Here is a 143,864-nt window from a genome sequence, read left to right as displayed (position 1 = left end):
ATACATGTTTTTCATAGATTCACATACATATTAATATGCTAGAGCAGGGGTCAGCAACCCTTTACTATCAAAAAAAAGAAATCTGTCTGGAGCCGCAAAACATTTGATCATTGTGATGAAGGTAACACAGTTTATAGTCTAAGTATATAGTATATAAGTCTAATGCAGTGAGGGCCAAAGAGACAATGTACTACGGAGTATTAGGGCAACGTTGAGGGAAAAAACATCTGAGAGTTATAGAATAAAGCCATAACATTATGAGAATAAAGTCAGAACTTAACGAGAAAAAAAGTTGTAATATTCCGAGAAAAAAAGCGAAAGATATGCAGGTTGCTGACTTCGCTCTAGAGTAATGCCATGTATAGTGAATATGTAGGCTAACAATGCTTTCCTCTATGGTAATATATGTTATTCTAATAAAAGTGAAACACCACCAAACTTTCTCACCCAGCCGGTACTCCAGGCTGACAACAACAGTGTGGGTGAAGTTAGTGATGAAGCGTCCGTCGTACAGCGGCTTGGAGGCAGAGCCGGCTATGAAATCTCCTCCGTGAATCCACACCATGACGGGCAGCGGGCTCCCCAGTGGGGAGATGAAGTTCACATCCAGAGGTACAAAGATGTTGAGGTAGAGACAGTCCTCACTGACCTGTTTGGAAGAAATAATCATTCAGTTTTATTTAGTTCTAGGTTGCTATTCTGGCAAGCTACAACGAGGCAGGTTGATATGTGATATTATGATATCCAGAGCATTAATGTAGCAGCAAACAACTGTTGTCTATGTAAAGATATAGAGGAGTAATGTCTACCTGAGTAGAGAATGAAGTCACTCTGTGTGTGTTGTAATCAGAGCGTCTCCGTGCTTTGTTGACATCGTCGGGCATCGTTAGTGCATGTGAGCGTGCTCCACTGGCTAGCTCACGGACGCCGCTCTGCACTGCTCTCATACGGCGGTTACACTGATAACACCGTCGCGAAAGCGTAGCACCCACCCTCCGGTTCCGCCCTCCTCAGGTTAACACTGTTAGCTCCGTCAGCACTGTGGCTAGATGTTGAGTGCCGTGTGGAGGCAATAGATTATGCTTTGAATTTCACATTGAGTGCTCCAGGGATATTTTTGTAGGTCAACCAGGAAGTTAGCATCGCCCTGGTTCCCTCGACCTAAAGCCAACGGGATTTTACAGCTGACATGGTAGATATTCTACAGGCTGAATGGAGCATTTTTAGATTCAAAATATTTAATTTGACTACTTTTAAGCCAGCAAAGAATAAATAAAAGTTTCAGTATTTCCTTCACAATTGGTTCAGATTTTAGAGATGTTTTTGGTGTTTCAGGAGAACTTGGACTCAGTATTTCTAAAATCTAAAATGCAGGGAGAGACGGCTCTGTGCATGTGACATGAGTCGCTCAATGTGGAAGCAAACCAGAAGGAGAGAAACAGTATCGTGGCATAAACTGACTGGATGGGCAACATTTCATTGGAATGAATTTGGGCGCCATCTTGGAGCCCAGAATGCAGTTCTTGTAATACTTCCATGGCTCAGCTCAAATAACTGGTGGCTTTCCAGCTCCATCCACCATCAACTATGCGTCTGCAGTATCTTTGACTTTGAGAAAAAGTTAAATCCCCCAAACTTTAATCTGTCTTCAGAGCACTAGGACCCTTCACTGTTAATGATGGTGATCTATTAAGTGAAACTTGGTCACTGTATGCCAAAATACCAGACATGCTATTACATCCTGAAGTGAAATATTATACAAAAACATGCAAATAAGTGACAAGTTGTGTTGTTCCTTACTCTCCGAGGACACTCAGTGACGGGTCCGCTGCAGACCTGCATGCATGACGCCCTGGGGAAGGAGGCGTCGTAAAGCCCCGGCCGAGGACTCACGGGTCTGGGGGGCTTCCAGCGGTAAGCCCCGACGGGAGGGTCTGCGTACGGTACCCCGTAGAATATATAGGCCTTGTCCACCGTAATCCCCTTGATGCGGCCGTCTTTGGTTAACACCACGGGTCCGGGAGCATCCCGATCGACCGGTTTGACTTTGGTCTGCTCTGTGATGGAGAGGACCTCGGGGCGTCCCGGCTCCTTCGGGGAGTTTAACTCAAAGTCTCTCTTGATGATGAACTGCTCGTCTCCCCCCGGCGGCCCGGGGTAGATACTTCTCAGGAAGCTGACAAGGTCGATGTCATCATCATTTTTCGTCGCCTCTCCAGAGGCCAGCGCTAAACTTAGTGTGCACAGCAGCAGCAAACAGTGCCGGCTCTCCATATTGCGTTAGAATACTCTTATACTTTCCCCCAAGACTCCCTGCTGCTCAGATCATGATTTGACTTGAATATGATCCGGCTGAGGTAGGAAAGTCGCAGCACCCGCAATCCTGAAACTCTCCACAGACTGTGCATACATGTGACTCCAATTTAGCTTTAAGACTTATCAGACAAAAGTGTCTCTGTCCGATCGCTGAGTGGCGTCCAGTAGACCCTGAAAAGCTGGTGATGCAGGACCACTAATAGAAGACAAGTCGTCCCTCCTTTGCTTAATGTAATCACAGAGTCACACGGGATAATACAGCAGGCTCCATGAAGGAATACGTGTTGTTACAGTTCTTATATTCACGTTGATCAGTTACTGATGTTCAATTGAAACATCTATTTGTGAACTTCTAAATTGCAGATGGTGGACTGCATCAGGGTGCACAACGCCACCTACAGGCCTTCTGCACCACAACATGCAGTAGTGATTCTTTATTTCAGGGGTCAGCAACCTTTACTATCAAAAGAGCCATTTTATGCAAAAATAAAAAAAAGAAATTTGTCTGGAGCCGCAAAACATGTGATCAATGTGATGAAGGTAACACAGTTTATAGTCTAAGTATATAGTATATAAGTCTAATGCAGTGAGGGCCAAAGAGACAATGTACTACGGAGTATTAGGGCCACATTGAGGGAAAAAACATCGGAGATTTACAGAATAAAGTCGTAATATTACGAGAATAAAGTCAGAATATTACGAGAAAAAAAGAAACTAACAAGTAAAATTACTACTTTATAATAATGACTTTTTTTCTTGTAAAGTTATGACTTTATTCTCGTAATATTACAACTTTTTTTCTCGTAAAGTTGTGACTTTACTCTCATAATATTGCGACTTTTTCCTCGTTAAGTTATGACCTTATTCTCGTAATATTATGACTTTTTTACTCGTAAAGTTGCGACTTTTTTTTCTCGTAATATTACGACTTTATTCTGTAAATCTCAGATGTTTTTTCCCTCAATGTGGTCCTAATACTCCGTCGTACATTGTCTCTTTGTCCCTCACTGCATTAGACTTATATCCTATATACTTAGACTATAAACTGTGTTACCTTCATCACAATGATCAAATGTTTTGCGGCTCCAGACAGATTTTTTGGTTGTTTTTTTTGCCTAAAATGTCTGTTTTGATAGTAAAGGTTAATGACCCCTGACCTAGAGGCTAAAATATAAGATGCAAAGGATTCCCATCTCCTCAGGAAGCTGGTGAATCCGAGCAGGTGCTTGAACGCAGCACACACCTGTGCCTCATTAGGAGTCACCTGCTCAGCCCAGACTCTAATAAACACAACATGCGTTCCTCTGCTGGAATTACTAAGAAAATGTAAGAAAAACTAGTATTGACAGTCGGTTTAACATCACTTCTCTCTCTGGAATTAATCAACTTTTATATTTTCAGGAACTCTTTAAAGTTTTCGTTGCTGGTTTTCATGCTGGTGCCTCATATTATATCATTTGGTGAGTAGCATTCTGTATATATCACTGAGTTAAGATGAACTTTTGTGACATTTGGAGATATTCTAGTTGATTTTTCCTGCAGGACTTTGCGATGATATTTCCTTCTCAATATGCTGGATGAGCCAGGACGATGCTCTGGACAGGTAAACACTAGAAAACACACAGTATTTAACACAATGCTTATTTTTTAGCCTGATCAAGTGCAAGTTCTCTGCTGTTTGAAGAGCACTTCACGCCAAACTACATTTACAAGAAACACAATTTTGTGTTTCTCAGCTAATTGACAAATCTGGACATGTGGTAAAACATTACTCAGGATATTTTATGACTCATGTGTTCCTGGTAAATTCGGCACACATTATTTCAATGTAATTTGAATCTTTGAATGCTGTATTATGCATCAATAAATTGTTGCAGCAATGTTTGGGTTAATCCCATTTGTTACACAGATTTGGTGCTAAATTTAACCATTTTTTTGCAACTCAAGAATTGATAATAATGATCAATAATCCCTCCAAAATACCACATTGAGACACCAAGACCTTGAGGAACACCTTAGAAAAAGCCATGCTGTGATTTGGGATCAAAAACGTTTGACATTTGGAGATTTCTGCAAGAATTGTTTTGGTTTAAAGACTCTTTTAGATGTGTCTATGTGGTGATAAGCAGGATAATGTTAGACAGGTTTTTAAATAGGATTTGGAATAATATGGATGAAAATGGGAGTTTACCAAGGCCTCATTATCTTCCATCCTTTCAGGCACAATGGAAACATATGGCTCAACGATACAGCACTAAAATCCATCAGGAAGGTGGGTAAAGTTACCTCCCTGACGGTGTCCCCGGGTGTTGAAAACAAGCTGACACTTCAGTACGGAGGCTCTGTTCAGGCATGGACTTTCAGAATCACCCCAAGTAAGCATCTTTTAACCTTTTCTTTCAATGTTTTTACTCTCTAAAAATCCATAAATGTTTAATGAAATGTGTTTATCTAAGATACGAAGTTCACTAAAATCAGAGGCCGGCAGAAACCCAGAGAGCAACCGGCGAATGCCACTAAGGTACTTCTGATATAACATGTCATCAAACTACATTAATATACAGATGGATGGTCATGGTAGTACATCTCACAACTACTTTGATGGTCCCTCGTTCTTCCTTCAGGGCTTCCTGGACTCGATGAGTCCCACTGCGGTGTTTGCATGTGAAAACGGCACATTATTCTTCCACCAGGATGAAAACTTCTTCCTTGCAATTGGTGAGATTATCTGTTTGTGTTTATTAAGTATGTTCTTGTTTTTAATGTTGACCTGCCCTCAGTTTTTTGAAGGGGATAATTTGGTTCAGGTTTGGGCTTTGGGTTAACGTTGATCGCCCTAGACTCATACTCATCATGCACATAACCTCCCGTGACATGTCTTTTTTATACTTTGGTTCGCTGATTACTCCTGTTTCTAACCTTTATATTTAATAATGCTTTAAATGACTATTTCTCTGTATGACTGAAACTCCATTCCTGCTCCTCCCAGGCCACACTATGCGTCTCCCTGTCAAGCTCGAGTCCAGGACTTTCTCCACGTTGCTGGTATCCTGGGTGGAGAACCGCCCAGCAGTCAACAACAGCTCCACGGTGACCCTGTACCACACCGACCAGGGCTCCTTTAACGCTCTCAGCGTGGACTCTACCAACAGCAACCACTACAGCTTCGCAGCTCTGGAGGCCTGCAGCTCCTACGTGCCCTGTGTGGAGACCGAAGGCACTCGCTCCTTCACCTGCCTCTCTGCTATCACCGGTATGGACATCCACATCACATGGATTACAAAAACCCAAACATATTTCTCACTTACAATGAGACAACGAATGCAATCGCCGGTTTAAAACACTTTGTTTATCCCTTCTCCACCAGACCCAGACCTTCCCGAAGACTTTAAGGTGACGTCGTGGAACAGCAGCAGCATATCGTTGGCCTGGGACTGCCCCGAGAAGTTCTCCTCCTTCCTCCTCACCGCCTTCTACCTCAACGGCACAGACCACATCACGGAAAAGGTGCTCTTTTGGCACAAGGACAACTCTGTGTTCACCCTGTCTGACCTGGAGCCCTGCGTCAGGGTTAAGTTTGGCCTGCAGACGGTTTGCCAGGCGGGGATGGAGTCCCGCTACAGCAAGATGGTCCTGAACGATGGAAACTCTGGTGAGTCCGGCACGAGTTGACGAACTGATTAATAGTTCTAGACCTTTAGAAGAGACTATCGTGGTTAACATAATCCCCTCTCCGCTCCTCAGCTCACTCCAGCATCGAGGCGTTGCGTCAGACGTCCTTCGGCCCCGACAACTACACCGTGAGCTGGGAGGTGAGGAACACCTCGTCCATCTCCGTGTTCAGAGTCTACCATGAGGGGGCGCTGCAGGGCACCACGCTCATCACCAACTTCACCGTGGGGGGGGTGCTGCCGTGCCATCAGCACCGGGCCAAGGTGGAGGCGCTGTGTGGAGACGGCGTGCTCATGAGCGCCAAGACGGTCACAGCCAACACGGGTAACGTAGAAACGGATGAGAAACTAATTTTAGAAGACATGCTTGAAGTCACAACCATTAAGGTCAAACTATTGAACATGTGCAATCACATAAATACCTTGGGACTATCATTGATGCTACACTGAACTACTAGTAGCTCACGAGCTACTTGTTGGAGACCCCTGAATTATACACAGTATCTGTTTTATGTATGTCGTGATGCTGTGTGTTTCCAGGACCTCACGGCGTGTCCGAGCTCAGATACCGCTCCAACGACTCCACCGCAATGTGGATCCCACGCGACACCCACCAGCCGTCTGTGGCCTTCTTATACGAGCTGTCTCTGGAGAACGGCACCACCATCCGGAGCAGCCGCGTCGACGACACGGAGCTGCATCTCTCGGGGCTGGAGGAAGGGAAGACCTACGTCCTCGACGTGTGGGAGGAATGCGGCGGGCGGTGGGAGTCGGAACATTCTCACTTGTGTTTTGAGGGAACCAATTCATCCTTAGACCACCTTCTGAGGGCTGCTGGACCCGCTCTGGACCTAGGTCAGTCTGAGCTACCATTAGTCTGTTGGAGTTTGATCTGATTATGATATACTTTCATGATAAACCCACTGAGTTTCTATTTTCGTGGATTCTGTAGATCTGCAGTTGGATGTGTCCAACATGACTCTCACTATGGTCGTGCCCTGGTCGCTGCCTGAGGAGCTACAGGACGACGCGTCAGAACCCAGAGCTAAGATGGGCAAGATTTTCAAAGATAAGGTGGGAGAAGATGCATGGTTTACGTCAGTGATCACGTACTGCACATCCAGTGATTCTGCAGGATTTGTTGTGCTACAAAATGATCTTAAATATTTGAATTAGATGTCTCCCTTTTATTTTATTCCAAAAATCCAGTACTCATACGGCTACTTTTATTAAATTGACTCCAGAGAAACTACACTCGTGCAGTTCTTTATTTATACTGTTTTATACTTCTTCATAAATGCTTAAAGTTTCTTTTTCAGCAAGATAAAAATCTTTTCAGATACATTTCAGCCAGGCATACAGTATGTTCTTCTATTCAAGTTTGCCGTCCTTGTCCTTGAAGCATCATATGTTTATGTGCGTCCTTCAGCTGCAGGAGCTGCTGAAAGACTTCGACCTGCCGGTCCGCGTTGAGCTGGAAACCTTTGAGCCTGCAGCAGAGCCAGACAAAACCGAGGTTCTGTTTATGTCTTTTGATGCGTCCGCCGCTGAAGAAGACGTGCCTTTACCTGTCGAGGACCTGCTGGATTACATCGAGTCCCTGAATACGAGCAACATGATGGTTTCAGATGGGGTTGTTCACTGGGTCGGTAGGTCACGGAGGAAAAACCAGCTCAACTTGTTCAATAGTCTGTTCATAGAATTCAGATTAATACTCTTCTGTTGTATCTTATTTTCTTTGACTGTTTGTTTGTCAGGTCCAGATCTGTGTGCTTCCTCCAGGCGAACTCCGTGTCCTCTTCATTCTCTGTGCCTCAACACTCTGGGCTCCTACACCTGTGTGTGCCAACACGGACACTACGATGTGAGCTCAGTCATGAAGCGTCCTGCGGGTTCACGTCCTGTCTGCAATGGTAAACTTAGTTACATATCTCATCCAATGAAACACATTTTAACAGTCTATATTGACGGATTATGTTAAACTGCTTCCACTGTGGCTTTTGCATTCAGTTACGACGGCTGCAAACATTACTACTTCTGTATTAGAGTGTGCAACCAGTGTGATTCTTTGACTCTGAGCCTTGTTTTGAAACAGAAAAAGGCCTTTTCAGCCGGTGTCTGGATAAAGTGCTGATTGGTGGAATAGCAAAACCCTACCTGACCTCTCACATCGGAGGAAAGGTTGACGTGCGGCTGAACGACGGCCGATGCACGGTGGAGGAGAGCGGCGTGTTCTACTACTTCCGCACATCACGAAAAGCCTCTGAATGTGGAACTGAGAGGCGGGTGAGTGACTGATAAGTAATAAAAAGACATTGCATTACAAAGTCCAATCCCAATTTATTTATAAAGCATATTTAAAACAGGACATTAAAATAATAAAAACGTTGAGACCAATAGGAAAGGAAAAAAAGGATTAAAATAGTCGACTCTCATGCCGAGCCAAAAGCCAATGAATAAAAGTGTGTTTTGAGGTTTGATTTAAAATCAGGCAGTGTGGGGGACAGTCGAACATGTGGAGGCAGAGCGTTCCAGAGATTTGGAGCTGCAACTGAAAAGGCTCGGTCACCCCTGAGCTTCAACCTAGACCTCGGGACAGTCGGAAGCAACTGCTCAGTGGATCTGAGTGTCCTTGATAAAAGATGTGGGTTTAAAAGGTCTGATAGATAAGTTGGAGCTCGCCCATTTAACGATTTATATGTTAATATTAAAATCAAGCCAGTGAAGAGAAGCCAGAATCGGGGAGATGTGCTCACGTTTATGTGTACCAGTTAAAAGAAGAGCTGCTTTCAAAGAGGCTCGGCTAACACCAACGTAAAGTGCATTACAATAATCAAGACGTGTGGTGATAAAAGCATGCATTACCTTTTCAAAATCATTAAAAGATAAAAAGGACTTCATCAGAGTGATGGACAGATTGTGTGCTGCAGGGAGGCGCTTACCACTTGAAGTAATGAGAACATAAATACTGATAAAATATGTACCAACAGCAAAATGCTTGTAACTATAGAGCAATCCAGCCAAGGAAGCTCTGTATGTGTGTGTCCTTCACATATCTTGAAAACCGTTCATCCGATCGACACTTGGCGGGTGTATTGTATTGTGTATTATCGGTATCTGAACTGAAAAAGTCGGATCGGTGCATCCCTAGTCACATTCTTATGGGAAAGGAACCTTCATATCTGCATTTACAAGTGTTTGCAAAATAATTACAAATCCATACCGCCATAATAATTGGCATCTTCTTAATACTTACGCCAATTACCCATGGTATGAATACAATAACCCTCACCATTAGAACTGTAATACAAACATAATCACAACCAATTAAGATGTGTCACCTGTAGTCTCGATGCTGTGTTTTTGAAATTCAGTATGAAGAACTATTATTATCTATAGTCTATTCTACCCTTTTGAAGTGTGACGTATGAGTTTACCAAAACTAAGTGTGCGTGTGTGATTTTCCAGGTGAATAAAACTCACATGGAATTCCAAAACACTCTGACCGTGACCTTGACGAGGGAGGAAACCATCAGCAGGCGGGATCTAAACGTCGTCTGGAAGTGTGTCTACCCGCGGCATTATGTTCGCAACGCTCACGTCGGTGTGGATATGCTGTGGTGAGACCAACATCTTCATATTTTGTCTCTGTGTCTGAATTAAAAAAAAGATAGCATTGTTAATAAGTGATCTTTGGTTGCAGGCTCTCCTCCGTCTCCCTGGTGGAGTTCAACTCGTCACTGCAGCTGGGCCTGACCATGAGCCTGTACACCGACGGGTCCTACACCGACAGCTACAGGGAGATCATCGCCCTGGAGTCGACGGACACCCTGTACCTCCAGGTGGCCCTGCAGACCAACAACTCTTTTGCTTCAGACGTGCTCCTGCAGGTGGAGTCCTGCTGGGCCACCGAGAGCGCCGACCCACAGGACTCGGTCCGGGGTGTTCTTCTACAGGATGGGTAGGTGAACATGTCACTCATCAGTTCAGTGCGTTGACAGTTTTTCTTTTTAATCTCTTGATGCAGCTGCATATTAACATCAGTAATTGTTGCTTTTGTTAATGTGTGTTCACTGAGCTTTATCAGATTCAGTATTACTTGTAGCAAACTTTCCCCCGTAAGTAAAATGTTTACGTTGCTTTATTGATAATGTATATTTGAACTGCTTGAGTTGCAGTGGGTGATAACGGTCCTGAATGTTATCCTCTCTCGTCCCCAGCTGTGCTGTTGACGACACGTTCCACTGGCTCTCTGTTAACGGCCTGGCACAGAACAGCAGGTTTTCCGTCCAGATGTTCACCATGCCCCAGCAGTTGCCCATCTACATCCACTGCCTGGCCAACATATGTGGACCTGAGGAAGACTGTACGAAGGTAAACTGAAGACTTGAGATAGACCTGCTGATGTTTAACACCAGTTATCTGTTGACATATTTTCAGCTCTTCCAGGTTACTGGTCTATTCTAGCTACTGTTCTAATGGCCACCGCACCAGTGTGGCATACAACCGCAAGGCAGCAATTCTAGTTACTAATGGATTTAGTGCCATGATGCTGTCGGCACATGTTGCTGATATAGGCTACTTTTTAATTAGCCAGAACGATTCATAATGACAAAATGCCGACCCAACTCTGTCAAATAAATGTAGAGGAGTGAAAATCACCAACTGAGCCTAATTTTGTAATAGAGTTGCACCAGCCGGCAGCGCAGCAAGAGGTCAGTGAGTCGGACGGGCAGAGAGGGAACACGAGCTGCCGTCGTGTCGGCTGGACCGCTGGTGGTCAACGAGAGGGGGACGTCAGGAGTCCCACCGTCTCACTGTGAGTTCACTGATTATTGTATTTTTTAGGCGAGCTAGATTTTTTTTTTTGCACAATTGAAATTATTGAAGTAATGTATACTGATAACAGCTCATGCAGTTTTGTTAGATTTTTTTTAATTTTTATCATTATTGTAAGTCTAACGTAAAGTTCAGTGTGAAGTCTAAATACAGAGTTGATTAAATGACTTGTGTCCATCTCTTTGCAGGGGCAGAGCCGGTGACAATGATCTCCATCGTGGCCGGATCTATTGGCTTTCTGGGAGTAACCATACTCTCAGTGAGTGCAACCAAAGCAATCATGACTTATTTTGAGCAACTACGGCTGCAATAAAATGTTTGGAACACCATCTGTGAGTGTGTTGTGTTGATCATGAAGACAGTTCACTGTAATGATGCAGAGCAATATTTATAACAAGACAGATGTGACAGAAATGAAACCTATCGTAATTCTTATGAAACTTTTTACACATTTCACACTATTTTTCATATAAAATCACTTTCAAAGTGGATGCAGAGGGAGGACTACACATGAAACGAGGAAGGTGAAACTTGAAAAATGGGTACCCACGAGTCTCCCCTTTACAGACATGCCCACTTTATGATAATCACATGCAGTTTTTTGAATGCAATTCACCTATTCTAAAATTTGATGTGTTTGAATATTTCTGCATACTGGGGTCCCTAAACAGTCTCTGAATTACATGAATTGGGTATCAGTGTAAAGCTGAGACTCTTGTGGATCCAATGAGCCCAACTGTATTCATGTGTGATGATGTTAGTTCCCATAGGAGACATTTCATTGTAGTGAGACCATTTTTTAAAACTTCATCTCACTGTATAAAATGACCTGTGGTAATGTAAAAAAAAAAAATGTAAAAAGAAAATGTATAAAGAAATAATAAATAATTTTGGGTAAATAAATAAGGGGTGAAATGCAAAGGGAAAATTGTGCATAAATAAATTAATAAATGCATAAATACATAACTAAATACATATGTTTAGAAATAAATATAAAATAAAGAAAATTCAAAATAAATAAATACATTTCAAATTTCATTCAAAATAAATAAATGAATAAATAAAAGGAAAAAATAAATAAGGGAATTACGATACGATACAACTTCATTGTCAGTTTACACTGAAATTAATTTTGCATTCATAGGCAGCACAGTTTGAGAAAAAGTACACATACAATAGACATACTGTTACCATAGAGACAGACAGACAAGTAGGACGCATCAGACAAAAACACAAAATGCAAAGATAAATAAAGAAGGAAATTAAAACAAATATCAATTTGTCACATTTTATCAATTAATTAATGGCTACATTTATTTTTAATTTTACAAAAACTGTTACATTTAATGACATCTTATTTATCGAGCCATTTATTAATTTTTATTTTTATTTATTTATTTATTTTTATATTATTTTTTTTATTTTGGCAGGTTCTGTCCTCGATAGAGGTTCACAAGGCAGGAGATGTTTGTTCCTCTTCCTGAGGAGAACAGGAGTGATGATGGAGAAGAGGCTGCAGGAGTCAGCTGTCTCCAGAAGACGGAAGTGACGCAACACTTCAGCCTGCAAGAAAACCGGAAGTTAAAACTTCTCCCAACAACAATGGCGGCCTCCAGGACGGGAGGCGTGAGTGAAGCTCAAACCGGGAAAAAACACAAAAACACCAAAAACCAGGGTGAGTTATGAACTCTACCGGGTAGAACAGTATTATCCGACAACCAGCGACCAGTTCACTGAGAAGAAGAACCGAGTTTAGCTCTTTATTCAGCCTGTTTACATGAGAGAGAGAGAAGCACGCTGCAGCTAGCTGCGAGATAGCAGAGGAGCTGTTTAATGGAAACACTGTTTAATGAGAGAGAGAGAGATAGTTAGTTACTAACTAAGTTAGTTAGTTAGTAAGTTATTTACTAACTATCTAACTAAGTTAGATACCTAGTTAAGTAGTTAGTTAGATAGTTACTAACAAGCTATCTAACTAACTAACTTAGTAAGTTAGATAGATAGATAGTTAGGTAGAGGGATAGTTAGTTGGATAGATAGATAGATAGTTAGTTAGATAGATAGATAGATAGTTAGTTAGATAGATAGATAGATAGTTAGTTAGATAGATAGATAGATAGTTAGTTAGGTAGAGGGATAGTTAGTTGGATAGATAGATAGATAGTTAGTTGGATAGATAGATAGATAGTTAGTTGGATAGATAGATAGATAGTTAATTAGATAGATAGATAAATAGTTAGTTAGATAGATAGATAGTAAGTTAGGTAGAGGGATAGTTAGTTGGATAGATAGATAGATAAATAGATAGTTGGTTAGTAATTTAGGTAGATAGATAGATAGTAACGTTATTGATCCCGAGGGAAATTCAAATTTCCAGCATCACAGTTCGATAGTGCAAAACATGTTAGTAAAAAGGCAGTAAAGAAGTTAGTAGTGCAAAGTACAAAAAACAAATATACCAGATATAAAAATACATGAGATGAAGAAAACTGTTAAAACTGAATAAGGGTTACAGCTGCAGGGTAACAGCTGTGATACAGGACTATTAAAAAAGAGAATATAGTGCAGAACAGACTGTTAAAAATGAGTATAGTGCATTATTATCTGTCCTGCAGACTGGAAATACAGTTTCCTCCATGTTAATGTCCCTCACTTTGTTACAGACGAGATGGTATTTGAGTTGTCTGGTTAAAAAAACGTGTTGGTTCTGATGTCTGTGTCACGCAGTGGATGAATCTGAACTCCTGACTGTCCCTGATGGATGGAAAGAGGCAGCGTTCTCCAAAGAAGACAACCCCCGCGGTCTGCTGGAGGAGAGCAGCTTCGCCACCCTCTTCCCCAAATACAGAGAAGCCTACCTGAAAGAGTGCTGGCCGCTCGTGGAGAAGGCCTTAGGAGACGCGGTGAGTTCACAGAGTCAGCTCAAGCTTTTAACTGAGACACGTGCTGAAAACAGACCACAATGTTTCTGAATCACTTTTATTAGACCCAATACGTTTGCATGCACAAGGAATTTCATAGGTTACATATTGAATCTAACTGTTTAGTTTTGGTTCAAGCACCTGGTGGTGTTCCCGTATTGTTGTGTAACACGGATGTTTGTTCTTCTCAGCACGTCAAAGCCACTCTGGACCTGATAGAGGGAAGCATCACAGTTTGCACCACGAAGAAAACGTTTGACCCGTACGCCATCGTGCGAGCCAGAGATCTCATCAAGCTGCTGGCCAGGAGCGTCCCATTCGAACAGGTGATGATGATCACAGGACGCTGCTGTCACGTAGGGTTGTAGAGTTTTAAGCCCCGTTTCCACCGTGGGAACTTTCCCCCCGGAACTAAGAATCTTTTGAGGAACTCATTACGTTTCAACTGCAAGGACCAGCGTCTATATTAAGTTCCGGGGACATTTTACGGGGCCTTGTTACCCCCCGAAAACGCCCTGGTCGGTTGGGTAGTACTTTCGGGGTGGATGCAGGGATGACAGCATTAGACACAAACACAAGAGTGGTGCTGAGTTCTGATTATAAGGTTGTTTTGCCTCGCTTTTCACACTGTTTTTTTGCTTCCAGGCTGTGCGGATATTACAGGATGACATGGCGTGTGACATCATCAAAATCGGGACCCTGGTGAGGAACAGAGAGCGGTTTGTCAAGCGAAGACAGCGGCTGATTGGCCCCAAGGGCTCCACCCTAAAAGTGAGTCCCACACTAAATCATCCAGCACATCTCATACCTGCTGGCAAGTAGCACTTATCTCAGAGATACTTTCTTTTCACTTGTTGGTGATTGTTAAAGCTGCAGTGGGTAGAAATGGAGCAAATATGATTTAAAAGAAGTTATTTTTATAAAGCGGTCGCTATATCCTGACAGTAGTGCATGAGACAAAATAATCTGAAAAAAATCCTGTGCCTCTGTGTCCTCCGGTGCTCCTAACGGCATCTGCAAGGTTTCACAGAGCCAGTCGCAATGGTGCATTTTGGGATAAATGCCACTAGGTGGCAGCATTGCTTCTAATCCGCCACAATACCTCAGTGTTTGTATCGTTGCTACTGTTAATAGATCATTTTAAGTCATGAGATAAATGCTTTCCTGTTCCTCTTCTCCAGGCATTAGAGCTGTTGACCAACTGCTATGTGATGGTGCAGGGCAACACGGTGTCGGCCCTGGGGCCCTACAACGGCCTGAAGGAGGTAAGGACTTCAGAGCTGTTGTCACTGTCCTCTCACCTTTCAGCCAATCACATGCCCCCTGTCTCTTAAGCAAGCTCAACTGCTACCAGAAGTACCCAGTGCCCATTAGCAAGAGCATGACTTTAAATGACCTATATGATAGAAGATTTTGGCCATATCCCCCAGCCGTAAAAAAAATTGCATTTTAAAACAGAAATGTCTTTAATGAAACAAAACATAATAATTCAGTCATTAAATGATGAAATAACAACAAAGAGTTGAGTTTTTATATATATTTTTTCAGCTATTTCTCAAGTAAACTCTCAATCTATTATTTTATTTGAAAAAAGATCTAATTATCAATTTAAAAATAACATTTTAATGAACAGAGGTTGTATATTTTTTTTTAAATATCTCTCTTTCTGTTGTTAAGGTACGCAAAGTGGTGATGGACACGTTGAAGAACATCCACCCCATCTACAACATCAAGGTACGTTGAAACTGCTGACAGAAACCTGGCTGACCTGGTTAGGCTTCTTACTGCCAGGCCACAGCTCAGGGAGCATTAGTACTGGATAGATAGAAATATTTGGACAGGCTGCAGTCATGCCCGATGAAGATGTTTCCATCCTTGTTCTTGATCTCCTGATTGAAATAAATCTCTCTGGGTTTGTACGCCAAGACTGGCTCAACCTGGAGCTGAGGGCATGAAAGAGCCACAGACGCTCCGCAGCTCTCAGTCTGATCATATACTACCTATTTAAACTTGTCTTAATATAACAACACTGAGGGGCCATCCGTCGTGTCTGACTTGTTTGATACAAGCAACAGACACACTTGTGTGGATCCGTCTTCTTCATAACTGACGGAGGTTGTTGTTTCCAGACCTGTGCTCCTTCTATTATGACTTGTCAGAGATGGAGTAACAATTCATTGCATCCATGAAATGTTTCTAAACATCTTCACTGGAAGAAGAGCTGAAAAACATCAAAATATATGTTTAATAAGTCAAGTTTTCATAAGATAAGGTCATTAGCATTGCCAACTTTTCCACAGTAAAGGCATGCCTTCAAATTAAAACAGTTTTTATTAGGGCTGTCAATCGTTTAAAATATTTAATTGTGATTAATCACATGATTGTCCATAGTTAATCACAAATAAATCGCACATTTTTATCTGTTCAAAATGTACCGTAAAGGGAGATTTGTCAAGTATTTTATACTCTTATCAACATGGGAGTGGACAAATATGCTGCTTTATGCAAATGTATGTATATATTTATTATTGTAAATCAATGAACACAAAACAATGACAGATATTGATCCAGAAACCCTCACAGGTACTGCATTTAGCATAAAACAATATGCTCCAATCATAACATGGCAAACTGCAGCCCAACAGGCAACAACAGCTGTCAGTGTGTCAGTGTGCTGACTTGACTATGACTTGCCCCAAACTGCATGTGATTATCATAAAGTGGGCATGTCTGTAAAGGGGAGACTCGTGGGTACCCATAGAACCCATTTACATTCACACATCTGGAGGTCAGAGGTCAAGGGACCCCTTTAAAAATGGCCATGCCAGTTTTTCCTCGCCAACATTTAACGTGAGTTTGGAGCGTTATTTAACCTCCTTCACGACAAGCTAGTATGACATGGTTGTTGGTTCATTAGGTTTTCTAGTTTCATATGATGCCAGTGTCTTCATGCTAGCTTTAAAACTGAGCCCGCTACAACCTAAAAATGTCAAGTTGCGTTAATGCTTTATCACGTAAACTTTGACAGTGATGTGTTACTATGAACAGGAGCTTTGAAGAAATTGGCGTCCTGCTGTGACAACGCACTGATCAATACTGATAACTGAGGCAATAATATGCATTGGCATTATCGCTGCACCACAGCTGCATGAACGATACATTTATACACTAACAATGGTACTAAAACTACATTTGAGTTCAGACAGGGCATATGGCGTCACAGAAATATCACATTTTTGTTACTTTCACTCCACCCACCCCAAACATCCCATTCTCCCCCACCCCAAATTCTTCCGACGTCCGGTACCAGACATTGATGATCAAACAGGAGCTGTCCAAAGACCCCGACCTGCGGGCGCAGAGCTGGGAACGCTTCCTGCCCAAGTTCCGCTCCAAGAACCTGACCAAGCGCAGGGAGCCCAAGAAGAAGAGCACGAAGAAGGAGTACACGCCGTTCCCTCCGGCACAGCCAGACAGCACGGTCAGACGCTTGCTTTCAAACCCATTCATTTTAACATAACTGTCTCTGTCTCGTTTTTAGAGAGCACGGTAACATTAGCTTAGTCGCTTCAAGAGCTAAAGATAACATGAACAGTGTTCTCTATTATAAGAAGCTATTTTAAACCTTAAATATAAACTAACAACAAAGAGAGGAATGTTTTTCCTTTGATTGAACCGTGTTATTGAGACTAATTTCCATATTGAGACTTATATATTTAGACTATTTATTTTATCGTTGATTTTAACTTTGTGGATCATCTTTGCAGGTTGACATAGAGCTCGCCACGGGAGAGTTCTTCCTGCGTGAAAGCGTGAAAAAGAGGAAGAAGATGGCAGAGATCAAGGTGAGCGGATTCATCTCCTGCTGGGCTGCAGTGCTTGTTCACATGTGGGATGTAACAGTCATGGTATCCGGCTCAGACCACCTCTGAATGTGGTCCGGGCTATCGGATCTCAATGCGTCTTGAGTGCGTAACTTAGAGCTGTCCACTTGTGATCCGATCACTCAGGACGCATATTAATACCAGGTCTTGTTACAGTCAGGATGCATGTTAATACCAGGTCTTGTTACAGTCAGGATGCATGTTAATACCAGGTCTTGTTACAGTCAGGATGCATGTTGATACTAGGTCTTGTTACAGTCAGGATGCATGTTGATACTAGGTCTTGTTACAGTCAGGATGCATGTTAATACCAGGTCTTGTTACAGTCAGGATGCATGTTAATACTAGGTCTTGTTACAGTCAGGATGCATGTTAATACCAGGTCTTGTTACAGTCAGGATGCATGTTAATACCAGGTCTTGTTACAGTCAGGATGCATGTTAATACTAGGTCTTGTTACAGTCAGGATGCATGTTAATACCAGGTCTTGTTACAGTCAGGATGCATGTTAATACCAGGTCTTGTTACAGTCAGGATGCATGTTAATACTAGGTCTTGTTACAGTCAGGATGCATGTTAATACCAGGTCTTGTTACAGTCAGGATGCATGTTAATACCAGGTCTTGTTACAGTTTCACTGAAGAGCAGCTTGATTATCATAATTGAATTGAATGCAGAGTCTCTGACATGCTGCAGAAACTCACCCTGAACTGGTAGGAAGAGGAAGAGGAAGAATTGCATGATCATCTGAGAACTGACTTACTATTGCGTGACCTTGTTCCCCTTTCTCAGGTGAAACAAGCGGAAGCGCTGACCAAGAAGCAAGAAGAGCGGAACAAAGCTTTCATTCCTCCTAAAGAGAAGCCTTTAATGAAGAAAACCAGCAACGGTAGAAATAAGGGAACAAATCTTTTAACCTGAGAACAAAAGCAAATAACTGAACCTGTCTGTGTATCAATAGTCCGGCTAACCTCCACCCCTCCTCTGTTCACCTTGTTTCTCTCACAGCTCCTACGGAAGGCAAACTGGACATCGAAGCCATTAAGGAGAAAGTGAAAAAAGCCAAAACCAAGAAACTGGGGGCTCCACCGGTGAGCCCAGCTCCACCCCCCACCGCCACCAGCAGCACCGGAGGCAGAAAGAAAAAGAGCAAAACAAAAAGCAGAGGCTAACCACAGACTTCCACCATCGAAGATGTGATGTGTACCATGTGAGATGGTATTTGTTGGACAGATTAAGGACACAAGAAGATGGGACGTCAGACATACAGTGTGTGCTTGGATCAAAATGAATTCCATCGCAAATACTTTTATGAGGATTTCCTGTTGATATTACCTAGAATAATCTTCTATCTGGAGACCAAGACATGAACAGACCACCAGTTAGTGATGTCATACATGTTCCTCTTGTCTTCTCCCTAACTGTTGACCAGATTTTGTACGGTCAGTGTTTATAGGTTTTCAAAATATGTTGTTCTCCTTCCTTGGGGCCGATGTGTGTTCAGGAGGAGGCCGACTCAATCGGATGGAAATGTCAAATTAAATGGAGATTTTTAACAACCTGGATCTCGTATCTGTAGGTTTGACTTCATTCCTTTCGATCACGAAAAAGAAGCTCATTGTAAAAATACAATGCGACCCTTTCAGTCCCGGTACCGATCCGATGCCAGTGTTTAGTATATCAGCTGTATCCCTCACTGTGTGGAAGGGACTGGGATCATTCCATCAGGCTGGACTTAAAGATTGTTTTCCTAACTTTGTAAAACAAAATGTAACAAATAAATACATAGATACTAATTTAGTGAATTGTTATCTATTATTAAAATAGTAAATCGTACAGCAACAACTTAACAGGAATTACATTTCAGGTGTAAAGGGGGTCAGCGTATCAAGCTGTAAACACAACACTGACACATTATTGCCTTATCAAGTTGATATGTTGGCTAACAGCTGCCTGATTACTCATCCAGATGGAGAGCAAATCATTTGGAGTCTTGTTTGTGTTCACCACCAAGTCCAATATTCACTCTTGTTCTAGCTCTTTTTTTTGGTCTCCACCAACTCCTGATGGAGATGTCTGGCTCTATAGCTGCTAAACTGAGTTCACCAGCCAGTTGCTGTCTGCTTTTTGGTGCTGCACAGGTAGGTAGTTCAGGTACTGCATTTAGCATAGAACAATATGCTCAGATCATAACATGGCAAACTGCAGCCCAACAGGCAACAACAGCTGTCAGTGTGTCAGTGTGCTGACTTGACTGGTGTAAATCTGCGGCTAGCGGTTCACTACAAAAGAAGCGGTCGTGTGTAGAAAGTAACCCACAAGTTGCAAAGAGTCTGAAAACTCTCACTAGACTTGTTGCCCGACGACCTGTCCTAACCTCAACTATTCGAGGTCACAACCATCTCCGGAGAGTGTCGCAACTTGTGGGTTACCTTCTAGACACGACCCAAAGAAGCTGGTGTGTAAAAAGCATGCACTTACATGTATTGTATGTATGTACGTTTAATTAAATTTGCACCTTCATCTTAGCACTAGCTGAATTAGTCCATGTCCTTCAGGTCACCGCAGGTGGTCTATTCATAGCAGAAGACATCGGGATAAAAGTGGTGGACTGCATACGCTGTGATGAAGGTGAAGACGAGGGCAATGGGCCGGACAGCCAGAATAGTCACATAGCTGTAGCCGCTGGTAGCCGTGGCAGAGTTGTGACTTGGAGCAGGGTCCCAGTCTGGGGTCCAGTTGTAACCTAGAAACACGGATGGAATGTGTTACGTACTTCTTTACTAACATGTTTGAACCAGAAGTACTTTTTAAAGGGGATATATCGGCGCATTTCCAGGTTAAGACTTGTATTTTGGGTTTCTACTAGAACACGTTTACAGGCTTTAAAGGTCCCATATTGTAAAAAAAAAAACAGTATGAAAACGGTAATAAAGGAGTATCGTGACATCCCTAGTCTGGGTGTGTATTTTAAAACCCGTCTGGATTGCATCTCTCTGCTTCAAACCGTATTTTCCCGGATTGTGTGCCGTCACTTACTTTTCGGTGAATCTCGTTCTTGGCTTCCTGCAAAGACATTAAGACAGAAAAGGTTAAAATGCCGACTTCTCTTGAGCAGATACATTGATATATCTTTTAGATTTATTTCTCAGGTTTTTGTGAAGCGGCTTGTTAAAGTCAGTATCGGTAAGCGTTGCTTATAACACGGCGAAGCTCTTGTGTTCTTCCTTAAATTAGTGGTTACACAACCGGTCTTGAAATGTTTGAACTGAGATAATCTCAGAGGTCACAAAAAGCCAAGAGTGCTGCAGTAATGAGTCCTAAAACCTGGAAGTGTAAGTATCATAAACGTTTGTTTGCCACAGAGTTTATTTTCTGCAATAATCCAAAACCCAATGGAACAATCCCGTTGTGTTTTTGTCGAGGGAATGTGACGTGCTATTCTAACTTCCTGGTTGGCCTACAAGAATACGTCATCTCTGCACAACTCTATTCAAAATCAGGATATGGAGATTTATTTTTTAACCAAAAAGTGGACCAAATACTCACGGCAGAGTTTCTCCTCACAGGTGTCTTTACATCCAGAGCAGCCTGCTCCTTGATTATTATACGGTCGCCTTCTGTTCACATTACCCCTGCACAAAGAACCATCATCAAGTTAAATCACTGTCAACAAATCACCATGAAAAGACCCAAATCAACAATGCATTCAACAAGCTCTCAGCCCCGAGCCCATTGGTTCCTACTGAAGACATGAATGTTTAAAAATGGCCCACAAATATATACTTTTTTAGTCCAGGGTGCCCATTAGTTAATTAGTTAACGGTCCCATATTGTTAAAAAGTGAGATTTTCATGTCTTTTATATTACAAAGCAGGTTTAAGTGCTTTAATAAATACTGTTAAACTATCAAAACGCTCAATATACGGAGAAATACACACAGCTCGTATTCAGAAACTGCGCGTTTGAAACAAGCCGTTAGGATTTCTGTCCATTTGTGATGTCTCAAAAATACAATATTTAGACCATTACACGGTTTTAAACGTAAACATACTAAATGAGTCCCAGTTTATTTCCTGTTGCAGTGTATGTGAATGACATCAGCTGACAGGAAGTAAACATGGACCCAAACTGTTGCCTAGCAACGCAATTCCGTTGCAATGCACTAAAACGGAGCGTTTCAGACAGAGGGTGAATACAGGTATATTCAGGCAGACAGTATGAGGAAAATAAAAGCGTTTTTTTTTAACATTACAGCATGTAAACATGTTCTAGTAGAAACACAAAGTACAAGTATGAACCTGAAAATGAGCACGATATGGGACCTTTAATGCCCATTATTTCCATTACTTATTGCTTTACTGTACTGAACCTTGCTTTAGTGGTTGCTCTGTCATTTTCACATGAAACCAGGGCTGAAACCCCTAACCTAACCACATCCTCAAACACCAGCAGAGAAATGCTAATGAGGAGGCCGTGTGAAAGATGTCACCAAAGGAAAATACAAATTTTAAAATCTTGACAGGACAGGTGACCATTTTTGTAAACTATTATCCAACATTTTTAACCGTTTTTAACCCCCGCTTAAATATAAACAGTTTTATAAGTCACAAACTCTGAAGTCTGTATTGGTAGACGTGTTCAACTTACGCTGTAGCATAGTTGCATACAAAAATGACACCCTCTTTAGAAGCAAAGTTTGTCTTTTTGACACCGTTTGGGCACAGCTGGACGGCACAACCGACCTTGTAGCTGCTCGCCCACACGACCTGGAAGCAACGAAAGGGTTAAATTGTGCAATGCAGACCAAATATAAAAACTTCACGAGCAGTTCCTCTTTCATTTTTGGCCCCTGACCTCTTTTAAACATTTCAACACAAGCAGAAAAAAAGAGCACAAGTTATCAGTATGTTTCAAAGAAAAGTGCGCACTCACCTGAGTGTAGTGGCCACAGACTTTTGTGCAGGTGTTGTCGTTGAAGTCGTAATGTTGTTCTTCTTCATCCACCCAACTTTTCATGGCCCGTGCCACATTGAAATACGATGGTGGGTAGGCTGCCCATATGTTCTCTCCTACAGAGGAGAAGGTAGGGTGCATGCGGCGGACAACTCCGCTGTAGATGTTGTGTTCAAACACACAGTGCCTTGCCCACGCTCTTGCAGTAATGGCCAAGCCCTCATCCCATGTCTGAGTGAACAGAGATAAAGATTATGAAGCAGCTGTCCTTTTGTAATGACCCACCTTTTTAAACTTAAGCTCTTAAAGGGTTGTCTCCTTCCCAACTTCCTCCTCGTGGTATTTGTCCAGGTTTTTAAAGTTTCTCCGATACAATGGAGATGAATGGAAGTCATGCTCAGTTTACTTGAGCATTACATTAATCAGAGTTTTAAATCCTTACCCATTGGATGAACACATTGCGGTTGTCGGTGAGGTCGCTTTACTGCTGAACTTCTGTCATTTTTTTATGATCATGAGAAAAGATAGTGAGAAATCAAAATGCCTACCATGTACAGCATATCACTCGCAGGCGGATCGACAGCCGACCTCGCCCTGTTGTGTTCCCTCACACATTCTTCAATGAACTTCCCATCAGTGATCTCTGGCAGCAAGTCCGAACACAACCCTGAATCCAGGATAATCCAGGCCCACAGTAACATCTGCACCGCGCTCATCATGCTGCAGAGAATAAAAAAACGCCACCCGAGAAGGCACTGCAGCTGCAGTTTGAGAAATACACCGTGAAACTGGAACAGGAAATTAACTCACTCAAGAGAAACCGGATGTATGGGCTGCCCGTGTTTTTGAGAAGCATTTATAACTGTCATTTTTCACAACAATGATGTTGCTATAGTGATCGGAGTGTGATGTCAGAACCTCAACAACTGTTCCTTGCAGTCAGTTGCTTTCAGGTGTGCGTCTGTGTCCATTTAAGGCAAACTGGAAGTGGAAATCAAGCTTGTGCACGTTCACAGTTTCACTATGATGGACAGTATATTGCTGTCTTTTCATCATTTGCTATTTATTTATTTGCAGCTGTAAGTTGCTTCTTTTTTTTTTGCATTGCATTGTGGGACATTAGTGCACAACAGCGTACTCAGAATCAAGCATTTTTTTTGTAGTCAGCATCCTGACTGCACAAACTTAAAGCTTCAGTAGGCAGAATATTTTTGGCATCATTGGGCAAAAAAATCCATGATAACCTTTCAGCATATTGTAATTCAAGTGTTCTGAGAAACTTCTGCTCCTCCTCATGGCTCTGTTTTCAGGCTTTAGAACATCTAGCACGTGACGGGAGACTTTGACCAATCACAGGTCATTTCAGAGAGAAAGAGCGTTCCTATTGGCTGTTCATTCAACGGAGTCAGCTGTCAATCACTCGCAAACTCTGATCAAACGGTCAAACTAGGCAGCGCTGATCAAAGATGAATCAATATTCTGTTACTTTAATGCCTATTTCTCTCCTCAAATGTTTCCAGAAACATCTTGTAGTGTACTGTTTAGCTGTAAAATGAGAAAGTTTTCTCTGGCTGGTGGGCGGTGCTTGGTATTTCTTCAACTGATCTCAACATGACGGCAAGGTCACAAACTCTCGTTTATATAGTGACCATTTATAATCATATTTGGTCCAACCTGCCTACTGCTTGGAATTGGTGTGTAGTATTGTCGTGGTATATTGCGAGTAGTTTTTGTCGCATTCCGTATTCTAACCAAACGCGAGTCTGTCGAAATAACACAGGTTTCTTCAGTCCAGTCGCACAACACAACACAAACTGGCTTCAATCCAACTCTGAAACTACTAGAGCAGCTTCCCCATACAGTATATTCTAGTGTTCTCTCACGCCACCTAGCAGCTGTAACATTTAACAGCATGCAAGTTTAAGTCCTGAAACTACACACACTTCAGCAGTGATTCCCTTACTGCCTTACAAAAAAGAAGTTTATTCAAGTGAGCTATTAGTATACTTCTTCTTAAAATAAGAGATTATGAGTGTGTTCCAATCCACGTGCTTCCTGAAGTACACTTCAATGTAGTGCACTATGTGCAATCTGTACTTACTTGAGTAGTGTGTAAATTTCAACGGGGTAGAATCGTCTCAAATCGAATACTCTGTGGCGAAAAGAATTAAAGCAGAGTGGAAATTACGTTTCCAACGTGGTCGTCTACGATGTGTCCTCCTGTTGGCTGAAAATGCACCGGTATGTTTACGTATTGTTTTATTCTGTTATCTACGTATGTTTGAATAGTGGTCGTGGCTCCGCCCCTTCCGCTACGTAACCAAGATGGCGACAATTGAGTGTGGAAAGTGTCCAGCGGTCCACACTCAACGATCTGACCGTTTTGAGTACAACATCCGGGTACTTTGAGTGCACTGCATTTTGCCGTACTTCCCAGTGTGAACACACTTATGCACTCAAAATAGTAAGCTTTCAGTTCCCTTTTTATGTACTTAAGTATACTTGGCTTATACTGACTAGTATAGTCAAAAGTCTAAGTGTGTTTGGCTTATAGGCCTACTTCTACTTAATCTTCTGATCAATATATACTTAAGAAAAGTATATTTAAGTATTCTTGCATTATAATTAGACAAGGTCTTCTCATCTTTAACTAAACTATTTACCTCACAAGTTGAATAAATATTGAAAGAAATCCACCAAAGAATTTATTGTTTATTTTTGCAAATCCACTCCAATCAGTTCATTTAACAGAAAATAGAAAGAAAAATATGTTTTAGAACCTCAGCTTGAACAATATAGAATTTATTTGGAAATCTAAAACAAATAGTGTAGAATATCTTGATAACTGTCTTTTTGAAAGTGACCAGCAGATGTCCTCAGTCACATTGTAAACGAACACACTGAACCTTTCCCTCCTGTTACCTACAGCTTTGCATTTACATTATTATCTTATTATTCAGTATTTGCATATTTAGGTTATTGCACAGTGACGTACAGTGACGTTAAAATTCCCTCTTTATATTGATGCTCATACAAACAATACGACTGTGTTCTTGCTCTTATATACTGTATATGATTAACTGAAATACAAACACAAGCCATTGTAGGAAAGCTTCCCTGCTCTTTTCTGTGAGCATCCTCGTACACATTAGTGCAAGAAACTCTTTCATATAAATCCACTTAGATCAATTACAGTCAGTTGTGCATCAGACAAAGCAGGATTCATTTCCAGCATTAGTGCTGCGGTAACTGGTCATTAGAGAGAATCATCAATCTTCCTTTATGGCTGAGTAAAACCCTCCTCACCGACTGCTACGCAAAGTAGGCAACTTGAAACCTGCTGGAATATCTTTTTCTGATGTTTTGGTGCAGTCACACTGCAACAAATAATCCTTTTCAACTCAATGCTTAAAGGGACTGTTTGTAACTTTCAGAAATGCTTGTTAACAGCGACACCGGCCGTTAAGTCAACTAAAGTCACGTCCTGTTGCTCGCGCTTGTGCTCGCTCTACATAGACATGAACGAGCATCGCTCAAAACAGTGAGGCGACACACGTCAGCTAAAACCACAATATCACTCTATATTTCAGCTGCTTGGCAGTAATGTTAGCTGATCAGACCAAGGTCTCTCCATGAATTACTGCTGATCCTAGTGTTGGCAGTGAGACACCGGCACCCGGTCGGTAACGAGACGACAACGTCTCTCTCTGCGGAGCCCCGTCACTTCACAAGACACAGGAAACCTCTGTTGGTCTGGAGGAGCTGCAGCAGTTATTTCTGCACAAACGTCCACTGTACATTCACTAGATATTCTCAGAGCTAAACTAACTCTTCTGCAGTGTGGAGTGAGCGCGCGTTCACGTCTAGAGGTGGAGCGAGTACGTTAGAATGCGCGCAGTGTCTGAGTGAAGGCAAGCAAGCAGAGGAGAGACAGCGGCCACACGTGAGCGCACATATGCGAGCGCGCATGTGTCCCGACCCGGTACATTTATACGCTTAAAAAGTTACAAACAGTCCCTTTAAAGGGACTGTTTGTAACTTTTTACACGTATAAATTAATCCGGGTCGGTGTCCCATGCGCGCTCGCATATGTGCGCTCACGTGTGGCTACGCTGTTCAGACTCAGACTCCAACACAAACTACAGTGAAGTAACCAAAACCTCTTGGTTGTATCTAGTGAAGTCCGTCTGTTTAACAGTGTTGGCCGCGGTCGGAGGACGCGGAGGAGACCGTAGCTTTGGTCCATGTTATGATTTGAGCATATTGTTTTGTGCTAAATGCAGTACCTGTGAAGGTTTCTGGACAATATCTGTCTTTGTTTTGTGTCCTTAATTAATTTCCAATAATAAATATATACATACATTTGCATAAAGCAGCATATTTACCCACTCCCATGTTGATAAGAGCATTAAATACTTGACAAATCTCCCTTTAAGGAACATTTTGAACAGATAAAAAATGAATTTGCGATAATGGAGATTAAATATTTAAATCGATTGACAGCCCTACAAATTATGTTGCTTTTTCGCAGCGTAATTCGTGTTGATTTCCAATAATAAATATATAAATACATTTGCATAAAGCAGCATATTCGCCCACTCCCATGTTGTAAATCTAACATTAACAAATATTAGTGATCTTCATAAACCGATAATCCATATTCATGACACTACGCAGCGCCACTCTTGTGGTGGGTCAGGCTCCTGGATGGAGGTCTCCTGCTGCAGGAACTGGTCCCAGTCTGGCCCGCGAGCTGGTAGCTCCGTCTGGAAGTGGTTCCAGAACCTGTAGAGTCCAACATGACAGATTAAAGTTCAGAACATTTACTATAAGTGGGCGTCGCAATGAATCAAAGCAACAGTAAACATATTGGCTTCATCCGAAATCTCATACTTTTGTGTGAATAAACAGTAGTATGTATCTATTTGGACGCACTGAGCTGTGATTTACGCTGTCACCTCCTGAGAGCCTTCTTGTTGGTTGGCATGGTAACCCGTGCCAGCATCATGTGCCCAAAACGACGTATTGTGAGAATCATAATCTGAGTTAATTTAAAATATATATAACGCCTATAGCAAAGTGACATCTTATACTTAAATTGAAGTGTTAATGATGTTACAGAACTGTCCGTCAACATCCGTTATGAACGTTGTCGTCACTACCGCATTGCATTGTGGGATATTTTACCGCCGTAGTGTCCAGCGATGCATACTGTAATATTTCACACTTTATAATAACCGTCATTAATAAATGGTATATAAATAAATTGATAGTTAATTTAACATTATTTAATGGTTATTTTACTGTTACAATTAAATGATAATTAATGTTTACCAATTATTAGCAATGCTATAATTTATTATTTTAACAGTTTATTATTGCACACTTTTATATACTATTTTAAGTATTTGTTAATTATTACGAAATAATTTGTAAACCTTTAAGAAATTGTTTGTAAAACATCTATAAACATTATTTGGATGTTTATTATAAAGTTGCAACTGATGATTATAATACCTTGTTAAACGCATCTTTAATTATTTATTTAATTATTATAAACATTAATTATTTATATAGTTAATACTTTGTCAATGGTTAATAATTGGTTTCTGGTCCATCTATCTATGTAACATTTATAGATGTTTTACAAATTTAACAGTTTCTTAAAGCTTTACAAATCATTTGGTAATCACTAGCAAATACTTAATATAGTATATAAAATGTAATAATGTGTGCAACAATTAACTGTTAATAAATACTTTACTAATGTAATCAGAATATAATTGTTATTGTCTATGGTACAATATCTAATTTATAAACTAATTATTTCATATTACATAAACTACTGATAAAATAACATTGATTATAGCATACTAATACTTTGTAAACATTATCATTTTATTGTTTGTTAACATAAAATAACAATAAACTAAAGTTTAATTATACTGAACTTTGATGTTTTTTTTCTATACGAGATAAAGTGTGCGTACTTGTGATGGTAGATATCCGGGTCTCGGCTTATGCGGTTCTGGAAGCCGATGTACAGATCATCCCAGAGACGACCGTGCAGCACCACGTACCTCATCACCCCAATCCTGTTTTTAACCTTTAAAGGAGGGAACCAAAGAAACATCAGAGTTACTGCTCCGTCAAAGCAACACGCCTCTCATCCAACTCTTTGAAAAATAGCGATTTACACATAACGGTGATGCTGATAGACTCGTCTCACATAGCCAGACACGGTGCTGGAGAAAGTTCTGTCTGCTCTGTCTTGTTTGTATTTCTTTAAACCGATCACAAGTCCAGGATGCAGCGACGGTGCTCTTGGGTAGGAGAGTGCCTCATGAAATACTTAGCTAATGGTAGGCTCATACCCACAGACTACATCCGGTGAGTCAGACGACTGATACACAGAGATTTGGAGAAGTGGATCCTCTGAACAATTTTAACTTCTGTGATCTAGATCACCAAAACATGTTGACAACCACCTGAAACAAACCAGCGCCCACACTTTACTGGTGGTTTCCTGTGTCTGGTTTCCAGATAGATAGATAGATAGATAGATAGATAGATAGATAGATAGATAGATAGATAGATAGATAGATAGATAGATAGATGGATGGATAGGTGGAAGATGGATGGATAGATAGAGGATGGATAGATGATGGATAAATGGATAGATAGATGGATGGATGGATTGATTGATGGGTAGATAGATAGATTGATAGATGATGGATAGATGGATAGAGGATTGATAGATGATGGATAGATGGATAGATAATGATGGATGGATGAATAGATGGGAGATGGATGGATGGATATATGATGAATATATGATAGATAGATAGATAGATAGATAGATAGATAGATAGATAGATGATGGATAAATGGAAAGATGGATGGATGGATGATAGATGATGGATGGATGGATATATGATGGATAGAGGATTGGTAGATGATGGATAAATGGATTGATGGATGGATGGATGATAGATGATGGATGGATGGATATATGATGGATAGAGGATTGGTAGATGATGGATAAATGGATTGATAGATGGATGGATGGATGGATGGATTGATTGATGGGTAGATAGATAGATAGATAGATGATGAATAGATGGGAGATGGATGGATGGATATATGATAGATAGATAGATAGATAGATAGATGGATGGATGGATAGATGATGGATAAATGGATGGATGGATAAATGATGGATAGATGATGGAAAATGCTTGGATGGATAGATAGATGATGGACGGTTAGATGGATGGATGAATGGATGGATAGATGTACTTTATTGATCCCAATTACAGCAGCAAATACATAATAAATATACATCATCAACACTAGAAGAGAGAGAGATACATCCATCAATAGAATACACATTATAAAGAATATACTAAAATACACCATAAATATACGACTTAAATGCAGCGTGACGTCGGGTTACGTTTCTCCAAAAGTTGATTCCGTTTCAGCTTTTCGCTGCAGGTCGCTGCGTTTCTTTTTCCCGGCATCCCCTGTGCTCCCAACCGCCGCAGCCTAAACGCACTACCCACATTCAAACCAATGGGAGGACTGGTTTCAGTGTGTATGCAGCCTTAAGATGCTCAGTCTGCTCTGACATTGTCAGCCATCAGTTTGTTTGTACTCATGTAAACTGTGTTGTGTGTTTCTTACTGGATCCATCGTCCATTTTTAAGGGAAATGGAAACAGATAACACGTTGATTATAAGATCTTCTACCTCTCTTGTTCCTTTAGTGTCTTCTAATAGATGCTTTTTAGGTAGTAAAGTTGTGTGTCTCACCTCCACGTAGGAGTGCTCTCTGTCAGGTCTCTTCTCGGGGAACGACAGATCCAAAAAGTCCACCAAGTAGTCGTAGCCGTCAGTGAGGGGTTCAAAGTTGTCATCTGTCTCAATCACCTTGAATATAGTACATGTTGGGACTTCATCAAACAGACATCCACTTTGAACAAGCAATATAAAGAAGATTCAGTTCATAATGAGCTCACTGCCCACAGACCGGGGCTTCTGAAAGAAATCGGCAAAGGAGGACAAATCAGAGCTGGAAGGAAAGACAAGAGATGATGAGGAGGAAACCGAGCAGAGCGCTGGCTTTTAAAATCTCAACGTTGCACAATATGACCTCCACATGTCCTTTCATGGCCTTGCTAGCTCTGATGGAAAGAAATATCTCCGAACCGTGAGTTTTGTGAACCGTTCCACCCCTACAGATGATGCATATCTTTAGCCAAGAACATTGTAAGGAAGCTGTTTTTAAACCTTTCAAAGCTACTTAGTTCTCTCCAACTTAAACTACTAAACTACAAAAAAAAACTATGCTTGAATATCTATCGTACCCAGAGGTCAATTGTGCACCTTGATGTATGAACAGAGAAGGCAGCAGGAATTAGAGGGGTGACAGGAAATGAGAGGAGAGAGGTAAGATGACATGCAAAGGCCACTGGCTGGAATTGAACCGGGGATGTTTGAACCGTTCTTCCACGCCACGATTCTCAAGTAGAACAAAGCACCAGAACAAAGTTTGTGCCACCCAAAGGTCAGACCACATTAACATGCTCCATTGCTCAGAAAAGTCTACGCAAAAGAACAGCCAGAAGTGTCCGAGATAGGTGTTTCAAAAAGAACACAGAGGATCTTGTTTGTCAAGTATATATTTACCCGCACTACTAGGTTGTAGTTTTGAAAGCCTGCCCAGGTGTAGTAAAACCTGGTCCAGCTCGGACGTTTAAATATCTCACAGCTGATGGCGCTGTTCAGTTCATCCACATACAAGTCGAACTCCCAACTGTCCTTGTAGATTTTAGCACTGGCTGGGGGATTGGTGATGGCCTCACTATGTTTGGCAGTGCAGTAAAGGAAATATTCACATATAAGGTGAAACTTGTAAAACTTATTGGTCGTCATATTAGCAGTTTAAAGGATAATTTCAATGTATTACCATTTGGATGTTTTTTCTTTTGTAGTTTGGCCACCATTCCTATTGGTAATAATAACATCACACTCACCATGTTAATAGGGAATGGGAATCGCGGAGCATTTGGGGGCGTGCCGCCATTTTTGGAGGGTAGTGTATTGTATCTTTGGAGGCCGATCGACATAATATACGTGTATACGACATTAAGATCTACAAGCCAACTACACAATCATCCGGACAAAGATAAGCTAGTTAATGTTGTGCTAACGGAATACTAACAACACGTCCATTAATACTACATATTTAATCTGCCGGTATCTTGCAAAATGAAACCCATAACATCAACCTACCTTTGTGTCTGACTGTATATACTACAATTCAGCTTTTGAATCTATTCACTGTGCACTGTTTTGCATTATCTTTTGCAGTAAACAGTCAGCGGATGATACTCTTTTACCCTTTATCCTCCAAAAGCTTCTAGCTGGCAAATGTTGATTTAGCTTGTTGAAAAGACAACCATTGCTGGCAGGTTTTATCAGCTGTAGCTAGCTAGCTAATTAATGCTAATGCAGTTGGTTTGAAAACGCGTTCTCCGACTGACTCATTTAAAAACATGTAGGCTCTTAAATATACAATTAATGGCTACATATGTAATATTGAACTAAAAGACTGAGGCTAAACCTAAATTTCCCAAGACCAAGTCAGCATCCTGGCAACAGGGCTTTTCCTAATGTAACCTGTAACCCCACAAAGTAATGTAACGTTAGCCAACAGAGTGCTCCAGGGATGACGTATTTTTGTCAGCCAACCAGGAAGTTGGCATCACCCTGGTTCCCTTGACAAAACGCCAATGGGATTTTTCCATTGCGTTTTGGATTATGGGATTATGGGATTATGGGATATTTACTGACATATTTTATATGTGTTGTTCTTGTGTTAACCACAGACCTTATTTCAGGCATCTAACTATAAACCCATTCAAAAAACCCATCGACTTCCAGACGAGGGAACAGGAAGTGCTAAAACGCTAACTCATTTCTGGGTTTTAGGACTCATTAATATTAATATTGAAGGTTGCACGATTCCAAATTGTACCAGCTTCGACACTGCACATCTTTGGGTTTCCAGCAATACACCCGCCAAGTGTGAAGTAGATCGGATGAACGGTTCTCGAGATATGCGTAGGACATACAAGTAAATAACCCTATGCTGGCATTACTATTGTAGGTAGTAAGATAGTTAGCTGGACATGCTAACATTTGCAGCTTATGATTGAGCAGCAAAACACAGTTTAATCCACTCTTTACACTTTTGCTGAAACATCCATCACAGATTACATGCCGGACTTCTTGGATCAACCTTTCCTGTGCAATAAGAGACGGTTACTGACATTTCAGATGTGCTCACTTTTAGTTTTACCACTACATAAAGTGGTTTAGATCGTCTGATCATCTGACTGCTCGTGTTTCTTCGTTGTGGCAATGCCAACGTGTTCCCACATCTCAACCGATGTGAACAGAACGTTGTCATACCCAGTAGAAATGATGGCCAAAACTAAAGACATGTATGTTTAAAGTTTTATGATTTATCTAGTGGTAATGTAATCACTCAAACAGTCTTTTCTTTTCTCATGTGAGATAAAACACACACACACACACACACACACACACACACACACAGAGCTTGAGGTGTTGTCAACCTGTTAGTGGGGTCTTTCAGAGCAAGGCCAAGGTCCAGCACAGCGCCCGGCTTGGGCGTCCATGTCTTGATGTCCGGTGCGACCTTATTGATGAGCGCATTGAGGTCCTCTGCACTGTTCTTAACATTTGTATCCCTTATGTATCTAGACACACAGTAGAGACACTTTTACCGTACAAGGACTCATGTTTGTGCATGTTATCACGATTCAGCAGTGTATTCATATTATAGTTTATTTTCCAAGAGAAGTCTGATATAGAGTTAAACATAGCAGCTGCATCAACTGTGACGTCATGGAAAATATTAAGGTCCATTCAAAGCCCAATTCTCTTTCGCTGAAATTTATTTATCGTCCACTGATATTGCACAGATCCTGGCCAACCCCTATGTACTACCTGTCTGATGGATGAGCCTCCACAAAATAGCCAGCGAACGGGCAGTAGATCGCAGGCTGCAGGGACTTCACCAGCTGAGCTTTGTAGTTCAGCAGCTTCTTCCTTTCGTTCTTGATGAACCCCGCCTTCCAGGAATCTGGGCACAGACAAAAACACTGTCATCTGCTTTAATAAATGCTGTTATGCAGACAGTGTGGTACATAATAGACATACTGTGCCATTGCTAAACCGCACCTATATTTGGCAGGACTCTTTTTTCTTTGAAGTCAGTTCAGTTCAGCGTCATTCTACAAACATAGTTCTCACATGCATGTGGCTGGCGGCCAACGGCAGCGCTGTAAAGATCAATTGAGGGCGTATAAATCTTTGGATGTCTATAGTTAACTATCCTTCAGTAAAGTCAGTCAAAAAGAGGGTCGTACAATATCGGCGAAGCGTTTCAGAGACGGAGAGAAAGGGAAGCTAATCTCTGAAACGTTTCTCCAATATTGTAGCTCGCTAGAGCCTCGAGTCAGTTTGTCATCTCAGATGTCAGCAATATCTCAATTCTGGCACCCAACAACACAGCAAGATTACATTTTAGATGAGTGACTTTAGCTTCCAGTGTTTGCTTTGTCTTGCCTCCAGCTAACCCTGTGACGTCATCATGACGTCGACACAAAAAAGGGTCTATAGTGTGGCGTGCAGTATGAGATGAAATTCCCAACCACTGAAGTGAGCCTCACCGCTGTATTTCCCACCACAGAAGGTCATGGGGAATCCAGATGCACCCCCAGCGAAGTCACTCATCATTAAGTCCACGTTGTGCGGTAGCCTGCCCCCATTTGGCCTGGTGCAGTCCACATTGTTCAGGATCATGTGACCTGCAATCGACAAACACATTTTAACAAACCGATCGTATGAATATGTTTTAGTCTGCAACTGGTATTTAAAAGTATTCACCTTTATAGTCAACAATGATGCAGGTGTCCATTTCGGGATGCACTCCATCCATCAGGATCATGAATCTCAGGTCTTTGTCAATCTGAGGGAGACCAAGGGTCGGGGTTGTGACTAATGACAGTATTGTGTAGTTTCATTTCTAGTTCATTACACATTTTATGAAAGGGTGTTCTGTTTATCGCCCTTTGAGCGGACGTGAGCAGCAGAGAGTTACATTTTGCCAGACACCAAAAGGAACAACGTTGATGTTCGTCAACTTGACTTGGCTTTGCTCCAAATACCTGTTGCATCAAGACAGAGAGAGGGACATGTGGATAAATGTGGCATAAACAATCTGTTTCTAATATAATAGATGTAATGGATTAAACTGAGCTCCATCGCTTTACTAACCAAAAGACAGGTCTCGATGTGTCCCCGACGTAAATGGGGACATCTGGCCTTCTCTCTGACAAAGCTTTCAGTGTGGGGTAACTAGAAAAGAAACAGGACAGGTCAGATCCCAGGACAGTACATGTTCTTTTACAAACTGTCTAAATGTTGACGCCTTTTTAAGTTCATTTTAAGTTAAAACTATAAGTGAATGAAATTCCCTGACAAAACACCAAAAGGCAGCAAACCCCCAGCTGCTCTGGTCGCTTCTTATGAGGCAGCCCCCTCTCCATACGTTAAAGCAGGGGTTCTCAAACGTTTTGGGGCCAAGGACCCCTTAAAGGACCCCCTCATAATCGTAACACCGATAAAGCATAATGCTTACAACCATTTGTACCGCCATTGGAACTATTTGTATTCTAAAACTTTTCAACTTTCACTTTTTTTTTGCCCTGATATTCCGGGTGCTTGGTAATCAGATGTCGCTTTAGCTTGGCCAGCTTCACAGCTTCATTCACCAGCGTCTGAAGACACATGACGCATTTTAGTGTCCCGTTGATGTCGCTCGATATAACTGTCGTCATATTTTCTCAATTTAGCTAGTTTGGGCTTAGAGTCACTTGACGATGTGGATTGACTCAAATATTTCTCCCTGCTCGCCAGGCTAGAGTGCTGCAACACGGCGGCGCTCTTGCCATGAAAGGTGAAACAAAGCGTCTTTTTTCTTTTAAAGGGACTGTTTGTAACTTTTTAAGCGTATAAATGTACCGGGTCGGGACACATGCGCGCTCGCATATGCGCGCTCGCGTGTGGCCGGAGCCTTTGCTCCTCTGCCTGCCTGCCTTCACTCAGAGCGGGCGCGCGTTCACTCGCTCCACCTCTGCACGTGAATGCGCGCTCACTCCACGCTGCAGAAGAGTTAGTTTAGCTCTGAGAATATCTAGTGAATGCTTCAGCATCCAGTGATAGCAGCACCTTCGCTGTTTGAGAGGTCATTTTACCTAAACGTTAGACACAAGTTCAATTTTAAGTGGAGAAAAGAAAGTTTTAGCAGAGAAAAGTTGCTGCTGTACTTCGAGGATACTGAGGATCCTCATGTTGGGAACAGTAAAATGTTACCGTCAATCATATTTTTGTCCGTTTCTGAACACCACAATCCTGACTAAGTCTTGAAATTTGATACGTTGATTAATAAATTGGCTTAAAAGCTGACTATCTATTGAGACTGAGAAAAATAAACTGTTCTTCATACACCGCAGGCCGAGTATATAAAATATTGTGAAACAATAAACTGTTAAAATAACATGTCATTACTGATAATTAGTAAACATTATTAATCATAATTTCTTTGTTTGTTAATAGTACAGAAATAACTATTATCTCAATTTCAATAAACTATCAATTTACCATTTATAAATGATGCTTATTATAAAATGTTACCCAAAGTCTTCAGGTCATAAATCTCCAAACTAGGTTAGAGCGAATTAAATATTAATTATGTTTAATTATTATTATTCAATCCTGGTGCTCCGGTTTCCAGTTCAAGGCGTTGCTCCGGCTCCGGTTTCCTCCCACAGTTACGGGATGCAGGTGTACGTGATCACTTGAGATAATTACTCTATGTGTGAATAGGAGAGTGCCACTCCTAATGCTCAACGTACAGCCAACAAGCCAGATGGAGTGCCAGGTTTCGTTGGAATATATAAGCTAATATACAAGCTAAGCCCTGGATGTCTGTTATGTGTTTATTAACTGACCCCCCTGGCCTCCTGTCATTTTACAAAGCAAGCTGAGTATCCCTGCTCTCAAGGAAAGTTATTATCAAATGTGTTTAAAAAAAAACACTCGGTCAATCATTTGCATCAGAGAGAGGGAGAAGAGAACTACTGGGAACCATTAACCGAAAAAATTGAAAATATTAAAATTCTCAATGTCAGTTAAAGGGACTGTTTGTAACCTTTTAAGTGTATAAATGTACCGGGTCGGGACACATGCGCGCTCGCATATGCGCGTTCGCGTGTGGCCGCTGCCTCTCCTCCTCTGCCTGCTCGCCTTCACTCAGCCAGCGTGCGCGTTCTCGCTCAGCTCGCTCCACCTCTAGACGTGAACGCGCGCTCACTCCACACTGCAGAAGAGTTAGTTTAGCTCTGAGGATATCTAGTGAATGTACAGTGGAAGTTTGTGCAGAAATAACTGCTGCAGCTCCTCCAGACCAACAGAGGTTTCCCGTGTCTTGTGAAGTGACGGGGCTCCGCAGAGAGAAACGTTATCGTCTCATTACCGACTGGGTGCCGGTGTCTCCCCTGTTCCCTCCGGCCGCGGGCGGAGACGACAAGGTTACTTGCTGCGGAGCCCCGCTGCTGAAGCCTGCGCTGAAGCAGGAAAAGCCAACACTAGGATCAGCATTGATTCATGGAGAGACCTTCGTCTGGTCAGCTAACATTACTGCCAAGCAGCTGAAATATAGAGATATTGTGCTTTTAGCTGACGTGTGTCGCCTCACTGTTTTGAGCGATGCTCGTCCATGTCTATGTAGAGCGAGCAAGCTCGAGCCCGACGCTGACTTAAGTGTTCATTCGAGTGGAAATCCTTTTAGTAAACCAGCTTAACTTGGTTGACTGATTCATTTCCACTTTAAGGGTGACAACAGTACCTATATTTAACAACACTGACGGGGTTTACCTGAGGTGGTCAGAGTGCATATGGCTGATGTAGATGAGATCTGCTGCACACAGTCTGTCCAGGGAGTCCGCTGGAGGCTCATGGAGAAGCCACCAGCCTCTGGCAAACGCAGGACCCTTCAACCACGGGTCAAACATGAACCGCCTCTGTCCGAGCTGCAGCTCCATGCAGGCGTGGGTCAAGTACGTCACCTGGGTGGGAAGTTAACAATTCTGTTGTGTCACAATGGACAGATCTGACAAACTGTGATAAGAGAGTAAAAAGTAAAAAGTAGACAGCGAGATACATACTTTCACTTCTCCTTCCTGGAGCTCCACAGGCTCTCGAGGGTCAGCCAGCCAGGGGTCCATGGGGTTCAACTCGACCAGCTGAAGACCCCCATCATCCAAAATCTCTACTTCTGTATGTGACATAACATAACATATGTGTTCAGCTGGATTTGCAGAACTCAGATAGATAGATAGATAAATACTTTGTTGATCCCGAAGGAAATTTAGGCATCCAGTAGCTTAAACACATCCCAACACCAATACACCTTAAAAAGAGATCAAAATCTTTTGATGATCTGTTATTTCACTCATTCACTTTTATTAAGTATCCAGTTAAAGTCAGAGAGAGAAGGAGGGTTTGTCTTTTATACCTCTTACATAATTTATCCTCATTTCCATTCAGTCACATGAGGCTGATAATTCCTGAGCGTCGGGTTTGATATGAGTTATTACATTTCACTTTTCCCTGAAACATTCAGCCTAATACATAACTTCTACTGTCAGAATATCAATAACTACAGACGCTAATAATGAATAAATAATATAAAGGTATTGATCCAGTAGAGATGGTTCCTGGTCCTCTAAGCAGGACTCAGTCCACAGTAGAAATACAGCTGTTATTCATGTGCAGGTGTTTGTTAAACAGGTAACAGACTACAGAGAGGAAACACTGCTGCTCTGATAACAGCTGTTAAAGCAGACTGACAGCTGATCCAGATGTGATCAGCTGCTGATGTCGCTTCACGTGACGCTTCAGAGGAAACGACGTCTCATGTCTCTAAAAACATGTTTCCTCGTTTCCTCTCTCCTCGAGTCTTTTCCTCGCCTCCTCCGCTCGCATCTCCCGTGGGCGGGACTAAGACGCGAGGAGAGGAGTCGAGGAGAGGAGTCAAGGAGAGGAGTCGAGGAGAGGAGTCAAGCCGTACAAAAGAACAAATGGGAAAGACCCAGTGTATTCGGCCGATGAGTCCCGCACACACACACACACACACACACACACACACACACACACACACACATAACATACCGCCGGCCTCTGATCTCAGGAGCTGCAGCATCAACGGGGAATTACTCTCAAGTCAGTGAGTTAAACTTTCTAGTAGTTACAGTTAAATCATGTTACTGATGTTAACCACTTATTTTCTTACTTACTCCTCTCTTTGTCCTCTTTGGGTAACAAGGATGCAATGAATGAATTTAGTCCGTACCAACATGCTGCGTCTCTCATGACAGCAGCATCTCCAGCAGCTCCTCCTGCTTTAGGAGCAGCTAACAGGGCCGGTTCTAACCTTTTTGGGGGCCCTATGCAAAATCTTGTTTTTCGACCAAATGCTATTTTTTTTCACAGCAATATAAAATATATAATAAAAAGGGAATTATTATTATACATATCATATTTAAATATTCACAATTAAAAATTATGTTTTTATGCAAATAACCACTACAGATGGCAATAACAAACTACAGTTAATGGAAAAAAGTTAATTTCAATTTAAAGACCCTGCTCACGCGCATCACACACTGCAGGGCGCCAAAGTTTCGCTGTTCACCAAAATGAAGCGGCCTATCGTTGATTATTTAAAAAAAAACATGAGGAGAGAAAGGAGGAAGCTGGTGGTGAGGGAGAGTCTAAAAGGGGGGTGCCGACTCAGACTCCACCGATGATGAATGTGCAACAGGCACAGGTAGACTGTCTGACAGACAGGTGGAGAAAAAGAAGTACCACTTTCAGCCACAATGGCTAACACAGTACCCGTGGTTACGGTACGAGGGAAACACTGTGCTGTGTGTTTATTGTAGGCAATGTGGTCCGTCTGTTGCAGGCAACTCTAAACTTGTTGGTTCAAATATTTTGCAAATATCAAGTTTCGAGGCGTTGTCAATGTTTCACTGGGGTATGTAAATTAAGACAACTATTTATTAGCATGCAAGGTCATTGATTAATACCAAGCTGTAACCCAAAAAAAAGGGTGCGACCAAATCATGTGCTTGTGCGACCAACTGAGAAAGTTGATAGCACCAGTGCTACCAGTGGAAAAGTTAGTCTAGAGCCCTGGCATGTAAGGCGTTAAGCGTGCAGTAAGTACGCCTTTCTTGATTTCCTCCACGTTTGGGTAGTCAGCAGTAGCTGGTAGTGTGACAGTATGGTGCATAAAGAGGTAGTTATAAAGAGGTGGTTATAAAGAAGTAGTTATAAAGAGGTAGTGATATAGAGGTGGTTATAAAGAGGTAGTTATAAAGAGGTAGTTATAAAGAGGTAGGGATAAAGAAGTAGTTATAAAGAGGTAGTGATATAGAGGTGGTTATAAAGAGGTAGTTATAAAGAGAAGACGGTTAAAAACATGAACGTGTGCACACAAAAGAACAACAGTGTGTTGACTACACAACAGTACAGTAGTGATTACAGTACACGGTACAGAACTTACCGAGCTCGTCCTGCAAGAAGCTGTCTGGTGGATTCACATATTTCATTGTCGATACGTTTAACTTCCAGTTGTGTTTAGTGCATTTAACGGTCCTGTGGGAACAGAGCAGCCTGTCAGCTCTACCGACAAGTTCTATGAACACAGCATAATCCCTGCTGTAAATAAATAAATAAATAAATATCTCATTAAATGTAGACAAAAAAATAATTTAAATTAAATTAATTGATCAACTTGTAACGTAAATTGATATTTCTGTTTTAATTTGCTTCTTTATTGATGTATCTTTGTATTAATTCCCTTATTTGTTTACTCTTCTGTTTATTTTTCCCTTTATATTTATTTATCTATTAATTTGTTTTAATTTATTTTTGCATTTGTAAGAAAAGAATACAGAAATAAAAAAGTTTGGGGAAATAAATAAGGGGTGAAATGCAAAGGGAAAATCATGCAGAAATACATAAATAAATACACACATTTAAAAAAAATTATTAAAATAAATTAAAAAGCAAAAATAAATAAATTAAAATGAATGCAAAAATAAATAAATACATTTAAAAATTAACTAAAATAAAGACATAAATAATAATAATAAATAATAATGATTAACAGAAGAGTAAATAAATAAGGGAGTTCATTCAAAGATAAATAAATAAAGAAGCCAATTAAAACAGAAATATGAATTTATGTCATATTTGATCAATTAATTGATGGCTATATTTATTTTTAATATTAGTTTTGCTACATTTAATGAAATATTTATTTATTTATCAAGTCATTTTTTTTTTTTTAATTTTAATTTTTAAATTTTTTTAATTTATTTATGATTGTGGCAGGTTCCACCCTCCGTAGTGCTTCTGCAAGAATGATCTCACCTGCCATCCAGGTCTTCGATGTCTTTGATGAACAACCCTCCTTGGTGTTTGCATTGGTTCTTGCACGCTTTGAGGCCGTCGTCGTTCTTGTATATGATGAAACATTTACCGTCCTCCGGGCGTTTCTTGAAATTGACTCCCTCTTTGAGTGAGCTGACGGCTTCAGCATCCAGTGATAGCAGCACCTTCGCTGTTTGAGAGGTCATTTTACCTAAACGTTAGACACAAGTTAAATTTTAAGTGGAGAAAAGAACATTTTAGCAGAGAAAAGTTGCTGCTGTACTTCGAGGATACTGAGGATCCTCATGTTGGGAACAGTAAAATGTTACCGTCAATCATATTTTTGTCCGTTTCTGAACACCACAATCCTGACTAAGTCTTGAAATTTGATACGTTGATTGATAAATTGGCTTAAAAGCTGACTATCTATTGAGACTGAGAAAATAAACTGTTCTTCATACACCGCAGGCCGAGTATATAAAATATTGTGCGACAATAAACTGTTAAAATAACATGTCATTACTAATAATTAGTAAACATTATTAATCATAATTTCTTTGTTTGTTAATAGTACAGAAATAACTATTATCTCAATTTCAATAAACTATCAATTTACCATTTATAAATGATGCTTATTATAAAATGTTACCCAAAGTCTTCAGGTCATAAATCTCCAAACTAGGTTAGAGCGAATTAAATATTAATTATGTTTAATTATTATTATTCAATCCTGGTGCTCCGGTTTCCAGTTCAATGCGTTGCTTCAGTCTCCTCCCACAGCTACAGGATGCAGTTGTTACTTGAGCTAATTACTGTATGTCTGTAGGTGTGAATAGGAGAGTGCCACTCCTAATGCTCAAAGTACAGCCAACAGGCCAGATGGAGTGCCAGGTGGCCTCGCCCGATCTGTTTTGAATTCACAACAAAAATAAACTGGGATTTTAATTTTTTTTTTGTCAACTATTGGCTCTTGCCCCCCAAACCAACACATATCTGTGTGGGTAGGTAATGGATCTCTTGAATGATACCCCTGTTTGCCTGATCCAGGGTTTGTTTAATCCTGACCTTTGCATGACTTCTCCTAGATTGTAACGGTGATCAGTTTCTTTCCTGTCAGCAGACAGTGTACACAATGTTAAGGGCAAAGTCTCTCCCGCTCACAAAAAGCATTCAGAGGAAGCTTTGTAGTGTTATGTATTGTAAGATATTGCAAGGACACCTGCTCTATTGTAAGATAAGACAAGATAAGATGAGATGATCCTTTATTGGTCCCACAGATGGGGAATTTACAACTGCATTTTTAGTGGCATAAAAGTGTGATTACATTGTGGTTTAAGTAAATGTATTATCTTCAAGGTTTAAGGATTAACCAACCAGAATTGAATATTCAACACAGCTGTGTAATAAGTCTATATAAAAGGGGAATTCACACAATTAAAAGCTAACTAAGTAGTTTTTGTCACGTAATTTCCATACTTAAGTTACACCACTGTCTGTTGGAACAGACATTAAGTACATTGAAGTACATTGAAGTACATTATCAGCACAATAACTTGGCTGGATACGTTGCCGATTCAGATTTGATTCACATAATTAAATTGAAAGCTCCACCTGGAACAAACATTAAGTACATTTAAGTACATTATCAGCACAATAACTTAAATGTACATTAATGTTTGTTGGAACAGACATGAATGTATTAGACTTGGGTGTGTGACGCAACTATGTCATTAGAAAAAGGAACAGTATATTGCTGAGGACCAAAGGAAGTGCAGTGATGAGTGTGAAGTTGTTTGTAGGAGCAGTTCTCGAGAAAGCTGCGAGCAGCAACACCATACACCCATGAGCAACACATAAAAGGTCACCATTTTTGACGGCTGTCGTCAGGAAATGTGATCCCACTGAACCTGTCTTTTACTTTTAGAGATTTGTGAATATATCTTTAAATTAAAAATATTAAAATAGCCTACATTTATGTTTTTTTTAGCAATTTATTTTTGTGTGATTTTTAAAAATAAATATATATTAATAAATAAAGTAAAAATAAACAGAATAGAAAATAAATAAGAAAATTAATCATTTGTTTTATAATTTATTTCATAAATAAATAAAGAAGCACATTGAAACAGAAATATAAATTTATGTCACATTTTATCAATAATTAGTGGCTATTTTTTAATATTTTTGCTGCAGTTCATGACATTTATTTATTTATTGATCAAGTCATTTATTTCAAATTATAATATATATAATATAATAATAAATATTTCATTTAATTAAAATAGACTGCCTCCACCACTAGTTACTATATATTGATATTAATTTTAAATGTATGTATTTATTTATGTAATTAGGCATTTATTTATTTATGCACGATTTTCCCTTTGCATTTCACCCCTTATAAAAATACATATATAAAAAATAAATAAATAAAAGGTAAAATTAAACAGAAGAGAAAATAAATAAGAAAATTATTCATTTGTTTTATAATTTATTTCATGAATAAATAAAAATCAATACATTTATGTCACATTTTATAAATTAATTAATAGCTACATTTATTATTATTATTTTTTTAAACAGTTTATTTCTGAATTTTGTTAATTTAATACTTATGATAATATTAAAATAGCCTACATTTATGTTTTTTTTTAAAGAATTAATTTTTGTGTGATTTCTGTCACATATTTGCCTAATTTATTATACAGGCACAGTGGTGACCTCATGTGTTGCTGGCTCTCTAAACAGAGATGTAGGGTCTATCTGAAGCCTGCAGAGGGCAGTCAGGCTGGTTCCTTGGTGTGTTACTACCAGGGATGACGTCAAACGAGTAGTCCTGGAAGTTTGTGCAGGTAGCATTCAAAATAAAAGCCCCAAACTCTTCACTGGTAAAAAATGTTTTGTTTAAAATAGGTTCTGTATCTACTCACCACACCTGCTAAAAGTTAAGATTAATTGATGATGTAATAAAGTTGAGAATGTGTAATTTTATTAAACTGTTGGGTTATAGGTTGAATAACAACAGCAGCATATAAGCAGGCAAATTAGGTACTTTAAAGGTCTCATATTATGCTCATTTCCAGGTTCATAGATGTATTTTGATGTTGCACTAGAACATGTTTACATGCTGCAATGTTCAAAAAAACCTTTATTCTTCTCATAGTGTCTCTCTCAGCCTGCATTTAGCCTCTGTCTGTGAGATCCTGATTTACAGCCTGTCTCCTCCCACTCTGCTCTGATTGGTCAGCGTTTCTGTCAATCAAACGTGTTGCCATTAATTCATTGATCAAATGTGACATAAATTGATAAATTCTGTTTTAATTTGCTTCTTTATTTATTTATCTTTGTATTTATTTACTCTTCTATTACATTGTCCCTTTTATTTATCTATGTATATACTTTCATTAATTTTTAGATTTATGTATTTATTTTTGCATTTATTTATCATTTGTTTTCATTTGTTTTTTTTATTGATTTCATATTGATAATTATTTTTAAATGTATGCATTTATTTATTAATGCACGATTTTCCCTTTGCATTCCAACCCTTATAAAAAAATAAATAAATGGTAAAATTAAACAGAAGAGAAAATAAATAAGAAAATTGATCATTTGTTTTATAATTTATTTCATAAATAAATAAAGAACAGAAATATCAAATTATGTCACATTTTATCAATCAATTAATGGCTACATTTATTTTTTATATTTTTTACTACAGTTAATGACATTTATTTATTTATCAAGTAATTTATTTCAAATTATAATATAATACAAAATATAATATAAATCAAAATAAATACAATAAAATATTTCTAAATATTTATTTAATTAAAATAGACTGCCTCCACCACTTGTTATTTCCTTGTTATATATAAGAGTTTAAAAAAAATCCATTCACATGCAGTTTCTTTAGTTGACGCTTTTATTGTGAAAACACCCCTCCCGGATATCCTGTTAGTGTTATTGCAGCGGATCATACAGCAGCTGTTTAGACCAGAAGAGAAGATCTGGTTCAGTCTCAGATATCAACCAGCTTCACTCAGTTCTACTGCAGGTTGACAGCTCAGCGTCTCCTGTCTGTCTCCGTCTCTCAGCGGGCTGTCGGTGCTGCTGCCTGGGTGTTCTGTCGGTTAAAGAGAGGTTGTAGTGATGGTGCTGTCCATGGCTCAGCAGGTCGCTCTGGCGTTCACGGCGGTTCTCTTCACCTTCGTCGTTCTGCCCCGGATGTTCGGAGTGGGAGGAGGAACCGGAGCGAAGGAGACCCGGTTCGACCCCCGCTACTCCCGGAAGGGTGAGAGGACACACAGCTGTCTGTCTGTCTGTCTGTCTGTCTGCAGAGGGACAGACAGGAGGACAGACAGCTGAAGGAACGGCTCCATGACAGAAGACTACAGACAGAAGGTTACAGACAGACAGACAACAGACAGCTGTCTTTTGTCTGTCTGTCTGTAACCTTCTGTCTGTAGTCTTCTGTCATGACCATAAACTGTCTGTAGTCTTCTGTCTGTAGTCTTCTGTCTGTAGTCTTCTGTCTGTAGTCTTCTGTCTGTAGTCTTCTGTCTAGACCATAAATTGAGTCTGTAGTCTTCTGTCTTCCGTCTGTAGTCTTCTGTCTGTACCATAAACTGAGTCTGTAGTCTTCTGTTCTGACTATAAACTGTGTCTGTAGTCTTCTGTCTTCTGTCTGTAGTCTTCTGTCTATAGTATTCCGTCTGTAGTCTTCTGTCTTCCGTCTGTAGTCTTCTGTCTGTAGTCTTCTGTCTGGACCATAAACTGTGTCTGTAGTCTTCTGTCTTCTGTCTGTAGTCTTCTGTCTATAGTATTCCGTCTGTAGTCTTCTGTCTTCCGTCTGTAGTCTTCTGTCTGTAGTCTTCTGTCTGGACCATAAACTGTGTCTGTAGTCTTCTGTCCTGACTATAAACTGTGTCTGTAGTCTTCTGTCTTCCGTCTGTAGTCTTCTGTCTTCCGTCTGTAGTCTTCTGTCTGGACCATAAACTGTCTGTAGTCGTCTGTCTGTAGTCTTTTTGTCTGTAGTATTCCGTCTAGTCTTCTGTCCTGACCATAAACTGTAGTCTTCTGTTTGTAGTCTGTAGTCTTCTGTCTGTAGTCTTCTGTCTGGACCATAAACTGTCTGTAGTCTTCTGTCTGTAGTCTTCTGTCTGTAATCTTCCATCTGTAGTCTTCTGTCTTCTGTCTGTAGTCTTCTGTCTGGACCATAAACTGTGTCTGTAGTCTTCTGTTCTGACTATAAACTGTGTCTGTAGTCTTCTGTCTATAGTATTCCGTCTGTAGTCTTCTGTCTTCCGTCTGTAGTCTTCTGTCTGTAGTCTTCTGTCTGTAGTCTTCTGTCTGGACCATAAACTGTGTCTGTAGTCTTCTGTCCTGACTATAAACTGTGTCTGTAGTCTTCTGTCTTCCGTCTGTAGTCTTCTGTCTTCCGTCTGTAGTCTTCTGTCTGGACCATAAACTGTCTGTAGTCGTCTGTCTGTAGTCTTCTTTTTGTCTGTAGTATTCCGTCTAGTCTTCTGTCCTGACCATAAACTGTAGTCTTCTGTTTGTAGTCTGTAGTCTTCTGTCTTCCGTCTGTAGTCTTCTGTCTGTAGTCTTCTGTCTGGACCATAAACTGTGTCTGTAGTCTTCTGTCCTGACTATAAACTGTGTCTGTAGTCTTCTGTCTTCCGCCTGTAGTCTTCTGTCTATAGTATTCCGTCTGTAGTCTTCTGTCTTCCGTCTGTAGTCTTCTGTCTGTAGTCTTCTGTCTGGACCATAAACTGTGTCTGTAGTCTTCTGTCCTGACTATAAACTGTGTCTGTAGTCTTCTGTCTTCCGCCTGTAGTCTTCTGTCTATAGTATTCCGTCTGTAGTCTTCTGTCTGTATTCTTCTGTCCTGACTATAAACTGTGTCTGTAGTCTTCTGTCCTGACTATAAACTGTGTCTGTAGTCTTCTGTCCTGCAGCGCTCGAGGCATGACAGAAGACTACAGACAGTATATTATATATTATAAATCCCCAAATAGTCCATGAAATGAGGAATAACCCCACAACATTATTCATTATTCATATTCAGCATTAATTGTTAGTTATTCTCAGACAGATATCAGTGTTTGTTGTGTGTAGAGTAGAGCGTCAGCGGCACGTCCTCTATGTAACTCAGGTCAGATTTATTCAAACCTCCGTTTAGTAAAGCACATTTCCTGACTTCCTGCAGTAACCCTGGTTTCATTGGTAACTCTGTTTTATGAAACACTTCTCAGTCAGACTGAATTTTTCACAGCAGCGTCTCCATCTGTCCCCGTCTGTCCTCCTCACGTTGTGTTTGCAGCAGCAGCTCCGGGTCCCGGCGCGGTCAGAGGTCAGCCCATCAACGTGAACGCACCCGGCTCACCTCAGACCCCCGAGAACTTGCAGCAGATGAAGAAGCTGATGGAGCAAGAGCTGAAGAGTGACAAGTACAAGACCAACAGCAACAAGGGCTACGTCTTCACGCTGATGCCTCTCTACGCCATCGGAGTGGGAGTGTTTGCCGCCTACAAGTTTTTGAAGGTAAGTTAAAAAATGCAACAAACAAATGACATCGAGATCATTCACAACTTTGAAAGGCTAAAATCTGCATCACTCTTTTCAACTCTCAGATCAAGTCTGCAGACGACCAGGCACAGAAGGACAAGTTTGCAAAAGGGGCCAAAAAATCAGTGGAGGCAGGTGTGTGTTGCATGCATTGTTTGCATATGTGTGTTTTCTTTGGTCAAACATGTATTTGGTTACCATGAGTAACTCAGATATGGGGTTTCTATTCTCTCTTGTGTGTGTGTGTGTGTGTGTGTGTGTGTGTGTGTGTGTGTGTTTGCAGAGAACCAGTTGAACGAGCTGGAACAAAGGCTAGCGCAGACAGAGAGGATGCTCAACTCCATCCTCACGCAGCTGGACCCGCTCACCAACTGGTGAGTGATGATCAGCTGTGTTCAGACCAAGAGTGAAGCGAATTTTCACCTTGCTTTACGCGCGCCAGTATCATTTCTGTTCATTCACGCTAGACGCACCAGAGAGGGAGAAAGAGCTTGTCTCCATAGATACAACAACTTTTCTATCCATCATTTCCGCCATCAACCACGGAAGAAGTAACCACCGTTGCTGCTTTGTGCATAATGTCCCAGATGTGTCGGAAAACCAAACGCTGTCGTGTGTTGGTTTCATAACGTCACCCGGCGACGTTCTTTATTCTCATACATTGCCATTGCACTGACTATATCTAGCAAGCCACACGTCGCTACTGCGGTATGAACCCAAAATAAACATGCACTACTGTCAGGATATAGTGACCGTTTTTTGCTCCAACCTGCCTACCCCAGCTTTAAAGGGCAGTGTTTTACTCCGTGCTCGGAGTAGCTCCTCTGAGGTTAATGTGTTCTTATTTTCTCCTCAGTGTGAAGTCAGTGGCCCAGGAGCAGAAGAACGAGATCATGTCTCAGCTCCAGACCATCCGCTACCTGATGAAGAAGAGAGGTATGGACTGTCCACCCCTCAACATCAACGGTGGGTTCATCAACTGACTTTGACTGTTTTTCTCGGGAATTTAAGAATTACGACTCGGTGCATTTTTTCCAATAAAGACCCCAAAACAGCAAACAAACAGCAAGATACTGAAAATGCAACCACGCTTCATGCTGCAGTCACAACCTGCAAATTGTGTTGGTGTGACATCAGCTTTGCGTGTTTCGTTGTGATAAACCACGATTTGAAATTCAAATTGAGCAGCCACATTGAGACACATCTCTAAAATAAAAAAGAGTTTTGCATCTGATTTTCCACTCATGAATGTGGTCAAAGTCTAATTTGCAAAAAGATCAGAACACAACCTCGCTGGGGGCTTGCCGTCCGTCATCTACTGTAGGTAATACACTGACTATGGAGAAGTACTTCATACAACCCCACTTCAAAACACCCAAACTATCTATACTAGTTAGTGTCCGTCTGTTCTTTGAGACTGGGACTGTGTCTAAATACCAGCTTTTAGTAGAGAATTTACTCACATAGTTTTGTTATTGATAATCAATAGAATATGTTATCGCTTGTCTTTCAGAGGCATCCTGCGAGCGTAACCTGGACGACCTCATCGAGTCGCTCGGAGCCAACGACACCTCGACAGTGGAAGCTTCTCTGGTGGACAAGCAGACCTCTCCGGTGACGGCAGAGCCTTCGGAAAAAGTCTATCAAAAGCTCGTGGAAGATGAAGCTGCGACGGAAGGTGAAGAGATGAAGGAGCTCGTACCGGAGGAATCGGACGGGGAAGCAGAGGAAGAGGAGGAGGACGACGACGATAAGGAGGAGGAGGATGAGGAGGAGGAGGCGGAGGAAGAAGGATCGGAGGACTGTGAGCTCATGCCTTCACTTGAGGACCCCTATGAGACAAACATTGAGGAGGTTGGAGCGGAGCAGCTTGCGTTTGGGCTCAGGAGACGCAACAGGCCCGACTGAACTCACTGCAGGACTTCTGCACTGTACAGAAACGTGACAGATTAATATTAATATTTATTACCTGAAAGGCTTTCATTCCAAAAGGCTGTCTTCATCAAAAACATATATTGCATTCATATAAAAAAAAAAACTCATAAGGAAAGCTCTCTAACAGCAAACACATAGGGCTCTATTTTCCTGTTGCAATCACGAGGACCAGCACAAACATGAACACAGGTGCATCTGCTATTATTGCTCATATAGATGCAGTGGTGATTATTCATCCTCTCACTCAGTCACATTACTTGTCTCATACCTTTTTAACAGTTGTGCTAATCACATTAGTGCATGGGAAAAAAATAACTCACCAAGCAGCAAATACGGGGCATTATTACACGGCTTTGTTGAATACTCAACTCTGATTGGTCAATCATGGCGTTCTACGGTCTGTTATTTCTTTATAGCAGACCGTTGCTATGTATAACAGACCGTTGCTATGGGTGCAGTTCTGATGTCAGACTCTGGCGGACCATTTTTGTGCCAAATTATTGATTTCCTCAGTAAGAAGCCATGATAATAATACAATAATGTACAGCTAGCGGGGTCATTGTTGTGAAATAAAACCCTTCAGGCCTTGTCGGGGTTTATTTCACAACAATGAATCGCTGTACATTATCCCTAACTTACGATCTGCAGCCAAAGTTAGATGATCTGCCTTTTTAAAGTTAAATTTGCATTCGTGGTGACATACAACAACTGAGTACTACACTAAGTAAACAAAACATGCCACTTGTCTTTGTGCTGACATGACAATAGAGCCCATAATGTCCTTTTCTTTCCTGTTGTCACTCATTTTTTTATAACACTAATCATCACCTTTTTGAACTTGCCTGTTTGGAATGAAATTTATTTCTCTACATATTTTGTTACTAGCGCTGTCGTCGTTTTTTAGGTTTGCACCTGCTTGAATGCCAAACATTTAAAGTGTATAATCTACATGAAAGGAGGTCGTGGTCGATGTTTTTTGCCTTGACCGTTATATTACTCATGTTGCTCAACTTGTCAAACACACATGTAGCTAATATCAAATCATGACTGCACTTCCATTCAAGTGCTGCAGTTCAGGGACGGCTGTGTCTCTCTAGGACACTTCAATGGAACAGAACCATTGTTATTAATATTATTAGTTCCACTTGTTTGTTTCCTGCAATGAAAAAGGTCTTTTAATGTGATTATTCCACTATGATAAATGCCACAGGACATGATCCTGGAAGTCTTTAAAGACCCAGCTTCTCTGTCTGTTAGTCTGGAGAATGTGTGCTGCCTCCCTCTACCCGTATCGGCTATGAGAATATTAATGATTTCATGGCAAAATCCATAGAAGTCTTACCATAAACAATACTACTTTACTATTTTATTATTATATATTAATACATTTTGTTTTATCATGAAGGGATTGACACTAATGCTGGTGGATGTGTATGGAGGACGGAACCTGCCAAAAATAAATTGATAAATAAATGTCATTAAATTTAGCAAAAATAATATAAAAAATAAATTTAGCTATTAATTAATTAATTGATAAAATGTAACAAATTGATATTTCTGTTTTAATTTGCTTGTTTATTTAATTTTCTTTTTGTATTATCTTTCCCTTATTTATTTATTATTCAATTTAATTTTCCCTTATGTTTTTATGTATTTATTTTTAAATTAATTTTTGCATTCCTTTTTATTTTTGCATTTATGTTTTATTTTTAAATTTATATGTTTACTTATGTATTTAAGCATTTGTTTATTTCTGCACAATTTTCCTTTTGCATTTCACCCCTTATTTATTTCCCCAAAACTTATTTATTTATGTATTCTTTTCTTTATACATTTCTTTATACATAAATGAATAAGTTTGCGGAAATAAATAATGGGTGAAATGCATAGGGGAAATCTTGCATAAATAAATACATAAATATATAAATAAATACATACATTTCAAAATAAATATAAAAAAATAAATATAAAATAATTAAAAAATAAATGCGTAAATAAAAAATTAAGAAATACATTAATAAATAAAAATTAGATGAAGATAATTAATTAATAGATTAAAAAATAAATACATAAATAAAAGGGAAAATTAAACAAGAGTAAACATATAACGGAATTAATACAACATAAATTTTATCAATTAATTAATGGCTGCATTTATTTTTAATATTATTTTTGCTATATTTAATGACTGGATGATTATTTTTCCTCCATAGATGTGATGAACCTACTTAGACTGCAGAATATTCTAGTATACATTGTGGAAGTGTGAACTCGGGCTTGATAGCATGCTGTCTATACATCAAAACATAAATGCATGTTTGTTTGTTTTTATCATGTTTTGTCTGTACATTGTGGCTGCATGGTGTTTTAATTTATTTATTCCAGAGGAAAATGACAATCATTTAATGTTCCTACTGTTCCACTGTTATATTACTTTGTTTATGTTTGTTGGATGCCAATATCGCAGAAAGGAATCAGTTATCACTCTGCCTTATTTTCCAATATTCTTTTAAATTGTGATTTGAGAGGTCACTGTGGCTGTCAGGTTGTTTCCATGCTGTCTGTTGTTGGGTAACATACATCCAGCTACTATCAGGGTGCTTCTCTGAATATACAAATACAATGAACACATCTAGGTCCTGATTTTTTTTTTAAATGAAAAGAACTCTTGTTGTAATTTAAGTCAGTTAATACCTAACTGAATTATACATGAATTATGGCAACATAGCACCAGATTATTCATTAATCTCAGTATGTATGATCATTTTCTTCACCATATGTATCTCTCTGTTACAGATTAGGACTGCATATTTTGCCAAAATGTTGACGTAACATTTGCTAAATGTTTGGTAACAAATTACATTAAAATAGGAATAATCATATTTGCCAAAAAGAGATATCCCTGTAGTATAGCAGTTATTGTGTCATAATAATAATAAGTCAAAGTATGAATTCTTATTGTGAAGCCCACAGATCATTGCCTTATATTCAACCTGCAGGATGTTTTCATATTTTCACTGAATTCTGACATTTCATTTAGTTTATTTACATTGAATTCTTTGCCACATATATTTGCCTTAATTTATTTGTAAATGTTTTGCATCAGTCCTTCCCTCTTATGCATAGTTACATGTGTGTGTTGAGTGTTGTGTTAGGGGTTGAGTGAGGGGTTGTGTTAGGGGTTGAGTGAGGGGTTGAGTGAGGGGTTGTGTGAGGGGTTGAGTGTTGTGTTAGGGGTTGTGTTAGGGGTTGAGTGAGGGGTTGAGTGAGGGGTTGTGTGAGGGGATGAGTGAGGGGTTGAGTGAGGGGATGAGTGAGGGGTTGAGTGAGGGGTTGTGTTAGGGGTTGTGTTAGGGGTTGAGTGAGGGGATGAGTGAGGGGTTGAGTGAGGGGTTGTGTGAGGGGTTGAGTGAGGGGTTGTGTGAGGGGTTGAGTGAGGGGTTGTGTTAGGGGTTGAGTGAGGGGTTGAGTGAGGGGATGAGTGAGGGGTTGAGTGAGGGGTTGTGTGAGGGGTTGAGTGAGGGGATGAGTGAGGGGTTGAGTGAGGGGTTGTGTTAGGGGTTGAGTGTTGTGTTAGGGGTTGTGTTAGGGGTTGAGTGAGGGGTTGAGTGAGGGGTTGTGTGAGGGGATGAGTGAGGGGTTGAGTGAGGGGATGAGTGAGGGGTTGAGTGAGGGGTTGTGTTAGGGGTTGTGTTAGGGGTTGAGTGAGGGGATGAGTGAGGGGTTGAGTGAGGGGTTGTGTGAGGGGTTGAGTGAGGGGTTGTGTGAGGGGTTGAGTGAGGGGTTGTGTTAGGGGTTGAGTGAGGGGTTGAGTGAGGGGATGAGTGAGAGGTTGAGTGAGGGGTTGTGTGAGGGGTTGAGTGAGGGGATGAGTGAGGGGTTGAGTGAGGGGTTGTGTTAGGGGTTGAGTGAGGGGTTGTGTGAGGGGTTGAGTGAGGGGTTGAGTGAGGGGATGAGTGAGGGGTTGAGTGAGGGGTTGTGTGAGGGGTTGAGTGAGGGGATGAGTGAGGGGTTGAGTGAGGGGTTGTGTTAGGGGTTGAGTGAGGGGTTGAGTGAGGGGTTGTGTTAGGGGTTGAGTGAGGGGATGAGTGAGGGGTTGAGTGAGGGGTTGAGTGAGGGGATGAGTGAGGGGTTGTGTTAGGGGTTGAGTGAGGGGTTGAGTGAGGGGTTGTGTGAGGGGTTGAGTGAGGGGATGAGTGAGGGGATGAGTGAGGGGTTGTGTGAGGGGTTGAGTGAGGGGTTGTGTGAGGGGTTGAGTGAGGGGAGATCAGCTGGCCTTAGAAGAAAATAAAACAACAAAGAAAGTGATTCTGTTTGGTCTGGACTTCTGAACGGATGGCAGATATTTAAACTCCAATGTGGATTTTATTTCTGACCACCTGACAACAGTAAGTCTAATATATTATAAATCATTTTAACTCTGTTTCACTCTCCAACTCCTGAAGTTTAGCTAGCTAACGTTAGCTGCTAGCTAAATGCTAACTAAGCTAAGCTAAGCTAGTTGCTAACTAAGCTAAGCTAGTTGCTAACTAAGCTAAGCTAGCTAGTTGCTAACTAAGCTAAGCTAGTTGCTAACTAAGCTAAGCTAGCTAGTTGCTAACTAAGCTAAGCTAAGCTAGTTGCTAACTAAGCTAAGCTAGCTAGTTGCTAACTAAGCTAAGCTAGCTAGTTGCTAACTGTAACAGTCGGTGTTAAAGGTTATTTTTTCTTAAAATAACCGCCAAAAACGAGGCTATGAGAACTGAGTGAACCAAAAGTGTAAAATAGTGACCTGACAGATGCTAACACGTTAGCTACATAGAGCTAACAGCAGCTTTCAGTGCCTCGATAGCTAAACGTGTAAGCTAACTAAGTTATGTTATGTTTTGATTGCAAACACCTGAGCAAGAGGCCAATAAACTCTCAGGTGACAGGTGCACAATGTGGTCACTAGATGGCTCTACAGGATGTCAAGAAGGCAGAGAAAATAATGAAAATAAAATAAGTAAATATACAGATAAGACAGAACATTTTGTACATTTAAAGTTAAATGCATGAATCTGGTGCACTTTGAAAGCAAAATTAAGAGACTCGATCTTGTGACCTTGTAAACTATTTAGTGCTCTAGCAGTGATGGGCTGTTACTGCTACTCAACTTAAATAATGAGGTACTTGTACTTTACTTGAGTATTTCTATTTTATGTAACCTTATAGCCTTCTTCTACTCCACCACAGCTCAGAGGGAAATGTTCAACTTTTCACTTCAATTATTTATTTTACAATATTAGTAACTAGCTATGTGCAGATTCAGATTCTTAATACTAAAATCAACTAATAAACTGTGGTGTGTGGTACTATTATTAAGTAGTATATTATTATTAAGCATATAAAGTAGTTAAAATGAGCACCTTTACCAGCTGCAATGTTAAAGTGATGAACACAATGCATCAATAATTATAATACAATAATATACCATAATATATATTATTGTGAAATGGGCCATTCTGCATAATGAGTAGGCTACTTTTACTTTTGGTACTTTTAGTATATTTTGATGCAAATACTTTTGTACTTCAGTAACATTTTGAATGTAGGACATTTACTTGTAGCACAGTATTTTTACACTGTGGTATTACTTTTAATTAAGTTTACGTTAAAATCTCTTCAGCTTGTGTTAACCACAGACCTTATTTCAGGTATCTAACTAAATCTCTTTAAAAAAAAACATTAAAAAAAACTCATTGGCTTCCAGATGAGGGAACAGGAAGTGCTAAAATACTAACTAATTTCTGTTTTTTAGGACTCAATCCTGTAGCTCTCTATTATACCTGTGTTTCTCCTGCTAAGACAAGACAATATCTGCTGTGAAAAAGAGCTGTAGGCACAGTGACTTCAGTCTGACGCGAATGACGGGAGATGTAATCCAGTTTAAAAGCATTTACTGAAAAAAAGTTGTGCTCTTGTGCCTTTCGCAGCTCTCTGTACGACTCTACTGCACAAAATGTCACTCACTATATTAAGGAGAGCATCAATCATCAATATTCAATATACATGCATTTGACTTTTAACCTTTTTATACAGTATGTCAGCTACAAGGACTATAAACTATGCATTTTGGATGTTTTTTAACTTATAATCGCACATTGTGGCTCTTACAAGGTCTACGATAAAAGTTGTAACACCTTCATGTGTTCAACAGGGATAGTGGGGAACATGCCAGTCAAGCTACTACCTGAGAAGACTTCTAATCAGGTATGACACTAAAGGCAAAATAAGGGAAACATCTGTGAGGGTGTGGTGTTGGTGCGTTTGGCCTTTAAAATGAGATTGTATGTTTGTGATGCTGTTTTCTGTAGCTGCAGTCCTCCATACTGGCCAGGTTTATGTTCTCTGATTCTATTTTAAATATTCTTTATGAATCACTGTCACCATTTTTCCATCTGGATACTGTCACACCTCTTATTTGCATCTGCAGATTCCCGGTCGGCGTCAGTGTGTGATCCCTGCACTGGATTCAAACTGAGGAAGGTGTTGATGCTCCCTTTGTATCCTGCAGATGGCACCACAGGTACACAGTTAAAGCAAAGGCAGCAAGGTAAGAGAGGTCCAACACTGCACTGGGTAGGTCATATCGTTTATATATGATATATCAACTTATGAATTCTCAGTTTTCATTTATTATTTAGATATTAAATAAATAAAAAAAATTTAAAAACATTAAAATGGAGCGCAATAAACATGGAACTGAGTTACAAGCTCCCCTCCCTATTAATTCTAACAAAATGTAAATATTTTTGAGAACTTCTCCAAAGTATCCTGGTTGCAATAAACCACCCCCTCTAATCATAACTTATAATTAGACATACATAGTTTATTAATGACTTTCCCTCATGCAGCGGAAGAAAAAGATCTGGGATTCATCGCAAATTAGCTCGGCTCTCTCAATTAAGAAAGCAACATTTAATCAGCTCAATTGTCTTCCACTGGGACTTCTGCCTAATTCCATCCAAGGGCCTGTGGTTAGCAGGATAATGTGTTTTTTATTGTACTCCATGGTTGGGACTGGAGCTAAAAGTGTTTGCAGCGTGGCAGCAAAAAAAACCCACGTAATTCCCTCCACCACTCCCTTCAGGGCTACACTGGACTTCTAATCACTCCAAAAAACATTCTCAAGGCTGTTAAAGTGTTTAGAAAGTGTTTTTATGTGTGAGGACGGAAATGTTTAAAGTGTGCTCAGCAGTGTTTTCTATGTTTATTGACACAGTTTACGTTCTCTTTGATCAATCTGATGACTTGGCTGTAATTGTTAACTGCAGTAATTGCTCATGTGATGGACTTATACCATATTTTATTCCCCCAAGCGCTCTTGGGTTATCTTGCCTCAATCAGGGCGATGCAAATTTAAACGTTGGGGAATAAATCAGGGTAAATTGGAGTAGAGTTGTCTGACTTGTTCAGCCTGCTTTCATAGAAAATGTCTCTCTTTTATTGTCTATTTTTTATAAGACATGTGTGAAAAATGTGTCAGACTATATGGACCCTATATGTTTCTTTGTGGTACTCTTATCTCAGTTTTTGACCACTAGTAGCGCTATGGGGTGATGTTTTTGCAAGCGTCAATGCTTGAAATGTGTGCCAGTACTCTCTCATTCTCATGTTGGCGTGTGTGTCAGCCGGTATCAGCAATCTCTAGCGACTTATTCTTATTTATTTCTTATTTATTTAAACATGTTATACTGTGTCAGTCATAATCAACTGTTGTTTTATTGCTATATAGGTGTTCACCCACATAGGTATTTATATATATTTATTATACTTTGTGGCAATAACGAATGCCATGAAACGTCAGAGTGCACTAGCAAAGGCAGGGAAGAGGACAGCTATCCAGCAAACATACTTCGCATACTTTTTCTTTTTACTTCTAGTACATACTGTTGCTGCCCTTACAAAGCACGTAGTGTTGCATGCAGTATGCATACAATTGGGACATACTAATTTGCATTCCGTTTGAACTGGGACGTCGTAATTTTCCCTGTCCCCAAAGCTGTAGTAATGTACTGTTGATTAGCACTTGTGTCTTATTTGTGTCTCATTAAATCAGTCGTACACACAGTACTGTCCAACTTCTATCTGTGGACATGTTGCTGCAGTGTTGGTATGCGCAAAATACCGGAGTTATCAACTGGTATTGCTTACAATGGCTAACCTGGCTGGAGCAAACTCAGTTAAGTTTTCCGACTTGTTTTACTGGAACACGATCAACTCGGGTGTGACGTCATTCCTACCGCCGACTTCCGATTTCCAAGGTAAATAGAACACCGTATAAAAGTCAGTATGTCTCGACCTCTTTCTTTGCTTTTTTCTGTCTCTTGTGAGTCTCCCAACTTTATAGAAGTGCAACACTAAAACACTGGAGTACCCTTTTAAACAAATGAGTAGTTATGTGATGTCAAATTGATCATAACAGGAAGTGATCAGTCTGTTTTTCTTTACTTATTTTTCGGATAAATGTCAGTATTCCTTAAAGGTAAAGTCGGCACACTGAGCCTTTGTATGGTGCCACGTTGCCTCCCTGTTACTGTTATAGAAATAAGATCTCAACATGTAAGCATTTCATTTTTTTTGTCTTTATTTGAAGGGGCATTTCAAATAGCAAAGTTTTTTATTTTCGGTTTCAGACAGTGAAGTGTCCTTTCGGTCCCTGGATGTCTTCCCTGTCAGCAGGATTGTGTTGTCAGACCTCGGGGAGGGAGGCAGAGGTATTGTGCTTCATCAGATATAAACCCAGCAGACAGTCTGGGCAGGACTGAAAGGGCAGAAAACTCTCCCTGCCCTCGTCTCTCTGACACGGTCACTGCTCTGTAGCTCGGTGAAAGGGAAAACATTTCAATAGTATTAATCATCATCCTCTGAAACTCTTAACTAGCATACAATCAATTACTTCAAATGTATTTTGTCCCATTGTCTTAGCATTCTTTAATCAATTCCAGCTTCTTGTAATGAATATGGAGAGTCCCATCCTCTACTGTGGCCTAGATTAGGTTCTTTAATATAATAAGACACTGTTTTCTTTACACAAAATCCTCTCCATGGAAAACATTGAACATAATCATATTGTGCCCTGTTCTTGCATTTCTGATTGATGCTATGAACCTGAATTGAAGCCAGCCAAGGCTGCGTGTCTAGCCTTCAGCCCCCTCTGGGACTGATCCTGTGGCTCTACTTGGGGGGGGAAATGGACTAGCCAAGGACCTTGGCTTTCCCATACACTTTTCTTTTCTTTTTTTTTTGCTCTCCAGTTCCCGATAAAGATCAGCAATCTGGCTGCTCTATTTTTAGTGAAGATATTACAGGGAGGGAGACGAGGAAACGAGACTCTGAATGCTATTTGCTTCCTGTATCGGTCAGTACAAGGATGGCTTTAAAGGCGAGGACCGTCTTGACCCACTATAGTCCCCCAATACTTCATCTCCTGTGATGAATGGCCTCGTTAGTAAAACATTAAAAGGCCCCAATTTAAAATTCACCAGCTGGTTCATTTTTAAATTGAAATGGGAAGCAGCAGGTTGTGGGAAGTGAGTAATGTTACCACAGTAGATGGTAGTTTTTCAAAGCGTTCATGTAGTGTTTGACCTAGATGGACCACTTTTGGTGATCAGTAATAATTTGAGTTAAGCTTGACCCTGTCCTGAAACTAAGGGACTCTACAGCAGGCCTGTCAGGTGCATTGCTTATCGTACTATAGGCAGCTGTCAATCGATTAAAATATTTAATCACATGATTGTCCATGGTTAATCACGATTAATCACAAATTAAATGTACCTTAAAGGGAGATTTTTCAAGTATTTAATACTCTTATCAACATGGGAGTGGACAAATATGCTGCTTTATGTAAATGTAATTATATATTTATTATTAGAAATCAATTACCAACACTAGTATGACATGGTTGGTACGGATGGATTCCTTAGGTTTTCTGGTTTCATATGATACTAGTATCTTCACTCCAGCTTTAGTTTAGATTAACTACTGGTGGCATAGAAAGTTTCCATCAGGGATTATGATTTACGACAGTTGATAACTTCTCTGTAGCTGTATAAATAGATTAGATTGTGTCACATGAACATTTGTCAGATTTTGAAAACACCTGTTGAAGACCAACCTGACCTGTCATGGCCGTGCTCAGCTGTGCATTCTATTTTCCAACCAAGGTAATAAACACTTCACAACCACAAAAATGGTGTCGGAGCATTTAAGCACGCAGCTCTGTTTTGCACATGCTGCCATTGATAAACGCTCTGTCAGCAGCCGCATCAGTTGCTGCTTGTTTCATTGTAGTTCAATGGAACCTGAGTAAATAGACCCTAACTCCTTACTAAAACCATTTGTCCCTCTCGCTGTCCAGCAGCCCCGTATTTCAATACTAACAGTCAATTCAACACCAATTTATCCTGTCAACTCTCTCCTCCTTGTAAATTGCAGTAACTTGCAATTGACACATTTTCACAGTGGATAAAAGGCAACTGGATATAATCCTCCTTTGTCTTTGTATATTATGTTTCTGCCATAAAATACATAACAAGAAAAGCAGGTGTTGCTCAAAATGTTGAAACAATCTGCCAGATGAGGTCAGATGACACATTAACGTTGTTATAAGAAGTCACCAGATTTGTAGTTCATATTTTAGAGGCGCGAGGTGGATCTCACACGTCACTACATCTACAGTCAAAATGACTACATATGTGAGCAGCTGTTATTATAAATGGAAACGTCCGCTGCATCTGTCACTATATGGTTTGAGACAATTAATAGATGGACAGATTGAATTAACTTTATTCCACCTGACATTATTAGGTTAAAATGCTGAAGAGCCATTACAGTATGTCAGCATAGCTCATACTGACCATATCTTTTTTAATACATTCAAATTCATCATTTTTTTTGTTCCCCACTTTGTTTATTAGTTTTCACATTTAAAAACAATTTGTATAGAAAAGTACAGGAAAACATTTTTCATCTTTTTTCTTTGTTAAGGAAACAAACAAACAAACAAAATCAAGTATGATAAGATAATCGCCATATTAAAATAATAATAATAAAACAAAATAATAATTAAAAAAGAAACAAAAAACAACAATAATAGACAAGGTGTGTGTGTTTGGATGTGTGCGTGGCGGTAAACAACTTCTATAGCAAATGATTAAACTACAATCTTCAAATTCATCTTTGAAACCATAAAGAGATTTTTTTTTTTCTCAGCAGATTTGATCGAGACGAGTAATTAGGTTACTCGGAGGTTGCAGTTATACAAAGCAGCCTTACATCAGGGAATAATGATGCATGTAATTATAGGCGAGCTGCTCCTCGCTGATTGAGCTGTGCTTAGATTCCCTAAAGATGTCACTCTTTCCTCATACACTGTGGAGACTGACTGTCACATCACGAGTCTTATGGTAGACACTGTGCAGAGATGTTTTTAGCATCTCTGTCTCATTTTCAAACTTTTATTAAGGCTTATTTTTTTGTTGGGAGACTAAATAGAGAGGGATAATGTGTGAACCAACAATTTCATGATTTGTCAAAAGGCGTGTGAACTTGTACCTGAACCTGGGATCAACAGAGGACCAAAGCAAGTTTTGTCCCTCACAGGTTAATCCAGCCCTGCATACCTTTTATTCAGTTCAATTCAAAGTGGCTTTATTGGCATGAAAGTTTCGAGATTTGTCAAGTATTTAATACTCTTATCAACATGGGAGTGGATAAATATACTTGCTTTATGCAAATGTATGTATATATTTATTATTGGAAATCAATTAACAACACAAATCAATGACAGATATTGATCCAGAAACCCTCACAGGTACTGCATTTAGAATAAAACAATATGCTCAAATCATAACATGGCAAACTGCAGCCCAACAGGCAACAACAGCTGTCAGTGTGTCAGTGTGCTGTCTTGACTATGACTTGCCCTAAACTGCATGTGATTATCATAAAGTGGGCATGTCTGTAAAGGGGAGACTCGTGGGTACCCATAAAACCCATTTACATTCACACATCTGGAGGTCAGAGGTCAAGGGACCCCTTTGAAAATGGCCATGACAGTTTTTCCTCACCAACATTTTGCCTAACTTTGGAGTGTTATTTAGCGTTCTTCCCGACAAGCTAATAATACATTGTTAGTAACGATAGATTCCTTAGGTTTTCTAGATTCATATGATACTAGTACTTCCACTCTAGCTTTAAGAGAGCCTGCTACAACCTCTGAAAGACAGGATAGCGACCTAGTATAGCTATGATAACTGATATGAATATTTCTACTTTTACTACAACCTCTACTAGTGCTACTACTTCTACCCTCCTCTATTCTTAGCAGTACTATTGCTGTGGCCTCTACCACTATTACTTCTGCAAGTATTGGTATTAATGTGGCATTGCCTGACATCTCATCTGCTCGGTTACCAGCTGACTTGTATCGTTAGATCATGCTCATGCAGGTGTGCAGCGTCATGACCTTTACAACCTGACACTTTTCATTTTTACTCCGCTGGTACTTTCATGCCAACGCCATTTGACAGGAAGCACACACCAGCAGCTCTCTCCACCACCCCCCAATCTCCTCCTCATGTGATCAAGCTTCTGGTTTCGTTGCCTTTTATAAGAGCTGATTAAACTGAAGTCTTAGCTACATATGCACATTCTATACACATGTTGAAGAAGGATGTTAATGCTCAAAACACACAGCATTCTGTGATGCTCAGAGGGGAAAACGTCCTCTCCTCTTAAACACACATGTGAAATCCCAATGGGCCCAGATAGGAATAAATTAATCCAGGTAAAGTGCCATAATCATAATTACAATTTAAGGATGAAAACAGACAAATGATGCTGTGAGCTTCAACATCACCTGTTGATGGATGAAAGGATAAAATAGTTGAGTTTGTTGTTCATAATTCTTTTTTATTACAATTATCTGATTAAAATGAACATTGTTTTTGCATTTTATTATTTATCAGCACCCAAAATTGGTTAAATAAAGCCAGAAAAATCCCTTTCTCATGATGCAAATGTTCCCTCGAGTTGGTTTTATCGAGCCAACAGCAGCTCTAAGAGGAGCGCTCATTCAACTTCTCCTGACGCTGACGAGCGGCTGTGCGTCTTGGAGAGGGCAGGGACGCGCAAACAGCATCAGCAGCTCAGTCTGGTTGGAGCCACCGGTTGAGATCATTCACCACTCAGACCACCGACTGTCTGCACGGATACAAATCAACCACCTGCAGGAAAACCTTCCTCAAACAACACAATGGACCTCCTCCTCGGTCCTCCAGACAACCAGGAGAACATCAGATGAAACCTGAGATGCTGCGTAAAACCCCGGAGCTGTTTGAGTCATGTCTGAAACACAGCGATGGGCAAGTTTGACGACACCGAGAGGATAATCCTCAACGTCGGAGGCACCAGACACGAGACCTACAAGTCCACCCTGAAGACCCTCCCGGGGACCCGTCTGGCCCTGCTCGCCTCCGACTCCTCGGACCTGGACTCTGTTCTGGATCAGCTGCAACAAGTGCCCGGCTTCCTCGAGTACAACGCCCGGACCAACGAGTACTTCTTCGACCGCCACCCGGGCGTCTTCGCCTACGTGTTGAACTACTACCGCACCGGGAAGCTGCACTGCCCGGCCGATGTGTGCGGTCCTCTGTTCGAGGAGGAGCTCTCCTTCTGGGGCATCGATGAGACGGACGTGGAGCCCTGCTGCTGGATGACGTACCGGCAGCACCGGGACGCGGAGGAGGCTCTGGATGTGTTCGAGCTCAACGTGGACACCGGGGAGGATGAGGAGGAGACGGGGAAGAGGCTGGGCATCGAGGATGATGTAAATGCTGATGGGAGTAGTAATGTCAGCCTGTGGAGAAAGTGGCAGCCGGTGGTCTGGAATCTATTCGAGGATCCGTACTCCTCCAGGGCGGCGAGGGTAAGAGGAGCACCGCTGAGTCTGGAGCTCTGGAGCTCTACAAAACATACCCAAACATACACACTTTATGCATCACTCCAAACATACACACTTTATGCATCACTCCAAACATACACACTTTATGCATCAGTCCAAACATACACACTTTATGCATCAGTCCAAACATACACACTTTATGCATCACTCCAAACATACACACTTTATGCATCTCTCCAAACATACACACTTTATGCATCACTCCAAACATACACACTTTATGCATCAGTCCAAACATACACACTTTATGCATCACTCCAAACATACACACTTTATGCATCACTCCAAACATACACACTTTATGCATCACTCCAAACATACACACTTTATGCATCACTCCAAACATACACACTTTATGCATCACTCCAAACATACACACTTTATGCATCACTCCAAACACACACACTTTATGCATCAGTCCAAACATACACACTTTATGCATCACTCCAAACATACACACTTTATGCATCACTCCAAACATACCCAAACATACCCACTTTACACTTTACACATCTGTCCTTCCTTTTCATTCACAATAAAGCTTCTACATGATCATCTTATTTTAACCCCAAATCTCCCAGAAAGGGTAAAGAAAAACTAATTTATATAAGTTGGCATAAAAGTCTCAGAAACTTGCTCCCCTTAAAAAAAAGAAGAAGATGTCTTGCAGGGATGTGAGCAGTGGCGGCTGGTGGAAATGTTTCTAGGTAGGGCTGTGGTGCCACATCCAATCAATTTCAGCAAACATCCCGGTATGATTTAATGCAAAAAAGTGAAGGTATCAAAAACACATTACTACTTTTAAATAATTATTATAGTTATTAATTATTAAAATAATAAACAATGATTTTATTCCAACAGGAGCGGTAAAGAATGCTTAGAAAAACACAACAGTATAACATGTACTCAGTGGTGGAAAGTAACTAAGTACATTTACTCAAGTACTTAAGTACAATTTTGAGGTACTTGTACTTTAGTTGAGTATTTCGGACGTGCAGGAAAACCATATATTTTGCACAGAGGATTTTCTATCATACTTTACACATATTACTGGGTGCATTCCAGACACATTTTAAACACACAAATATTGACAATTTGTATAATTTATTAGTAGTAGTAATGTTTTTTGTGTGTGTGGCTGTCTGGCTCAGGGGGCCCTATAGCGCCCTCTATTGACCAGCCGCCACTGGATGTGAGATAATTTATTTACCATGTTGTATGAATTATGATGACATAATTGCCTTATTTAGACTCGTTTCAAGATAGTGACGCTTGATTTGAGAACGAACAGGTGCAATTATCACGTATAAAAACAGGTTTTTCCACCTGTCATAAGCAAACAAGGTGTTAACAGTCTTGTCAGGATGGATATTCATAGCAGCGGTGTATTTTAGGTGTGGAGGGAGGCCTGTGCCAAACGGAGGCTATATAGCTTACATTTGTTGCACTCGGATGCTGTTTATCCTATATCTGTATCTGTGTTGTCTTGTCGTTCCGGTTGCGAGGGTTTCTGTTTATTGGGTTACAGCTCTAGAAATGTCACTTCAACACTCGTTAGTTCCCCGTTTAGATCTCATTCAGAAATGCTCCATTTCTGATAAACACAAAAGAAATGTGTGGGGCTTTTTTTATTTTTTTCCAAATTGAGTGCATGCAGTGCCTCATGCTGGGGAATAGGAGAGATGTTAACTTATAGGCCACATGTGGCATCTTTTGTCATTCCCTTTTTGATCATCATTGGGGTTTGTTTTTTTTACACTCAGGCTTTGTAAAATGTATTTTATTAATAACAAACTTGAATTTTGAGGGTTTTATCTGGATGGAGTGCATGCATGCTGAGATTTGACATCCCACTTGAGAAAACTGATCTGTCTTTTTGAATCTTTAACACCAGGAGTTAGTTGTTAGAAAATAACACAAACATGAGTTTTTTTCTCAGATATTATAAATCAGCTGTTCATCAGAAGATTTTCAATACTGGACTTTTTATCAGCGTATCAAAGATTGTGTGTAACAGTTGTCTCTAAAGACCGACCACCTTTCATTTTAGACCCCTACTGTAAGTGAAGGACAGGAGCTCTGCTAAGCTCGCCTCAGGCGGCTGGTGAATTCTGGGTAATGGACAGCAAATCGATCCCTCATTGGCAGGCTGACGTGTTACAGGAGTGACCGCCGGCTGTGATGTCATGCTCTGTGTGTGAATGGAAGCGAATGCAAAACAGCCACACACGTCGTCATGATGTCACAGGCAGCACGTCATCGTGACGCTGCTGTTGAAGCTAAAAGGTTTAATTAGTTCAGGTTTGATTAATGAGTTGTTTTTTTTTAATAATTAAATACCAAGTAACTAAAAGAAAGAAAACTGTGAGGTTTTATATCAGCTGTGACATCATTGGTTGGGGTGTGGCCAGAGGTGACATCGCCTGAGAGTTTCAGCCCCTGGAGGGCAGCAGCTTTCTGCTGTACAGTAGATGTGTTTAAAGGTGCAGTGCATACGTACAGACATGAGCGTGGTGTCAATCATCTCAGCAACAAGTCATATATTTTCCTGAATGTCTTTAAACAATCTTAGGACACTAAAACTCTCGACTAAAGCCAGATATTGATAACATTTCCTTGCAAGTAGCAGCTCTTTAAGGGCTTTAATGTCGCCACGGCAAAAAACGCTAGCAAGACTCTAAGGGAAAAAAGCAGACAGAGTTGAGCCTGGCTTTATTTTAGCATAATGCAACAAGCAACACACTGTTAAATACATGCATATACCAGTTAGAATACTGTGTAGTGTTTCCCTTAGTATGATTACTGCTGTGGTGGTGAGCTTTTCTAAAAGAGTACACTCTTAATGTTTGACCACCTGTACCCCGTAGCATCTCACACCAACGCAGCCTTTTGGCTTGTTTTGCCAAAATACTCCTGACAGTCTGAAAGCATCCTGAATCAGATGGAAGCCTGGAAAAGGTTTAATCTGACTATCACACCCTGAAGCTTGAGAGTAAAATGATCTTCTTATGAGCCGATTTCTGAATTCTTCCCGGAAGCTAAGATATTATCCCATTATATATTAGTCTAACTTTGAGTTCATGCTAGGCTTCCCGTGAGCATTTCCCTTTTGAGGATCTTAGCCTTTTGTGAAATGAGTTATTAAACAATGTGTAGCCGTGATTTCAATGTTAATTCAGAGACTTTACCTGGCAAAAACAACAACTCAGTTTTATAATCAAATGGTCACATTTGGTCAAAGATTATCAGTACAAATTGTCAGATACAATCCAGATTTTGTGTTTTCCCAAAGTTTTTTTTTTTTGAGGTATTGAAGTAATATAAACTGGATGTACGTTTATCCTGAAGTTGCATCAGTGATCAGTTTGGCCTGTTGATTTGATCAATATTTAATTGTTTTCTCCGTCGCCTAATTCCAGAGTCTGTCTGCCCTCTAGATTTGTACCGAAAGGGAAGGGATTGGTCCGGAGGAGTTTGTGTGGTGAGGGTGGCATCGGTATTGACCTTGTCCCGTATCACTTGTCTTCCTCTCGCAATCCATCAGTAAACGCTCATTAAGGACGAGGGCAGGGATTTGTCTTTATGTGTGAAAGGAATACTGATACTTTAGAATTAGAAGATACTTTCAGAGTGTAGTATTACACCTAGATATCACTCCAAAACTAAATTTGAGGTTACATTAACATCAGTTTACAGCCACAGCTTGAAATTGTTCATTTTTAAAGGGAAACTGGAGACCAAATTTCATCGGTTATTTCTTGGAAATATGTTTTGGTGATTACGCGGCTGACGGAGGAGCCAGTAAATATTGAGTTAGTTTCAGCGATGCTTCACGGGCAGAAGGGAGTTGATGGAGCCGATTGCTCGTGTTTACTACACGCACACATCTATCTCCCTGCACCGATACTCACCCAGTACAATGTGCACACGCAGAAATGATGCCACGCCACATTTCCCTGCCACCACCAACACCACACAGACAGAAGCAGCTGTTTTCTAGAAGTGCCTTCTTGCCTGCATGTGAACCACGTTCCCTGATGGCGATGATGCTCCACCTGCAGCCATGTTAGGCCTCAGTTTGGAGGCAGCATGCAGAGAGATGCTGCTCTTCCTTGATGCCTTATTTCCTCCTGTTGTTAAAGGCCAGCTTTAACCTTTTAATAGCACACACAGAGAGAGGCTCTGTGCATGTGTGTGAGAGAAAGAGAGGTGATGCGTAGCGTGTGAAAGCAAGTGTGCGTCTAAAAGAAGACCCTCGGGGGCACTAATCCGCCCCCTGACAAGGCGTTAGTAGAGAGTAATGTGGAATTATCCTCCATGGAAATGAAAGGTGTGATTTCAGCCCGTGCCAGTGGACAGCTCAGTGCTCTTAGACTCCTCACCTTTGACCCCGGCCCCACAGGTATTAACTGTAAGGTGCACTTTAACAGCAGACAATGAATCACCATTAGCAGAAAAGCTTCTGAGTCATTATAGACCACTTTTCTGTTAGTAAACATGATGACATATTTAACAGCTGACTAGCAAGTATTGTTGGCTTGTTCTTTTAACAATGGCTGAAGAAAACACTCTTAATATGTTCAGTCACTCTCCAGGGTCAAGAGTGTTAGTTGAGAAAGTTAACATTAACCAACGGGACCAGATTAGCCGACCCCTACGCCGCTGGCAGACAACATCGGGAGGAGTAGACGGCTGGCTGACGTTAGTTAACTAGTGAATGCCTGCTCTCCTCCTGGTGAAGTCGTCTCCTAGCGGCGAGGAGTGACAACTTAATGCTTCATCCACTCACTCTTGTCACAGCGTAGGAAAGCACAGTGCTATCACCAGATGAGTGACAACTTTGTACAGCTCATTTTCAAGCTAAACTAGCTAAGTAGCCAGCCGTCCGACCAACGACAGCGCTGTTAAGATAAATTGAGGGCGTATAAATCTTTGGATGCCTATAGTTAACTATCCTTCAGTAAAGTCAGTCATAAAGAGAGTATATTAGCAACATTAACTCTCCATCTCTGAAACGTCTCGCCGATATTGTAGCTCGCTAAAGCCTCGAATCACAGTTTGTCATCTCAAATGTCTGTGATATCTCCATTGTGGCACCCAACAACACAGCAAGATGACATTGTGTGACTTAAGCCCACTGCTAGTGTTCGCCTCCAGCTAACACCGTGACGTAATCATGACGTCGACACAAAAAGGGTCTATATCATATTTACTATGCCATGTGACAAAGACATCGTAAAGGTTTGTGTTAACCTAAAATAAGGTTGGCCATCTCTATCCTGTCAAAAAGTTGTGTTAACTCTCTTTGGGGGAGTTCGTCTCCACTACGCACAGTTTGAAATTAATGTTCAATATAAAACACATCGAGATAAAACAGCATTCTAATGAAGAGATGTGAGTTTGTATTTCCCCAAGTCTACTTACTGTATCTAAATACTCATTTGTCTCATTTGATTACAGTAATTACAATATATCCTAACTAATAAGACAATTCATTACCTTCATTAACAGCATAATAACTGACGTCACTGTCTGTGTCTGTCAGAGAGCCGTTCATGAGTTTGTTTCTCCAGGTAGGCTGAAACCCCCCCCCCCCCAAAAAGAGTCTGATCTGTCCCTTTAACCAACCCGTTTCACGAGTGTTCCTGTGCCAGCAGTCAGCGGTAGCAGGCGTGTTTCTCTGGGCTCCCCACGCTGTTTCTATTGTTGTAGCCATCCTGTTCTCTCTCTCTCTCTCTCTCTCCACTCTCAATGCTGCCTCTTTAATCTGCATGCAGGGTGTTTTTAACAGCGGCTGTCGGTGTGTTCACTTGTCTGAGTGAGAGCTTCTGGGTTATTTCCCTGTATGATTTAGGATTGTGTTTTTTTCTCCAATGAACCGGCCTAGTACATATGGCTGTGTGTGTGTATAGATGTTCTCCTATGTGTTAATCTGTTTGTTTGTCCTTCTCATATCTCTGTAGTTGGCCATTTCTGGATTGGGATGGTAACAAAAACAACAACAACAAAATAACACCACCTTTTTCATTTCCCATGTCTGCGCTCTGAGGCAGAGGTTTAACTGATGCCTGACTTTGTAGTCCCCCCCCTCTCCGTCCACACCTCACCCTCACCCACCCACGCATCCCCCCCACCACCCATCCTCCCATGATCCCATCTGAGACTGCAGCTTGCTTTCTTCCACTTAAGAGGTTAAAAACCCAAACCGTCTGGGTGCCGCCTGCCGCACGCCTGAAGATACCACAGCCAGGCTGCACGCTCAGCCTGCCTGTTGTCATGGCAACATCATCGCTCATCACCACGGCCTGTTTTCATTCAGATCCGTCCGGTCTGTGAAACTGATTGATTTCAGAAACCTGCTCGACCATGAACCCTTATTGCTCAGTAACCCCTTGCGTGCTAGCTTGTTAGTTTTTGAGGCGGCGATGCAAAAAAAGGAAGTGTTGGAGCATCACTAACGCTACCGATCCATGTGTGCATGTCTCTTTTAACTTGCTTTCTTATTGCTGTCAGAGGTGATACATGAGCATCTTTACTTTTTTTTGTTCTCGTCTAACTAGAGCTACAGGTGTACAAGCAGGGCCATGCCCGCCTCATCAGAGAGCCCTGTTGAATCGCATCATATTGTTGCAGTCTGAGGTTGTAGTGGAGGCCAGGAAATGCGGCTGATCCGCTGCAAAACAGACGGCGAGGCCTCGCTGAGTAAATAGAGTCTGACGTGTAAACAGCAGCAGACCTGACGCTGGGTATGAGAGAAGGGCAAATGGCTGCCCGAGCGTGGGCGGTGACGGCACGCCGCTGGGCATGTTTGTAGCCGCTGCCAGTCACGTTAATCTGCCCCGCCAATCATCATCCTGTGCTGCTTTGGTTGACTATAACTACGGGAGTGCAGGAGTAGTGTGGAGGGCTGCAGCAGCTACAGTAATCAGGAGGTTAGTCTGAGGAAGACTTCCACTTTAACACCTTTTGGTTCTGTTAAAGGTGTAATGTGAGATGTCTGCTTCTTGTTTGTTTTTTTCAACACTTGGTGGTGTATTTGTTGCTAAGCGCCCATCGCTGCAGTTTGTGTTTATCACACGTCAGTAATGCAATGTGGTGTCTGTGATGTCTTCTTCACTGGCAGCTACCTTGGTCTCTTTGGTTAGTTTCTCAAGCATACTGGCTGTAGAGGAAATGTACTGTTACTAGAAAACGGTACATTTATGAGGAAGAGGGAGTTTAGAATTTTCTATATTTGTGCTCTTGGAAGTTACTCTAGCTACAAAATGTGGTCAGAGGAGAGGAAACCTGTGAGGAACTGAAGTGGTACAAGCAAGCAGTAACCATCATAGCTGACACGCCTGTCAATTAAGCAAATCTGTCAATCAAACTCTTACCAAAGCAAGTCGAGAGAAGAGCGAAAACATCTTTGACTCAGCCGTGGTGGTTGCTGCTTGATTTTAGTCACCGCAGAAATTGCAATTCATGCTAACCTTTGTGACCAGGATATAATGTGGTGTCATCGCCGTTGTATTATATTACATTTATTCACATGATGATGACGTCGTGAGCATCCGCCACCAGCAGAAAATGATGTAGTGCAGGAATGTGTCTTTGTGTGCATACAAAAGAGAAGGCGAGAGGCCTGTTGGATAGTTAATGAAGGAGACTTGTTCTGTATGCATGGTTGGAGGCCTTTGCGTCACAGTTCTTCACTATATACGGCATCCCATCAGGCCTTGCTCTCTCTATCTGTCAGTCACTCAGTCGGTGTCACCCTTTCTCTCACTAACACACTCTCCAGCGAAATGAAGAGAACGCTCACTCTCTGTGTCCTGCTTTTAAATTATTACGCAGTAGATTAAAGCGCCAGATTTGGCATATATGACGACAGTTATACTCGGAGGCCTTAAACTGGGTCTCTGTGACTGATTCCTTCCCTTTTGTGTGGCCGTAATAGTTGTAGAATATTCATAGGGCGATTAGAAATCTGTTTTAAAAATCATAATATTCTCTTTTAAGGTCATTTATCACATTTGCTTGGAATCGTTTTGAATTTTTATACCTCAAAATAGTTTTATTTGACGTCCATGCTACGTCTTTTGGTTGATAAATGCAGTGTTTTCTTCAGTTCAAAAAGGAGTGAGGCAGGAGGGATGACGTACCAACATCTTTATGGATAAAAGAGTAGTGGATTGTGGGTAACCATTGCTATGGAGATCTCTTCGTCCTTGATGGAATAGGTATGCAAAAGGCAGGGGAAAAAAAGCCTGTCTCTGCTCTCAGAAAGGTCAGTTTTGCAAATTAGTGACAACAACCAGTCGGCATGATATGCATTTGATTATGAATGAAGCATTTTGAAGCATGAGTGCATGCATGACTCTTCTCCATGACGGCGGCGCTCCTCTTTCTCTCATTAAATGTGTTCTACAGGTGTTAATTCGACAGAGCTTCTGACGCGAGCGGTGCATTTGTTAACCTGCTCCCACCCACCTTCTTCCTGCATTAAACCAGGCTACAGGTGCACGCCTGGGTAAAAAAAAAAATAACAGCACAAGAGGGTTAGTCATCGGATCATGTTAAGTGTTAAATGTTGTGTGCATGTAGTGGAAACGTGTGAGGAGAGAGTTCTCGGTGTGACAGTCACCTCAAAATGGAAGACGTGGTGGGTGGTTTTCACAAAATGCATATGACTCAACGTTAGCCAAATTGGACGAGCGTTATCGCTCAATTTGCAAATTGATGTCACCCTGAGCGAAGACGGCGAGGGAGCGCTGTCGGAACTGGAATGGATCAAAAGAGAAGGAGAGAGGTCTTGTTCTTTGATGTCCATCTCAGCAGGCGGACGCCCTGCCAGATACTGGATTATACAGTAGATAGATACGCTCCGGAGTCAGAAGTGCACTTAGGAACGGGTTAGATAAGAGTTAAGTGTCGTGCATTTATGGATGCGATGGCATGCATGCTAGAGGTGCGCTCCAGCCGTCTTCCGTGCACCGCCCATCGACCGCCAGGAGGGGCCCCGACGTCGCCCCGAGCTCTAACAGACATGCTCTTTGTTTGGGCTTAATGCTGAATAATTAATGCTCATCAATTCACTCTAAAAGATTGAGCTCTTCCGAAGGACAATGGATTTACTGAAAGTTCTTTTCTCTGGCATCAGCCCCCGATGCGCACGCATTAAAAGGTAATTAATAAATCAGACTTAAAGGCGGATTTGTGTTTCTTGACTCTGTGCCCCAGTTGGCTGACTGAGGCTGAGTCGCTGTCTCACAGAGTGCAGCGTGAATTCAGTGAGACCAGGTTAAGTTTGATATCAACCATTTGAACCCCCATGTTTCCATTATTTCCCTTAACCCCTTACCATTCCCGCCCTCTTTTTTTTAAAGGGGTGGTGGTGAGGGACCGGGGATGTTCAGGGGGAGATAAAAAGTCAACAGTAGATGTCACGTAGAAGTGATGAACATCATCTGGAAGCAGGGAACCTGAAGACTACTTTGAGATGCAGCTCAGCACTGTGTCAAGTTGTTCTAGTCATTAATAAGAAATATTAATTAATTAATTAATTGGTTAATTAAAATAAGTATAAGGTTTTAGAACATTATAATAAAAGTATATAATGGTCATTCCCATGCTCTATTATGTCTCATAAGTTGTTGCAGTAATTTTTGGGTTGATACCGTTTGTTACACAGATTTGGTGCTAAATTAAAAGAAAATTTACCACTAGAAAATTGACAAAAAAATGATCAATAATCCCTCCAAAATACCACATTAAGACACCAAGACCTTGAGGAACACCAGAGAAAAAGACATGCTGTGATTTGGGATCAAAAACTTTTGACATTTGGAGATTTTCTGCAAGAATTGCATTTTTCGGCGATTGGATGGCGAGCACTTCTGTTGTGTAAACTGTTCAGAAACCCCCTTATTGTCAATCTAGCTAGGAAAGCCATCCATCCTCTAAATGCTCTAGGTCTTTAGTTTGTGGCTGTAAAGTTTCATGAGGCTGTGATTATCCTAGAGGTCACCACAGGTCATTTTATACAGTGAGGTCAAATTAAAAAAAAAAAATGGTCTAACTACAATGAAATGTCTCCTATGGGGACTAACATCATCTCACATGAATACAGTTGGGCTCATTGGATCCACAAGAGTCTCAGCTTTACAGTCATACCCAATTCATGTAATTCCAAGACCCCAAGACCCCTTAAATAGCTTCAAAGTTATATTTTTTTTCACATTGCTCAGTGTGTTTCAGAATTCAATTTACAGTTGCCAAATCAGAAAATGATATTATGATTTTTTTTCATTCCCTTGTAATCTTTACTTTGTGTTTTCCCAGTAAGCACTGATTTCTGTGTGACAATCTGAGCAGTTGATAAAGTGAGTTCAACCCAATGTCCAGTCAAACATTCTTCATCAGCAGATTGTTGCTCAGAAGTCACTTGTCATGGAACCGTAGATGTTCAAACTTTTGATGTAAGTTGATTTTAAATTGACGTTGTTTTGTCAACTTCTGCTTCCAAGGTCAGGAATGAACTGTCAAACTACCTCACTCAAAATGTGACTACATTTACATACTACATACTAAAAACAAGAGATGTCTTTGTCCGTGAAAAGTGAACATTGTGGAGATTCTGAAGTTTTCACAGCGATGTGCTCTTAGATTAAAGAAACATTCCTGTCCGTCTGCCTCCTCTGTCTAGGGTTTGATATCCCGTCACTTAGCAACTGAAGGCTGAGGCATCCTAATAAGCTGCACAGCCTTCAAACCTTTTTTTTTTTTTTTTTTTCCCTTTAAGCCACAGAGTAAGTATTGAAGAAACTCTCTCTCCCTCTGCTTAGATTAACTCACATTTAGTAGGAACGCACACACAGAGCCTCGCAGACTTCCCAGGCAAAGGTCAGGCCACATTTTCAGAGAGGTGTTTACTGTATCCTCAGCGCCATCTTATTTATCTGCCAACGGTCACATTTATAGCGTGGTAGGGTGACAGCACACAGCTCAGCCTTCATCTGCAGTCTGACGGAAAATATCACACCAGCAAGGAGACGACAGGGGCTGTGATGTGAACAGAGAGAGTTGTCATCTAGTAATCATGGTGACTAGTTGAGTTTTCCGTCCCTACGAAGTGAGTCATGGTAATTGAACTGGATGTTGCTAACTTTGTGTGATGCTAATTGAGCGCCTGGTCACTCTGCTGGCTTTCAGCTCTGTACACTGATCAGTTACACCAGTTCAAAGACCGAAGCTTTTAAAGAGGATCCACATCTGAGCGAGCAGGGCTCAATTAGAGGACATGTGGTGCCGATTCAACACGTCAAGAAACAGAGGTGGACGGAGCGAGTGACCATTAAAGTGCACCCTGTATATGTATGTATATATTTATTATTGTAAATCAATTAACACAAAACAATGAGAGATATTGATCCAGAAACCCTCACAGGTACTGCATTTAGCATAAAACAATATGCTCAAATCATAACATGGCAAATTGCAGCCCAACAGGCAACAACAGCTGTCAGTGTGTCAGTGTGCTGACTTGACTATGACTTGCCCCAAACTGCATGTGATTATCATAAAGTGGGCATGTCTGTAAAGGGGAGACTCGTGGGTACCCATAGAACCCATTTACATTCACTGATCTGGACCTCAGAGGGCAAGGGACCCCTTTGAAAATGGCCATGCCAGTTTTTCCTCGCCAGTATCGGGTATCGGGTCCGATACTGTGCTCATGTACTCGTACTCGCAAAACGGCTCCGATTCAACGGCACCAATACCACTTTACGGCAGCGTGATGTTAACCTCTCGTCACCATCTTTCAGGTCTTTTCTCACGCGCTCACGCTCCAACTCCCGATGGTGCAGGCGAGACGGGCCGGTGGTGTGCCCGACCCCGCTGGGCCGGGATCTCACCTCAGCTGGTGCGCACCGGCCCTCACCTTCATTGCGCCACAGGGTTTTGCTTGCACCCTCTGACTCGCTCGTGCGTTAAACTCCTTGGTCCGTGTTTCAAGACGGGTCGGGTGGGTTGCAGACATCGACTCAGACCCCTGTCGCCTTTTACTGTGGCCGTGGTTACGCGGTTGGGGCGCACTGAGGACAGTCCGCCCAGGTGACACTTTGGCCACGGCCCCGGGAAGCACCTTCGCCCCGAGTCTTTCAAGCCGACCTAGAGCTGGTCGCGGCGCACCGCCTCGTATGCGGGACTCCCCAGCCTGCCATGTGTCGCTCACACCCTCCAGCTGGCTGTTAACGAGGGTCTTTTGGCACAGAGAAGTACTCATATTGGTACTCGGTATCGGCGAGTACCCGAATGTAAGTACTTGTACTCGCTCTGAAAAAAAGTGGCATCGGTGCATCCCTAGTTTCATATGATGCCAGTATCATCTATCATCTTCACTCTAGCTTTAAAACTGATCCTACTATAATCCAAAAATTGTAAGTTGCGTTAAAGAAATGAGTGTCGTTAAAACAAATTTGCATTATTATTATTGCGTTAACTTTGACGGCCTTAATATTTTAATCAGTAAATTATGCTGAAACGTCAAAGATAATGTGGCTCAGAGAGAGAAACAACTTAAAACATTCAAAGCTCAAGTACTACAGCCTCTTTTCTATGGAACTGTAATTATAGAAATATTGCTGTAAATATTGTTAATGTAACTCCTCTCAGAGCCGTCAGGGGTCTCTGTGGCTGATATGATGACATATGGTGGTGCAAGGCTCTGCCAGCCTGATATCGACTGCAGTCAGTAGCAGAAACCTCCCAGGACGTTGGCTCTCGGAAAGAAAAGTTAACTGTGCAAAGGGTCGGTGCAACTGCCTCCACCCTCCGGCACAAAAACACAGTCAGACATGAAGAGGAGCTCGGGAAAAATGTTTGTTTGTGTAGCTTTGCAAATTTCCTTAAGACGGAAATTTGCACGAGACGTATATTCGTTTTATTTAGCTATTTACACACGATTGCAAAAGTGTAAATAACGACTCGGATGTAGAGCTCAGACTTAAATCTGTGTATGACTCACAGCGGTGAGGAGACTTTCAGTTGTCTCTGCTGATGAACCTTTAACAAACCGTGAACCTGGTCCAGCGGGACCTGCAGCTTGTTTGATTTGAAGCGGAGAACATTGTTGGGGAGACTTCATGCTCTGCTGAACAATCCTCCACTCCCTTCAAACTCCCTCCACACAATAACCTGCAGTCAGATGTGGTATACAGTGTACTGTGTTGAGAGTTTATTTTCTGAAAGCTACTGTACTTTTCACTTTGAAAAACATAAATATTCAAATGATGCAGAGAATAACGTTTGTTGAATATTGATTTAATACAGTACAGCTTTGACAACCTTCAGTAGTTCCATAATGATTCATTTTCTTCATGCAAAACAATGTTTGTCAGCACTAAATTAGCATGCATAAATTACCTGGCAATTTCATTTAACATTTGTTTTGCATTTGTACTTAAAAACATAAAAAAATCTTGAGAGCTTTTCCTACTTTTGGAACACAGTAATTAATACGCATGTTTTAACAAATCTATCTTCAAGCATCTTTTGCGTTATTCATCAGAATGTCAACCGCTTGCTTGGACTCCAGGGGAAACACAGTACACCTTTTAAAGCTGCACTTATCAATATTTTATACTAACAAAGGGTCATGCAATGTGAAAGGGGTTGTTTGTAGACGAATGACAGAATCATCACCAACTCTGCAGGTCCTCATTTTAGCATATTCCAGGTTATTGTTCATGGCCCACGTCTTTTTAATGTTTTGGTTAAAGGCACACCGGGGGCGTGACGAATAAACAACATGAAAGGAGTGGATCTGGTCTGTGCTGCCTCTGTCAAGGTTGAAAGGAGTAATACATTTTCCCGTTTTGGTTCTGACTTCGGAGCCTCCATATCGTTGTTTCATAAATATAGACGCAACTCAGAAAGCAACTCAAAGCTCAGAAAACCGTATTTGATCCGAAAGAAAATTACCAGGGCTGTCAAAGTTAACACAATAATAACGCCACTAATTCCTTTGATGCATTAACACAACTTGTGATTTTTAGGTTGTAGCGGGCTCAGTTTCAAAGGGGTCCCTTGACCTCTGACCTCCAGATATGTGAATGTAAATGGGTTCTATGGGTACCCACGAGTCTCCCCTTTACAGACATGCCCACTTTATGATAATCACATGCAGTTTGGGGCAAGTCATAGTCAAGTCAGCACACTGACACACTGACAGCTGTTGTTGCCTGTTGGGCTGCAGTTTGCCATGTTATGATTTGAGCATATTGTTTTATGCTAAATGCAGTACCTGTGAGGGTTTCTGGACAATATCTGTCATTGTTTTGTGTTAATAATTGATTTTCAGTAATACATATATACATAAATTTGCATAAAGATAAGAGTATTAAATACTTGACAAATCTCCCTTTAAGGTTCATTCTGAACAGATAAAAAATGAGCGATTAATTTGCGATTAATCAAGATTAACTATGGACAATCATGTGATTAATCTCGCCCGCCCCTTTGCATGATCGGTCCCGGGGGCTTGAGCTTCGGTAAGCCTGTATATATTAAGACAGCGCTGCCGGGAGAGTGTGTATTGTCGGAACAGGGGACCGACGTGTAGTCTGTCATGTGTCGCGGCCGAGTCACGACAAGAATTTATGACTCTAAATCGTCTAATCTGACATAGTGACCATCGTAACCGTCGAAAACATTGTGTAGTCTGATCCTGGCATTACATGTCTCAATCTAGAAAGTGTATTTTGGTTGCATTAGAAGAAAAGTATTTTTATACCTGCAACACTTTTAGGTGGGTGTCACATTTTTCAAATGGTGGATGTCTCATTCGTATTAAGAAGTAACTCATCAGTGAAGAAGTTGAATTTCTTCATGTAGGGATCAGGGTCTGCAGGCGAGGACAGCGCGTGCTGAACATATTAAATAAAGAATATACCTCAGATTTATTTTTAATACCAGCGTGACATGGTTCTCTCTCTCTCCCTATGAGTCTCAGGGAAACCACGCTGTGGTGTGGAGCCACAGCACAACTCTGCCTTTGGTTTCAGCTGGAACATCTTTTAGGGAAGACATGTATTAATGCTGTGGGATTTAATGGCAGACAAGCATTTTGAAAAGAAACCATGACCTTACCCCTAAAGCCAGATTAGAAGCTCTACTCTAAAAGTTTTGATATGTCCGAAGATGACTTTAATATGAATACAGGTGAAACCTTCTGCTTCAGTGCCAGCATTCATACGAGAGGACTATGAATCACTTCTCTAAATGGTTTGGAGAAAAACTATTCATTTCTTGTTCCGTTGAATCGGCTTCACGGAGCGACTGAAGTGAAAGCGTGCTGACCTCAACCCCGCAGTGCAGCGCCGGAGTCTTTGTCTGTCTGAGTCTTCTTCTATGGTTCACTGATACCGACCTGGCAGAACCAATCCTATTAGTAATTCTCTACTGGATTCAGGCTCCTGGGGACCCAGAGGAGCCCTCCGCTCCCGCAGCCCCCCTCCTCTTCCACCGGGCTCGCAGACAGCAGGATATTCACGGCTGGTTGCGTTTGCTCTTCAGTAAGAGCCACGAGGGGTTTGCTGGTACAAAGATAGAGTCCCGTCTCTGAAGGAAGAGGCTAAAGGGCTCACGCCTGAGGAAATCTCTCTCTCTTCTCACTGTATGTTTGCAACAACTCTCAAAGCTGTTCCGAGGCGGACAGACATTTCAGACATTTATCGTCATCCGCGGTGGTTGATGGAAGAGCCCCAGTGTGTCCAATTCCTCCTGCATGCTTTTCATACAAGGAGCGAGAGATTTGCTTCATCGCACATTGGGGGTAGCCTGTAGTGCGAATCAAGCACCCAGTGTAGGAAAATGTGTCGGGGCAAAAGTTTAATCCACTGAACTTGATGCAGATGTGCCCTCTCTTTGCCACACAGGAACCAATCCATTCAGCCAAAGAGGCTTTCACACACTTGTTTTATTGCCAACAGATACACTCCATGCTCTCCATGTGCAGGACTAACTTTCATTAAAGTGCACCAGCCTTTTGGCACCGCAATAATACAATTTAAGAATTACCTTTCTCAGTTACAATACACATCGGTTACGTCTTATCACATTATGTTAATGATTGTAAATAGGAATAAAAGTGCAGATGCATGTTTTTTTGAGTCAGATGAGGCAATGTCTTTACGTCCCTGTCCCTCATTGCAAACGAGAGCAGTTGACAAAAACAGCATATAAGTTGCCACGCAACGCCAAGCTTCGATGCTCGCAGTGCTACTGTGTGAAAATGTCCACGGCCGTGGTATTCACATCATGCTGCCCCGCCTACTTTTTCACTTCCAGTTTGAACGCAATTGTGTTAGTTGTTCCGGTTTAACGCCAGCTGTGCTATTAAGCAGCTACACTGCGACGATCGGATGGTTTTACCAGAGACAGTTTTACAATACCACATCTATCAGCCATCATTAACTGGGAGGGACGACGTATGAGAATGGCCTGAAATCACATATGAGGTCAATTTAGTGTCTCATGGTTTAGATGGCTCCGCTATGAGGAACTGCAAAAGTACCGAAGCATTTCAGTACACCGGCCGGTCAGCATACAAAAGCTGCTAGCTTTCTGTCACCAAATTGGTGGTTTCCTGATTTAAATGAACTTTATTATTATTGCTTTTAGTACCCAATGGTTAACCCTGCAGTGTGGACCTGTGTCTACCTCTTCTAGCATTGAGAGTAATTACTAAAACACTGTTGACATGTGCTTTTGTACGCTGATTGGCTGGTCTCACACAGCTAGCAGTTCCGAAAACATCGCCTCAAATTTCCAAATGTATTTGGGTAAGCTGATCACATATTGGAAATTGAGTGTGGTTATGATTTACTTATTGCCATTGCATGGTCAATAAACTTCAATTTGAGCATTTCAATTCAAGTTGTACGGTCCACATACATCAGACTGAGATTTGAAGTGACCATGATATGTCAGCAAAAATGTCCATTAGGACTTTTACAGCTACAATTTCAGTGAAGATCTACGGTGTGTTTCACAAAAGTAAAATTTGTGGTTTAAAATAACTACTAGGCTGCCAAAGATCGACCCTCTGCAGAAATGTCAAATTGAATAGAGTTGGTAGAGACGTTGACAGGCAGATGGACAGGAATGTTTTGCGCTTGTTTAATATGATTTTTATGCTGCCTTCAGTGGAAGCTGAGAGTCTGTTAGAAAATGTGTAACCTCCCAGTCGGCATGAACGTGACAAAGACTATCACTTTTTCCCAGTTTAGCCCACAGATCAATCTCACAGCCTGCTGCACAAATTCATATCAATTAATGCAAATCAGCAAATCATTTCTTAAACAGCTCCTCTACGGGCTCCAGAGTAGACGTGTCATGTAAATTATTCTTGATTGTTTGGCCCCAGGTGTTTCTTACAGGGATATAAAAAAAAACTTCATTATTCACCTGTCCTTGATGGAATGTCAGGGATATTTTTCCTCTTTCACTACACTGATCAATTGTTCACCAGAGCTTTGGCATTAATGAACTACCTCAGGAGAGAATGAGCGTACGATGGTTTGGCTCCCAATTAAACACCACTTCCCTCAGGCTACGTTTGAATTGTGCCTTCGAAGGACAGATTTGCATTGGTATGGACCGGCTATTAAAAAGGTTGTGCACATGCAGATTTACAATTTTTAAGTTTTTTTGTTTTTTGTTTGTAGGGATGTCAAAGTTAACGCAATAATAGCTCGTGAACACAAATTAGTTTTTATTTCTTTAACGCATTAACGCAATCAATCTTCCAGAGGTTGCAGCAGGCTCAGTTTTAAAGCTAGAGTGAAGATACTGGCAACTAAAAAACCTGAGGAATCCATCCGTACCAAACATGTCATACTAGTCCTGTCGAGAAGGCTGCTAAATAACGCTCCGTGTCCACATTTTATGAACCAATACTGCACAGACCTGTGACTGAAATAGCTCAAATTACTGGGTCAGCAGCAGTTAATGTGTGATAAAAACTGACCTGCTTCTTCCCCAAGACCAGTGTTACTGGAGCAATCCACCAAGCAAAAGTGATTAAAATGTGGCGCTAGTAAGAATTAACTAGGGATGCACCGATACCACTTTTTTTCAGACCGAGTACAAGTACTTACATTTGGGTACTCGCCGATACCGAGTACCGATACGAGTACTTCTCTGTGCCAAAAGACCCTCGTTAACAGCCAGCTGGAGTGTGTGAGCGACACACGGCAGACTGGGGAGTCCCACATACGAGGCGGTGCACGCGAGCGGGTCTAGGTCGGCTTGGAAAGGCTCGGGGTGAAGGTGGCACGCGGCCGCAGCTTTGCAGCGCTCCCCGCCCGGACATCGTCGCACCGTGGACAAAGGACGCGCTGCGCCCTCTCTCCCCGCGGGGGACGCCCCCTTGCTCCCAGTGCGACTGTCAACCGGGGCGGACTGTCCTCAGTGCGCCCCAACCGCGTAGTGCCGCCAGGGCGGAGCTCGGCCCACTTTAAAGGCGCCAGGGGTCTGCGCCAATATCTGCAACCCACCCGACCCGTCTAGAAACGTGGACCAAGGAGTCTAACGCACGCGCGAGTCAGAGGGTGCAAGCAAAACCCGTGGTGCAATGAAAGTGAGGGCTGACACGCAGTTGTACCAGTGCCGTTGTATCGGAGCCGTTTTACGAGTAGGAGTACATGAGCACAGTATCGGACCCGATACCCGATACTGGTATCGGGTATCGGTGCATCCCTAGAATTAACTCACAATATTGACAAAAGCAGGGTGTAAATACTATTATATTTTGCGTGTATTAGCATTAACGTTGAGGTCAAAGTTAGGTCAGGGTTAGTGTGTGGAAAAGCAGCAAAAGGAGGATGGACCACTCAAACGTCCTCTGTCTTTATATTAGATTAGTATGTACATTAAACTGTCCAAATAGTGATTCTGTTCTTTATTATCTCTCACATCTGTCCTGTTTATGTGCGGATATGACTCATATCCTCCTTAATATCTCATTCAGTTCAAAACATGAGTGTACCTTAGTCTTAGTGTAAATATTTTTCATCCTAAAGTGATGAAGTAGAGAAGAGAGTTTTTTTTTGTGTGTCAAAGTACAATGCTGATTCACTCCCACGCCAGCAATTTTGTCATTGACTCACACATCTTCCTTCGTTGTAGGAATGTAGCTGGGATGAGAACATTACCCCGGGCCCCTTTCCTATAAAAGACTCCTAAATTAATTTCATCTGTTTTGCTGATACTACTCTAAAAGTCATTTACGGTACTAAATGCCTTCCATCTAACTCAGTGACGTCTAACCGTGTTGCCACTGAGAGATCCGAGCTGCTGCAGGTCATTTCCCTGATTGCTCCCATCTGGCTCAGGGTTTTATAATCGCTGACTCACCTTGGAAGACTACGGCCGTGGTTACACTTGTCTTTTCAATATGGAACTGGTGGGTTGCGCAATGGCAGGTTTTGCAATGATATTTGAAGACCAGCATCCAGGGACGGATTGGCTCAAGGACCTCGGGCAGAAAGATCATTTGCCAGATACGAGGGATGTCACTCTAAAGACCCAACTTTAAAATATTTTCCTACTTTTCCAACTTTCCTTATGTTATTTTTCCCAGCATAGGAATACTGTGCAGGTGCGATCTCCAGCCACCAGCCTCCACACATCACGTTGCTTGTACTATAATCAGAGTGATGAGTCACAAATTGAAGCTTTCAGACGTTGCAGTTATGAATTACTCCGGATGAGAAGGTTGATTACGTAAATGTTTAAAATGTGAATGCAAACATATCATTTCTCAACGTGATGCTCTCTTCCAGTCTGAGCTCTCCCACCTGTTCCCTGAATGCTCTTCTGTGAGAATCGGATCTGCTTGGCGTAGAGGGTAACCAAGCATCTGCTACCGCGGGGCCGAGGAGCCATTTTAAGAGCTTGACTTCAGCGCTGCTCGAGCGCGAGAAATGCAGCCTCTCAGCAGTACGCCCGGCGTTATCCAAGGACGACGGCGTCTCTCTCGGGCCCTGCTGTGCAGAGGGAGGACACTCTCCCGCGTGTGAGAGTCTTCACCCGAGCAGATGCATGCCGCTGTTTGCCAGCCGCTAATGCCTCCTGGCATGTGATATGTCTTAAATTACCACTTCTGCTTACTGTCAGAAGGGAAAGGAGGGGTGTTTTAAGTCAGCACGTGTCTCTGCTAAGTGGCTGTTTAATCAACCACCGAGCTTCACAGTTCAGTTCAGCTTCACTGGTGTTCCACCTTACACGGCTGTGGTGAAAGCACGATTCAAATGAGAGTAAGTAGGGATAAACCGAAGGCTACGTTCACACTGAGCTGAGTGCTCTGTTCTCATTATTATCTGATTATTTCCTAACTGGTCCTGAACAAGCGCAAAAGAACAATAGTAATGACGTCACACGCAACACGCTGTCGTACGTAAGTAAACATTGAGGTCACTGAAGTCAATGTTTGCAGTTTCATTTATACGTTTAATGTGCAGTGGAAGCCAGCGAATTTGTGAGCAGATGATAACAGAGATTTTTAATTCTGGCTTTTTGTGGAGCAATGGCTGCTACTTCTGTACGGAGGTGTGTGTGTGTGGATGCAGAGTCGGAGCCAGTAGTGGTGGGATTGTAACGTGAATGGCTCCGCTGAAACAGATTTCATCTACTTTTAACTACGTCTGTCAGCTCCTCCTCTGTCAGCAAGACTCTCGCGGCAAGACACTCAGACGTTCAGGCGAGTGCGTAGGAGGCTGGGCTGTATTGGTGGGTGCCAGAGTGATGTAGAAGTCACATGAATTTGCAGCTTTGTATCTAATTTAGGACCAGTGACCCAAATCAGAATTGAAAAGAACAGATTCCATGTCATTTTTGCAGTTCACACTGTTATGAAAAATCTGATCTGAGTCACATATGCGCAAAAAAAGTCCCCGCGTCATCGGCTGTCCTCGGGATTCTTCGAGAGTCATAAACGTTGTACACGTGTTCTCACAGGCTGAGTAGTACCTCCCTGACTAGTAAACTAAAAGAAAACACTTCCATGTTTCCCATCTTCAAAACCTTTGCCTGAAATGTATGTTGTAATGTAAGCAAAAAACGGATCAATTACATAATGTTATTAATATCGTTTTAGTGATAGCCGAGGGACGTCTGAGAAGTATCGACACTAAGGTTTGAAATCTGTGCTCCCTCAGATCACCGTCTCTCTCGTTACCTTGGAGATCCGTCAGCCAGAGGTGCTGCCTTTTATTTGGAACATATTTCATGAACAAAGTCAACTCAGTTCCCCAAAGCACCACCCTAAAATACCTGCAGCCTCCTGCCTCTTTTATGAGCACCGAGAAGGAGAAAAGAAAGGAGGTGAAGGAGGGGAAAAAAAGACGTAGCAGGAAAAGAGCAACGTCACTGTGTCTTTTATCTAAATGACCTCAGATATCACGTTCACCCAGATGCTGACCTGGGTCTGATTTTGAGGTAAACAGCTTGACTTTGAGAGGATTACACTTAGAGAGCTTGCGGTAGCAAAAAGCCAGAACTCTCTTGCAAGACTAAGCCATGCTCAAGTGTCAGTCATCGAGACTAGAGCTCAAGGACGTTGGGATATGTAGAAAGCTACTGCTCAGAAATGAAAGGAAACATGCTGCATTTATCCGACTGCTCCGTGTCGCAGGGTTCACATCAGCAGAGCTCTGTAGAACTAATGGCTGTTCCATATTGAAAAGTAATGATATGATCTGGTCTCAAAGTAACAGAAAGACGCCCTACTTATTGTTCCTAAAGTCACACTGAAATTTGAATTTCTTCCCACTTTAGTGTAAGGAAGTATAAACCGCAATGATACTGCAGCTGGACCGCAGAGGGCCAGCCCTAAAAACGCAAAAGTACGTCACTGACTGAGTGATGAAGTTACACAATTGGTCAGCGAGGAAAGGCGAAGAACGGTCCTTTAAGCAAATGAGTTGAGTAGGAGACTTATGAGTAGGAGATGCGCTGTCAAATTCTGTGGTATGCTACTGACCGGAGAATCCTGTAAAGCCTGTAAACAACAAGCACACTGACACACTGACAGCTGTTGTTGCCTGTTGGGCTGCACTTTGCCATGTTATGATTTGAGCATATTGTTTTATGCTAAATGCAGTACCTGTGAGGGTTTCTGGACAATATTTTGTGTTGTTAATTGATTTCTAATAATAAATATATACATACATTTGCATAAAGCAGCATATTTGTCCACTCCCATGTTGGTAAGAGTATTAAATATTTGACAAATCTCCCTTTAAGGTACATTTTGAATGGATAAACAATGTGCGATTAATCGCGATTAACTATTAAAATGATTGACATTTAACATTTACACATTAGATCTTTGGGGTGCAAAACATAATAGTTCATATTATGAATTTATATTTATTTATATTTAATTGACTCAGGAAAGTGACTTTCCTCCAAATGTGCATGTGTAAATCATTTTCTTTGAGTATCTTGAAAGACGTTTGAGTAAACTGCTGCTCGACAAATCTCCCTTTAAGGCACATTTTGAACAGATGAAAAATGTGCGATCAATTTGCGATTAATCATGATTAAATATTTTAAATTGATTGACAGCCGTAGTTAAATGACCTTGTGAGTTTTTCAAAGTTTGGTGGGTATTTGTTTTTTGAAAAGTCTGATGCTCAGCTCTGTAACTGATAGAACGGTAACACACAAACTGGGGCTAAACCTTTACCTGCTCACTCATCGGCTAAAAAACATTTGCTTAATGCATTAAATAAGTGATGTGAGACTCCACGTGTTCTCCATAATGTGCTGGCATTACATGCAAAGCATGTGCCATGCAGTGCAATATCATCCCACTATTTATGCAACAAGCATTCCCGCGAGTGAAAACAATCAGGCGCCGCGTGAGCTGTGCAGCTTTACCACCGGCTGCAGTGTCAGATTTAAATGCCGTGGTGTGCCTGCTCGCGCTCACAACTCAGCATGTAAATATAACCCTCTCCTCTGTAGCACCCTCGTATTCCCGCCCTCCTCAGACACAGGCAATTATGCTATTCACTCTCTGCCAAGCTCTGCCTCGAACCATGACTCTCTTCCCATTAGAAGTCACTTAAGCAGCGTGCTGGAGGAGGCTAGTGGAGTTGTGGAGAGGGTCTCTTTATCACGAGCAATGACACACACACACACACACACACACAAACACACTTATAGTGGTGTGTATAAGTGGCCCTCCAAACACTGAGACATCTTAATGTGAGTGAGAGGAGAAGAAGCTCATCTTCATCCTCTATCATTCATCTCCCACCACTTCAGCTTCCAGCACCTCCTTAGACCGCACACAGGGAAGTTTCAGATCTGTCTGCTGTCAATAATATAACATAACAAAGTCCATTTGAATTAAACACACCAAGAAGCTAATGAGATTTTAAAAACATGCTGTTGATTTAAAATAGTTCCAAACAATCAAAACCAAAAAAGAAACCAGAGGTGGGACCAAGTCATTGTTTTGCAAGTCACAAGTAAGTCTCAAGTCTGTGACTCAAATCCCAACTCAGGTCTCGAGTCCTAAACAGGCCAAATGTAACGTCATTTAAAGTAACTGGATCCATCTGGTGCTCAGTAAGGTAACGTTAGTTCTTCATGGTTTTCGACTGAAACTTGAGAGGATGCTGTTGGATTGGTTCAAACTAAGTGGATCTGGGGAGTTAAGTGTAAGATAATCAAATGCAAGTCCCAGTAACATTCACCGGAAATACAGACAATGTGACACAGAGACAGAAGCAACCACATTTGGCACTTGGTGGGTGTTAATTTTGTACCCTGCAGGCATCGTACGGTACCGTCGGTGCTGTAGAAAATGAGTACCGTCACGTTTTTAGAATTTTGGCATCGACTTTGTACCGAAGTACCAGTTCTTGTGACATCCCTAATAATATTTACCATTGTTTCTTTGACACCGTCTTGCAGACTCGTGTCTCAGTCTTGACACATTTGTGGTGACTCAGACCTGTGCTGGTTAGTGGTGGGTGATACACATTTGGGTCCAATGCAATACTGCAGAAGCTTCTGTTGATACTGATACTTTTCACCGGTTAGAATGCGGATGTACTTTACTAGAAGAAGATTGTTTAAAGGTGCTCTATATGATATCCAGAGCAAACAACTATTTGCTATGTAAAGATATAGTGGAGTAAATCAAGTCAACGACTGTCAGCGTCCTGTTGTTCGTGCTTGTGCTCGCACTACGTAGACAAAACAGTGAGGCACAAGACTAAATGGACCGGCATCATGTTGATTAATGTTAGCAGCATTAGATAGCTAACAATATAACCATATATTTCACATGCTTGCCACTAATGTTAGCTTACCTTTCCAATAGGAATTTTGCCAGTTCAGGGTTGGTTTTGATCCCCAAAACCAAACGAAGGTCGCTCCATGACTTTCCTGGAAAAACTGGCCCGCATTCTTCACATTAAAAGCCGTCTACAGGCTGATAGAGGAAACCTAGAAAGTCGCGGAAGGTCAAATTTTTTAGGTTAGGTTACAACCTGTTCTGAAAATCACAAATTTTTACTGTATCAATTTAGAGATTTTTCAAAGTAAAAGTCCCTAGAAATGTATGATTTAACTTTTTCCCATGGTGTAGTGTTAAAAAAAGTTCATATAAATCACAATAAATCGTAGTAATGGGCCTCCATTATATAATATGCAATTTAATTTGGGAAGGAATATATGCTGTTTATTACTTCTTTCTGGTCTTAATCTTAAAAAAGTTTGTGTTACTTGATGTCAGGTGAACCAGATCTTGAAAAGTAACCAGGACCTGCCTAAATGGCATCAGCCTTCGTTAGCAATTTGGGTTCGCAGCGAAAAGACCAGCTTCAAACCAGAGGATGGTGTCTTTACTCCGACTGATTATGAATGTGTGTGTGTAAATCCAGTCATTGTCTCTATCGTGCTAAGCGTCTCTGCTCCCACTTTTGATCTTTTGCTCCCCGTCTGTGAGCCCAGACGGCAGGAGGGCCGTGGCTCTGGAGGAGCCCTGCCTCGACGCCATCTGTGCTGCTCTGGCTCGCCGCGCTCGCCGTCACATGATGACACTAACGTCACCGCACCGCCCGCAGCAGCACACGGGCGTGCAGCCATGCATATATATATATGCTACACACACACATTTACAGTAAATATAAACTACATTTACATTAACAACACTTGGCAGATGCTCTTATACAAACAGACTTCAGAGTGACTGAGCGTTAGGGTGCTGCAACATAACAACAGCTCATAGACCTCCACTTAAAAGCACACCAGAGCCCGTAGTATTCTTTACAAGGAGTTGCTCGTTGTATTGAAAACACTTTCCTCAAGAAAATATGATACTCACTAGCTGTCTTTTCATTCAATCGTCAATAGTTTAGCTGCCAGGATTTCAGCTGTGTGTCTGCCCAGCGTAACGTTAGCGAGTGTCCTATAGACTGTGTGCTACATTCGGAGATGTAGCGTCGCTGGTTTGTTTGTGCTCCCTGTTGTCACACACATACGGTCTGTCAGCATGGTGTTACGTTAGCGAGTGTCCGACAGACCGTATGTTTGTGTGTTGGTGGTGAGTGTGGGGTTGTCGGAGGCGTTATAGCTGTGAACGTAGCTGTAGCAGACAGTGTGTGTTCAGTTCATTTGTCGTGAATAAATGCTACAACTCCTCAAGACCGGAGCCAACTTCCTGTATCTTGCAACGCCGGCTCAGACTCTCTGAAGGTGGACTGTTGAGGTGGACCAGCTTTTCTCCTTAAACTGAAGAGCCGCTTCTCTGAGTTTTGCTCAGCTTGTTATTTAATTTTTTATATTTCTTTTAACCGTTTTAACAGATAGTGTTAATCGGTTAAAATTCGTAATGTTAGTTAACGGTTAAACGGTTAATTATTAACATCCCTAATTGATAGTTCAGATGTTTTGAAGCAGGGTTATATGAGTTACTTCTCCATAGTAGGTGTATTACCTACAGTTGATAACAGTCGGCGCCCCCAGCTTGGAGAAGCAGACAGGAGTACCGACACCAGAGCAAAGCAATACAGTGCTGTGGACGGAGGAAAAACATATTTTAGAGCTATATGTTATTGATATCGTGATATGAGACTAGATATCGTCTTAGATTTTGGATATCGTAATACGGTAATATGGTATAAGTGTTGTCTTTTCCTCGTTTCAACGGCTGCATTACAGCAAAGCGATGTGATTTCCTGAACTTACCAGCTATTATTTGCCTTTACCCATTTAGTCAATATATCCATATCACTGATGATTATTTATCAAAAATCTCATTGTGTAAATATTTTGTAAAAGCACCAATGGTCAACCCGACAATATCGTCACAATATTGATTTCAAGGTATTTGGTTTAACAGTATTATGATATTATTATTATAGATGATACCTAAATCAGTGGACTCTTTTAAGTCTACATTTCAAGATTCACAAACACTGCACTACACACATTCAAGCTGTTATAAGTTTCTACTATTTTATGGCCACGGAGAATGTCTCCGATATTTCTGACATTTATTCTGTTGAAAGGTGAAATCCATCCCAGAGTTTCCCTACCAGTGAGTAAACGGGGTGAGTCATCATCCGTGCCTTACCGACTCTCAGAGAGTATGACTCAGATTTAGTGTCCCATTATAGTCAAAACGCTGTGTTGTCTTGGTGGTGTTTCCACCTTGACGAGATTAAAGTTCTGCGGGGAAACACTAAATGCTCCAGCATGACAATGACTGTCAACAATTTAAATCTAAAAATATCAATATTACCCCTTGAAGTCCCATGTTCCACACGCTAACACATCACACCCGTTAGTTGTTACACTTCCTTTAACACAAGAAAGACAAACACATAAATTATTAATTAGCAGACATCAGGAGGAGGTGTTGCCATCGTGGCGGTCTCACCATACAATAATTATTCGCATCAGATCTGAGGTTCCCTTTGGTTGAATCTGTCAGATTTGCTGCTTTTGTTCTGCATTCAGATTTTTTGACAGTGTTCTCCAAACCAGATAGACAGAGTAGACAAATCAGAAGTCAAGTCAATACGTTGTTGCCCTGTTGCCCCTTTTTTAAACATCTTTTTAAAAACAGTTATAGCTCATTTGCTTATGTAAGCCACTTAGCCTCAAATGTTTATCAGAGAAAGCTCCAAAGCTTTTTGAAATGTTTTCTTCATGGAGTTGTTGTGACATGTAAAGTTACTCAGGAGAAAGTGGCCTGAGCGCCCCTTAACACCCAGCAGACCACCCACTCAGCTGACAGAGGACCTGAGCCAGAGCCAGAGAGTAAGGGTGTTTGACCAGCAAGTGTTTTTAATTTATTTAATGATGAGATCAAAGCTATCTAAAGCACACGGTTGATGCTAATCGACGTCTTGTTCTCTCTCTGTCCTTCTTGATCTTCCTGATACTGACCATGTGCCAGGGTATCCCCTTGTCGCCCTTCATCCTTCATCCTTCTCCTTCCTTTTGTCCTCTGGCTTTCCTAGTCTGTAGTTATGTGTGTTTAGTGTCCCTGAACGCAGGCGATGGTGTCAGAAGGGACTTGTAAAACTGTCATGTTGAAAATGGAGAGCGAGTGAGAGCCCCGGGAAAGGTCATGTTTTATGGGCCCTTCTTTTAACCCCTCCAAATAGAGGTGATTATGGAGCAGGGCGGAAATCCAGTGACCTTACTGTCCTGCCACAATGCAAGGTTTCCTCTCAACCTGATGTTCCCACAACATATAGTCACGTAGCCTTGTACCGCCGTGATGTAACGGCGTCTATGGCCCTCCATGTTGGAATGTCTGATGGAGGTTTGATGACAAGACTAATGACTGACGCACCTGTTCTGGTCAATCTGTTGGGTTTTGTTATCAGATATGAGTGGAAGCAGGAACTGATATCCGTGCAATTATCCCGTCTGGCGTGTTGGACAGCGAGCGGAGATTGAGTTTCAGAGCTCTACAGGAAATTTGAACCAGTGTTTTCTTTTAATTTCTACAAGTTTGGAGTTAATATATGTAACTGATTTGTACTCATTGTATTCATGTCACATTGAGGGATCAAAATAAATTTTTGTTGTTGTGCTAAACAGATTTGTACTTCTGAACTTACCTGATATTTAATCTCAACTTTTTGGGAGTTGGATGCAAAATACGACCAAATCCTCGCCTTCATCATTCACTTTTTATAAAAGAATATTCAGCATTTTCTCAAGTAGGGAATTAGATTACTTAACTTCTGTTAATATGCACTGTACCCTCTTATTGTGTCCGATCCTTAGGAGTCCTAAGGAGTGGATATACCACTTTGAAACCAAACTCCTCCCTTCAAAGACTGAGAGTTATCTCAGAAGTCAATGCCGTTCGATTTTCTATTTCAAGAGGGTACAATAGCAAGGATAAATTTGGAGTTTAAGCCTGCGAGGGGACGGGGGCATGAGGAGTTCCTGTCACCGGTACAGAGAAAGATAGCCACGGGCCTCGGATCCGGACCGCATCTGAGCCACTGTGTACTCGTGCCAAGTACAAAGTGCTACTACAAAATAACACTTCTTTCTTCACCCCCGATCCCGTTCCAAGAATCCTCATCTGTCAGCAGCTTCTAAACTCGCCCTCTGGCCTTTCCATTTAATTCAGGGTCATTTTATGTTTAATCCCACGTTGGCAGCGTTTAACCTGCGGTGGTACTGCAAACAATATTTTCCTATAGGTCTAACAATAGAAGCATGGCTTTAAGTAATCAATGGGTGATTTACTGGCCTGTGTTGGCAAACAGTAAGAACTGGAAAACAAAAGACAACACAACTAGATATGGTGGCCCATAAGTGACACCAGTGGATTCAATGATATTGGGTAGTTAACCCTCTGAGACCCACAATAGACCAGTTTTTGTCTTTTTTAGGGGGGTCCAGGGGGTCTTTAGGGGGAGATAGCAGGTCAACAGTAGATGTCACATAGAAGTGGTGTACATCATCTGGAAGCTGAGAACCTGAAGATTAATTTGAGAAACATGGCATGCTTGGTACCAATGGATTCCTTAGGTTTTTATAGATCCATATGATATCTGTACCTTCATTCTAGCTCTGAAAGATAGTAAAGATAGTCTCAGGGGATTAAGTAGAACAAAGAACCAGCTGCATTACTCATTAATGACCACACCAGAGTTCTTTTGGTGACTAAAAGTACAACAAAAGTTTCAACAAACATAAGGTAAAGAGTGGAAGCTGTTTGAGTGAAAGAGGCTTTAATCAATACCCCTTAGAGTGGAAAGTCTAATGTTTAAGTGCTTTGAATGGCAAGCAGACTCAAATGATTCCACCTTGTGTGGCGGCACCTTTCTGTGTAGCCAACTCCAGGCCTGGAGCTGGGGAGGAACAAAAGGAAGACGGTGTCTATTATTACCTCTGCACAGTTTCCGGGAGGACGCATCGTCCTCTCAGTGCATCGGGAGGAGGGTTGAGTGGTCACAAAGAGAAAGCCAAAGGACTAAGATGATTACTCATCAGTGGGATCAATTTTTATTTGGGACAGACACCCGTCGCCACGTAATGGTAGAATAATGTACGCTGCTATGACAAGACGGATGAATCTGTCTGGGGTTGAGGAAGCTAGATGCATTACAAGCATTCTGGGATGTCCTCTTCTTGTTTGTGTGTGTGTATTAATAACTGTGTGGGGATGCCACTCGGGATTTCTGATGCCCCTGGACAACATACTGTATCCCAACCCGAACCCAGCCTCACTCTCATGTTGGCAAATACCGCCGATTGGGTAGCGCCCCTTGGCATCGGAATCCGACACACAGAGGCATCCTTTAGCGACAGTATGTGACGAATCAACTAACTCCAATTTAAACCCACTGCGGCGTTATTCGACGGTCGGAGTATTAATATAAGTATTAATAGCGGGACGCCCGGGACACACAGGGAACGTCAGGAGCGCGTGTTGGCTACATGATTCACGTGTCGGGTGTTCACACCAGCTGCGTTTCAGCTGCTGCAGCTGCTGCTGTCAGCTCTTTCTTTCTACATAGAGTTTGCCTTTTAATGGCCATTTCATTTCATTATAAATATAATTTACATTTATTTTAGACAGAGAGAGATTAATAAACATGTGGTTATTTGTAAATAATAGTAGTAATCCACCATTAAGACCCCGTACTTTATTCATTCATGGAGCTCTCCAAGTCACTGCATGTTCTACAACACTGTCCGGCACATATTTCAGAATAAAAGCCTTGTGTTAACAAATGAAGGAATTCTGTCCACAGAAAAAAAACGCTTGAGGGCTTTTATTTTGAAATGAAAGCAGGAAATGTTGATTTAAAAATAAGTCTTTACTTTTTTTTCATCTCCGTAACATATTCTACAGATAGACATTGAAACTGTAGTAATGTTGCTGGTATGATGTTAATATACAGTCAATAGATCACTTTCACTGTCTGTTGTTGCTGTGAACCGCGCGGCACACGTCAAAATAGGAAAGACCTCGAATCGCTAGAAGAGACGCAGCTGAGACGCGCGTGTGAATGTTGACTTATTTTGCCACATCAGTCTTTAGTCACGTGACTCGTTGGTATCGTCATTCCTTAGACTCAGGTGATTCGTTAGTCATGTGAGTCGTTAGTATCGTCAGTCAGGCAGGCTAACATTAGCTGCTTATTTTAGAGCACACAAACAGGAAAGGTGACAAATAAGATCAAAACACCAAACTCTTTAGATTGACTAAGTAAACTTGTTGTCAACCCATTTGTTGGCAGTATGGAAATCAATTTGCGTAAAACAACAAATCCAATTCACGCTTCCTATCTTTGATGACCTTTCTCAAACAATTGTTGCTGTAATTTGCTTTCATGAACCAGCTATGAACTGAAACCAGTGCCCGTCTGGAAGGTAGAGAAGCTTGCTGAAAACTCAAGAAGTCTGCAGTAGTGGAAATAAAACCGGATTTAAAGTTAATGGACTAAAACCTGCAGAACCTTCAGCATGCTCTTCTGATTGGTATGAACATTAAAAGAGGAAGTTAAATTTAATAAATGATGGTAAGCAAGCAAGACATTATTAGCTCTGTAGCAAAGTGATGTGTCAGTTCAGGAGGAAATTGGCTGGAGAAATGACCTTTCTGGCTCTGTGAGCGTCCCGTCTCCTTTAGTTCCACTAGTTACATTCATGACTGTGTGCAGAATTGCTCTCTAATAGCCTGCTGCAGCCATGTTGTTGGGAGTTCTATTTCTCAGAGCTCGCTGCGCTCTCCGGCTCTCCACCAGTCAGCATGTATTCCCTGCTCAGGTACCGGTGAGAGCAGCGGAGCGGGCGGCGTCACCTGTAGAGGAAGCAGGGGTGATGATCAGGAACAAGAAGAACCCCGTGGCGGGAAAACACAGACACACCGGGGACCAGCTCAAGTCTCTGGTGTGTTCTCTCTCTACGCTCTGTCTCACTGACTATGGCCTACATTCACAACCCTTTTAGGTTTCCATAAGCAGGAGAATCTTAGATGTCGACATCATTCTTTCGGATTGTGGTGCCTCTTTGGGCTAAAGTGGACCCAATTTTCCCACTGGTATTATTACAGTTTATGCACTTGTGTCAGGGGTTCAAATCCCACTCGTGAACTTTAGGGTTATTTCGATACCAGTACCGGAAATGCATCTGAAATCAATTCGGGCAATACCGCAAGTTCAGGTATTCAAATCGGTAACGGGAAGGATCGGGTATTGACGAGTACGCCAATCCAGTCTTCGCCCCTCCACGAAGTCTTCCCCTCCTTCAATGTGCTGTTGCCATGGCTGCCACTGGCAACTACTGTTTTAGAGCAGCGAAGAAGAACTGATCGCAGGTAGTTTGTCATGTGACAATAGCAAACAACAACAGTGCGGTGCTAGTGGAAAATCCAACAAGAAAATGGCGATATGTAAAGTATGTAAGACTTCTGTTACAAGGAGTGGCACTAGTGTTGCCAATTTCAACTCCAGCGATCTTATAAAATATTTGAAGACGCATCACACTACAGAGCACAACGACTTCACCAAGGCAAAAGGAACCGCATGCCAACGACAAGATATATTCCACAAAGATATTATATTTATCATGCTGGTAACCGATCAGTACTCGGTATCGGCTGATACCGCAAGTTCAGGTATCGGAATCGGTAACGGGAAGGAAAAAAATGGTATCGGAACATCGCTAGTGAACTTAGTTGAACCTTCTCTCCCAGATCTTCCCGCTCTCTGCTGCCGGACTCGTCTGCATTTTTTCAATGAGAAAAAGATCTTTGACTGCCAGAAAGCTGGACGCTTGATGACCATTAATCAGTGAATCACTGCTAATCATGGTCATTTTGTGTAATGATACATCGGGATTTCTGTGCTCAGAAGAAGATTAAGGGCAGTTAAGACAATCTCTTCTTCTGCTGGCATCTGTAAGCACATTAGCTTCGTATGTGGCGTGTTATTCAAAACCCATCTTACCCCATAAACTTCTATTCCGTTGGCAGACGTGTAAATTCACTTTGTTTGTGCTCTCTCCTCTGTACTTCCTTCTTTGTCATTATTCTTTATCTCCCATATAATCCCCACTGAAATGGTACATATCCCCTCACAAGGCAGGGTAAGACGAGATGTGTGGTCGTGTTGCTCCAAGTCTGCCTGGCATTGATCCTGCTGGCAGAGCCTGTTCTTTAGTCTCCTTTGAGGCAAAAGCTTTTGCTCACTTTTTTTAACGAGACAGCGTGGCTCTGCTTCCCTCGGCCTCACAGACGCTTTAAAACACCAAAGATCCCTGTGAGAGTGCCTGTTTTCCTGCTACACACAGCACCAGTCCTGGATGTATATCCAGAAAGAAGGTGTTTGTTGTGCAGCAAAGCTGTCCGGCTCACGTGGCTTCTCTGTTTTCCCACCTTCACACCCCTGGAGGTATGCTGTTGTTTGAATGTGGGTATTTTTAGAACATTAATGAATAGAGTTAAGGTGTAAGATGGCTGCCACGGGAGGTCAGACGCTGGTCATTTGTCATCGGGATGAAGTAAGCGAGCTTGAAAGACGTAAATAGCTTTGTTTGGAGTGCCAAGTCATCTCAAGCCAATCTACTGGAACCAGAGGGCCCTCTGTTTTGCAGGCCAGATTGGGGAGCCTGGCTCTCCATCTCTTCCAGGGTCTCCTTCATCTTTTCCTGTCACACATGGCCCTAAGGCATTGTCCGCCAAACACAGACATAAATATCCTCCACCATAAGAAAATGTCTCTCCCAAATATCTTTAATAGTGCCTGTGAGCAATGCACAATGTGTATATAAAGTGCCTTGAGTCCCCGCGGTGTATAAGGAGCCTCCGGCAGAAAATGTTCCTCCTTTATGTCCCACAATTTGCAGGTAATCCACCTGCTCCATTTTCCTTCCTGTAACAATTTATTTCAATTCCACGGAAATCCTTACAGTTCTATAAAGGAAGGAAATAGGTTGCATCCGACTTACAAAGACTTCAAACCAAATCTAACTGCACCGCTAGAGTTAAGTAAGTTGTATTTGTCCAGGTTATGAGATATCAGAGGTCAATGGATTTGTGTTTGTGGAGCTCACAACATTGAAAATAATGTCCTCATTATTCTGGATAATCCACAGAACACATTGGCAACAGATGACCTCATCATCTAAAGATTTTTCACCAAGCCCCCAGGAAGAGCGCTGGACTGTGAAGCAAATTTTCGTAGTGTAGTGTCCGTCACGTGATGCCATTGGGCCCAAATAGACTTTTTCCCATAGACTTACATTGGGGAAAGAGTCGTCTGTATCTCAGCAGATAGCCGAAACCAAAGTTATATCCCTTCCTCCATTAATGTGAATGAGACCGGGGCTGGACCGAAGGCTGGGAGGCGGGGTTAAAAGAAAACGCTACTGCGCCTGCTCTATGGGCCCAATGGATGTCACCCGGCAGTCGAGCCATTTTGGCTTCAACGCGCCACTGAGCAACTCTCATAGGAATGAACGGGAGCCCACCTCCAACGCTGTATCCAGTTCTCTTTATACATCCATGGATGGTATATTGTAATAAGCATGCATGTGACATCTGAATGGCTTGTTGAATCACATGTTTTCTGATCTAGGCAGCCCACAAAAAGCTGACTACGTTGTCTTATTTCACAGTTTGTGGGTTGGTAGACACTCCAGATGGATGAGCACAAGTACTGACAAAGTGAGATTTTCTTGATAAGTCCCCTTTAAACAAACAATTAAACTAAATATGTAACGTATTAGTGAGCTTTAGAGGTGCTGGTAGGTGGATTTTCTTACTTTTGGACAGGCTAACGGATTTTAACGCTTAAAATTTTGGTCCGCTTGTAAATGCTGCCGTGTGAACACAAACTAAACTCGAGGCAATATGCAGCATGGTAACAATTCGGTCCCTGATTTGGACCAGAGCAAACAAACTACAGGTGTGAAACCTCCCAAACTCTTGGGCCAGAAAGTGAATAAACATATTTCCCAAAATGCATAACTATTCCTTTAAGATGCAGTTGCTCTAATGACTAACACGTGGAAAATGCCGACTTCAAAAACATTCAGAATCTCATTAAGTAAAGCGGAAAAAAACCCTCAATGTACAAATGTAATTGCAGTGAGCATTAATGGAGCTGTAAGGCAGCAGCCAACAGCTCAAACTGCCCTCTTAGGGTCAGAGCAGGACGTTGTCTTGCTCACTGCAGGCCTCTTATTGATTTTGAACTCACCGTACCTGACCTGCACCAGTATGATTACCTACTGTCCATTGTGCCTGTTTTCACCAAGCTCTGGTAAAAAGGGAAATATGCAGCCACAGGTTCAGTATTATCAACACATTGGTGCTCTTTGACTGACTGTTATGTTTTAGTAATTTAGAGTTTTATTGTGACTACATGAGCTGCAAAGAGTTTCAGTCATGAGTGTACCGTTTTGAGATGTTCTTAACCAATCATAATTGAGCTCCGCATCATTACATGTATGATGATAAAAATATCTGCACGCACGCCATCTGGACCACTTCTCACAGGGATGAATTTGCAGCTCTCCTCATTAAGACAGGACTGCATCATTAATTAAAATGTTCAAATTAAAATGTTTGTGAGGAATAGTGCCGTGCCTGCTAACGTACTGTAGCTCCTGGTTGCTACGGGTAACGGCGTAGTCACACACCAATTTTCTGCCTCAGGGGGTTTCAGCTCTCCCGCGGGTCAAACGTCAGAGTGCGGAACAATAATGCGACTCATTTAAAACAGTCTTCATGTCAATAGAAAAGCCTTTTCTCTATTGTTTACCTGCCACTGAGACAACCAGCCCTCCGTCTCCCCCGAGGGAGGGCTCGCTTTTAAAGGACTGACTGAGCTTGGAGGAAAACAAACGGGAGGTGGAGGTGGAGGTGGAGGGGCGTGATGTGTGAGGTGTTTTTCACTCCCGGTGCAGTGAGGCGTAGCGTCCACTCTACACCGACAGACAGCCTCATTGGTCACCATTTACACATGAAGAAGTCCATCGGTCACTGGTCATCTATCATGTTATGGACTGGTATAATAGAAGCTGAAAATCTGTTTCTGTAACAAAGAGTCCTCTGATATCACACCTCTTACCGCCACAAATACTACTGGGTATTATTGTTTTTATTTAAGGTTAAAGGAATACATACACATACTTGTAAAGGGACATACAGACAGCAGCAACAACATATAGAAACAAAAAAACATAATAAATTGTAATAGTGCAGTGTCAAGAAGTAAGTTAATATTCATATACATACAACCAACCTCATATATAGATACATATACATACAGTATATACATATGTTTATATCTACACATGCATTCATATACATATCCACTTAGGCACATTCGCTTACACAATTGTAGACAACTGTAGACTCTCTGAAGTCTGGGTGGCTCAGCAGTCTTTGTCTTGAAGATGGGTTACTTTAGAGATTTGTTATGAAATCAATCAGAATCAGAAATACTTTATTGATCCCCGGGGGGGGCAGTAAAATGTGCATATACTGCTATTTCTGCCTTTAACCCTTCTTCCACTGGAGTCAAAGGCTTTACCCTGATGTGGATGGATCTAAAGGAGAATAGATGAGTAAGAGCCAATTAAGTCCTGTCTATCTCCCTCAGTCTTCCATCTCCTCCATCATTATAACCTTACCCCACACGCACACACAGAGAGACCTCTGTCTCTTCCCCGTCTCCGTCTCTGGCCATTGATGGCAGTGACCTTGAGGCAGCGGAGAATTTGGAAATCATAAACCCGTTGGAGAGTCGAGGGAGGGATGGATGTCGATGGTTTTCTTGGCAGATCCCAGGCCTCGTTTAGAAGTTGAGGAGTGGGAGCAGGGGGAAGTGTGTGCTTTCATTACAGAAGGTGATACCTCCCAGACACACTGGAGGGAGAGAGACACAGACGAACCGAGGGAGAAAGATTAGACGGAGAGAGAGAGTCAAAGGCAAAAGAAATAAAAAGCTACAGGATCCCAGATGGATTCTGGGTAATGTGAGAATACTCCTGTTTCTTCTGCCATTCTCTTTGTGAATCATTTTCACTTTTTCTTTTCCTAACTTCCTCCTCTCCGTCACTACTTTCTCTCACATAAAAGCAGCAGACATATTCAGATACTACCATTAAACTGCTACGCAACAGCATGCCACTCACTCTCCAAGCTGCTCATTCACAAACAATACACACACACACACTCTCAACCTCCATCTCTGCTTGATCTCTTATCGTATCCCAGAACACTATACAGTTTCCCTCCCTCTGGCAATTCATTTCATGTTAACACCACATCAATCTGCACTGCTGCCCTCTCACTCCCCACATCCATCCATCCATCGCTGTGCTGCTAATCTCCGTCACCTTCAGGGAAAATAAATGATGTTTGTATCCACCCTGCCTGGCCGCTTAGATCACCTCCACCTCGCTGTGTTTGTGGTTTCCCTACACGCTGGCTGCTTCACGCTGGAGTACAGCATGTGTAGGCTGTCCTGCTGAAGTGTTCCTGAGCAACACACTTCCTGAGAATCCTGATTATGCTAGCTGGAGTGCTCTGTTAGAAACTGTGATAATGCGACATGTTAACACCGTATCCACCTGTGCACAGCTGTCCACCTCGGTACAACAGCAAACTTCTGGGAGAGTCTTCCCAAGGTTCAATAAACCCTGTCTGACAACAGCAGGTGTGAAAGACTAATTGAAAAATCAGCAGGTTTTGGGGTGTTTCCCATCAGCAGATGCAAACCTTGATCAGATCTACAGAGTAACTATCGTGTTAAAAGTCAGCGAGTGAGAGTAAGAGTCAGAGAGTGTTGCACAGTGTTATATTTGTATTTGTAGGTTAGAATAAGAGGATTTGAGGTTGTGAAGTAGTCTCTGTTCTAGTCGCTGCTGTAGGCCTCCGTCAGTCCTCTGTGTGCTCTTCTTCTCAGCAGCTTCTTATGCGATGGCTCCTCTCACTCCCTACAGGCTAATTGGCCCTAACTCGATCTGAAACGGCAGATAGGTTCACCCATAATGCCTAGCGTTGATATCTATCCGCTGGGGGCTGCTCCTCTGTGTTTCAGCTAAAACGGCTCACTGCCTGTGTGTGTGAGAGACAGAGACGGAGTGTGTGTTTGGGTAGTGAGGAGGTGGGTAGGGGTAGCAGTGGGATGTGTGTGTGTGTGCTTAGGGGTGGTTGTGATGTTGTGTGTGTGTGTGTGTGTGTCTACGAGTGCGTGCCAGACTGTCTGCATGGTACAGTGCTAACACGCCGAACGCTGGCTGCTCCCAAATGTCACTCTGTGCCGTGCAGGTTGCCTGGCAGCGTGTCGAGGTTGAGCGAACACGCTAATTTGATGAGAAGCCACATTGTAGTGAAATTAATGCAGATTTGCTCACTCTTTATCCAGATTATCATAATATCAAAGCCTTATTATCTAAGCTTAATATTGGATTAATAAATCTTATTATTGTAATTGCTGGGAGCCGTCTCAGTCGGCTGTTTGGCACAACGTCGCCATGAAGAGGTTAATGTCGGTCGGTGAGGAGTTGAGATCGGCCTTTTATTGGTTTTTAAAGGCTTTGTGGGCATTGTTGTGTTTTACTCTGACTGATGATGCTGTAGAACAGTAACTGTGTTTTGTGAGATACATGCTGAAGGTTTTGACTCATCTTTGGTGATGTATTGCATTGGATTATATCGCAATCTAGTAATGTTCCGCTGTCATAATCTCTGTATAATTGTTATTTTTGTGTCCATAACAATCCTCAGCTCCACATCTAGTGTTGTGGTGATACGGGGGTGGCAGAAAAAAACCATACAGCATAGTATCGCGAAATTTTGCGTGGCAATATTGTATCAATACACGAACGTCAAGTATCGATCTTTTATTATATAAACCATTAACCTCTTAACAATCCGACGGCGGGCCTGGATGCTATTCTGTCTTTCTGAGTTGTAGCGGGCTCAGTTTTAAAGCTAGAGTGAAGATACTGGTATCATATGAAACTAGAAAAAACCTAAAGAATCCATTAGTACCAACCACGTCATGTTAGCTTGTCGTTACGCTAAATAACGCTCCAAACTTACGCTAAATTTTGCCCAAAATGTTCTACTAGAAAGGGCTACATTTCTCAATGAAAATGTAAGTGCAAGCCATAGACTGTATATATGAAGTGGACGTAGTCACCATGACGTCATCCATTAGTTTGTGGACTGCGGTTTTGAAGCCTCGAGTTCAGTATTTTGGCCATCACCATCTTGGTTTTTGGTCGCCGCCATCTCGGTTTTTGGCCGTTGCCATCTTGGCTTTTGGATGTCACCATCTCGGTTTTTGGCCGTTGCCATCTTGGTTATTTGCAACCAGATGTGACATGAGAGGATGGAGCTAAGTACAACTGAATACTGAATAAGACATTTTCAGGTGAACAAAATGTTACAATTAGCTTTCATGTCCGCCAATCAGAGGCCAACAAATCTCAAACCATAAGAAGGAATGTTGTCATGTAAAGCGCTCTCTTGGTTTTACAGTTGAGCTGCTGCCACCGTGCTGCCCAGAAATGAGCATTACTGACCTCTGACCTTTTAAAGCCCACCAATGGTGCTCACTGCTGCGTCTTTTGTTGCAACAGAGAAGGGGGATTGAAGGTCAACAATTTGATCCGAGTCCATGACCTGGCACGTACTCGGCGTGTGTCCATGACCTGGCACGTACTCGGCGTGTGTCCATGACCTGGCACGTACTCGGCGTGTGTCCATGACCTGGCACGTACTCGGCGTGTGTCCATGACCTGGCACGTACTCGGCGTGTGTCCATGACCTGGCACATACTCGGCGTGTGTCCATGACCTGGCACGTACTCGGCGTGTGTCCACCTGTTCACCACAACTACAGCCTTGTTTTCTTTTTCTAATGGAAGTCGGAGCTGCTCCAGCTCAGCTCCTCCTCCGTCTCTCGCTCCATGAATTGCTCACAGTTTTCTCTGAAAGTTGGTGTTATAGTAATGGGAGCCGCTTCATGAATCATTAAGCACAGTTTTTTTTTTGCTCCACAATAGAGTACGATTTGGCTAAATGGATGTGGACGATGAGAGCCTTTCCATCTTATCTGTATTATTTAACAAGGAAACGGTTGGACGATGGATGGTCGGGATCGTAGCGTGTGAGGCTAAGCGAGCAGCCACATTCATTATCATCACTCCTCGTCTTCCTCTGTCTCTCTCTCTCTCTCTTCTTTCATAATATCTTTTATCTTGTTTTCCCTTCGCTCTTCCATTCTTCATGCCTCCCTTTTAGCATCACTAGTTATTCCTTCCTGCAGTCGCTGTCTCTTTATCGCTCATTCTGTCTCTTTCTCCCGGAGGGTTTGTATCTAATCAGCTTTCTGGCAGAAATGTAATTATTCTACTAATGGTATACTTGATTCCAGAGAGGTTTTTGGCACACTGCCATGACACCTATGCATAAATAAGTTGCAACCGTGGAGTGTTGTTACAAATTTAGATCCACCTTGCAAAAGGGCCCTGTTTTAATTGTGCATCGACAAGTGCTAAGTGGTAGTTCTTGTGCGCACGGACTGTGTGAGCATCTCCATCTGCTATTTTCATTCATGTAGGTGCAGCACAATTAATAAATACACGAGACAACGTGTAGAGTCGTCCTACTTTCACATCAAACTCGGTGACATAAAAGTTTATTTAGACTGAACCAGAGTTGGTGATTGTGGAAAAGACTAACGATGACATTATTGGTGAGTTTTATTTTGTTTCTGTCAAGTTTGAATGAAGTGTTTTATGTTGCTCCGCCACTAGAACAATAAAAATATAAAACTACGTCATCCCTGCAGCACCCTGTGGGAAATAAATGGATGTAAATAATTCCACTTAATTCCAAAATGAGATACTGCCTGCATTATCAGAAAAATTAAATATTAAAAGAATCAAACAAAGTGTCATGTGAGAATAAAAATGTTTGCTGAAAGCCTGAACTTCACCTCTACAATTTCAGCGAGAGCTTCAACATGACACCGTTACCTGAGTGATCAGTCAGGACCAGAATACACATCTGGTATGAATAATTCAGACGGCAAGCCACAAATAGATTTACAGTAGTGGCAACAGACGCGAGGCTTTGATCCCTTTGTGAAGAATAAACGGCTGCAACAACCTCCCGGTTGTTGCATCAGACAACGGTATCGCAGATTAGCAGCGCTGTCGAGCGGAGGTCATCTCACCTGAATACGCTGGTTTGATTTGTGTGTGTCAACATTTTGCCACCAAATATGTATTCACAGAGATTACTGCTGGCTGAAAGTCATCCATTTATTTTACATCTTTACAATCAGAGATTTTGTTGCACTTGAATGGACACGAGGTGGTAAATACCAGTGGAAAAACATTTCTATCATACGTTATAATCAGCTACAGTCAGAACAAGGCCTCAAGACGCCACGACAGATAAATAATTCATCTCCTGGACAATTATTTAGCACGTAGCTCCCATCGGTGGAAACGAACTGAACGCTATATTTCCCTCTGACACAGAGAACGAGGTGTGTCGGATTGAAAAGGTGGTGTTTCACATTTAGCCTCGGGACTCTCATCAGTCACGAGGCCCAGATCCCAGACCAGCACAAAAAAAAAACACTGCCTTGACCTTCATTTGCATTAACATGCTGGATTCTAGGCTTCCCGTCTGTGTGTGTCCCTGGAGCTGGTGGAGGTGAGAGGGGAGTGTGACTACGGCTACATCAAAATGAATTTATTCATTGTTAAGGTTGTCAAACCCGAGAGACTTGTAGAATCAGCTCCGTTTGGCCGAGACATCAAATTCCAATTTAGAGGAAATGTGATTCATGGTGGACGACTAAGTCAAAATTTAGATCATACTGATGGTTATCTCACCTTCGAATCACTGTGTATGAAGAGAAAGAGGAAGAGCTATCTTCACGGACAGCGTTGGTCAGTAAACCATTACTGAGTTGGGTTACAGTAATGTGATTACTTTAACAAATAGTGCAAGGGGTTTACAGTTTGGAACACAGTTTTGTGTTAGTGTAAATCTTTACTTTGGAATAGAGCTATAATATAGCTGAGCAAACTCCATCTGATGATGAAGACTGTAAAATGTGGTTGAAGAAGCTAGTAAGTGGACCTTGAGTTAAGTTTTTGACCTCTTGTGGCATGTGTGTTATGACTCGTTTGCAACCTTGGCAACCTCCTGGTCTTAGAAGTGCCTTAAACCTTCATTCTCTCTACCAACCAGCAGGGGGCGACTCCTCTGGTTGCAAAAAGAAGACTGATTGTATAGAAGTCTATGAGAAAATGAGCCTACTTCTCACTTGATTTATTACCTCAGTAAACATTGTAAACATGAGTTTATGGTCTCAATCGCTAGTTTCAAGTCTTCTTCAATACAGCATGATGTTCATTTAGTAAATTATGGTCCCATTTAGAGTCAGATAGACCATAAAGCAGGGGATGCTTTAGGGCGGGGCTACCTTGTGATTGACGGGTCGCTACCACGCCGTTGTCCGGTCTGGGAGTTGTCCGTGTTTTTGTCTTTGAACTTTAACCCTTTCACAGTGTGTTTTCAGTTCATCAAAGTTAATTGTAACACTTTGGGTCGCCTAAAAATATCTAATTCATCGTTCGGTTGTACTTAGCTCCGCCCTCTCGTGTCACTTCTGGTTGCAAATAACCAAGATGGTGACGGCCATTGAGGCTTCAAAACGGCAGTCCACAAACCAATGGGTGACGTCACGGTGACTACGTCCACTTCTTATATACAGTGTATGGTAACAAAGGCTGAAGTAGTGTGATATTGTTATTAATGTCTTAAAAGCATGTGGCTATGACACAGGACACTTATGTTTGTTTCTTGTTTCCTACCGAGAGTCAAACTTGTTTTCTTTTTTACGACCATCTGTGAGGGCTTAGGAGTTGTTGGAAGGCAGCTTTGACAGATGAACAGGAAGTAATGTACATAAGTAATGTCACTTAATTAATGGAAATATGTTTTCACTGACTAATAAGGAGAGGTTAATTGTGAAAACAAAATTAATTCAATCCCGCGGCTCCTCCCGCTTCACTGTCCATCATATTTCATATAGCGATGTTTCTCTGGTAATGACACGGCTCATAGAAATATGGGACAGTTTTGATTGTGTGTAGACACTCAATATAGTATTTAATAGTGTTATATGCATACTTTTACATAATAAATGTGTGTACTATATTGCATATGCTAAAGTCTTTGCACTACATGTGGTATGAAGAATTTGGACACTCCACTTGGAGAGCAAATATCTTCCTCATTGTGATTTCTCTTTTGGGGCAAAGCACAGAATGGGACCTTTTTAAAAAAGACAAACACCAGTGAAATATCAGTTATGGAAAGAAAGTGGGTTTGATTTTATGGGAGAGGCTGAGTGAGATGTTTTTATTGGTTGGCGATTTTATTTACACAGACTACAAATTAACAAAAAAACGCAAATGAAAAGGATTTTGATGTTCTGTAAAAACTCAAACAATGAAGTAAATTGTCAACTGGGTTTGACCAGTTGCTCTCTCCAGACCCTCACTTGTTGTTGATGTCTGTATTTTGTTATTTTGGCTCGTGAATGGTGTTCTAATTTCATCGTGGTTTTTTCGGACCACTATTTTTCACCCGGGCTTCGATATTGAAACTCAAGCCCATCATGCCACTCCATAGCCCGCCTGTATTACATTCTCTGTGACCTTTAGTGGGTCAACAGTAAATCCCACGAGGGATTATATCACTGGCCGGACTTCTCTATATGGCGTGCTGCTGTACTCGCTCACAGTTTGCCCGTGGGCGTCTCCATCTTGCTGAGCATAATGGCAAAGTGGCACCTGCAATTTCAAGTTGCCGAGGAGTGGAGGGGGGACAGATACAGGTCCTAGAGGAGCCAGGTGATAACAGAATCCTGCTGTGATTGGTTTCATTAAGCTGATTGGTAAAGGACACTATTTGGGGGAACATTTTCATTTAGCTTGCTTCACTTGACCACATGAGGAAACTACAGATGAACACAAATGCAACTCTCCGTCCTTTTAACACACATGACACATCTCAGAAAGTAAGGATGGGTTTATGGGTATAGGCTGATCCACCGGCAGTTTGATGTGTTGTGCTCTCTAGAGATACTGCCGTTACTGTAGTGGAAGAGTCGAACTGAGCACCTTTTCACGATGTAATGAAAACACAGATCTTCAGGTTGACAGGTTGACAGGTGCTCCGCTCCAGCAAATGAAGGTAGCATCATGTTAAAGTGGAAGTTATTCAGTCACCAAAAATGTATTGTGACAGAAGCTGAAGAAGGACAAGAAAACTCATTAACATTAACGCTTTTGTGTATATTCCTCCGCAGTATACATGTGAGTAAATAAACCTTAGCTGGCATTATTTGCTAGTTCTATGATTAACGGCATCAATCAACAAACTTGCAATCCATGACTTCTTGCACTGTAATCATATTAAAACCCATCAGTGTCACTCACGTCATCTAGGCATAAATACGGCAGCAACATTTTTGTTTCTACCATAGACAGTCTATTTTGAAAGGAAGTTTGCAAATTACCTTTTATGTCGTTGTGAGAACTTGTTGAACTGTTGCATGCAGCCAATCAGAAATCAGTAGGTGTAAGGCTGAGAGACATATAAAAGCAGTTTGTCAATTCATATGAGCACAATATTTTCACATTATATTACGTCAGTGTAATTCACTCTCAATGCTTTGTCAGTGAATTGCACCGAGCTGTGAAGGCAGCACCAACGGACTGCAGAAGTTCCTTTTATTTTGGCGCGGGCTGTGTTCAGTGTCTGAATGTTTAATAGCTCGCCGCATTCAGCCGGTATAATGAGGGTAAAGAGTCTCAGGTACGACTCGTCTCTGGTTCAACGTTGGTTCGAGAAACGTCGTGTTGTCAAAACACATCAGCATTCAGCTCAGGGCCGATCGGTGCGGGTGTTGTCGGATCCGGCCTTGTCTTTTGTCACAGCGCCTCCTCAGCCGCCACTTACAACGTTCCTCATCGCCATAGCAACAGTGGCTTTCCCTACCTCGTCTCTCAGCGAGAGCCGCGGCCCTGAAGATGTTGAATAATGCTGATCTGCTGTGGGGGAATCGGTGAATGGAGCAGACACAGTGTGATGAGTTTGTCTTGGCAAAATGAGAGATCCACTGTTCAACATGATTCATTTCAATTCAGCAGACTTCTTTTATGAGCCGTAGCAAATGATTGAGCCCTTTGTTGGGAAAGTTATAACACATTTACTAGGGCAGTGTACTGGCAAGAATCTGTCCATACGTATCATGATACAGGAGGTAACGATTCAATATACTACGATATATTGTGATTTCTTTCAAATCTAATTTTAGGAAAACTGTCATACGTAGTATAAAGTACACACCACTTTATGTATGAAATCGGAGTATGTCATTATGTGAAATGTCTACTATGGGGACTAACATCATCACACATGAATACAGTTGGGCTCACAAGAGTCTCAGCTTTCCAGTGATACCCAATTTATGTAATTCTAAGACTGTTTAGGGACACCAGTATGCAGAAATATTCAAATACACAATTTTAGAATAGGAGAAAATAATATATTTTTACTGCAATCAAAAAACTTCTTCTGATTATCATAAAGTGGGCATGTCTGTAAAGGGGAGATTCGTGGTGGGTGCCCGCAGAACCCATTTACATTCACATATCTTGAAGTCAGAGGTCAAGGGATCCCTTTGAAAATGGCCATGACAGTTTTTCCTTGCCAAAATGTAGCGTGAGTTTGGAGCATTATTTAACCTCCTTCGCAACATTCAAGTGTGACCTGGTTGGTACTGATGGATTCTTTAGGTTTTTTAGTTTCATATGATTCCAGTAACTCTGGCTTTAAAACTGAAGTCGCTACAAACTCTGAAAGGGTATTTTTAGGAGGTTAATTAAAAATTGATACAGCGTTTTGGAGAATAGATACAGTATTGTAAAACATAATATCGTGATTATAGATTGGGGCTGTCAAAGTTAATGCAATAACGCATTAATGCCAATTTGTTTTAACGCCACTATTTCTTTGACACGATTGTTCTTTCGGTTGTAGCGGGCTCAGGTCATACTAGCTTGTCAAGAAGGAGGTTAAATAACCTTCCAAACTTTAAATGTTGGCGAGGAAAAACGGTCATGGCCATTTTCAAAAGGGGTCCCTTGACCTCTGACCTCCAGATATGTGAATGAAAATGGTTTCTATGGATACCCACGAGTCTCCCCTTTACAGACGTGCCCACTTTATGATAATCACATGCCGTTTGGGGCAAGTCATAGTCAAGTCAGCACACTGACACACTGACAGCTGTTGTTGCCTGTTGGGCTGCAGTTTGACATTTTTTTTACGCTAAATGCAGTACCTGTGAGGGTTTCTGGACAATATCTGTCATTTTTGTGTTGTTAATTGATTTACAATTATAAATATATACATATATTTGCATAAAGCAGCATATTTGTCCACTCCCATGTTGATAAGAGCATTAAATACTTACAAATCTGACATTTTGGGATGCAAAACGCTATATTTCACATTATGGATTTTCACTGACATGACACAGGAAAGTGACGATCCTCCACATGATCATGTATAAATCATTTCCTTTTGAGCATCTTGGAAAAACGTTTGTGTTAACTGCTCCTAGCAGCTCCTACCACGGACACACCACTCGTTGCTGATTGGTTAGGGCACAATATCAACTCCTCCCCAAACAGAAAACAGCTCACAAGAACATGATGTCAGACTGAATAATGAAGTGAAACGAGACGGTAATTCAGTCTGAGAAGGTGGCTGGAAAACGTGCACTTTCATAAATAGAAAAAACTCTTCCAGAATTTAAATTCTTTGCATGAATCAGGAGTTAAAATCGAGTTGTTGGTAACGGCCTCAGCCCGCCTGACCTCCACACTCCCTCTACTTCTCGGTCACACTGCTTCCTGTTTCTATTCATGTAAATCCTCATTTTGAGGTAATGCATCTGTCAGACTTTATTTCACCGGAATTCATAAATCCAGATTGAAAATTGCATAAAATTGCACCCCCGCTCCAGAGCCATCAGCTTTGACCTTGAACCACTGTGAGACGTCACGCCCCATCGTTTATTTATCCGAGCCTGGAGGAGAACAATAACCTTCTCCCCCGCCGACCGGGTAGACGGCAAACTGGGATCATTTATTTCTGCAGCTCACAATTAAATAAGTCTGGTACTACCTGTACCACGACGAGGTAGGAGAACTTTTTTACCCAGACTGCTCTGCTTCGGACCCTGCCAGCCCGGCTGGCTATTTGTGTGCGACCCACTTCGGCGCGGCTAAATTGAGCCCACGAAAATCTGGAGCAGGAAGCTCGTCAGAACACAAATAATAGCAAAGTGACCGATAAGAGGCTCATTTACTGGAGAAGGTACATGTTGTTTTTAGCAGGTTGTGATTGAAGGGAAGGGCAGCAGGAGATGGTGTGTGTGTGTGTGTGTGTGTGTTCGGTGTCCGTGTGTGGACACTAAGCGGGTATGTATAACGGTTTGACTAGCCTTGTTTCTCTCTTTTATTCCTTCTCTCCATATAATTGCATGTTTGTTTCTTTTAAATGACAATAATGTATTCATGTATTCAGGAAATCTTGGGAGGGCTGAGCAAATGCCTGCCAACTAGGCTTTTAATCACAACAGAAAAAAAAGCCCAGATACTGACATCAATTTTTACACTCTAGCACAGAAACACACACACACACACACACACACACACACACACACACACACAAATACACACAAATCATATGTTCCTCTCCACTTATCTACAAATGGATGACGGGAGGAAGGAGCGCTCCAATCTGTGTTTCACCAATACAACGCTGAATACTCTGCTATGTTCTTTTCTCATATAAAAACACTTTCTTCTTTGTGCAAATATATTGGCAGAGAAATGACCTCACCAGTATTTTTTTGAATGTTTTAGTCATTTGGCATCCTCTGGGTTAATCTCTATAAGAGAGTGCGTTTTAGCAGCCTGGGGCGGCTTTTTGTAATTGTTTTCAATGAGATTTTAAACGCTGCCTTTGCGTTGCCTTGTGTTTATCCGCTCTGTGAGTGCCCTGAACGCCTCGTAGGTGAACGAGCGGAAAAGCGCCCAACATCATTTGTGTTTTTTCTCACCGTGGTGAATTTTCCTGGACACCCAGAGCTTTATGACTTTACCAGGGACGCATCGATTCGACTTTTTCAGTCCCAATACCAATACCGATACCTGGGATTTGGGTATCGGCCAATACCGAGTACCGATCTGATACCTGTGTTTAATTAATAAGCTGTACAACAAAAAGGCAGTGCTGTGTGTTCCGTCTGATCTGGGCCTAAACACATTCTGCATTCACGAGTAGAATCTGGAGGCAACGGGACAAGATTTTGGCATCAGAAGCGTTCTGGTTTCCGTTTGTAGTCCGAGTAATATTGACCAATCATGTTGGACAGGGTCTGAAATTAACTTTTTTCACTGCCTGTCACTGTGGCAGGCAAGTATTTTTTTTGTCTGCCACTTTTGAAATCTCTGCGCTAAATGAAGGAATAACGTTTTAGATCTTATGTCATTCAATTTTCGATATATTTTACACAAAAAACATTATATACACGGTACATTACAGTGTTCGAATTACACCGTGGAGGGAGGGTAGTGTACACAGTACTGTACTGTACTTTATTGTTGTCATCTATAGTGGTTATTTGCATAAAAACACACAATTCAAATTATTATGAATATTTAAATATTTGCTTTAATTAAAAAAAATCTTGGTAAGTTGTTAAGGAGTTAAACAGGTCATAATTCCCTCTCTAATATCTATTTTATATTGATGTGAAAACATCTCCTAACAACTGGATTTATTCAAGTTCCTTGCCAAAAACTTAATTTTACGAGATTACATTTGAACACATCATGATAACGTTGTAATTTACCTTCACCCAATCGTCCTTTTTCCTGAGCAGCCTATGAACGTCTCATAATAGTAACTCAATGGCACCTCCGTTAACGTTACTAACTCCTCCTGTTGATTTAAACACAGATTTGTTGTTCACAGTGTCGCACTATCAGGGAAAAATAGGGTGCACCCCTCAGGTTTAGTAGCGCCACGCTGTTGAGCGCTTTTTTTCTCTCCACCGTGTAGAAAGCGGACAACTACTTTTCTCTATTCCCATCGCTAGCGTTTTCCCTGCCTGCCAAAGTAGCAGATGTCCTGATGATTTCACCCGCCACTGCCAACAATTTACCTGCATTTGGCTGGTGGCGGGTGCTAATTTCAGACCCTGATGTTGGAGCAGGCTTCGGTTGAATGCAGGTAAACAGTCAGTGTGGAGAGCAAAAGAGGTGGAACACATTGGCTGAAATGCAATCTGGGAACCCAACGACGGTTCCGGTGATTTAGCTTTTTATTGGTTTCAAATTAGCTTGTAAACTGGCTACTTGTGAAACAATCTGGTCGTGCAGCTTACCTCTTGTTTTGTTTTTTTTACGTCCACCTGCGAGCCGGCATCTCACTAGAACAAGAATCATCTGATGTCTCCTAACCAACCTCATGAATGCAGTGTTCACTGATTAAGCCAGTATATTTATTAATCACAGTTGTTCATTAAATGGCACAGATGGGCTTCATATGCATAATTCTCCAATGATAATGAAACTTTATTTTTGTCATCTGCATTTGAAGACATATTGCATGTTTCACACTATTTCTTGAGACACTTGCTCTGCTATTTTTGTTTGCTTTTATGATGTAGTCAAAGTAGTGTGAGATGGGTTTTTTTATGCCAAAAACAATCCCCTTGGATGTCTGATTTTCACAGTGTGTGTCTGAGCCACTTGGATGTTCAACTTGTCAATATTTTTCCTGACAGAAGCAGTCGGTGTTGAATCAACCTAGAATAAGACGTAAACATGAAACACCTAAAACCATTCTGCTTCACACGCTGCCTGTCCGCGTTCCTCCACCTCGACTAAAGCAACAGCTCCTGATCCCGGCGTCAAACCGCGCTCCCTCAACTTAAGACACCGCCGAGCCCGAAGCTCTTTTGTGCCACGCCGAATCAAACGCGTCATCGCGGGCCGCTGAAATATCAAGGCTGTTGAGTCAAACGAGGCGACTCGTCTTCCAGTCGAGCCTTGTCTTTGTGATCCTCCTCTGTTTCAGATTATCATGTCCGACTCTCAGATGTGTCCCAACCTTGAAATTTGATTAATGTCACATTTAGTCTCTGGGGATTTGGGAGCGGGATTTGAACGCAGAATCAAAAGGATTGTGTCTTTCATTGGGAATATGGGCAGTCAGTGTCCTCGGTGGGAAAATGGGTGTATGTAATGGCATCTTTTGGGCTATTAAGATTAGCCGTGATTTGCATAACTTTCTTTAGAGACCGGGGTGGCTTGGGGGCAAGGGATGGGTGCTACAATTCAACTGTGACATTTTAGAAAAGAGAAGGCACAGAAGCTGTCTGTTGACGTCAAAGTTTCAAATATTGGTAGAGTCCAACAGAAAATATGTTCAACATTTATAGCTGTTTGATTCTTTTCATTTAACCGAGTTTCTCCAAGCTGTAAGTAGAGTTTCCTTCCCAAACTAGGTCTCTAAATCAGCCTTCAAATGTATGTTGTTGTCCTATTTGGTCCCAATCTTCAACAATATTACTATGACTGCATACTTCATCTTGGTTTGATTACTGTAATACATCGGCTTACATGACCAAGCCTCCTTTTAGGGGAAACCGATCCCGTGTCTCTGATAGACGGTAACAGAGTAAACAGAAGAAGTTGAAACATGTCTCCAAACGTCTACTTTAAACAAACCGGTAATAGTAATAACGCTATGCTGAGGAGTTGCTGTGTAGCTGGTTGCATCAACAATAAATCCCAGATCGCTTATCTCTGATTTGTTCCCCTGCCGTGTCCTAAAAAAGATATAATAGAGGGTCTTTATGGCTGTTGTGTTGCGGGTTAACCGAGGCTTTCACACTGAGATCTGAGGCTCATAGGAGACGTGAATATTCACTGTTGGTATCATATGAAACAAAGGAATCCATTGATACTAGGCCACTGAGGCACACTTTGTGATATTGGGTTATAATAAACTTTGACTTCACTTTTACGGAGCCCCGACACTGACAAAAAGTCCTGTCATGTCCCGGTGATACACTCTTTGTGTACGGAGCCTCACTGAACACACTCTAATATTTATGCCGCTACGCAGACGTGCTCAAATAAACATCAGCTCTCATGAATCGACGGCACGTCTGAGCCATAGGCAGAGCGCCGAGATACTGATGGGCAGATGAAGAGATGAAAGGCAGAGGCAGCGAGACAGAGGCGTGTTGGTTATATTTAGTATCACAGTCTCCCCGGGATCTTCAAGCTGGTGTATTTTTGTCTGACTGGAGAGGTTGAATACAACCTTTTGTTTTATTTCCAGTGATGTTACGATAAGCGCTCACATGTCGTCTTCCCGCTGCTCGCTTTAATCTATGTCTTACATTCTTTGTTTTCCGCCAGGCGTGTTTTTTGGGGCAACTTTGACAGCGGCTGAGGAATATTTTGAGTTTAATGATACAGGACCATGATGGTGACAGGAAATATATTATATTTTAGACCCACTTCCTGGATTGTTAGCGGGGGAGCTACTCATCTTTGTTGCCCAAAACTTTGCTCACACAAGGGACCAGATTAGAAACTGTAAAAGTTTTCAAGAACTGGTTTCAGTCTAGATAACCACAAGGTGCTGCAGGAATGAGTCCTAAACCCCAGAAATGAGTTAGCAAGTATCGACAGCCCGTCCCGTCCTCCCTGTGCCGCCCAGGAGCGCATCCACAACGGCTTTTTCTTTCTTTTCTTTTTCTTTTCGCAACACAAGACCGCCAGCATCACACACAACGCTTCTGTTGCCATGATTGACAGTTGCTTCAACCGCCTCCCCGATAACGTCTGAACTCGCGCATGATCGTGTAATACGACATGCCGTGATTGGTCGTGGTCATACGTGTAGTCTTGCCAGTCACCCAACCAAGACACTCGGCGCTGTGATCGTTAGATCTGACATGGTGACCATCGTCAAAGACAAAAACATTGTGTAGTCTGATCCCGGCATAAAATCCATTTAGCTGCTTCCTCCGTCCACAGCAGTACATTACTTTGCTCCCGTGCTGGTACTCCTGTCTGTTCCTCCAAGCTGGGGGGGTTATTTGGGTATTAGTGACATCTCAACTTCCTGCATCAGAGCGTGCAAAATGAAGATCACGATTTTTTAAATCTGCCTCTCTCTGACCCTTTGAGTCTTTGTGTAAATTGTCTGGCTGTCTGTACCTCAGCTTACCCCCCCACCACCCTTCCCCTCCTTCCAGCGTCGACTTCACCGACTTAAAGTGACAATGAATTATTCAAATTAGAACGCCTGGAAATTTTCGATAGGCTATTTTTAGCCGCGGCATCTGGTTGGTTGCCAAAAGCTATGGGTTTAGAAGGGTTCCCCGAGTGAGCTGGCTGTCATGTCACACAGCGAGCTGTATAATGAGGACGGGGAGGAAGTGTGTGTGTGTGTGTGTGTGTGTGTGTGTGTGTGTGTGAGCGGGGGGGAGACAGTGACGGAGAGAGAACGAGGGGAACAGCAAATCCTCCTGTCATGTGGAAACGCTGTTGTGTTTTTGTTCTCTCTTCGGTTAGGAGTCTTGTTGTCGGCGACGCCCGCTCTCTCTGTCGGTTGTTGATTCTAAATTAGCAGCGAAAACAGTTTTATTGAAACCCATCCTTTTAGCTGAGTGAGTGACAGCAAACCCTGCTCTTGTTTTGTTATCTGCCTGTACGAAGAACAACAAAAAAAATCTTTTATCATGTTCAGGGAAAGGGAGATGGGAGATGGGAGAGAGAGAGGAAGAGAGAGAGGGAGAGGGGAACCCTTTTCCCTGCCAAAGAGCACACCCGTTCATTTTCCCCTCCGCTGCCTCCCATTTCTCTTCCCCTTTTGCGATTCAACATCTTGAGCTGTCAAAAAAAAAGGTGGCGTTACCATGGCGGCGGCTGATCAAGGGAAAAAGTGCAGCCCCGTGTACGACAAGAACATGCTTTTGTTTTGGGGACTTGTGATTGTAATGTAGGGCAATTCATTACTAGCCTTCCTATTCCTCCTGATATTCCCCGGGACTCATCGCTGTCCTCCCAGGAACCCGCTTTATTTTTATCCCGCTTTCTATTTAATAAAAAGAAAATATCATCACCAGGCTCGTCTCTATAGAATAAGGCTGAGATGGAAATCAATTACTTGGCGGTTTAATTATGTATGCGCTACGATGGTCTTTAAATGAGCCATTCAGCTAACTACGCTGCGTAATGTTGATTTAACCACTGTTTAATTTTAGAATGGGGAGCTCCATGTGACAAATAATACAGGCATCATGTCTGTTTCCCAACATGCACTCCTGCATGTTCTCCTCCTACAGGCTGGCTCAGTTATCACACAGCATGTCTAAGCACATATATACTGGATGTGTGTATAGCTAATGGACATCAGAAGGTTCTGTAACCTCACACGACCTGTTAGGAGGTCCGTCATTTCAAACACACGAAAGTGAAGCCAAAACGTCTCGATCGCCCCCTGGTGGCTGGCTGCGGTATAGATCATAAAGTCCGCCCCCTCCATGTTAGCGGATGGGATACGAACCAAACTAAAAAGTACAAAGTACGTGTGAGATACATTTTTCCCCAAAGATGGTTTCAGTCATTTTAGGTATTACTTATCACTTACTTTTTGTTACTTTTTCTGATATGTTTGGTTTTAATTAGTTATTTGATGTAATATAAATATAGAGGACAAAATCAAAATCAAATAATAAATGTCATTAAATGTAGCAAAAATAATATGAAAAATAAAAGTAGGCATTAATTGATAAAACGTGACATAAATTGAAATTTGTTTAATTGCTTCTTTATTTATTTGTCTTTGTATTAATTCTCTTATTTATTTACTCTTCTATTTAATTTTCCCTTTTATTTATTTATGCATTTATTTTTATTATTTTCTTAAACCCGTCTATTTATTTTTGCATTCATTTTGTATTCATTTATTTATTGTTTCCAATTATTTTTTTATGTATTTGATATTTATTTTTAAATATATGTATTCATTCATTTATTTATTTATTCCTGCATGATTACAAAAATAAATAAATAAATATAAGCAAAAATAAGTAAATAAATAAATTTAAAATTTAATAAAAGTGAATGCATAAATAAAAGTGAAAATTAAACAGAAGAGTAAACAAATAAGGGAATTAATACAAAGATAAATAAATAAAGAAGCAAATTAAAACACATTTTATAAATTAATTAATGGCTACATTTATTTTATTTATTTATCGAGTCATTTATTTATTTATTCATTTATTTTTTAATTTTGGCAGGTTCCGTCCTCCATATAAAACGGGGTGAGACGTCATGATTGACAGCTTTTGGCTTCACTTTTGTACAGTTTGAGGAAGTGGAGACGCTTCATCCATTTTTGTATACAGTCTATGACACAAACCCACAGAACTTAGGTTTAATTTCTAGTCACATATACTGTATGTTAGCCTTTATGATGCACAAGATATGATGATACACAGAGAGAAGAACTTTCTATACTCTATACCCGCCTCCTCAATACATATGTATTGTATGCATTTAGCAGACTGCCCTCCAGAGTGAATTACAATGAGTGCAGCAGTAAAACAGCATAAATAAACAGACTTGTCAGCCTCGTTCTCCTTCGCTCACACTGGAAAGGTCAAAGAAGTGAAGAAGGTCTTTGTCTGGCTGGCATACATTGACTTATTTATTGTCTGTTTCAGTCGGCTGAGTTAAAACAGAGAGTATAAAACAACATTTCATGATTCTCAGTGTTTCAGCCCAGCATGTCTCTGCGTTGCATTCTGGTATATTGATGCCACTGTTGGTGGAGGAGATGTTATTTTCCTGAGTGATTGACATGTGGTGTGTATGTACTGTATGTAGTGGTTGCCTCAGGGATTTAGACCTATTCATAGAATCTGTGTGTGTGTTTGTGGCTTTCACCATCCCTCCTCCGTATTGTCTAAGAAGCATGGTGGTAGCAGGTGACGAACACAACAGAAGGAGCTGCATGTATACATGTGGCCACAGTCTGTTTCTTTGTGCATGTGAGTGGGAGGAGGGTACGTTCAACACCAAGCATGTCAAGCAAGCATTCATATACCACTATTTTGTTTTGCTAAATAAGGGAAGAGGAATATACTGTAGGTGCTGTCTGGAGTAGAGAGGTTTTACTGATGAGGAGAAGGGTGTTGATCAGCTGTTGTTCATGCTCAGCAAGCTGATCATAATAGTGTTAAGTCCGGGTAAAATGATCAGCTAAAGTTAGCTAAGTTGTTTTTTCCGACCCCATCCAGCTGCCAAAAACCTCTAAACCTCTAAACCTGGAGGGATCAGAGGTTGCCAGAACTCATCAACAATCAGCTGCGGAGTCTATTTGACTTTTGTTTACGAGCTCTGGTTCATTGGTTGCTAGGCAGCATGAAGAGAGGGAGGGATGGATGGATGGAGAGAGAGAGAGAGAGAGACGGTCCTGTCATGAAGTAGGTGATCAGTGTCGCTCCCTGGTGTGTTGTCAGTATCGTGGGTTGGTGGTGATGTGGAGGAGAGGTGAGGGGTGGGGGGTCTCTTTGAAGAGACACAACACCGCTGAGTGACAGACACACAGCAACAGACGGAGGGATATCTCTGGCCGGGGGTCTCTGCTTCCAGCTGGAGCTGAGCTCAGTGTCTGTCTGTGGGAGAGAGAGAGAGGACAGCTCTGCTTATCTCTGCACATAATAAACCCACTGATGTTGTGGTCATTTACTGTAAAATGAGGTTTAACTGTCACATTTAGCAACATTCAGCAATTCATTACAGTAAAAAAATGCTTTAGTTGTTGTTTTATTCTCCTTAATAGACTTTATCTTGATGTGATTTACATACGTTTGATATTAAGTGACAAGATGCAGACGAGGAATATGTGGTTCAGTGTGAATGCAAGATTGCTACCACTTATCAGGCAGCCTTTATCACAATGTTATAAGTTGTAATTAAAGCTTCAGTAGGCAACAATTTTTTGGCAAACTTTGGGCAAAAATTGTCCATAGTTAATCACAATTAATCGCAAATGAATCACACATTTTGTATCTGTTCAAAATGTACCTTAAAGGGAGATTTGTCAAGTATTTAATACTCTTATCAACATGGGAGTGGGAAAATATGCTGCTTTATGCAAATGTATGTATATATTTATTATTGGAAATCAATTAACAACACAAAACAATGACAGATATTGTCCAGAAATCCTCACAGGTTCTGCATTTAGCATAAAACAATATGCTCCAATCATAACATGGCAAACTGCAGCCCATTAGAACCCATTTACATTCACATATCTGGAGGTCAGAGGTCAAGGGAACCCTTTGAAAATGGACATGACAGTTTTTCCTCACCAAAATGTAAGCGTAAGTTTGGATCGTTATTTAACCTCCTTCACGACAAGCTAGTATAACATGGTTGGTACCAGTGGATTCATCAGGTTTTCTAGTTTGATATGATACCAGTATCTTCACTCTAGCTTTAAAACTGAGCCCACTACAACCTAAAAATCACAAGTTGCGTTAATGCATTATGAAATATGAAATTCATTTTGCATCCTTAGACAGTTCCGTTCAAGAAATGTACACACAGGTTGATCATACAGTTGACACTTTTCATAGACGTATTAAAACACATTCAAACAGTCATGACAGTTAAACACATCACATCATATTCTCTGGATTCAGATTTAGCAGCACACTGAGTTTGGTTTAATAGCCACAGGATAGACTGATGTATAAAAGAGCTCTTCCGCCTGTTGTGTTTCTCTATATTGGAGGACAGAAGTTGGTTTAAACATTCGAGGAGTCAGATAAGATATTGTTAGCAAGTCTGAGCATGCTCCTGTTGTGAGATGCTGAAGATGGATTTACACACAGAATTACATGTATGCTGTCTTTGCATACTAAACAGCGACGCCAGCACTCGTGGACGTGCAGTTGAACACGTCTGCAGACTTGATGTGTGTACACAGAGGAAAAGCCCTAAATCCAGATTGAAATTATAACCGGGCAATCATTCAGAAACAGACGGCATACCACATACGAGCCTCAAACCCCCAAACCCCGCAGGTTTAATTATGTCAGTGTGTAGACGTGTGTGTGTGTGAGCCTGTGTGTGTGTGTGTGTGTGTGTGTTTGAGTTAGCAACGCCGGGGTCTCCTTAGTTTGATGATGTCACGGCGGCTTACAGCGAGCCAAAGCAGCATGGCGGTGGGATGGTGGTCTCGGGCCAGGATCCGGGCAAAACAGCCTCCACTCACAGTGTCAAACAGATGGTGGCGGTCCCAAGGAAGCGGGGCGGTTTCTGAAGCGGAGCTTGAGCAGAGCGGTGGGCTGCCTGGTTGTGTGAGGAGGGATTTTTCAGTGGGAGGATGCCAAGGTTTGCCCATCCAACGTGTTGCTGTGCCAACAGATGAAAGGATGTACCGGAAAACGTGTGACCCACGAGGGTCGTTCTGTTTTTAGCTCTCTGAGTGCCGGAGCGACCAGGATTCACCACCGAGTGGTTCAGATTCTGGAAGAGCTCAATTTATGATTCATTTTGGCAGATCTCAGTCACAAGATGACTAATCACTTTCTAGCTTAGCGGATAATTTCCTTCACTATAATATACATAATTCAAAAACAGAATTCTATTCCCAAATACTGTTTAACTATAAGGCTTGGTTCAAAATTCAAAAAAGTGACACACACTGTGTCTAGAAAGACACAGCTGAGCATGACAATCAAAATTCAATTCACCTCCATTGTATCGGGGTGGCATGCACACATCTCAGAGACCGATATCTTAGAACCTGGGAACGTAAATCAAAGCTGTCTGCATGGGTAGATACCATAAGGGGTTAAGTGAGAAAATGTGTTCTGGGTGAATTGACACTTAAAAGATTATTTCTGGCTCATCTGCCACCCCATTTCTACTTCATGCGTGTTGAGCAGATCAGCTATCTGATATCAAACAAGCTTAACGCAAACACATCCAAGAGAACCACCTCAAGAGACGCATTGAAAGGTCACGATTAATCGCCAGACTGTCCATAGCTAATTGTGATTTTTTTAATCTGTTCAAATGTACCTTAAAGGGAGATTTACCAAGTATTTAATACTCTTATCAACATGGGACTGGACAAATATGCTGTTTTATGCAAATGTATGTCTATATCTAATATTGGAAATCAATTAACAACACAAAACAATGACAGATATTGATCCAGAAACCCTCACAGGTACTGCATTTAGAATAAAACAATATGCTCAAATCATAACATGGCAAACTGCAGCCCAACAGGCAACAACAGCTGTCAGTGTGTCAGTGAGCTGACTTGACTATGACTTGCCCCAAACTGCATGTGATTATCATAAAGTGGGCATGTCTGTAAAGGGGAGACTCGTGGGTACCCATAGAACCCATTTACATTCACACATCTGGAGGTCAGAGGTCAAGGGACCCCTTTGAAAATGGCCATGCCAGTTTTTGTCAGCAAAATTTAAGTTTGGAGCGTTATTTAACCTACTTCGTGACTAGCTAGTTTAACATGGTTGGTATCAATGGATTCCTTAGGTTTTCTAGTTTCATATGATGTTCATAAGCTATTTAAAAAGATATATTTTTTTAATACCTAGTAGCAAAATCTAACTAAATGTTCTGCTTCAAACCATATTTGTTGGCGTTTAGCCAATTTTTCACTGCAGTCAAAAACCTATTTGCTCTCCCGCTTGCAGCACACAAAGGGAGGCCTGCACCTGTATTAACGGGGCGGTCTAGTAGCAATCTAACAACACCATAAATTACATCTATTTATCCTCAATAATAAAAATCTATTTCAGCTCTAACATTAATATAGGAAATTAGTTAAGTCGTTACCAAAAAAACGATCATTCACTTGACGAATCTATCAAAACGTCATCACTTTATTAATGTTGACGAAACTGACGAGTTCTATTCATTAAAGAAAGTTGATTTAATAAATAATGACTTAAAACACTGAATCACTTAATGTACATTGAGGATTTTGTTCGAGAGACAAGTAGACCCAAACAGCTCAGTCAGTCACAATCAGGTGGCGATGTGAGGTCGGACACCAGGCTGAAGTTAGTTTGATTATTAGATTGTTCCATTTTAATTTATGGAATACATGGTATAATCTGCTGTAGGCTCTAGGAAATAAACATACATACATGAACAGACCAGTAGCTGCAGGCTAATCACATTTGATTTGTCACCGATCGTTGACAGGCCGTTTGCAGACCACCAAGTTTTTCCTTTCCATAACGTGCTAATGCGTCGTCCACGCCGATGTATCAGTTACTGTTTACAACCCGACGCCGCGTAGCTCCGGTGTCGGCGTCCTGGAGGCTCCAGGCCGAGCGGCAGATGTAATCCGCCGGGGGGGATCGTGTGATCGAAGCCGTTTGATCTGGCATTTTCCTCATGTCTCTGCTGCCCGGCCGCGGACGGGCTGAGTTCGAGGGAGTGGCAGAGGCGTCTCGTGAAAAATGATGTGATTACGAGGAAGGCCCTCCCCGCTTCAGGACTGTGACAGCGATCACATCCCATCATTGTTCGGGGCGGTGATAGGCCCGCTGGCTGAATCTGTTGAGTCCTAATAAATCTTTCAGTTTGTACAGTACATGTAGAAAGATACACAGAGCCGAGCTTTCGAAGAATACGGCTGTCGTTTCTCATCCTGCCCGGTTTTCCCCTCACTAACCGGTCAAAGACGGAGTAGATGTGATTATAACATGTGCGAGGAGACGTGTTTTTTTATGATTGATTGTTTCCTGGAGGAAGACGTCCAGCTCTTCCTGTGGGTGTTGAGTGACTGATAGGAGTCTGAGCTTAATGTGATGCAGCAACTGATATGAAAACATTCAGCTCAGGCTCGGTGACATAATGCTGAAACAAACACAACAAATCGAAGGTTCTGCCAGTTGCTGTTTATAGTGAATAAGAATTAACAACAGCTTTGTGTAAGAGGAGAAAAAAAGATCCTTGATATTTCAGTGACACATAAAGCAACGTATAATGCCGTGCTAGTTGCCCATGGAGACTGACGTGTTCATTACAGTGTGCAGAACAAACCTGCTCTAACAATCCTGTTGTTTATACCAGTAGTGTGCGCCCGAAAAAACCCTGTTTCACTCATAACTGAGACCCACAATAGACCCGTTTTTGTCTTTTTTAGGGGGGTACAGGGGGTCTTTAGAGGGAGATAGCAGGTCAACAGTAGATGTCACATAGAAGTGGTGAACATCATCTGAAAGCTGAGAACCTGAAGATTAATTTGAGATGCAGCTCAGCACTGTGTGTCAAGTTGTTCTAGTCATAAATGTGTAAGTGTATGAGTTTATCATACATGTGGCTCTTCATGGCCACATGTTTGAAGGTCACAGGTTTGGCCTCTGCAATAGCCACCTTGGCCGTTAACCGCTGTGCCACCGAGCGAGAAAAGCCTTAAATGTAATGAAAAAGACGGGTGCAAATGGGGCGAGTCCTCGGGCTAAATTAGATCTGCATTGTTCAGAGACGGACTGTCTGTGCTACATCCGCCCTGCACTGCCTTCAAAGAGCAATTTATAGAAGTACAGGACTCATTTAGCATGCAGAGTGTGTGTGTGTGTGTGTGCTGGAAATCAGGATGTCTAGAAAGCATGTGCCTGTTGCAATCACATGGTAGAGTAGCGCCTTTGCATTTTTAATGCCTGTCATAAATAACCTTGTGAGGATACATGGGTATCAGTGTGCACCTGCAGGTTGGTGTAATAATGTGTATGCATGTGCGTTGGGTGTCTGGCTTGTTTAATGTGACGTGATTCAGCTGTTACAGGCCAGTGTGCGCTGGGGGAGAGGATATATCCTCGTCGCTCTGCAGAACGCCGCGATATTACAGCCCAGCACGAGACGGCGGTTGTCATTAGTTAGCGCAGCATCCGAGCAGCCGAAGGAAACAGCTCAGGTCGTCCTGCTGCTCGTTTCAGCCGGTGTGTCATGATAACAGGGCAGACAAGAGAGGAGTGAGATCGGGAGAAAGTCAGAACGGAGCAGCGGGAGGAGGAACTGCTGTGTTAGGAGTTTGCATGTTTAAAGGAAAAATAAATCCTAAAACTAACACCTTAATCAAAGCTGCTTTTCTACTTCTACTCACACACAGTTTGGTCTTATTCTGCATGCACGTCACCGGGAACAGATGGTAGAGATGGGAGATGTTTACAGCTTGTGAGCATTCAAGTCATGGGACAACTCCAGACTGTTTTACTAGAGTGGGTTATGTAATTTGACAATATATCACTATATATTCATTAAATGTGGGTTTTATTACCCTGAACGACAGACCTGGGCTCTGAAGCATCCATATTTGTTTGCCTTTTGAGGCACTTTTATATTAGTAAGCACCAGCTTGGATATATCTGAGCTTACGGAGAATTCCACGCTTTAAAGTCGTAAATACGACTCGGATGTTGAAGCGCAAATTGATGGTTTATGTGCTCTGCTCTCTGCTAGCGATGTCTCTATGACTGCGGTGGGCACGGTCCAACTGAATGTACGTTCCCCTGTATGTGAAAGTACAGATGGTTGGTTATGGTTGGCAGTCGTCCCCTCTGAAGGTCGACTGTGTACCACAGACTGGATATGAGAAGTGGACGTAGTCACCGTGATTTCACTTATTGGTTTGTGAACTTCTGTTTTGAAGCCTGAAGTTTGGTATTTTGGTCGTCGCCATCTTGGCTTTTTGCAACCAGAACTGAAAACACACTATGAAAGGGTTAACGTTGTAAGATGAAAACACGAACAACTCCCAGACCGGACTGGTAGGTGGTAGCGACCTGTCAATCACAAGGTAGCCCCGCCCTAAAGTATCCCCTGCTTTATGGTCTTTGTGACTCTAAATGGGACCATAATTTACTAAATGAACATCATGCTGTATTGAAGAAGACTTGAAACTAGAGATTGAGACCATAAACTCATGTTTACAATGTTTACTGAGGTAATAAATCAAGTGAGAAGTAGGCTCATTTTCTCATAGACTTCTATACAATCAGACTTCAGAGGAGTCGCCCCCTGCTGGCTGTTAGAGAGAATGCAAGTTAAAGACACTTCTGCATTGGCTTCACTTCTCAGACCCGCCTGCTCTGTACATGTAGAGGTTCTTCAGGGCTGCTGTGTAGATATTAAACCCCGTTCAAGTTATTTGTTATCTTATGATCATAAATATGCAATCCATGATTTCTTCTGAAACCCAAGAAACTGTTAAAAGTAAAAAGTAAAGTAAAATTAAAAGATAGTCTGATTCTAGAGAGAACGTCATTTCATTTTCACAGTGTTGCTGTGCAGGTTTACAAGTGAGATCAACAGCAGAAATGGTGTCTTGTTTACTTCCGCCCACAGCTCCTAGATCAGTCTATAGAAGAGGAAGCAGACTCCAGTGTCTATATTAGCAGCAGCTTTAATAGACCAAATGCACAAAGCCCTTATGATGCTCTAGCTTTCAGTACATCACTACTGTACTGTATGTTGCTGTACTGTAAGTGCCAGTAAACACGATAAGGCTGAGAGAAAACATACAGAAAAGGACAAAGTAAGACAAAACTTTTTTTTGTCTGAACATTTTGTGAATAGGAATATGGCTTATGGTATTGCAAAGAGATGAACACATGCACTTATAAGACGATAAAGACATAAATGATATAATATATATGAAGAGAGCGCATGCTAACAGCAGCAGAGTGAATGCACAGCACACGGTTCAGCAGCAGAGTGACCCAAATAGTGGCAATGGTATTTCGAGAGCGCGTGAGTCATGCGATCCAAAAACAAGGCAGGGTGTGAATCTGTGAAACGACTTCTTCAGGGCTCAGTAGGCAGAGAGCGCAGCAGTGGATGGATCTGTGGGAGGAAGGTGGAGAAGGAGCGTAGTAGGCTGCGTGTGTGGAAATCTGCTCCGTCTAGCTCTCTCTCGGAGAAAAGCTGTGGATGTTTGCACATTCAGCCTGAGCTGAGCTTCTTCCAGGCAGGGCGGCGGAGACGCTGGATGGGAGCTCTGCATCTGACAGGTGGTTCGATAAACACTTAGCAGGAGAAGACCAAAACACAAGCAGAAAATAATCTGTATGTGACTCATCATTTAATACTGTTACCGTACAGATTCAAGTGTATCAACATGATATCAGTTTGCCAAATAGAACAACAACTTAAAGGTCCCATATTGTCTTTTATATTATAAAGCAGGTTTAAGTGCTTTAATAAATACTGTTAAACGATCAAAACGCTCAATATACCAAGAAATACACACAGTCCGTATTCAGAAATTGCGCGTTTGAAACAAGCCGTTAGGATTTCTGTCCATTTGTGATGTCACAAATATACAATATTTAGACCATTACACGGTTTTAAACATAAACATTTTAAATGTGTCCCAGTTTATTTCCTGTTGCAGTGTATGTAAATAACATCAGCTGACAGGAAGTAAACATGGACCCAAGCTGTTGCCTAGCAACGCAATTCCGTTGAAATGCACTAAAACGGAGCGTTTCCGACATACGGCGAATACAGGTATATTCAGACAGACATTATGAGGAAAATAAAGTTTTTTTTTAACATTACAGCATGTAAACATGTTCTAGTAGAAACACAAAATATAAGTATGAACCTGAAAATGAGCACGATATGGGTCCTTTAAGAATAATTGTGATGTTGTTTGGGTGGGGGGAATAGAATAGTTATTAATAACAGGCAGTGCTTCATATAGAGATGTTCCGATTCAGATACCTGAACTTGCGGTATCGGCCGATACCGAGTACTGATCGGATACCACACACATCACACCTCAATAGCCTGCACGTCTTTTAGCCTACATGAAATGTGTCCCCTCACTGTCCCGTATAGTTTGGAAATGGCCATTTCAGAGATGTATTTGCGACCTGGCAAACTGTACCTTGGCTCCAAATGCTCCATGAAAGTGGCAGTAGGCAGTATATATTTTTGGCATCATTGGGCAAAAATTCCATAATAACCTTTCAGCATATTGTAATTCAAGTGTTCTGAGAGGAAACTAGACTTCTGCTCCTCCTCATGGCTCTGTTTTCAGGCTTTAGAACATCTAGCCCGTGACGGGAGACTTTGACCAATCACAGGTCATTTCAGAGAGAGAGAGCGTTCCTATTGGCTGTGCTCCGGTCATGTGACCGGAACTTGCCGTTCCTTCACCGGATTTTACAATGGCGGCGGCGTCACAAACTTTCTCATTTTACAGCTAAACCGTGCACTACAAGATGATTCTGAAACATTTGAGGAGAGAAATAGACATTACAGTAACATAATATTGATTGATATTTGATCAGCGCTGCCTAGTTTGACCGTTTGATCGGAGTTCGTGAGTGATTGACAGCCGGCTCTCATAGACGGCAGATGGACAGCAGACCTCAGATCAGCTCTGACTGCTTGCTTTCCTCCGGTCTGTGAAATCTTGCAGATGCCGTTAGGAGCTTCGGAGAACACAGACGAACATGATTTTTGTCAGATTACCTGTCTCATGTACTACTGTCAGGATATAGCGACCGTTTTATAAAAATAACTTTTGTTAATCATATTTCCTCCAATCTCACCTACTTCAGCTTTAAGCGGCGTAATCCTATGTTTTTTTTCGACAACCGACAGGCGTTGGTGGAATTTATCTCCCCCTGCCAAACATACCAGCAGCAGTAAATTAAATCTGACTGCATCTCATTCCTGTGTTACGTTCCCACCAGGAGCAAAGGGGGGAAGTGTGTGTTTATTTGTTGCTCTTGCTAATAGATTGCTCCTCTCTCTGGAGTCCATTCAAATTGATGCAAGTTAATTAAACTTGTCTTGAGTTCAATCTCTTTCTCAAGAGTAAATTAATTGATTTGTCTCGGCGTATGTATCCTCAGCCAGGGTATATAGAACGTCACGGTTCAAACCATTTGAAATGTAAAGGATGGATTGATATTAAAATGTTTTTCTCTTCTTCTCTTGTCCCCCCCCCCCCCCCTCTGTAGTTTATAGCCTTTGCATCTTTGTTCTTCATCCTGGTCTCCATCACCACCTTCTGCCTGGAGACTCACGAGGCTTTCAACACCATCATCAACAAGACTGACCCGATGCGGAACAGCAGCTTGCCGGACTTGGGCCCGCAGTACGAGATCAAGACGGACCCGGCGCTCACCTACGTGGAGGGCGTTTGCGTCTTCTGGTTCACCATCGAGTTCTTGGTGCGTGTGACCTTCTGCCCGGTCAAGTTGGAGTTTATAAAGAGCGTTCTCAACATCATCGACTTTGTGGCCATCCTGCCTTTCTACTTGGAGGTAGGGCTGAGCGGCCTTTCTTCGAAGGCTGCCAAAGATGTGTTGGGTTTCCTCAGGGTGGTGCGTTTTGTTCGCATCCTGCGTATCTTCAAGCTAACACGTCATTTCGTGGGGCTAAGAGTGCTGGGCCACACGTTACGGGCCAGCACCAACGAGTTCCTGCTGCTCATCATCTTCCTGGCGTTGGGAGTGTTAATTTTTGCCACCATGATCTACTACGCCGAACGGATCGGCGCTAAGCCCAATGACCCCACTGGTAGCCTCCACACCGAGTTCAAGAACATCCCCATTGGCTTCTGGTGGGCCGTGGTGACCATGACAACACTGGGCTATGGCGACATGTACCCAAAGACCTGGTCGGGCATGGTTGTGGGCGCGTTGTGCGCTTTGGCGGGTGTTCTGACAATAGCCATGCCCGTGCCCGTTATCGTCAATAACTTTGGGATGTACTACTCGCTGGCCATGGCCAAGCAGAAGCTGCCCAAGAAGAGGAAGAAACACATCCCTCAGGTGGTGCAGGGAGGGTCCCCCATCTACTGCAAAGCCGATCTCAACACCACCTGCAACAGCACTCAAGGTGACCTTTGCCACGTCAAAGGGAGCAGAGTGCTAGAATGCCACCGCTCAGGTAAGACCATACGGCCAGATCAAGGCCATATGGGATTAAAATATAACCTATGGTTCTATTTTTCACTTTTATATGGTTAAATTATGTTAGAAATAGGCCTACCAGTAGGCTAAAGTTTCATTTTTGGTGTATTTGCACAAGACAATTTCATTTAAAAGATATATAGCTATCAGCTTACCTTGTTGTTTTTTAATGTTACTGTTACTGGTGCGATTCTCTTAATCAAGGTCGATATGATAGCTATATTATAAGCATGTCAAGAAGTAGGGATGCACCGATAACGATACTAGTATCGGGTATCGGGTCTGATACTGTGCTCATGTACTCGTACTCGCAAAACGGCTCCGATGCAACGGCACCAATACCACTTTACGGCAGCGTGACGTTAACCTCTCGTCACCATCTTTCGGGTCCTATCGCACGCGCTCACGCTCCACCTCCCCGATGGTGCGGGCGGGCCCTCACTTTTATTGTGCCACAGGGTTTTGCTTGCACCCTCTGACTCGCGCGTGCGTAAGACTCTGACTCTGACTGAGGACAGTCCGCCCCAGTGACACTCTGTCCACGGCCCCGGGAAGCACCTTCGCCCCGAGCCTTTCCAAGCCGACCTAGAGCCGGTGGCGGCGCACCGCCTCGTATGCGTGACTCCCCAGCCTGCCGTGTGTCGCTCACACCCTCCAGCTGGCTGTTAACGAGGGTCTTTTGGTACAGAGAAGTATTCGTATCGGGACTTGGTATCGGCGAGTACCCAAATGTAAGTAATTGTACTTGTACTCGCTCTGAAAAGTTGTATCTGTGCATCCCTAGTTACGAAGCTATGTCAATCCTGTGTGCACAAAAATAACTGTTTAAGAACCTGCTGGCAGGGCACGCTTACACAAAAAAAAAGAGGTGGAGTGGGACCAGATGAAATCCTGCCTAGGGCACCAAATTGGTCAGCACCGGCATCGCAAACCACACCTCAGGAGTAAAGTTCAGGGAATGGTGCTATATATGTAGCGACAGCGGCAGGAATCCATAAGGGACCTCATTTCAGGTAGAAAGCAGTGTCCATATGACAGATTCCCCCCCTCGAGGGAATGAATGTTTCCCCCCGGAGACTCACTCGCACCACAGCAGCTCCCTCACAGAGGACTGAGCTCTTTTGCCTCGCGGCCTTCATCTCTGGTTGCCACAGTGATAAGGAAGGCAATGCACGAGGTACTGAGAGCAGGAGACGATTGTGTGAAATAGCTCATGCTGATAAGAATTCAGAGTCCTTGTGTGTCCAAGTCTTTTCTTCCAGCAGGGATTGTTCATTTGTTGTTCAGACCGTAGGTGGCTGTTTTCTCCCTCCAGGCCCCGCATCAGTAATTTACTCTCCACACATCTGATATTGATGGAAATTAGTGTCGACCTCCGTATACCGGCTTTCTTTGAATGCTGGAGCAGACGTTCCTGAGGTTACGTGCCCCCTATGGGTCTCTTTTACAGTCTATTTGTTTATTAGGTCTCAGAACCTTATATTTAATAAGCATAGAATAATTCATGCCTCGACTGAATGCACAAACAGAATCAATCTGGTTTAGTCGCCTGTGTGATTTCCTTAGAAGTCATTTCAAATACACAGTCTGCAAGGTTACTTTCCTCTCCGGTGCCCTTTAGATCGCCTCATTCTTTAAGTTTCAGTGTGAAAGATTCAACATGTACTGAACACTCGGTTCAGTCACGTGTGGGAGGATTTATGCCGACCTTAACACCAAACGACTTCACTGCTGCAGACATATTTACAATGTCGGAATAAAAATCACAAGAGTTTTGCTAGAGTTGCAGCGCGCTCCCGTGATCTCGATCATTTATTGTCAGGTGGTCATAAACCTCAGTCCTGCCTGTCTCAAGTCAGTCTTTTTCTTGTCTTGACGTTCTGATAAAATCGAACTTTAAAGGGACTGTTTGTAAGAATCAGAAATGCTTGTTAACAGCGACACCTGTGGCCGTTAAGTCAACGAAAGTCAGCGTCCTGTTGCTCGCGCTTGTGCTCGCTCCACATAGACATGAACGAGCATCGCTCAAAACAGTGAGGAGACACACGTCAGCTAAAAGCACAATATCACTCTATATTTCAGCTGCTTGGCAGTAATGTTAGCTGACCAGACGAAGGTCTCTCCATGAATCACTGCTGATCCTAGTGTTGGCTTTTCCCGCCTCAGCCTCCCGACCGCGGCCGGAGGGAACGGGGGAGACGCCGGAGTTTTGGTCGGAGACGATAACGTTTCTCTCTGCGGAGCCCCGTCACTTCACAAGACACGGGAAACCTCTGTTGGTCTGGAGGAGCTGCAGCAGTTATTTCTGCACAAACGTCCACTGTACATTCACTAGATATTCTCAGAGCTAAAGTAACTCTTCTGCAGTGTGTAGTGTGCGCGTTTCCCGGGAACTTGTACCTAAGAATGGAGGGATATGATTAAAACAATGTATAACTATCGTATTATCTAATTATTTAGTATCTCTGTTGAAAATCAGGGAATAATTGATGCCACTACTGAAGCTTTAATGGTAAGTTTATTGCTTCTGGCTTTTTTTAATCTACCGTTATGTCAGAATATTATAAATTGTATGAATTGAGGTTGTTAAATTTATTACTAAAAGAAAAAGAAGCCCTGACAGAATAGTTCGGATCCCTAAACTGACCTGTTTCTGTTCTCATAGTTCTGTCAGCAGACTGCAGCGGCGGCAGCGACCTGACCATGTCTCCAGAGGAGAGTGTCCCCATGCGAAGGTCCAGCACCCGGGAACACGACCGCCGGAGCACGGGGACGTGCTTCCTGCTCGCCGCTAGTGACTACACCTGCTCTGCAGACGGAGGGATGTTGAAAACAGGTAACTGCATGTACAATTCAACTGTTTAAATTAATATTTTAAAGTATGGATGCATTTATTATTATAACATTTTCTTGTCTTAGAGAATCATTCTGAAATCCACACCTGCTATTGTGCATAAACACTGAGTCATATTTCATTCATTAGTCATCACTTATAGGTCTGGGTTAGGTTTCATCTCCGAGGGATAGCCTGTGACCGATGTTTTCATTTTCAGTGTGTGTGGAATATTCTATGAATAAACAAGAGCAGTTCATATTTCAGAAATGCTTTACCATAAAAATACAGATGTCAGAGCTCGACATGTTTTCAGACAATCAGTCAAAAATCCTCATCAGCTGATCCGTGTCCTTAGTGACCGGGACACCGACATCCCTGGAGGGGGGGAGGCTGTTTGTTCAAGCCTAGACAGCCTAGTCAGCTCAGGTAACGTAACCTGTGCATCTTAACCATCGCGGCTCTCGGTAGCGACACATACAAGCGCTACCTTTTTTTGGCAGTTCTGAGGGGCAACCGTGTCCATGCAGCTGACTCAGAACTGTTGCTTTCTTCACAATTTATTCATGTTTTCTTGTTGCCTGGAAACACTTGAATACATTTCCTGACCCCGTGTCTCACTTATTTGGCTGTTGCCAGGTTCATTGCCCGTCTGCAGCTCCCAGAGAAATTGCCCACAGTGTATCATCTGCCCCTAAGGTGATGATACATACGCCAGCAGATGTTTCAGATATCCCACAATAGGAGGAATTAAAAGTATTAAAAGCAGAGGATGATCACCACGGATGCATTAACACAGGCGACGGGCGACGCTAAGCAAAAATAATGGCACTTCCGCTTAGGGATGCTCATTTAGAAAAATGTTCTTAACCGTTAACCGACCCTCGTTAACCGACAAGATTTGTGTCTCGTACCAGCTGCAGGAGCACAATAGATATTCGTTGACTTAGCAGCTACGATGCTGCGTGTAGTGTCGCGGACATGCAGCCACTTTCCCAGTAAAAGTCTCCACCGCACATTTAGTTTAGTTTAGCAGGTTGTCAGCTGTGTGTCTGCCCGGCATAACTTTAGCGAGTGTCCAACAAACAGTGTATGTATTTGTGCTACGTTAGCAGCTCTAGCATTGCCGGAGGCTTCGTGCTCGCCGCCGCCGCACACGTAGTCTGCGTAACTTCAGCGAGTTTCCAACACACCGTGTGTGTGTTGGCGGTGAGTGTGAGGTTGTTGGTGGCGTTCTAGCTGTGAACGTAGGTGTAGACGAAACTACAACTCCTCTGCTTCGCTCAAGCGAGCTGGAGAGACCGGAGCCAACTTCCTGTATCCTGCAACTCCGGCTACGCCTCTTAAGGTGGGCCGTTAAGGTGGACCAGTTTTTCTCCTTAAAGTGACGAGCCGCTCCTCTGAGCCGCTCAGCTTTTGAGTTAATTATTAACATTTCTTTTAACCGTTTTAACCGATAGCGTTAATCGGTTAAAATGCTTAATGTCGGTTAACGGTTAAACGGTTAATTATGTACATCCCTACTTCCGCTCTAAACGAAAGTGAGAACACAACATGACGCGACACGCCCTAAAGGATAAGGTGAATACTGGAAACATTGTTCCCAATCAGAAATATCACCGGACGTCAACATCAGATTTGTCCGGATGATTTTGCCCTGTCAGTCATGTAGCGGTGCATCGGTGGAGAAAGGTCAGACCCAGAAAGGGTTTCACCTTCCAAACACTTTGACCCAAGCTAAAGGTCATCATGAAGTTCACATCTGCTGAATTCACCACAAAGTCCCGCCGCTGTTCCGTGCGATTTTCAAAGGCAGGAAAGGTCATGAACTAAAAATGTATAAACTGAGCAGCTTCACACTATGAAATAACTTTCGGTTACAGCCTCTATTCGACCACACTGAAATCATATTTAGACACCACGCCATCCCTGAAGCGTGTTTGTTAGATTAATTCCTCCATTTTTATCTGGAGCATCTAGAGGCATTACTGCTGTGTTAATCTGCGCTGTAATGTGGAAGTGGTAAGCCTCGGATAATTGCCTTCTATCAGAAGTTAACTGCCTCTCCATGAACGTCCTGCTCTCAGTGTTATTGCTCTATAGTGCTACTCTACTCACTCTATAGCGGGCACATCAATGCTATCACACCATTAGTTTTTACAATTGAATTTCAGCTCCTATTTCTAAAGAATTCTAATGAGATGATACATCATGTACGTGTTATTCTCCAGTCTACTGTAGGCAGATAAACCACCGTGCATGTGGTCCAGATCCTTTAGGGAGCACATCATGGTGGTCTCTCTAACAGCACCTCGCCAGTCTTGTTTTGTTTTTTTTCCGACGTAGGCGGCCCGAGCAGCTGTGCCTTCGTCTCCGCCGCTCTTAGTCGGCGGTTGCAGTCGCCGCCACACTGACGCCGCTAATGCATAAAACATCGGGTCCTTTCTAGTCCCCCTGCTACCTGTCGGCACAGACCCAGGCTGCCCTTTGTTCTGCCGGTTCTCGGCCGGTTCTGAAACACCCCCGGTTTAACGTACACCCTCCTCTCCCGCCCCTCGGTGAAACAAATGGTGCCGTATGCAGTATGGTAATGAGGCCACGTTTCCATTAGTTGTTCCTCATCAGTGTTAGCGCCAGCTGATTGGCATGCTCCGTTAATGATCTGGCTGCTTGGGCTTTGCTTTGTTTATTTTTGCACCAGCGTGCACATCACATGCTGCAATATTTAGAAGTTTGAGCTGTTGTTAAAGTGTGATTCTATAATTAATGTACTAAAAATGTTTTATCCTCATCATCATCAGTATGTGCAGGATACATTTATACACACAAACTGTTAGATTTGATACAGAATGTGCATGTCGGTAGTCTTAATATATATGAATGACGCTTCAATGTGAATGAGCAGTTTATATAGTTTATTAGTAGATTTATAGTTTTCTTATGAGAGAAGATACTAATGTATGATTCTACTCTTCAACACTACTAGTTCAAGAATAACAATATTTGACTAACGGGTTTCCTACTTAACTCAGGCAGACTGGATTTTTAATCCCACAGGCTTGTCTCAAAGGCAGAGAGTTACTGTGGAGGGTGAAGCAATCTGATTGGTTGGTTGAGTGAGTAGAGCCAGAGAACCATCGTTAGAGAGAAAATAGAAATGGATTTCATTATTTCATGCATTCATAATCATGACATTCGTTGTGTTGGAACATCAGCATGTTAGATTACTAGCTTTGCACCATACTAGCTATAGGCTAGTGTGGCTACCTTGAAGTTATAAAATACGTCAGTAAATACACTCGTACTTGTGAATTTTGAAGCCTTTATGTGTCTTAAAAAAGGCGGTTGCTAACAAGCGGCTAAATGAGATGACTAAACGTCATCACGCCGACCCGTCCTCCTTCGCAGCGTCGTTGTGTTTACTCATGCGACCGTGGTGTAGTTCGTTTATATGTTCATTTGTTTTAACATTATTATTATTGCATTAATGCAACTTGCAATTTTTTGGCTTGTAGCGGGGCTCAAAACAAAGGATGTACGAAACACTAGACGGTAGTGATTGTGCTTCAGGCAGCTAAAGGATAGCTTCTTGCTAATGTTATTCATTCATTAGCGCCGTTTGGGACTAGCGCTATCCATCGCACAGCACCCAGGATTATTAATTCAGTTTTGTCTCGTATTTAGGGCTGTCAAAGTTAATGCGATAATAACGCGTTAATGCAAATTTGTTCGTTAACATCACAATTTTTTTAATGCATTAATACAGCTTGCAATTTTTAGGTTGTAGCAGCTCAGTTTTAAAGCTAGAGTGAAGATAGTGGTGTCATATGAAACTAGAAAAACCTGATGAATCCATCGGTACCAACCATTTCATACTAGCTTGTCGTGAAGGAGGTTAAATAACACTCTAAACGTGCGCTACATTTTTGCTATTTTCAAAGGGGTCCCTTGACCTCTGACCTCCAGATCAGTGAATGTAAATGGGTTCTATGGGTACCCACGAGTCTCCCCTTTACAGACATGCCCACTTTATGATAATCACATGCAGTTTGGGGCAAGTCATAGTCAAGTCAGCACACTGACACACTGACAGCTGTTGTTGCCTGTTGGGCTGCAGTTTGCCATGTTATGATTGGAGCATATTGTTTTATGCTAAATGCAGTACCTGTGAGGGTTTCTGGACAATATCTGTCATTGTTTTGTGTTGTTAATTGATTTACAATAATATATATAGACATATATTTGCATAAAGCAGCATATTTGTCCACTCCCATGTTGATAAGATTATTAAATATTTGACAAATCTCCCTTTAAGGCACATTTTGAACAGATAAAAAATCGCGATTAAATATTGTAATCGTTTGACAGCCCTAATAGTTATAAATATGATATTCCAGAGATGTTTTTGCCACCGGTTTGTTGTCATTTTTTGCTGAATGACGAGTGAGTCATAGCTTGACTCAGACTTACAACCAGAAGGCTGATGATGCAGACGTGTTTTCCTTCTCGGCTGCTCGTCAAATTGAGTCGCCTACTTTGACGGCGGAGAGTAAAATAGCTCAACTGTTCTCTTTAAATGATACCATTCTTCTCTAAAAAAGCTGTGTCCGAGATTAAACTTATTCCTAAATACCGATGGGACGGTGCGATGCATATTTTGTGGTCAGATCAGGTTTCCAGTGTGGATGGAAGGCATCTAAGTGCCAGAAACCTGGTGGTTCTTTGGCTCTATACCCGCTGAGGATTAACTCAGCCAATAAGGTTATTTCACCCTCCAGAGCAGCTCCAAACATTTGCCTATGTAAGACTCCAATCTGCCTCACAGTCAGGAAATGTGCTGTGCATGCACTCACCATACAGTATGTTACTGTTGCTCTGTCTCACTCCTGTCTCCTGTCTTGTCTCGGTTCACTCGGCTGGCTCGGACTCGGATCGTTGCCTGCCTGCCCGCGCGCCCGCCTGCCCGAACCGCCTGCCTGCCTGCCTGCCTGTGTGTGTTCATGTCCTGTTCCTGCACCACCACCACCTCAAACCACCACCACCACCACCTCCACCTCCACCTCTCTGTCGCCCCCCCTCATCTGAAGGCTATGAGAAATCCCGGAGCTTAAACAACATAGCGGGCATGGCTGGTAACGCCCTGAGGGTGTCTCCTGTGAGCTCGCCCTACGGATCGCCCTGCCTGCTGCGGCGCTCTCGCTCCCCCATCCCCTCCATCCTGTGAGACGTCCACTTTGGCCTAAACCACTCCCACACATCCTACCCACCCCAACAAACCACCTCCCTTTTGATATTATATCTGAACTCTGTTCTAGATATTGTGAATTTGTAGCTAAGACTAATGTTAGTTTGAGCTTTTCCTCGAAGATAGATGTGCTTAGCTAACATCCTGGTCCCGTGTCACTCGGAGTTCCCCTTTAGTTCCATACTGTCGTAACACTTTGCAATAAAAAGAACTCTGACTGGTGGCTCCAGAAGTAGCAGCCATGACATTTAATAAAGGACAACATGAATAATCAGGGATATTAGATGTTGCTATATTTAGATACCTTGAAGACGTGCTTCCAAAAAAAGAAACGAGAGATGTCACTTCATTTTTAACCTCATACGACTGTGACTTTGTTTTTGATACTTTAATTTTTTTGGGACGGAGACGGGAGGATTTCATCTTTCAGGACGACTCACACAAAGCACAGTCTGTCGCTCTTCACCTGCCGCTGGGCCTGCTCATGATTTTGCATGGATCATCCTGTAACCATCGTCTGCAAGCGCTGTGGCAAAGCGGGGGAAGGAACGTGAGGAGAGCTTATGGAAATATATATGTTTATATATATATTTGAAGGAGTGTTTATTTATTATGTTGGGCTTTACTGGACTGTCTCATTTCGCCATTGGCTTCACCAACAATCCACCTAGGAGACTGAAAACACAGAACGCCAGCTGGGTGTTGGTTTCTCTCTGCATGTGGGTTTTTGTTTTGTTTTTTGCTTGTCTTGCTGCTATTTCCGATTATTAACTTTCTCCCCACCTCCTTTTGTGTTTTTGTTTTTTCTTTGCCACCAAAAAGCTTGTTTGTGTCTCTGGTTGTTTGCTCACAGATAACTGCAAAGAGGTTGTCTTTACTGGTTTCACACAAGCAGAGAGCAGCGTTCTGTCTTAATGGCTCGAGGGGGAATACGCTGCCATGGCGGAAAGGTAACCTTCTGTGAGCAGGTGCGAGGGTCAGATCGCAGCGTGGGACCCTCTCACCCCTTTTGGTCATGAATTGTTTTTGTGTGTAAAAACGGGGGTTATTCAATAATCCTAAGAAGTATGTGGTCGCAGAGTAACATGCACTTTTGATGGCGCTGTTAAAGGTGCTGCTTGTAGCATTTTAATCAGTGAATTACCACATAATATGGGACATAAGTTTAATTAGTGTAAACTGCATTTTGCATCATGAGCCACTAGATTTGTTTGGAAATTTGCACCCAGATTTTGTTTGTTACAAAAAACTTTCCATTTCTGCTCTTTTAGCTGCACAGTTTCACTTTCTATCAGCCATCACCAAGGGCTATTAACTGCTCTCAGATCCCCCAACCAGACAGACTGACCTGAATTCCCTTAGAACAGCTCTCATATCTCATATTAAACCCAAGCAGCCTTCGCTTTGCCATTTATTCCTTCATAAATTGCCTCTGTGCACCAACAGGTGTGGGACAGCAGACATAACCGTGCAGCGATGCGCCTCACCCATCCCTACAGTATGTCTATACCGGTAGCAGACGGTTGCTTAGCAACTGGCTCGCAGCTAGATGCATCTTACACATAGCTCGGCAAAAAAGTCAAACAATTAAAAAGAAGAGCTCTTGCAAACATTTGTCTTTGTCTGCACACCAAATTATTGAGTCCCCCCCCCTCCCCACTGCAATATACAATAGAGCTTTTATATAAGTCTGGATATAAACTGAAAGAGCTCCATTTGTTCTATGTTCTCATTTATTTGTGCATATATTGAAAATAGCCAGTCTGTGCAGCCGATTAGACTGTTGTCAGGCTATTAAATAGGCGTTATCGGTCGCTATAAGCCCCATAGATGTGGGTCAATAGGGGCCTACTACACCCACTAGTTTTATCATATTTTCACATGGTTGATCACCGAGAGAACACGACAGTGACCATAAAACACAGGGTTTTCACCCAGGAGACCGGACTTCATATCCCGTGTGAAACCAAAAATGTGTAGTTGACTTTGTGTTCATAGTTATTTTAACCCAAATGACAATGTTTTTCCCTCAAATTAACCAAGTGTTTTGTTTTTTTGCCTAAACCTAAAGAAGTTGTTCTTTTGTTGCCTAAACATTACTGTTTTTTTTATTAAACCTAAAGAAGTTGTAGTTTTGTTGCCTAAACCTAAAGAACTTGTAGATTTGTTACCTAAACTTAAAGAAGTTGTAGTTTTATTGCCTAAACCTAAAGAAGTTGTAGTTTTGTTGCTTAAACCTGTTTTATTTTGCCTAAACCTAAAGAAGCCTTTTTGTTTGTGTTAAAAACGTGACGCTTCATTTAGTTTTGTTAGAATGTGTTGCTTTTACTTTTACAACGTAGTAGGTGTAGCAGGCCCGAATTGACCCACATCTATGGTGCTTACAGCGACTGATAAAGCCTATTTAATGGCCTGATAAGAGTCGAATCGTGCGGTCTGTGCATGGCGAGTTCCTCTGAAATGATGCTCAACAAAGACAAGATTATGCATTTCTGATATTTAGAAATGTGTTTATATTTCATTTAGACGATTCATTTCCTTTTTGAATGACGGTGATGGTGGGATAATTCATCATCAGTATGAGGACCTATTGCAGTGGGAGGACCCCATTTGGAGCCGCTCCTACGGGACAGTATGGAGGATGAGGAGGCGCGCAAAAACTCTTGACTGACCGCCGCCGTCGCCCAGCCGACGGCACAGTGAGCAGGACAGAAACTCACGAGGAATCCTGGGAGGACTTTGATAAGCATTTACCTTTTCCTGATTTCCTGTTTTGGAACTGTGGAGAAAAAAAAAGGAGAGCAAACTGGACACGTCTTTAATTAAAACAGACTATACTACTGTATAGATATCGCTCCTGTAAATAGGACAACAACACAGCACATCTGGGCCAAGCTGGCTCCGTCACATCTGTCTTTTGACGGCGAGTCAGGTTAACGAGGTGGGTTTGGTTTTGCGTCGTGACACTCGATCACTTTCCTCGCCGTGGTATCCCTCCTCGCAATAAGTGTATTAAAGATGTATCAGTTGAGGCACTTTGTGTTCTAAAAATGGAGTGTATTCATATATGAAATTCTACATACAGTATATACAGTATAGAGAGACAAAAACGTGCTAAGTTGAATAAATGTGACATTACGGTTCATCTCTGCTTTTGTTTCCCTTGGTGATTTTCAGTAGGTTAATTGCTCTGCCGTGTGTTAATGTTTGTGTGTGTATCCTAAAACACCAGGGTAAGATCTGCAGTTTGAACGGCCCGGTCAGCGGAGACCAACGAGTGGACTTGATGCCGTCACTCTTCCAGTTAGTTCTAGCACAAACACGAATGAGACAGAGTTCCCCTGTGATGCAGTCGCCGTTGTAGAAGCCCCCCCTATCCCTTCTCCATGCCGTGCATTTAACATGCAACCAACCTGCGTTTGTGCTGCAGAAACACAAACAAATTATTCTCACCAAACTATTCCTCATAATAGCGGAGCGGATAACTATTTATCTAGTTTTCAATCAAATCGTGCAAATACTGATACAAGCACCAAATTTGGCATGATGGTTGCCGAGGGGGTTACTAAGCAAATATAAACGATTGGCCACTTGAAAAACCAAGATAGACAGATAGAAATTGACCCGCTGATAATGATTTATTTATCTCATAGAAATTCATCTACTTGATTGATTTGAGTGATCTTGGTGTCAAATTATATGTTTTCTGGCATGCTGGATCTAATTTTGATAGTTTTAACAATTTTTAACTGTAATAAGCTTGTCATATTCCTGCTTATCTGGTAGTTAAAAGGGAAGGAAACTTTGGACTACTGATCCCATGCTCGAGCAAGTAGATGAATTTCTATGAGAGAAACCATCATCTGCAGGTCAATTTCTTGGATTTTCACGTGGCCAATCGTTCATATTTGCTAAGCGTTCCCCTCGGGAATCATCATGCCAAATTTGGTGCTTGTATCACTTACATTTGCATGATTTTTCCACTATCCGCTCCACTATAACTCCTGGTGCGCTAAACAAAATAACTTCCAAACTTTTCCCTCTTTTGTTTGGGGGTTGGAGCAAAAAGTGTAGCAGAAGTTTACCAAGATATAAAAGCGGGGCTTCTAGAGCGGCTACATCTGCACGGTAGCAATCACCAAGTACCCAAAACAATCAGATCGGATTTGCAATAAGCACCCGAAAAACAAAAAGCGCCGATCCACACTGTGATTCCAGTTTAAAAACAAGAAGGCAAAAAGGAAAAGTGAAGCTCTGAAAGCTGAAAGAAAAAGGACTGGCAGGTGACACAACTCTTTGTGCGACCTGTTGGGCTAGCTGTCACCCTGTATACCCACAATCCTCCTCGTGTAGTACACACGCTGCTTTACTCTTTGAATTGACAAAAGGGTTACCCGTTCTTTGTGTATTTTTAGGATGACGTCGTGACTTGGAGGGGAAAAAAAAGAAAAAAAGGTGTTTATTTTTTTGAATCCAGAAAACATGTATTTTTGTGTCTTACTGTTGAGTACATTTGCTCTTACCTGTGAAAGTCATGGTAGTCTGATGCTGTGCTTCTCCATCGTGTCCTCAAACTTGTCAGGCTTTTTTGGATCCGAGTTCATGTTTTGTATGTTTTACTGTGAGGAAAAATTCTAGTTTGAAGTCTGTATTTGTGGAGCCTTTTGTTGGCATTCTAAAGTGCATGCTGAAAAAAAACAAAAACAACCATTATGTCAAATTGTAAAAAAAGAAAAAAAAAAAAGATGACATACTGTATATCACGTTCAAAAACAATGTGTATAGAGTAAAGGTAAATGCTATGTGAGAGATTCACATAAACTATTTATCTTTTAACTGATTGTTTCTTTCTTTGCTTTGTCTTTATTCAAACGTAACTACCTGTGTTTCATTCTCAACCTATTAACACTTCTGTTTTAAATACCAGACTGTAGTACATCATGTCACGCGTCTCTTGTAAGGTAATCTGCTTTGCATGTCCAGCTGAACTGTGTTGGACTTAGTAAAAGGAAAAAAAGGTTACGCTTGCAAGTAATAGAATGTTCCTCAGTCCTGCTATACTATAAATCAAGGACATTATAGGAAAGTGCATGTTTGATGAACCAGCTGGAAGAAGAGAAGCCGTATCTTTGATTGATCCATCTTTATCTGTACACAATTTGGATTAGTCCTCTTCCTGAACCGGTTTGAGGTGGCCTCTTCGTCCAACCCTTCACCTGCTATGATTCTGATCACTCCCTGTGCTCTTTTGAAAGTCCTTCCTGCTCATCCTGCAGGTCAAATACGAGACAATGAGCCATTATAGATTTTTTTTTTAATTTAAAGTGGTGCCAATTGAAGCACTGGATCTGTTAGACAGTAATGGGCGGTGTTGTTACCCATAGCAACGGATACGAACCAGATGCTGGAACATCAGGCTTCAGAGCAACAGAGAATGTATTATTATTCAGAGATCAGATTTGGATCAGGGATAAAATATTCAAATGTTACCGATATGTAAACTATACACGATGACTACTGACTTTATATGTGACCTCTGCCAGACCTAACACCAGACTGTCATTCAGTAAACTGTGCAGCACCTCAGTTAGTGTGGAGTCAGTTGTTGTAGCTGCACTTTATCATTTACTCTAATGACACAGGTGTGTGATTCGACCCCTAGCATCATGCCTATAGTGCAGCTGTAAATACCGTTTCCCCGGTGAGAGTGAAAGGCGAAAAACAAAGCAACCGGTGCCTAAAAAAAACCAGCATGCATCTGTCTGGCGGCTGGCTGAGCTAATGGTGAGCCGGCGCCCTCCTCTTCTCTCCCACTTCCTGTGTACCCTGTTCATTCTTCAACTCACGTCCAGCAATCAGCACCCGCTCGGCGCACTGTATCTCTGACACATCCCCAACTATCTTTACTCCCGTCGCCATGGAAACAGCCACAGACGTGCCAAAGAGATGTAAACAGCCAGAGCTGGGAGTGTGTTTTCAGGACAGGACCCCCCCCCCCTTACTCTCTCTCTCTCTCTCCTTCTTCTTCCCTGTCCTCCACCCACCCTCCACCTCCCTCCCTGCCTGGGGAGGGGGGCTGGGTGCACCGTACCAGCTGCTAAAAATCCAAAATTCGTGACATGAATATTGCATCTGAGGCTGTTTTAAACATGTCGGTTCTCACTCAGTGAAACACAAGGAAGTTTTTCACCTAACGGGTGTTTGTATGTATAAAATATATACATAGTACGTCCTATATTTTTTATTTAATTTATAATTTTTTTATTGTTCACGTTAGTTCTAAAAGCTGACAAAGACAGCATAACTGACATACTGTACAGGTTCATTGCTGTATTTGCCCTGTATTTGGTGGTGCTAGTGGAAAGGTCATGAGGTCAGCGACAACTCCCGAGCTC

General features: G+C 41.9%; 7 protein-coding genes and 1 long non-coding RNA gene across 13 annotated transcripts in view; 4 read left to right on the top strand and 4 right to left on the bottom strand.

Annotated features, from left to right (window-relative positions):
• The window catches only part of LOC141762279 (cAMP-regulated D2 protein), an 11,987-nt gene extending 9,244 nt beyond the window's left edge, over nt 1-2,743 (bottom strand). Inside the window, exons 1-2 of the mRNA XM_074626338.1 lie at nt 1,801-2,743; nt 448-649 (exon numbers count right to left, since the gene is read on the bottom strand). Coding sequence (XP_074482439.1) covers nt 448-649; nt 1,801-2,274 — 676 coding nt within the window. The 5' untranslated portion in view covers nt 2,275-2,743. The remainder of the gene's footprint in view (nt 1-447; nt 650-1,800) is intronic.
• Nucleotides 2,744-3,492: 749 nt separating this feature from the next.
• Nucleotides 3,493-11,157, top strand: LOC141762261 (uncharacterized). Its single transcript, XM_074626304.1, has 19 exons — nt 3,493-3,642; nt 3,718-3,776; nt 3,859-3,919; nt 4,537-4,691; nt 4,773-4,837; nt 4,941-5,034; nt 5,306-5,569; nt 5,684-5,968; nt 6,061-6,312; nt 6,528-6,842; nt 6,940-7,061; nt 7,417-7,636; nt 7,745-7,900; nt 8,083-8,273; nt 9,456-9,607; nt 9,691-9,948; nt 10,208-10,361; nt 10,674-10,806; nt 11,015-11,157. The coding sequence occupies exons 1-19, from the start codon at nt 3,611-3,613 to the stop codon at nt 11,137-11,139; spliced, it is 3,093 nt and encodes a 1,030-aa protein (XP_074482405.1). The 5' UTR covers nt 3,493-3,610; the 3' UTR covers nt 11,140-11,157.
• A 1,118-nt stretch (nt 11,158-12,275) lies between these two features.
• Nucleotides 12,276-19,196, top strand: krr1 (KRR1 small subunit processome component homolog). Its single transcript, XM_074626315.1, has 10 exons — nt 12,276-12,501; nt 13,554-13,729; nt 13,939-14,073; nt 14,393-14,518; nt 14,929-15,012; nt 15,425-15,481; nt 17,058-17,228; nt 17,515-17,592; nt 18,424-18,520; nt 18,640-19,196. Exons 1-10 carry the CDS (start codon nt 12,291-12,293, stop codon nt 18,801-18,803), a joined length of 1,299 nt encoding a protein of 432 aa, XP_074482416.1. The 5' UTR covers nt 12,276-12,290; the 3' UTR covers nt 18,804-19,196.
• Nucleotides 19,197-20,120: 924 nt separating this feature from the next.
• Nucleotides 20,121-23,442, bottom strand: glipr1a (GLI pathogenesis-related 1a). The gene is made up of 6 exons (XM_074626334.1): nt 23,136-23,442; nt 22,567-22,818; nt 22,282-22,400; nt 21,181-21,266; nt 20,671-20,697; nt 20,121-20,377 (listed from the first exon to the last, which is right to left on the bottom strand). Exons 1-6 carry the CDS (start codon nt 23,304-23,306, stop codon nt 20,205-20,207), a joined length of 828 nt encoding a protein of 275 aa, XP_074482435.1. The 5' UTR covers nt 23,307-23,442; the 3' UTR covers nt 20,121-20,204.
• Nucleotides 23,443-25,279: 1,837 nt separating this feature from the next.
• cmah (cytidine monophospho-N-acetylneuraminic acid hydroxylase) lies at nt 25,280-41,464 on the bottom strand. The gene is made up of 14 exons (XM_074626312.1): nt 41,187-41,464; nt 40,315-40,406; nt 37,910-38,019; nt 37,620-37,810; nt 34,959-35,039; nt 34,783-34,849; nt 34,569-34,650; nt 34,352-34,489; nt 33,627-33,762; nt 33,233-33,376; nt 31,278-31,452; nt 30,402-30,518; nt 28,578-28,693; nt 25,280-27,372 (listed from the first exon to the last, which is right to left on the bottom strand). The coding sequence occupies exons 1-14, from the start codon at nt 41,390-41,392 to the stop codon at nt 27,249-27,251; spliced, it is 1,779 nt and encodes a 592-aa protein (XP_074482413.1). The 5' UTR covers nt 41,393-41,464; the 3' UTR covers nt 25,280-27,248.
• Nucleotides 41,465-45,098: 3,634 nt separating this feature from the next.
• Nucleotides 45,099-52,760, top strand: LOC141762273 (uncharacterized). 3 transcript variants are annotated; one of them, XM_074626332.1, is made up of 6 exons: nt 45,099-45,480; nt 47,515-47,732; nt 47,822-47,891; nt 48,040-48,130; nt 48,613-48,722; nt 49,270-52,760. In XM_074626332.1, the coding sequence occupies exons 1-6, from the start codon at nt 45,339-45,341 to the stop codon at nt 49,662-49,664; spliced, it is 1,026 nt and encodes a 341-aa protein (XP_074482433.1). In that variant the 5' UTR covers nt 45,099-45,338; the 3' UTR covers nt 49,665-52,760. The 3 variants fall into 3 exon arrangements, with proteins under 3 accessions (XP_074482433.1, XP_074482434.1, XP_074482432.1); XM_074626333.1 differs by having other exon boundaries at nt 47,512-47,732; nt 48,613-48,692; XM_074626331.1 differs by having other exon boundaries at nt 45,102-45,480; nt 47,512-47,732.
• Nucleotides 52,761-62,929: 10,169 nt separating this feature from the next.
• On the top strand, nt 62,930-142,305 carry kcnc2 (potassium voltage-gated channel, Shaw-related subfamily, member 2). Of its 4 annotated transcripts, XM_074626310.1 has the most exons (5): nt 62,930-63,645; nt 128,435-129,368; nt 132,057-132,227; nt 138,323-138,419; nt 139,996-142,305. In XM_074626310.1, exons 1-4 carry the CDS (start codon nt 63,079-63,081, stop codon nt 138,382-138,384), a joined length of 1,734 nt encoding a protein of 577 aa, XP_074482411.1. In that variant the 5' UTR covers nt 62,930-63,078; the 3' UTR covers nt 138,385-138,419; nt 139,996-142,305. The 4 variants fall into 4 exon arrangements, with proteins under 4 accessions (XP_074482411.1, XP_074482412.1, XP_074482409.1 ...); XM_074626311.1 differs by lacking the exon at nt 138,323-138,419; XM_074626308.1 differs by having other exon boundaries at nt 138,323-142,305.
• On the bottom strand, nt 125,335-137,224 carry LOC141762282 (uncharacterized). Its single transcript, XR_012592777.1, has 3 exons — nt 137,078-137,224; nt 132,039-132,200; nt 125,335-126,484 (listed from the first exon to the last, which is right to left on the bottom strand). It is a non-coding gene; the product is annotated as an uncharacterized LOC141762282 (long non-coding RNA).
• Nucleotides 142,306-143,864: the final 1,559 nt, after the last annotated feature.

This window comes from Sebastes fasciatus, chromosome 23 (genome assembly GCF_043250625.1).
Source record: "Sebastes fasciatus isolate fSebFas1 chromosome 23, fSebFas1.pri, whole genome shotgun sequence".
NCBI lineage: Eukaryota > Metazoa > Chordata > Actinopteri > Perciformes > Sebastidae > Sebastes > Sebastes fasciatus.
Note: the sequence above shows the minus strand (reverse complement) of the source record. Positions and strands in the feature narration are given on the sequence as shown.

Coding starts and splice junctions, on each gene's coding strand:
- LOC141762261 (XM_074626304.1), top strand. CDS start 3,611: ATGCGTTCCTCTGCTGGAATTACTAAGAAAAT. Junction 8,274..9,455: donor AATGTGGAACTGAGAGGCGG/GTGAGTGACTGA, acceptor GTGATTTTCCAG/GTGAATAAAACTCACATGGA. Junction 9,608..9,690: donor GTCGGTGTGGATATGCTGTG/GTGAGACCAACA, acceptor CTTTGGTTGCAG/GCTCTCCTCCGTCTCCCTGG.
- krr1 (XM_074626315.1), top strand. CDS start 12,291: ATGTTTGTTCCTCTTCCTGAGGAGAACAGGAGTGATGATGGAGAAGAG. Junction 13,730..13,938: donor AGAAGGCCTTAGGAGACGCG/GTGAGTTCACAG, acceptor TGTTCTTCTCAG/CACGTCAAAGCCACTCTGGA. Junction 15,013..15,424: donor CCTACAACGGCCTGAAGGAG/GTAAGGACTTCA, acceptor TCTGTTGTTAAG/GTACGCAAAGTGGTGATGGA.
- glipr1a (XM_074626334.1), bottom strand. CDS start 23,306: ATGATGAGCGCGGTGCAGATGTTACTGTGGGCCTGGATTATCCTGGAT. Junction 21,267..22,281: donor GTATGCAACTATGCTACAGC/GTAAGTTGAACA, acceptor TTCTTTGTGCAG/GGGTAATGTGAACAGAAGGC. Junction 20,378..20,670: donor AGAACGAGATTCACCGAAAA/GTAAGTGACGGC, acceptor CCGTGTTTCTAG/GTTACAACTGGACCCCAGAC.
- cmah (XM_074626312.1), bottom strand. CDS start 41,392: ATGACCTCTCAAACAGCGAAGGTGCTGCTATCACTGGATGCTGAAGCC. Junction 37,811..37,909: donor TCCAGGAAGGAGAAGTGAAA/GTATGTATCTCG, acceptor CTTCCCACCCAG/GTGACGTACTTGACCCACGC. Junction 33,763..34,351: donor CTGTGGTGGGAAATACAGCG/GTGAGGCTCACT, acceptor GTCTGTGCCCAG/ATTCCTGGAAGGCGGGGTTC.
- LOC141762273 (XM_074626331.1), top strand. CDS start 45,339: ATGGTGCTGTCCATGGCTCAGCAGGTCGCTCTGGCGTTCACGGCGGTT. Junction 47,733..47,821: donor CCGCCTACAAGTTTTTGAAG/GTAAGTTAAAAA, acceptor TTCAACTCTCAG/ATCAAGTCTGCAGACGACCA. Junction 48,723..49,269: donor TCCACCCCTCAACATCAACG/GTGGGTTCATCA, acceptor CTTGTCTTTCAG/AGGCATCCTGCGAGCGTAAC.
- kcnc2 (XM_074626307.1), top strand. CDS start 63,079: ATGGGCAAGTTTGACGACACCGAGAGGATAATCCTCAACGTCGGAGGC. Junction 63,646..128,434: donor ACTCCTCCAGGGCGGCGAGG/GTAAGAGGAGCA, acceptor CCCCCTCTGTAG/TTTATAGCCTTTGCATCTTT. Junction 129,369..132,056: donor GCTAGAATGCCACCGCTCAG/GTAAGACCATAC, acceptor CTGTTCTCATAG/TTCTGTCAGCAGACTGCAGC.